General features: G+C 44.7%; 5 protein-coding genes across 9 annotated transcripts; 3 read left to right on the forward strand and 2 right to left on the reverse strand.

Moving 5' to 3' along the window:
- Positions 1-9,796: 9,796 nt before the first annotated feature.
- On the forward strand, positions 9,797-27,804 carry NKAP (NFKB activating protein). Of its 2 annotated transcripts, none has more exons than XM_083159396.1 (9): positions 9,797-10,132; positions 13,038-13,118; positions 13,202-13,272; positions 13,383-13,478; positions 14,029-14,080; positions 21,631-21,746; positions 24,993-25,071; positions 25,979-26,128; positions 26,973-27,804. In XM_083159396.1, exons 1-9 carry the CDS (start codon positions 9,876-9,878, stop codon positions 27,145-27,147), a joined length of 1,077 nt encoding a protein of 358 aa, XP_083015522.1. In that variant the 5' UTR covers positions 9,797-9,875; the 3' UTR covers positions 27,148-27,804. The 2 variants fall into 2 exon arrangements, with proteins under 2 accessions (XP_083015522.1, XP_083015523.1); XM_083159397.1 differs by having other exon boundaries at positions 13,386-13,478.
- A 2,624-nt stretch (positions 27,805-30,428) lies between these two features.
- AKAP14 (A-kinase anchoring protein 14) lies at positions 30,429-48,655 on the reverse strand. 4 transcript variants are annotated; one of them, XR_014460905.1, is made up of 7 exons: positions 48,519-48,655; positions 39,359-39,494; positions 37,478-37,569; positions 34,794-34,973; positions 34,152-34,292; positions 33,335-33,387; positions 30,645-30,711 (listed from the first exon to the last, which is right to left on the reverse strand). XR_014460905.1 is itself a non-coding variant. In XM_083160584.1 (6 exons), the coding sequence occupies exons 1-6, from the start codon at positions 48,648-48,650 to the stop codon at positions 30,627-30,629; spliced, it is 678 nt and encodes a 225-aa protein (XP_083016710.1). In that variant the 5' UTR covers positions 48,651-48,655; the 3' UTR covers positions 30,429-30,626. The 4 variants fall into 4 exon arrangements, 3 of the variants coding, with proteins under 3 accessions (XP_083016710.1, XP_083016712.1, XP_083016711.1); XM_083160584.1 differs by lacking the exon at positions 34,152-34,292 and having other exon boundaries at positions 30,429-30,711; XM_083160586.1 differs by lacking the exons at positions 34,152-34,292; positions 48,519-48,655 and adding an exon at positions 39,741-40,003 and having other exon boundaries at positions 30,433-30,711.
- Positions 48,656-65,306: 16,651 nt separating this feature from the next.
- Positions 65,307-78,372, forward strand: LOC146036889 (putative defense protein 3). Its single transcript, XM_083160738.1, has 5 exons — positions 65,307-65,750; positions 72,863-72,975; positions 74,847-74,962; positions 76,761-76,825; positions 78,242-78,372. Exons 1-5 carry the CDS (start codon positions 65,552-65,554, stop codon positions 78,370-78,372), a joined length of 624 nt encoding a protein of 207 aa, XP_083016864.1. The 5' UTR covers positions 65,307-65,551.
- An 8,285-nt stretch (positions 78,373-86,657) lies between these two features.
- On the reverse strand, positions 86,658-96,373 carry NDUFA1 (NADH:ubiquinone oxidoreductase subunit A1). Its single transcript, XM_083159399.1, has 3 exons — positions 96,128-96,373; positions 95,882-95,971; positions 86,658-86,781 (listed from the first exon to the last, which is right to left on the reverse strand). The coding sequence occupies exons 1-3, from the start codon at positions 96,227-96,229 to the stop codon at positions 86,761-86,763; spliced, it is 213 nt and encodes a 70-aa protein (XP_083015525.1). The 5' UTR covers positions 96,230-96,373; the 3' UTR covers positions 86,658-86,760.
- Positions 96,374-96,826: 453 nt separating this feature from the next.
- On the forward strand, positions 96,827-108,571 carry UPF3B (UPF3B regulator of nonsense mediated mRNA decay). Its single transcript, XM_083159398.1, has 10 exons — positions 96,827-97,131; positions 97,508-97,614; positions 98,745-98,851; positions 100,738-100,836; positions 102,345-102,455; positions 102,671-102,714; positions 103,544-103,732; positions 104,874-105,019; positions 106,304-106,619; positions 107,864-108,571. Exons 1-10 carry the CDS (start codon positions 97,012-97,014, stop codon positions 108,008-108,010), a joined length of 1,386 nt encoding a protein of 461 aa, XP_083015524.1. The 5' UTR covers positions 96,827-97,011; the 3' UTR covers positions 108,011-108,571.
- The last annotated feature ends 17,789 nt before the right edge of the window (positions 108,572-126,360 follow it).

The raw sequence follows: 126,360 nt of genomic DNA on the forward strand, positions 1-126,360 counted from the left end.
TACACTACAAGGTCCCGCCCTTCCCAGCTTCACCCCGCTCACCGCTACAAGGGGCCCGCCCACCACTGCAGTCTATTGACAGACTGGGCTACATGCATATTGCCCTGCTTATGTGAGGGGGCGTGTCGTCGTGTGTGTGTGTGCTCAGTGGCAGCCTTTTAGGGATGGCCATCGGCACATCCCCCATCGATGGTTGCCATCGATGGCTTCTAGAGCAGGAACCATCGATGGCTATAAACCATTCTATCTCACACCATCGATGGTTCCTGCCATCGCTTAGCCGCGCATGCGCAGAGCAACGGGGTCGCTGCGGGCAGCCTGCTCGGCCGGGATCCGCGCGCATGTGCAGAAGAAACTTTAGCCATCAATCCAGTTTAAGATTCTTTTGCGCATGAACGCACCTTCCGACGGGGTGGGCTGCCCGCAGCCATGACGCTGGACGCAATGACGCAGCGCACACAGTGCGCATGCGCCCACAACTTTTACCATCGGAAGCCATCCATCGATGGCATAAAACTATTCGACCATCCACTATCGATGCTCAAAACATTGAGCACTAGGTCCCAACCATTGATGTTTTGGGAACATCGATAGTCGATAGCCATCCCTACCTTTCAGGTAGGAGGCTAGGAGCTGTGACGGCTCTAGGGAATCGGATGGATTATAATGTTGTGGTTGCCATCGATAGCATTAGTACAAACAGTCATCGATGGCAGTGTAATAACTGGATGACTATCAGTGTTTTTTCACTATGGATGGTCATCTATTTTCTTTGACTGGATAGCTCAACCATAAACCATCGATGATTTTGATTCAAGTCTACAGTGCAACTATCTGCAACTATACAATTACATGCGGCATATGTGTGACCTTCCAGCTATTAATTTTGTGCGTGTGCAACAAGGTTTTTTCGTGTTAGTGTGTAAAGGCCCCCATACATACACTAGGGCGATTTACATGCAATTTGGGCAATTAACATGCGATTTCAGTGATAAATCACATGTACAGTGCCCAGATTGCATGTACATGAGAAGAGGTGCGATGCAACGCGCATTGCATCGCATCTCCTAGGTCGTACCAGCTACAGAAGAAATTTTGCGGTGCTCGTCAGACGCCCTGCACCTGGCTGTGCGAGACGTTGTGCTGCCAAGTCTCCAGCCGACCAGCGCCCGCCTCCTCTCCTCTGCTTCCTCCCCACTCAGGGAATCAGCGGCCCGCCACCCTCCCCCTCCACTTACCCGGCAGCAGCAGCCTCAGACACAGGAAAAAATCCTCACAAGGCTGCTACTTCCACTGGCCACCAATGCTTTATTTTTTTACAATGCCATTAGCCCGACACCCACAGCCCAGGGGTGGCGGGGACAGCCCCGGGCTTTAGCCCGGGCTGGGGTTCCCCTGGAGGGGGGGAGACCCCTTTATTGGGGGGTCCCTGGGCAGGGTGATCATGCTTTGGCCGGGGGACCTGATGTAAAAAGTGTCCCCCAGTTGTGTTTGAGCCCGGTGCTGGTTTCCAAAATATGGGGGACCCCTACTCCTTTTGTCCCCCTTATTTTGGGAACCAGGACTGGCCTCAAGAGTCTGGTGCTTGTTTTAGAAATACAGTGGGGCCCCAGCTCCTTCCCCCCCCTGTATTTCTGTAACCAGCACCGGCTCGATGAGCCCGAGGCCGGCTATATGTCCCTGAAGACGCAGGTACAAGAGCTCCCTGTGATCTGCTGTGCCAGGGGTCTGCATATGTGCAGTTATTGCTGGCCACACTGCCCCGCAAGATCCGTGTGGCTGGCGATGCACCAACAACGATGGGGCCGGCCCCATCTGTACTCTGTATCCAGCGTTCAACGATAACTAAAGCATTTCTTGACTGTTCACCAACACATTTTTTGGCTATTTCACTATACCGTAGGGGTATGGGTCATAGGGTCGGCAGTCATTTGGTTGACCACTATAGGTCAAAAGTCACTAGGTCAACACATAAAATAGGTCGACATGCATTAGGTCAACATGGTTATTAGGTCGCCTCAAGCATAAGGTCAACATGAAAAGGGTCGACATGAGTTTTTCATGTCTATGTCGGTCGACATAGACACCGTTTAAGTGTACCGCGTCCACTGGCACGACTCGCTTCTCTCACCGTGCTTAGGGCATGGTGCCTCGCTTCGTTGGGCAAACCATTATAGTCTCACTCTACGCCATAGCTGCCTACCCTCCTGCATTCTGCAGGAGACTCCCTCAAATAGTAGCAATCTCCCTCTCTCCCTCATTAGTCTAGCAATCTCCCTCATTTCACCTAGCCCACATTACACATTTTTGGGGAGAAAAGGAATGAGAGATACATTTATATCTGGGTTGCCGACTATCCCGGAATGTCCGTGAGACTCCCGGAATCCTGGGATATCTCACGGACTCCCGGGAGAATACCCTTTTCATCCACGCTGCGTACTGCGCTAGATAGCATGAGCTGCGTGAGACTCAAGCTCATGTAGCTCCGTCACCAGTGCGCTCCAGGGGGTGAAGTCCCGCAACATCACCTACCCGGAAGTGTCGCTAGGTAACGTTGAGCACGTGTGACCACAGCCTGCAGGCTGCATCGCACGTGTGACCAGGCTGCATCGCACGCACATCCCGGCAGAGGACACAGCGGCGGGGGACGGAGCACATGGCGGGGGACGGAGCACATCGCGGGGGACGGAGCACACGGCGGGGGACAGAGCACACGCCGGGGGACCAGACTGATAGTTACCTGGAACTTTAGATGCAGGTACGCATTAGTCTTATCCAGGGTAACCAGACAGCCCCCTTTCTCCCCTGGTCTCATGTCCCTTCCTTCTCTGCAGGATGAAATAGGGATTTGTCCTCTCAGTTACCGATAGGGCTTTTAGAGAAGAAGTGGGAAGACCCGCACCATAAAGTGCTTGTAACTGATGTATATTTTATGTGGAATAAATGTGCTTGTGCTTGCTGGAAATTTTTACAAATACCTTTCCTTAGCAGGTTAGGGTGCTGATCCCCTGATTCAAAACGTACAATAGCAGTGGGGAAGAAAAAAGGTGAATCAGTTTGACTGGGATGCACTCCTGTTCCACAATAATAAAAATGAAATTTTACCTATAAAAGGTGTATATTTTATTAATTCTCGTATTTTTGGTATTTTAGAGTTTTTTATTAAACTTTTTTAAAGTTAGCAGGTCATCATTCTGTAGTGGTGCTATTTGATACAGTTTGTCAATGATATGAGACCTTAAGGTAAGTAGCGAAAGTATTAAAACAAGATATAGATTTAAAGAGAAAAAGAAATATTAAAGATTAAAAATCACTCTGTGAGTTTGAAGCTGAATGTCCTCGTTTAGTTACTGCTAGTATACCACAGTTTATTAGTGGGTTAATTCAGTGCCTGAAATTTGAATTATCATATCACGGTGATATTCTCACTGTCTGTTGTACAATTGATAAGATGTGTTACCCTCTGCGTGTGTGATCCTGAGGCAGGTTTACCTCTACCCACGGCAATTATGCCTAGATCACTATCAGTGTTCCGGTATATGCTGCTGTAACAGACACCTAGGCAGTATATGACGCAGATGCTGCAATGATACTTATATGTGTGGGGGCAAAGTTGCCCTTCACTTATTCACTGGTGTTTTCACTTGCACTTGTCACTTAGCGTGTGTACATGGCAATTCATAGTAGAGTCGGAATCACTGCATAGGGTGCTTTTTGATTTTAATACCCTCTATCCATACAGGGCAATCCTGGAGTTGGATCCACCCGGGCAGTTTTATTAAGCACAGTCTTGCTGATTTATCGTTGTTGCGCATATATGATCTACTAGCGCGCTTACTTTATTGTGTTATTGGTCTGCCGTGTGTCAAATACACAAGTGACTTGGTACAGGTTAATCAAAAGCCTACACACCATGCAATCCTAAGATTGGATCAACGTTGACTCTGAATTGTGCCCAATGCAGCTTGGTACCAACACAAGTTAGCCTGGCATCCACACCGGGCAATCTTGTGATTGGATTGCTTATGTGTTTAATTATGCGTTATATATATTTTATATGACATGTACACACAAGTGCGCACGGGACCAAATGGTTAGTATATGGTACCCTCTATGAGGGCTCCTGTGTTTTAATAAATTGTCCGGTATCAGAACAAGGCAGCACAGATTCCTCTGATTGCTGTCCACGGCGTTATATGCGTGTAAGTGGCGCCAGCGTTTGCTTATGCATGCATGAAGCTACATAGGTGACTGCCCATATCTACGTGCATAGACTGAGTGCCGTACATCCCATGCAATCTTGGGATTGGATATGCACAGGCGCTGTAATACGGATAATTGGTCACATAACAGTATTAGTCTGACATCTACACGGGGCAATCTAGTGCTTTAGGTCACTCGTGCGCTAAGTTGTGTGCTGTACAGAGTTTAATAAATCACATATGCACGTGAATACATCTAACTCTCAGACAGAGTCACTGATAACTGCCAATATTTATGCAATCGCTGGATACCGTACACACTATGCAATCCTCAGATTGGATCCACACTGGCACTGTACTCCTGTGCCTTGATAACTTATGCGCTTTGTTGTGCGCTATACAGAGTTCATATATAACATATCCATAAGTGGAAACAGTGCCAGATTAGATACTAGGAGCTCCTGTGTTTATTTGGGTTATATTGGTAACCCTGCTTTTACACGGAGCAATCCATGTATTGAACAACATGTGCCTTATCCGTCCTGGTTTGGGTTAGTCCTGTACCAGGATCTCCCTGCTTGTAGCCAAGGCTCTCTAAATGTACAGGTAGCGTTGCCAATACCGTACACTATACGCTGATTTACACGGGTGGCTGCCAATCTCAGTGTGCAGTGGCTCTGTGCCCGTGTGGGCAGAGATGCTCACTCTCCTACTAGCGCCTGTTGCCAGGGATACAGTCCCCTTAGCCGGCGTGTGCTACCGCGTCTGAGCGCTAATCGCACAGGAGTTTACTGAGCGGTCGGAACAGAGGTAATTCTACACATGACAAACAGACATTACATTTTCAACATTTTTTAACAGGCTAAAATGCTACGCATTCACAGAGGAGGGCTGCCAATGCGCATTTCGCTATGTAGCTTTTTCAAGGCTATCACCTAAGTCTGATAGCCTTGAAAAAGCTACATAGCGAAATGCGCATTGGCAGCCCTCCTCTGTGAATGCGTAGCATTTTTAGCCTGTTAAAAAATGTTGAAAATGTAATGTCTGTTTGTCATGTGTAGAATGACCTCTGTTCCGACCGCTCAGTAAACTCCTGTGCGATTAGCGCTCAGACGCGGTAGCAGACGCCGGCTAAGGGGACTGTATCCCTGGCAACAGGCGCTAGTAGGAGAGTGAGCGTCTCTGCCCCAGTGTTGCAAGTAAGGGGGTACGGAGTGGTACGGAGTACCTGTAAGAAATATGTTGCAGGTACGCAGTACCACTTACCCCTGATCCACTGTCATTTCTATTTTCATTTTAAGTCTAAATATAATGCATCCGCAGCCCGTTCACCCAGCGTTATGATTGGTGCTGTATGCAGCTACCGGCTACTGCTGATTTAGCCTGTCACACTGACAGGCATCAGCAGCGCCGACAGCATGAAGAGCAGGCTCCACTATTGTAAGCACAAGCTGCCTGGCTCTCCCCCAAGCAAGAGCCAACCCATCCCCAGTCATTCCCTGTTTCTCATTCCCTGTCTCCTGTGTCCACACCTCTATTGTCATTTAGTCACTCCTCTAGCTTTGTGTGACCACGCCCCCTGATGACACATGACCATGCCCATGTTTGGTGGAGGCTATCAGTACCACCAAGAAAAAAATTCTACTTGCACCACTGCTCTGCCCACACGGGCACAGAGCCACTGCACACTGAGATTGGCAGCCACCCGTGTAAATCAGCGTATAGTGTACGGTATTGGCAACGCTACCTGTACATTTAGAGAGCCTTGGCTACAAGTAGGGAGATCCTGGTACAGGACTAACCCAAACCAGGACGGATAAGGCACATGTTGTTCAATACATGGATTGCTCTGTGTAAAAGCAGGGTTACCAATATAACCCAAATAAACACAGGAGCTCCTAGTATCTAATCTGGCACTGTTTCCACTTATGGATATGTTATATATGAACTCTGTATAGCGCACAACAAAGCGCATAAGTTATCAAGGCACAGGAGTACAGTGCCAGTGTGGATCCAATCTGAGGATTGCATAGTGTGCACGGCACCCAGCGATTGCATAAATATTGGCAGTTATCAGTGACTCTGTCTGAGAGTTAGATGTATTCACGTGCATATGTGATTTATTAAACTCTACACAGCACACAACTTAGCGCACGAGTGACCGAATTTGAGGATTGCATAGTGTGTACGGTATCCAGCGATTGCACATATACTGGCAGTTACCAGTGACTCTGTCTGATAGATAGATATATTTATGTGCATATGTGATTTATTAAACTCTGTACAGCACACAACTTAGCGCACGAGTGACCTAAAGCACTAGATTGCCCCGTGTAGATGTCAGACTAATACTGTTATGTGACCAATTATCCGTATTACAGCGCCTGTGCATATCCAATCCCAAGATTGCATGGTATGTACGGCACTCAGTCTATGCACGTAGATATGGGCAGTCACCTATGTAGCTTCATGCATGCACGCTGGCGCCACTTACACGCATATAACGCCGTGGACAGCAATCAGAGGAATCTGTGCTGCCTTGTTCTGATACCGGACAATTTATTAAAACACAGGAGCCCTCATAGAGGGTACCATATACTAACCATTTGGTCCCGTGCGCACTTGTGTGTACATGTCATATAAAATATATATAACGCATAATTAAACACATAAGCAATCCAATCACAAGATTGCCCGGTGTGGATGCCAGGCTAACTTGTGTTGGTACCAAGCTGCATTGGGCACAATTCAGAGTCAACGTTGATCCAATCTTAGGATTGCATGGTGTGTAGGCTTTTGATTAACCTGTACCAAGTCACTTGTGTATTTGACACACGGCAGACCAATAACACAATAAAGTAAGCGCGCTAGTAGATCATATATGCGCAACAACGATAAATCAGCAAGACTGTGCTTAATAAAACTGCCCGGGTGGATCCAACTCCAGGATTGCCCTGTATGGATAGAGGGTATTAAAATCAAAAAGCACCCTATGCAGTGATTCCGACTCTACTATGAATTGCCATGTACACACGCTAAGTGACAAGTGCAAGTGAAAACACCAGTGAATAAGTGAAGGGCAACTTTGCCCCCACACATATAAGTATCATTGCAGCATCTGCGTCATATACTGCCTAGGTGTCTGTTACAGCAGCATATACCGGAACACTGATAGTGATCTAGGCATAATTGCCGTGGGTAGAGGTAAACCTGCCTCAGGATCACACACGCAGAGGGTAACACATCTTATCAATTGTACAACAGACAGTGAGAATATCACCGTGATATGATAATTCAAATTTCAGGCACTGAATTAACCCACTAATAAACTGTGGTATACTAGCAGTAACTAAACGAGGACATTCAGCTACAAACTCACAGAGTGATTTTTAATCTTTAATATTTCTTTTTCTCTTTAAATCTATATCTTGTTTTAATACTTTCGCTACTTACTTACCTTAAGGTCTCATATCATTCACAAACTGTATCAAATAGCACCACTACAGAATGATGACCTGCTAACTTTAAAAAAGTTTAATAAAAAACTCTAAAATACCAAAAATACGAGAATTAATAAAATATACACCTTTTATAGGTAAAATTTCATTTTTATTATTGTGGAACAGGAGTGCATCCCAGTCAAACTGATTCACCTTTTTTCTTCCCCACTGCTACCGATAGGGCTTTTGCCAACAGCACTTCCTCCGGGCTCACACAGGGCAGGAGCTAGTAGCAATGTGCAGTGTCAGGGAGAGCCTGTGATGATATGCCGGCCAGTGCAGGGGCTGCTCAGGGGGAGAGCAGAGGACGCAGGCCAGGCGGCTGCATCTTCTCTGAGACCCCAATGACAAGCAAGGTGGTCACATCCACACACTGGCAGCAGCCAGCAGGTTATAGCAGTTGTTATTGGGACCAGGCTGGGGAGATGATGGGAGATGCATCAGTGATGCAGGCACTGGAGTAGCGAGAGGGGTTACTGTGACAGGTACAGTGGCCGGAGGGGCTCAGGCACCAGGGAGCCAGGTCTAGTAAGGCCTGCATGGCCCACCCCCTGGTGATGCATGGCTCGCCACCTGGTGATGCAAGTTCCGCCCCCTAGCGATGCAAGGCCCGCCCCATGCTTTATACTGTACTTTTCTCCCTGAAATGATTTTTCAAAAGTAGGCAACCCTGATTTACATTGAATCATCTGCACCATTTCCCAGCATTTTAGCAAGCATAATAGCTCTTACTAACTGCTTTGGGGCTCATTTACATTTGGATATACGTCATTTTACAAGATTCCTCTCAGATGTAGCAATACACACGCATGCATCTAGGTGCCATGTTCACAATCTCTTTTCACAATCTCTCCATATATGGAACTAGGCACGTCCTTTGGATGGAGCATGACATGCCCCCACAGTGGGGCGTTGTGCAAAATTCTAGTACTAACATATGCGACTGGCATCGTGGTGCGGTGACGGAGGCCCCGCGATACCTGTAATGTGGTGGTTGCCTCCTTCTCCCCTCACACTGGGGACAGCTGAGCAGGCTGTCCCTGGCGCCTCCTCCTCCGCCCTGCATCCGGAAGGACATCCGGCTGCTTTACTAGGGAGAGGAAGGGTTTACCTTCCGGGTCCAGGAGGACCTGATGCAAGGTAAGCCAGAGGGAGGGGTAGAGGGGGGTCGGCGGAGGCGTCGATAGAAGCCCATAGGCTTCTCTAGGGTATCGCGACCCAAAGTTGGTGATACTAGGGATGGCCATCGACCATCGATAATTCAAAATCATTGATGGTTCATGACCGATGTCGAATACTTTTGCCATTGATGGGGGAGAACCAGATGGTTTCCCTCCATCGATGGAATAGCAAAACAATGTTTTTGTTTTTTTTTAAGTGCCGGGGCACGGAACATAGCTCCACCCCGACACTCCCAAAGTCCCGCCCCCTGTGTTTTGATTGGCCCACAGGCCAATAAATCAAATACAATGGATGACCATCGATGTGTAAAAATATCAATGGTCATCCATTGTATAGTTTAGCACTATCGAGGGCCAGTGGCAGAATTGCTATCGATGGTAACCATCGATGGCAATGGCAGCGACGGCCATCCCTAGGTGATAACCTGCCCTGCGTTAACGTGGCGGCTGGGTTTTAGTACATATGAAAATGCGATAAAACAGGGGTTTTACCACATTTTCAGCTTAGTACATCCCGCCCAATGTCTCCCTGAATTCAAAAGTGGGCTCTACACCCACTTAGATAGTAAAATATAAAAACCCATGTTGACCTTACCCATGTGAACCTAATGCTTGCCTTGTGTCAACATATTGACCATGTTGGCCTATTCAGGTGTCGACCTAGTGACTGTCCACCTATAGTGGTCGACCTAATGCTTCTAGACCGCATCTGATAATACAATGTAAAACATCCAATCAAATGTAATATAATTTAGCGCTGCTTAGCTATTTTTGTGTGTGTGGGTGTGTCTACATATTTAGTCGCAGCTTTTGTAGCAATCACGACAAGCGCCACACTACTAGTCCCAGAGGTTCCGAGTTCTTATTCTCATTCGCCGGTCACGCCCACCTGCCTGTTGACCCGCCCAGCGGTTGACGTCACGCAGTGGCAGTGCTTCCGGCGCAGGGGATGTTGTAGTGTAGGAAGTGTAAACAGCTGGTGATAGCCGGGCATGGCGCCGATACACCGATCTCGGAGCCACAGTCCGGTCTCCCCCCGGAAGCGGCGCCGTGACAGCGGTGACAGGTCTCCGGACAGGAAAACGAGACGTTCCCGGGAGCGTAGCATCAGCAATGGCCGCAGCCGTTCCAGAGACCGAGCCCCCTCCAGCAGCAGCAGCCGGCCGCATCACAGCAAGCCGTGGGGGAGCTACTACGAGAAGGGGAAGGAGGAGATGCTGCGGCAGAGGCAGGAGGCCTTCATAGCCAGGTACGTAGCCAGGGGCTAGATGTGAAGCGTCCGTCAGTGTGCTGGGATAATAACCACACAGGGGCAGCTGTATATTAAGCCTTGGAAAGAAAGTACTAACCAATCCGCTTCAAACTCAGGTGCTTGGCCAGTACTCCATCTGGCTTCGTACATCTGCCCCATAGGTGATGCATTTACAGGCGTAGTTGGAGATCTGTACCACATAACCACACATATGTTGTGCCATCATAGAGCTTCATCATGAAGCCAGTGGTAGTACTTTGTGTAGCAATAACTTTTATACCAAGCCCCCTCCCCTGAGGAAGACATATCTAGCATAGTCATGTTTGGCTTTTTATGACAAAGATCCTTACCTGGTTTGGCTTTTTCATACAACCCTTACATTATATGATCACCTCTCTGCCTGTAGACTAAGCAATGGGTTGCTTTCTGATTATTTTTCAATCTCTAATAGCACCCACCCAAGGTGTCTGCTGTCCCTTTTTAATGTTTGCCTTGGTCAAAGAACCATTGACTGAGAATCAGGTCAGCTCCTTCAAAATTTATGGCCACAATCAGTTAAATGGGGGTATTCAATCCCCCGCCACTATTTCCTACTGGGGAAATAGTGGCGGGCACCTTTTCAATGCTGTCTTTCCCGACAGCATTGAACAGGCATCTCGGCAAAACAAGCCTGGCTTTAAAAGCAGTCGGGCTTGTTTTGCCGAGAACAGCCGTGAATTGTGAAGCTCACGGCCGGATCTCGACGATCCATGGCTTCCAATATTGAACTTCTCCAATGTTCAAACTGAGGTTTTGATTATTGCTTCTTCACTACTTGGCATGACTTCTCCACTATTTATGTTGCTCCTGCTGGTGCTGCCTCTACATCTGTATTGTATTTTACCTATCCACATTATTTGACTATTCATAATCAAGTAAACTTGACTAGTGCGAATGTTTCTGCCATAATAAATGCTTGTGCCCTGTAATCTTCCTGCCACCTTTGATCCATTTCATGGTTCGGTTCCTTCCTTTTCTATTCCATGTTACTCTTTGCATTGCAATTTTTTTTTTTTATAAAAAAAATTAAGTATAAAAAAATGAATAAAATTAAATGCATTAAGAAGATAAACCACAAGATGTATATGTATGTATGTATCATGACTTAGCGTATTGTGCAAGGAATGTCTTCATGAGTAGATTGGAATATATCTAGACTATGAGCTGATAGATCACAACCCACAAAAGAAGCATAGATTGTTTCAAATCTTTGTGATATTTAATATGGTGGGAAAACAGAGTTTTGCCAAGAGGGACAGTGGATTACGGTATAAATGGTAGACAGTGTCTAAGTCAACAGTGACTAGGTCGACACCTTGAAATGATCAACATACCCAAGGTCGACACTGACAAAAGGTTGACACAAGCTTATGGTCGACATGAGTTTTTCTTGTTTTTTTCCTGTCTATGTTGTGAGTGTACCTCGTCCGTATCATGGTATGGTGCCAAATGCATTATATTCGCACTCTATGCCTACTTGGATAGTAATGTTTTAAAAACAAAATGTGAAAAACCCGTTCATAATATGGGGGATGAAGTGTTTGGAAATGGCGTCCTCTCCAAGTGTTGCCTCCTCCCCCGCCCACCGATGAAGTGCCTATGCCCCCGACTGACCTCAGCGACGCGGCAGTAAGCCAAGTCGCTTCGGGAGCTTTCCGACAGCAAATGCCGGGTGGCATCCGGGAGGGACCTGTGTCCCGATCCCAGGTCCGACCCGGCATTTATTGGGCAGTATTCAGTGTGATTATTCTCTGTGCATGCGAGCATTTTTTTTCGCTCGCCGTGTTTTTGCGGAGATTCTCCATGTTTGGAGACCCTCCGTCACGGCACTTTATACACTATTCAATGTGACTGATACTCGCCGCCCCTTGCGGTGAGTATCAGCCAATCCGGCGTATGAGGTGACGCCGCAGGGAGCCCAAGGATGGTGGCAGGCAGGGAGATGGAAGTCTCCCTGCCTGCCCCAGAACGTATGTGGGGGGGAGGTGGGCTTCCCCGGAAGCCAGGCAGCACAGGCTGCCCCCCTGGGAGAGCCAACAGGGGGCCAGGTATTCACTGCACCCGATCGTGCATATGTAATGATCGGGTGCAGTGAATATATGAATATCTAATCTCGGCCCCCTGCTGGCTGCTCTGTGTAAAAAAAAAAAAAAAATATATATATATATATATATATATATATATATATATATATATATATATATATATATATATATATATATATATATATATATATATATATATATATATATATATATATATATATATATTTTTTTATTAAATATATATTCATGTGCTATAAGCACATGAATAAAAATAGCATGCCCTTTCACAGATTAAAATTCCTTATTTTTTTACACCAAAATTAAAACAAAAAAACTTTTATTTAAAAAGTTCACATTCCACTTCTCTATGAAAAGATGGAGAATTGCTACACGGAGAGACACTGCGAAAATCACTCAGAAAGACGGCGAGAAGTGCACATTGAATAGGGTTGCTCGCTTTTTGAGACCAAAATTCTCCGTCCAACGCGAGAAAAGCACAAACTCGCCATAAAACAAGGCAAATTTTTCTCATTGAATACTGCCCATTGTCTGAAAGGGGTATTATTTAATATAATAAAATTAGTTTTGTAGTTTTTACACCAAACATCCTTGCAGCGTTGCCAGGTTATCATTTTATGGAACCTTAGCCCAACACACCCAACCATATTCCATCGAGTTTACACACAATAACAAACCTATCAAAGCAGACACTCTTTTAAAAGTGTCCCAAAACTAGTAGAATTGAGCACGCAACTCCATATACTGAAGTCATTTGGTATTCCAATATTAAGTTTTCATGTAATTTTATTTCTCTCCAGACGACTTAATGAAAGAGAGAGGATCGGGGAATTGGGAGCACCAGAAGTTTGGGGCGTTTCACCAAAAGTACCTGAACCAGAGTAAGTCCTTGTACTCCTTTATTGTGTAGTAAGTTTTTATTCGAAAACCATCTTGTTTTAAACTCACCCATTTGCTTCCTCAGCTCAGACGAGCACACACCTGTAGAAGAGGAGGAGAAATCGAAAAAGTCCAGTAGCTCTGACTCTTCAGAAGGTAGGTTCATACAGCCTTTCTCTTTTCCTTTAGTGCTGTTTATGTTCTGGATTTGTATTGGCTTCTTTAGGTTTCACAAGCATTTCTCTTTTTTATCTATGACTTTGTAGAAGAAAAGAGAAGGAAGAAAAAAAAGAAAAAATCGGTGAAAAAAAAGCGTAAAAAGCACTCAGAAGACAGTGAGAGCGTCTCAGAGTCTGACAGTGGTAAACGTTACTTTTCTTCAAGCGCTCATTTTGTTAGATTGCTGCCTAGAGTTGATGTCTGCAATTTGTGTTAAGTAGTTCAGCTCAGTGTCTCATTCCAGATCGTACAGTATGTGACCTCAGGTAGAATAATTACATTTTTGTATTTCTGTAACCGATAGACTGGTAAAAACTTTTTTTTCCCCAGAAGATTAAAACCGTTCATCTCAAATCTTCCAGGAATTTTTTTTGTTCAAGTGATGGGCTGAACACCTATGCTGTAGCATTAAGGCAGTCTTTCCTGCCCACCCAATGGAGCTTTTCAATTGTTGCTCCTGTCAGATGTGACCAGCTGCCGACACCAGCATTTCAGCTCGCACACCCCCCCCCCCCCCCCCAACCCCCAACTGAAGTGAGACTTTTGTGTTGTGACTGTCCCTTTACACTAATGAGCACTATAACCAGCATTGATTAAATGTCACCCCTGCGATCCACCATTACAAATAGTTATGGTATTTCCTTACCTTCTCTACAGATCGCCTTCCTCATCTATTTTATTTTTTGTTTTTAGACAAAGATACAAAAAAGAAATCAAAGAAAAAGAAGAAAAAACACAGAAAGAAGTAAGTTATGGACCAAATCTCTTAGAAGTAAACCTTCTTTTTCTTACGGCCAGTGGTGGATGCTGGGGTATGGGTATTCCGGGCTGGAGGTCCGGGCACCAAGGAGTACAAACTTCTTGTGGCTAGTGCAGCCCCAGGCTCCGCCCCCCTAATACCCCTTCCTGTCCTCAGAGACCAGTTTTTTTCCTTGGTGCTCTGAGGAACAGGCACCTCGCTAAGGAGAGGGCATTTTTAGCCCTAATTTACTTCAGTTTTTTTTTTTTTTTATTGCTGTGTGTTTTATTTTTACACAGCCGGCAGCGCAGCGCTGCTGCGGCTGACGGCAGAGCTTCTCCCGGCGTCTGGTGGACGGACCTGTCGGCCGCTCACACCAGACACCTCAGGCACTGGAGGGAGCTGCAGCCGGGAGAAGCGCAGGTAAGCGGCTTCTCACTTGTGAGGGAGCCGGAGTCGCGGCTCACACCGCCGGCGGAGGGGCGCCGCCGGAGGCCTGGCAGCAGTACTCAGCTCATGCTGAGTAACCGCTAGACCACCATGGTTTTTTGCGTAAGCATATCTCTCTCAGGAGGCGCCGTTTAGAGAGTTACGCTGGTGGTTCCAGGAGGGGACGGAGTATAAGAAAACTCCGCCCCCCTGCTCGCGGCAATAGCCTGTCCTGGGTTCCCGCCGCGAGCGCTCCTCTCCTCCCACCTGTGTCACAGCGGGGGCCATTTTAGCTTACTTGCTACCTGCCTGCTAAACGGAGAGGAGCTAAAGAAATCGCCCCCCTTTGCCTCCACTGTTATCAGTGACAGGTTGTATTATCCTCACCTCACTTTTATGGTGTAGGTGCAGGAAACAAAGTGCCGAATCCTGTGTGTATGGGTTGTGTGAGGAGTTGTATACTGCAGTGTTTTTTTCTGTCTTTGTTATTTTTCACAGTTTGTTATGTTAATGTGAGTATTCATATACCACATCTCTCTCTGTAGAAGTGCCAGAGAGTGCAGTATTAGGTCACTTATTCGTTTATATAGTGACTGACAATTCCACATACAATAGCGCTGGTGTTTAGTTAACTCAGGTTACTAATTTACTGCGATACATACACATATCATGTCAGCAAAGGGGAAATCCCGTAGGCCTGGTCCCGCTCCAGCGTTGCATGCATATACTTGCACAGTGTGCAAAGAAAATTTTGCTAGTGCAGAGCAGAACCACGCAGGCCTCTGTGACCGTTGCTCTCAGCCGGGGCCTAGTTCGCAACCCAATGCGGATGTTCCCTGCAGACCGGACTGGGCGGCAGACCTGTCCTCTGCGATGAGGGAATTAGCTTCCCAGCTGGCAGCGTCACGTAACCCCGCTGCCGTACCGGCACCCCAAGCCCAGCCCCAGCAAGAACCAGCATGGGTAGCAGGTCTATCTCAGTCAGTCCAGGGTTTGGTGCAGGTTTCATCCTCACTACAAAATGTCCTGACAGGGTCTAGTTCAAATAGACCGTCCAGACGTGAGGCAACTCAGCCTCTCCCACAGGACACAGATGATGATGCCGATGGAACTGGGGACGACCAAGATGGGGGCGCCATTGATTTAGTGGATGATGTGGACGCTGATACTGAGGATCACATGTCTCAATCCAGAGTGGATAGTCTAATTAAATTGATACGGCTCACCTTTAACATTAAGGAGCCGGATACTCAGGCCGCTGCAGAGGGGATAGATACTGAACCAGTGTTCAAACGCAAAAAGAAGGATAGTGCCTTTTTCCCTAAATCAAAGCAGTTGGATGACCTGTTTGAAGAGGCCTGGAAACATCCTAACAGGAAATTCCTGGTGTCCAAGCGGATTTCTTCCTTTTATCCTCTCCCAGACAGCCACAAGAAATGGGACGAACCCCCTCAGGTGGACGCCCACGTTACCAGGCTAATTAAGGCAACGGCCCTGCCCATACCTGATGTAACATCCTTAAAAGATCCAGTAGATAAAAAGCTGGATCAGTTCCTCAAGTCCATATATGTTAACGCAGGGGCTGCAGTTAGGCCTAGCTATTCGGCAGCCTGGACAACCAGAGCTATAGCACACTGGGCAGATGCGCTCTTGGAGGGCCTGCAGTCAGGGACTAAAAGATCTGAGTTGATGTCTTTTGTGGACAATATTAGAGAGGCTAGTTCCTACCTAAGTGAGGGAGTGTTGGATGCAGGAATTTTTGCATCAAAAATTTCGGCAGTATCGGTGGCCGCACGCAGAGCCCTCTGGCTCAGATCTTGGAAGGCCGATAATGATTCAAAGAAGGCCTTGGAGGCACTACCTTTTACGGGGGGCATCCTCTTTGGATCGGAATTGGACAAGATTGTCACTTCCATTGCAGCCTCAAAGTCGGCTTTTCTGCCCACAGGAACTGCAAAACCTAGGCAACAGGCTTTTCGGTTTTTTCGTCCCTCCAGGGGCAGATCACAGTATACAGGATCCTGGCCAACTAGGGCTCAACAGCCCTCACAAAAGACGCAGAAGTCCAAGCCCAAGCAGGGTTGGGCAGCTCGTCGCCAGGCCCCAAAACAGGCGGAAAAGCCAGCGGCCTGACGCCGGGCACACCAAGAAAGTGCCATGGGTGGGGGGTCGCCTTCTGGAGTTTGCGGAGACCTGGTCAGGTTCCACATCGGACTCCTGGGTGTTGGATCTAGTATTGCAAGGGTATGCTCTGACCTTTTGCTCCAGACCCCCAACACAATTCTTTACAACGGGCCTGCCACAGGACCCGCTCAAGGCAAGAGCCCTCGAGACTGCAGTCTCAACTCTGTTGGAACAGAAGGTGATTATACCGGTTCCACACTCCCAAAGGGGGACGGGTTTCTATTCAAACCTGTTCCTGGTCAGCAAACCAGACGGGTCCTTCCGCCCGATTTTGAATCTCAAGAAACTCAACACGTTCCTGAGGGTCCCAAAATTCAGGATGGAATCTTTAAGCTCCATTCTAAGCACTCTAGAACCAGGAGACCTGATGACCTCTCTGGACATACAAGATGCTTATCTGCATATTCCAATCAAGCAGGAGCATCAGAGATTCCTCAGATTCGCGATACTGGATCGCCATTTTCAATTTCGTGCGCTCCCGTTCGGACTCTCAACAGCCCCCCGGGTGTTTACGAAAGTCATGGCGGTGATGGCGGCTCGCCTGCACCTCCTAGGCATTCGAATTCTTCCGTACCTGGACGATTTACTGATAGTAGCGCAGTCACAGGAGGAGATTCAGGCCCACCTCCAGATGACGCTGGACATGCTCCAATCTCACGGGTGGATAATCAACTGGAAGAAGTCCAGCTTGACTCCCTCATCCACCATGGTTCATCTGGGGGCACTAATAGATACAGAGACCCAGAGAGTGTTTCTTCCCAAGAAGAAGATACAGGACATTCACTCACAAGTCCAGGTTTTTCTGTCGCAAAGCAGGGTGTCAGTTCATCTCTGTATGACACTAATGGGGAAACTGGTATCCACGTTTCCAATGCTGGAATTCGGCCAGTTCCACTCCCGAACACTCCAGCTGGCCTTGTTGTCTCGCTGGAACCGATCACACGCGGATTTGAAAAGACAGTTCCTCATCATATCAAACATGGTCAGACAGTCCCTACAGTGGTGGCTGCTGTCAGACAATCTGAAAAAGGGAAAGTCCTTTGCAAACCACAATTACATCATTGTGACAACGGATGCCAGTCTGGTAGGCTGGGGGGCTGTAACCCTAGATCAGTCATTCCAGGGCCTCTGGTCTCAAAAGGAAACAAAGCTACAAATAAATGTGCTGGAACTAAGGGCCATCTCCCGGACGTTCGAGCAGTCAGGAACCCTTCTTCACGGAAAACCAGTCAGAATACAATCAGACAACGCGACGGCAGTCGCATATGTGAACCATCAGGGGGGGACCCGGAGCCGAGCGGCCATGCGGGAAGTGACCCAGATCCTCATATGGGCAGAGAAATTCCTACTCACCCTGTCGGCAGTATACATTCCAGGAGTGTTGAACTGGGAGGCGGACTTCCTGAGTCGGCAGACGATCCACTCAGGGGAATGGTCCCTCCATCCAGAAGTGTTCACAATCCTGACAGGTCAGTGGGGAATGCCACAGGTCGACCTTATGGCCTCAAAACACAACAAAAAACTCCCCCGGTACGGAGCCAGGACAAGGGACCCACAGGCGTGTCTGGTAGACGCACTATCGGCCCCCTGGCCTTTTCAAAAGGTATTTGCATTTCCACCAATCCCTTTAATCTCCCGGCTACTTCGACGCCTCAAGAGAGAGAGGGTGACCATGATCCTAGTGGCCCCGAATTGGCCGAGACGATCATGGTACCCAGACCTGTTACAGATGGCCATGGCACCACCGGTTCCATTGCCCCTCCGGCCAGACCTCCTGTCACAAGGACCGTGTCTACACCCCGACTTAGCCAGGCTGGCTTTGACGGGGTGGCTATTGAAGAGTCGATCCTAAGCAGAAGAGGATTTCCCCCTACAGTGGTCAAGACCCTGCTGGCGGCAAGAAAACCATCGTCAGCTAGGGTGTACCACAGAGTCTGGCAAAGGTATTTTCTCTGGTGTGAGCCCAGGAGGTTCAACCCAAGGATATACAGGTTGGATAGGGTCTTAGGATTTCTACAAGCAGGCTTGGACATGGGATTGAGCCATTCATCCTTGAAAGTTCAAGTGTCGGCTCTCTCTGTCCTTTTCCAGAGGAAGATCGCTACGTCATCTACGATCCATACCTTTCTACAGGGAGCTCTTCACCTACAACCTCCCATACGTCCACCGGCAAACCCATGGGACCTTACCTTGGTGCTGAAGAGTTTGATGAAGGCCCCATTCGAACCCTTGGAATCGGTTTCTCTTTCATGGCTCACTCTGAAGACTGTTTTCTTACTAGCCATTGCGTCAGCGCGCAGAGTGTCGGATTTAGGGGCCCTCTCTTGTAAGGTCCCATTGCTCATCTTTCATGAAGATAGAGCAGTTCTTAGAACTAGACTGGACTACCTCCCAAAGGTTGTATCCCGATTTCATATAAATCAGGAAATAGTAGTACCAGTGTATAAAACAACCACAGAATCGCGGGATAACGATGTCTCTTTGGATGTTGTTCGAGCCCTAAAGATTTATGTGACCAGAACTGAACAGATAAGAAAATCTGATTCTCTCTTTGTCCTCTTTGATGCCCGGAAGCTGGGTTGGCCTGCTTCAAAATGCACATTGGCTAGGTGGCTAAGGTCGACCATAAGGCAAGCGTACTTGTTGGCGGGACGACCAGTACCGCATTCGATAAGGGCGCACTCCACCCGGTCTGTGGGGGCATCGTGGGCCCTGAGGGCAGGGGTCTCGGCGGAGAGCATCTGCAGGGCAGCCACGTGGTCTTCGGCTCATACGTTCATTAAATTCTATCGATTCGACACCTTTGCCTCGGCCGATGCGGCCTTTGGCAGGGGTGCCCTCAGTGCAGCTCAGGAGCGGTCCCACCCTTAGGGACACAGCTTTAGGACGTCCCATACCCCAGCATCCACCACTGGCCGTAAGAAAAAAGGGGATTTTTGGTTCTTACCTGTAAAATCCTTTTTTCAGAGGCCAAGGTGGATGCTGGGCGCCCGCCCTACCGCTCCAAATCTTGCAGTTATAGTTATAGTTCACATTTTAGTGTTCTGGTTTTTGAATGTTCAAAAGTTGAATGGTTCCCCTCTCCTATACCTGTTCCTCGGCTTGTTAAAGTTAAAAAACTGGTCTCTGAGGACAGGAAGGGGTATTAGGGGGGCGGAGCCTGGGGCTGCACTAGCCACAAGAAGTTTGTACTCCTTGGTGCCCGGACCTCCAGCCCGGAATACCCATACCCCAGCATCCACCTTGGCCTCTGAAAAAAGGATTTTACAGGTAAGAACCAAAAATCCCCTTTTTTAATGTATTGTAAATACCTATACATTAACTAGAATGTATGTAAAATAGAAAATGTAGTGTAAAGCTTAAACACTACTAGGTCTATTTATATGCGTAACTTAAAAATAAGACGTCTGTTTAGGAAAAAGTCACAAAAAAAGTATACTTGAATATTCTTCAATCATAGACAGATTAAGAAGAGTTCTCGTCCAATATTGTTTAATGGCACCATTCCTTGTGGTAATCCTTATAGAGAATATGAAAATATCTGAAGTGCAAAAATAATTGGTGATGAGCTCACACTCTGGAAGAAGGAAAGCGTAGAAGATCCTGGTCACAGCCAGCTTGCAGAGTACAATAAATGGCTTAGAGCTGAATAATATATGCAGTGTGCAAAAGCTGGCAGAATCTCTGCACATTCAATCCATTGCCCCACCCAGCCAGAGCAAACAGACAAGTTGGAGTATCTACAGTATGCAGAAAAAGTGTATAACTGGTCCGGAAGTCTGAAATGCTTATATAGCAGCTGCTCAAATCTGTTTTAGTATCTACAACAAGTATATCACTAATAGTCGTTAAGTAGACAGCCATGACTCCCAGCAAGGCTGTGTAGAGCCATGGCAGTGTGCCACATCCAAGTGTGATTTAGATCATTGTACGACTGTAGTTCTTGTAATACTTTCCACTCATTGTACAATTGTAGTCCTTTCAATACTTTAAGCTGACAATTATTCATGTGGTAATCACAATGTCAACCAAAGTAGCTTTAATAACTAAGCTTCAGTAACAGAATAAAGATGTACAGATGGAGCGCCTCGCAGTGAGTGCTGGGAATCGCCAGATGGAGATGCGTGAGTGTTCGCACGCTTGCGTGCGCCCATCACTTGGGAGCGGAATCCCCGCCCAACCACTACTGGTGGTTGGTGACATCAATGCTGAGACCGTTTTAATTGTATTTTAAATTAAAACTTAATAAAATTATGTTAAATACACAAAACCAAATTAATTCAAATTGTGCGTTTAATGAAAAAAATGAACTGATGTTATCTTGTTTGTCAGTCTAAGGCAGGGGTTCTCAAACTATTTTGCTCTGGGACCCCATCGGACCATAAAAATTATTACAGGACCCCAGCAGGTTATGACAGAATGGCCACCAGAAGTGTGGCTAGTGAAGTGACCGCTATTGTGACAGGGAGGCAGTGGGTAATAAGGGGATGGAAAAGGGGGGAAATGGGGATGGAAGGGGGAAGCAGAGGGTGTTTACTTAAAGAGTCATCCCCTGTCCCCCCTCCACAGACACATTAATCTGATGGTCAGCAACATGGAGTCGTGACCCCATGCTGAGGTGGTCGGGACCCACTTTGGGGTCAGGACCCACAGTTTGAGAACCGCTGGTCTAAGGGAACGTAATCGCAAATGAACATAAAGACACAATAGAAAAATAACAGAAATAAAACACTTTTACTACTTTACTACAAGTCCCAGCATGCCTTGCCACTGTTTTGCTATTAGGGTATGGTAAGACTATGGCAAGACATGCTGGGATGTGTAGTTTCACAGCAGCTGGAGGGCCACAGTTTGGACATGCCTGATATAAAGTGTAGAGCACTATCTACTTCAGTGTGTAGACATTCCGAGTTTGTTTTCTCTGAGACATTTTTTATTTATAGGAAGAAGTCCAAGAAAAAGAAGGGTAAGAAAGCCAGGAAGGAATCCAGTGAATCGAGCAGCGAAGAGTCCGATGATGAAGAAACGAAGGATGAAGATAACTGGGTAGAAAGAACAAGTATGTATTTTATTCCGTATATTGCCTCATAACATCCCACCATGTAGGTTCTGGGTGGAGCCAAACACCTGGTCAGATTTTACAGTTCTTGTTGCTGCACCACAAGTGGTACACAGCACCATGCATTCGCCACACATTACAACAATACAGGGTACATGGTACTAAATATCACAGTAACTGAAAAACTAAAACCGAGCACAGGTAACAATTTGCACTACATTTGTCAATACTCCCTACAGCTGAGATGTCAGAAAACAAGTGTTCTTGGTGTGCTACTAGTGTTGGGCAGCCTTTGGAAGAGATAACTTCTACAAGCGAGAGGTAAGACTGATATAGATGGTTGCTAGCTAGGAAAGAGCTGTAATAGAGAGAAGAGGGCTGTAAGAATAGGAGATAAGAGGGCCCTGCTCCAAGAAGCTTACAATTTTTAGGGGAGGGGGATACACAAAGGTGAAATGATGTGCAGGTGGAAGGTGGCCAAGTTTCGAGTGTGGCCTCAAAATGTAGTTAAGCCTTGAGATGTCCAGTAAATAAATAATAAGTTTAGTCACACTCTGGGAGAGGAATAACTTGATACTAGAGATGTTACATTGCAAGAACTGACAGGATTGGCCCAGAGAACGGACGTTTGGGGTGAAGGATGGAGGAGTTGAGAGTGACACTTGGATTTGTCTGAGAGCAAGTCAATGGTGACTTCGACCAGGGGAGTTTTAGTGCAGCGGGCGAAGGCTAGGTTAAAGAGGATCAATGATAGTCATCAAAGAGATATGCTGAAACGACAGCTGTATACAAGCCGCTCAAGTAGTTTGGAGGCAAACCGGAGCATCGAGATGGGATAGAAGATAGCAGATGAGGAATGGTCAAGGTTGAGTTTTTAAAAATAGGTGAGACGATATTGGAGCATTCCAAAGGAATTAAGGGTTAAAGGAAGTGATGGTTATTCCGCAAACACTGCATACAATACCTTTCTAATGAAGTTACATTTGGCTGAGAAGATACTGGGTCTGTGCATATGACTCCTTGCACTGTGCATACTTCGGAACATGTCATACATAAGTACAGTGCAGGAGTTTGTAAAAAGCACAAAAAAAAGGGGTAATTTAAAATAAGTAATGAATATATTATATAGTGGTACCTGTAAAAAAATCAGCGTTAGTAGTAATGTTTACACCCTTTTGGGGAAGACCTATATGGATTGGATGATACTGGTACTGACCCTTACGTGGTTTCCGTGGTGGTGGTATCTCCGTGTGGCAGGCGCAGTGTCAGAGCTGCCGCTTGATGTATTGCGGCTGTGTTACTGCGCGTCCGTGACTGCCGGAAGTCGGGAGTTTACCGGAAGTTTGCAGAGATTCAGGGCAGGTGTGGGAGCAGGTGCCAGTGTCCTCCTCGTGGGGCCAACGTGTTTTGTGCGTCCTGCGCACTTTTTCAAGGATGGTTTGGTTTTCCAACATTGTGGGTTTTTATAGGGAAAAACTTTATTGATAAAACGGAAGTTCTATTCCAGAAGTAAGGAAAAAAAAGTGGGAAGCGCATGTTCCTATCCTTATAAAATGGAGCTCTGACACTGCGCCCTGCCACACGGAGATACCACCACCACCGGAACCACGCAAGGGTCAGTACAGGGACAGTACCAGTATCATCCAATCCATATGTCTTCCCCAAAAGGGTGTAAACATTAATACTAACGCTGATTTTTTTACAGGTACCACTCTATATAATATATTCATGATGTTCATTACCTATTTTAAATTACCCCTTTTTTTAGCGCTTTTTACAAACTCCTGCATCAATCTATTATAAAAAAGCTGCTTAGATACCATAGTGCAGAACCACTAAACCAAACCATAAGTACGGGCATATCTTTTCAGGCACTTAGCTATTTAAGTGGTGGGGGATAACAAGTTTTCACGGGGTGGGAGGCGCAAAAAATGGGCTGCTTTGTCAAAGCTGCTGTGTACTGGAAAACGGGTTGTCACACCCGTGGGAAGTGAACAAAGCAAATAGAGGGTGTACACTGCGCTGGCAAGTATAGATTACAATTTAAATAATGGGTGGGTGCCAATATTAATCAGATTAAAAAGATTATTTATTACACAATAAAAAGGTATATAATCAATAAAAATTGGTGAACATATAAGTAACAACAATAGGTGGCAGTATAGTAATTTAGTATATGAAGCTTCTGGGAGGGAATGAGTATAAAAAAATCAGTCCATACGGTACCATATTTCTTTAAGGAGTAAAAATGAGATCCGTTCCTAGGATTCCCTCCCAGAAGCTTCATATACTAAAGTACTATACTGCCACCTATTGTTGTTACCTATATGTTCACCAATTTTTATTGATTATATACTTTTTTATTGTGTAATAAATAATATTTTTAATCTGATTAATACAGGTTGAGTATCCCGTATCCAAAATGCTCGGGACCAGGAGAATTTTGGATAACGGATTATTCCGTATTTCGGAATATTTTAATATTTCAATTATGTATTTTGAAGTATCTTGCATGTATGCTGTATAAACACATAAAATACACACAAATATATTTTATTTGTTCAAAAAACAAGGTTTCAAAACATGAAACAAATTTTGTTTCATATCTCAGATATTGAATTTGAATGCCAAGCAATCATTTTCTTGCACATATATAGTGCCAGTTACATATCATGTCACCAGTAGTGCTGTTACAAATGTCCCCAGTGAATGTATGGTTTTCGGAATAATTCGGATAACGGATACTCGGATACGGGATACTCAACCTGTATTGGCACCCACCCATTATTCAAATTGTAATCTATACTTACCAGCACAGTGTACACCCTCTATTTGCTTTGTTCACTTAGCTATTTAAGAATGAACAGGAATAACGGAGCATTAATAAAGGAGAATATATTCATTTAATTCCATGCAATTATGACTGACTTTGGTTCAACACATGAGGCCCATATCTCTATTTGAGGAGTCCCAGAAAACTGTGGCGCTCTTCAAAGCATCTGTATATTGTGCTAGGGAAGTAGCGAGCTGTGGCACTGTTCTGCTTATTGGAAAAGTGGGTAAACCAAGGATGAATCCTTTCCCAAATGTTTTGGCCATGTCTGATTGGCAATATCCAGCATCTGAGGTTACATTGTGTATGTTGGTTTGTAACTATTTTTTATTTTATGTAATGGTGTGAGTTCTTTCCCATGTTCAGCACTACAGAACAAATAATAGAAAAATGTTTATTTTATTTCCACACAGAAGTGAACATAGATGATGTGGAATTTGTTGGACCAGAAGCGCCAATAACCCATTTATCACAAGATGATAAACCCTTAAAGTAAGTCTAATGTCTGAGTTTTTACCGATATATTGTTTGGAACAAAGTTCGGCAGATCTTTTCTTTCTGGGTAAAATAGACTCTTAGGTTCTTGCATTGGCATGTTAATCCAAATTTGAGCATACCAAATATGTATATTATGTGTATATATTATGTGTGTGTGTACAGATACCTATTTGCAGCCACTGCCATACTCTTGCCTCATGCCAACATATTGCACCAGGGAGAACCTCAGGAGTGGGAGCAGTGGGCTGGCAGAGGTTATTCTTATGCTATTGTCTATTTGTTTCTCACCCAAGACAAAATTGATTTAGATTTTTTAGACTATATGCATAAACTAGTCGGTCACTTTTATCGGTCAGTGTGAGCTCCCACTGTGGTGAGTGGCCACAATCGTTCTATTCCGCTGCAGTGGCTGTCTTTACATCACAAGAATTAGTAAAATGACAGTTTTCAAGTCTCCCATTGCCTAGCTTTGTGTATTAAATATATACTATGACGTCAGCCAGGCAGCTGGAGATTAAAATAAAGCTTTCAGTTTCACAATACTTGCAATGTACATTTTCTATTTCATCATGGGGTATACTAGTATAATTGGAGATGAAGAAGTCTAAGCTTTCCTCTATACCCCACCTCCTGCCTGCAGTCTCCAGCTCATCTTTTGTGTCTAAAGGGATTTTTCACTGAACTTTGTATATGTCTGCCATTGTGTATATGTCATCACATATAAGTAACTAGTGCCCATTAGGTTTCCAATAGGACTGCAAGTGGGGGTGGGGTGACTTTTCGCACGTTTCCTCTTGCCACCTCTGGGTGCTGAAATGCTGGCGTCGGCAGCTTTTCTTCTAACAGGCACACTGTGTTTGAATTTCACTTGATTTATCAAAGAATACATTTGTTTCAACAGCTATGGACATGCTTTGCTACCTGGTGAAGGTGCAGCGATGGCAGAATATGTGAAGGCTGGCAAGCGTATCCCAAGGAGAGGTGAAATTGGCCTGACAAGTGATGAAATTGCCTCGTTTGAGAAGTCTGGCTACGTAATGAGTGGTAGTAGGTGTGTATATATTTCTGTTACTCGGCTGGGCTTAATGTACAGTAGGTGGCATCTATTTCAGCATCATTTATAAATGTATTGTTAAAGCTTTATTTTTTTCTAACGAAAACATTGAGTTGTTAAATTGGCTGTATCAACTGAAACGACTAAAACAAACTGGGGGGAAAATGATATTGCTGTGTTCAAATAGAGGCAGCCCCCCTTTTGGTAGGAAGGGGCTGCCACTATTAATGCTATGCATGACAACCATGGAATTAATCTAGCAGGCGTTGGTACTGGTGCATGTGCACAAGAGGCCATAGGACTGCATATGCACAAAACACCAACTTCTTTGGACTACATTGGCTGCATCCCATAGAAGCCAGCTGGGGCTGAGGATCAGGCAGGGAATGGCTTCCTACCAGTTTGGCAGTCCCATAGGCAGGTAATACCTCACAATGGGACTTCACCTGGTTGGGATGCTGGCAGTCAAACTCCAAACATCCTGATTTGAAGTATGCCAGGGTCTCTTAGCATTGGGCTGTGAGAGAGGAGGTTGGATTAGCTTTAGGCTCCACTTCGGATACACATTCGCACGCAGCCAAGTGAACGGACCGCATACGTGGAGCGAAGGCACGCCTATATGGCCACGAAGCCGTTGGACATAGCCATTGTCAAGATTCTGATCATCATAATGCCGATATGTCTACTGACCACCGGCATACTGACCGCTGGCCATCAGTATATATTCCCCCTGCAGAGGTGCTTTTACCCAAGCAATTGCAAAACGCTTGTAGCTAGGATTCAGATTTTTTCCTTATATTTGGAATGTGTACATGCTTAAATGACATTGTTTTCACTTCAGGCATCGGCGTATGGAGGCTGTGCGTCTGCGTAAGGAGAACCAGATATACAGTGCAGATGAAAAGAGAGCGCTGGCTTCCTTCAACCAGGAGGAGCGGCACAAGAGGGAAAACAAGATCCTGTCCAGCTTCAGAGAAATGGTTTACAGGAAAACCAAGGGAAAGGAGGACAAATGAGAACTGCTCACACTACACAACTTTTATACAACTGTCTGCTATAACTTCATTTTCTTGCTGTCTATGGAAGCATGGTGTAGACTTACATCTTCTTTTGGGAACTTCATCAGCCACGTGTTTTATTACATATTCATACATTCATTGAACTTTTCTATTTTACCTTTTTTTTTTTAAGTAACTTATTTATAAAAAAAAAACCTCAGGAAGCATTGTTAAAAATGTTCAATTGAGTATAATCAACAACCAATTAAAGTGAACAATTACCTTCCAAATCCAGGATTATCTTTATTTACCAAAGCACCTGAAAGCATAATACAGGTTGGGGCTTTCAGGTTAATGTTAATTTTACAGGTTTGGGTACAGAGGAGAAATATCTGTTTAGACCTAAAAAGTTGTGGATATAAAAGACAAATATATCCCGATTCCACGCAGTTTCTGGGAGCAGAGAGTGTAACATAGATCCAGTATTACACAATTGTTACATTGTCGCTTTTTAAATCTACAAGAACTTGATATGTTCAGCCTGAAAGAGGTGTTTGGACGTTTAAATGCGTCCTCTCTATTCTATTTATAAGACAATGGCTGTGAACAGTTTGTCTGAGTTCCGTTAAATAGAAAGGCGGTTTATTTTATGAATAAAATAGTATTACAAGTAGACCAAGTTGTATTTCAATATTCAGTCCTACATGTTTCTAGCCTGCACAGCTAGACCGTTGGCCTAAAGTCACTTGCGGACAGATCTGGTCTCTGTTTGACAAATCAAATCTTCTGTTTTGTGGGAGTGCAAAGACAGGATCTCTGTCTTCCAACGGAGGTTTCCTGGCCCTGTGGAAGGAGCTGAGACAGCTGGCCTGCAGGACATGATACTGAGAGAAGTTCACCTACCTCAAATTACATGTATAAATCTATTTGATTTCTTGCTTTGGCCCCATGCCATGATGGAAAGTCTGCATGTTTGCCCTATGTTTTTCCATTGAGCAACTAATTTAAACAAAATATAAGTGCAGCATAAATGGGGGCATCTCCCACTATGGGCAGCTCCCCTGCAGGTACACCAGCTTTGTTGTTTCTGAAGATGATTACAAACAATCCACTGGTTTGTTATTTGTTATACCTTTTTCTTATCCCCAACAGGTCATTTTCTGAGTAGCTTACGGACAACGCATCAATACTATTCTTATGCCCCGTACACACGGACGAGTTCAGCTTTGTGCTGAGCAACACCGAATTGCTCAGATCTCTCAGCACAGAGCACTGCATCAGTGACGTCTGCTGAGCAATTTGTCACTGCCTGTGTTCTAGTGGCACGCAGGGCCATGCATTGCTATCGCTATGGGGCATACACATACACAGAGAATTGTGCTTCATTTCTAAGCGATCTAGTTAGATCACTTAGAAATAGGGCTTAATTCACCCATGTGTATGCCCCATTAAGGAAAAGATAAATACAGTATTTGTGTTTTAAAGTTAAGGAATTTATTTGTCTATAAAATAAGGTGTGTGCACATGGTGCGGTTTTGCTATATAGTCAAAATTGTAAAGCAAGTTCCCCAAAACTTGATCATGTTAAGGGGGCTGCAATATCGATGAACATACCTGCGCGTTTAGTATGGCAAATAGGTATAGACTGTGCTGCAAAGTCTATTTCTCCTATATTGTAGCGAGGGTCATGCTGCTCAATGCAGCATAGCCTCATATAAACCTATTACTTAGACAGTAAATATGGGCCCCCTTCACCTCTGGGCCCCATAGCAGCTGCACCCCTTGCACCTATGGTAGTTACGCCCTTGGCAGTCTGGACTGCTGTTGCTGCCAGCCGTGTACCCCCTGTGAATATCTGCCTGTACATGAGAGGACACATGTACCCAGGAGTGCAGCCTGCACGTGGCAGTGGCAGCACCAGCTGCTGCTGCGCAGGACAGGAGAGGCAGAGCAATGGAGTGAGGGTAGAGCTGCCTAATGACTCCTTGGGTCTCTTAAGACAGTGACACAATTGTCTGAAGTAACATACATTCAAATGATTGTTTTGACACTCAATGGCTGAGAGACAGAATGGTCATTAGCCTGACAACATGGAGTTGGGACCCACAGAGAACCACTGCTTTAGAGCATTTACATCTTTATCAGTGCATTACTAGATTTGTAGTTGCTGAATTGATAAAAGAACAGATAATTGATCATTTGGTACTCTTTACCTAGCACGGCGCCCACGATCTTGATCGTGGGCATCGTGAGGTAAAAAATCGTGTCGGTCGCGTCGTATGCGGGCTAAAGGTGCCCGCACGCGACGCGATGTCCACGATTTCCCATTGAAAACCATGTTAAACATGGACATCGTGTCGGTCGCGTCGCGGCCGGCTATAAATGTGCACACGATGGCCGCGACGCCCACGATTTGCCATAGGAATTAATGTTAAAAGACCCGATGGACACGATTTTCAGGTTAAATGGCTGAATGGACCCGATTTTAGCATAGGAAACAATGTTAAATGGGCCTTAGAGCCCAAATACTTACCCTGAACTCAGAAATGTCCCCCCCCCATTTTTTACGCCACCCCACGATCAACGTGAACCCGAAGCGTGGCGAGCGCAGCGAGCCCGCGAGGGGCGGCGGTACGCGTCCTCCGACCTTTTCATACCCCCACTATCCACGTCGGCCTGGAGTTGAGAATAGAATAGTGTGGCGAGCGTAGCGAGCCACCGAGCCCGAAGCGTGGCGAGGGGACGCGGATACCTTCACAGCTAGACGCGTCCCCTCGCGGGCTTCACAGGTGTCCGTGGCGACGCGGACACCTGTGAAGCCCGCGAGGGGACGCGTTTACCTGTGAAGGTATCCGCGGGGCTCGCTGCGCTCGCCATGCTTCGGGCTCGGTGGCTCGCTACGCTCGCCACACTATTCTATTCTCAACTCCACGCCGACGTGGATAGTGGGGGTATGAAAAGGTCGGAGGACGCGTACCGCCGCCCCTCACGGGCTCGCTGCGCTCGCCACGCTTCGGGTTCACGTTGATCGTGGGGTGGCGTAAAAAATTGGGGGGGCCATTTCAGAGTTCAGGGTAACTATTTGGGCTCTAAGGCCCATTTAACATTGTTTCCTATGCTAAAATCGGGTCCATTGAGGCATTTAACATGAAAATCGTGTCCATCGGGTCTTTTAACATTAATTCCTATGGCAAATCGTGGGCATCGCGTCGGGGCCATCGTGTGCACATTTATAGCCGGCCGCGACGCGACCGACGCGATTTCCATGTTTAACATGGGTTTCAATGGGAAATCGTGGGCATCGCGTCGGTCGCGTCGCGGGCACACATAAATGTACCCGCGATGCCCGCGATGGGCGCCGTGCTAGGTAAAGAGTACCGATCATTTTGACCACATATTGGTTATAGTTTTACATGTTTTCCTTTTATATAATAAGTTGTTAGAAATCACTCTTTGGTGTGACTGTTGGCTTTTTACTGACTGCCGTACAAAGGTTATTAAAATGTTATTCTGTCCATCATTATAATCTTGCTTTCAATTATATCCTTCAGCCATTTTTCTCTGAATCGTGTCTGTCCGGGTCTAAAAGATAGGGATGAGAAAAACCAGTCAGTACACACAGTATGTCTCTTTCTGTGCAATGTAACGCCAGCCTGCAGTATAGTAATGAATGAGAAAATAACAGAACACTACTTTCTCAGCCAGAGAGAAATAACCAATATACAGTAGTTACTATGGAGATGTTGCATTTCAAAAGTAGTGAAACGACAAACCGCAACCACGTGGGCTGTGCTTAGAATAGGATTATATTAGAATTCTTAATTGTTTATTCTTATCTGATTTATATTCATTGAGGCAAACATCTTATATGTAATTCAGTAAAGGTGCCCATACACAGTGCGATGATCGCACCCGTTATGGGCTGGATCCCATCGCAACGCATGCATTTTGCATGGGATGCGATCAGAAAGCAGTACAAAAAGAATGTGCAGCACATACTTTTTGTACTGTGCGATGAGATGCCCGCGGGATCGTGTATTGCACGGTGGAAACACCATGTATGGGCTCCTTAAGTTTGGAGTTCAACAAATATTATGAATCTTATGCATAATACAATAGATGGGTAGATGTATGAAGCAGTGATAAGAGAGGAGAAGTGGCTCATTGAAACCAATCAGCTGCTCTGTATAATTTTATATTATGCAAATTACATATATTAATTCAGTGCTGATTGGTTGCCATGGGCCACTTCTCCCTTATCACTGCTTCCTACATCTACATATTAGTGAGCACTTTTTTTTTTAGATGGACAAATACACATATAATGCCCCTTTCAGACCGCACTTAAAAACCGGTATTTTGAAGATTTTTAACCATTTTAAAACGGTAATCTGTGTGGTCTGAAAGGTGCACAACCACTTTACCGTTTTAAAAAAGCAGGTTTTTTAAAGCGGTTAAAATGGAGGGTCCTACCCGTTTCAGACCCGGTATTTTGCATCAAAATTGGGTCTGAAAAGTGTCTTTCGGGAAATGGCTGCCCCTTAGGAAAACCTGTTTAAAAAAAAAAACTGTCTTTCGGATGGGGGCAGCCATTTTCCGAAAGTCACTTTTCTTATAAGTGACTTTCGGAAAATGGCTGCCCCCATACGAAAGACAGTTTTTTTTAAACAGGTTTTCCTATGGGGCAGCCATTTCACGAAAGACACTTTTTTTTTACAAGTGCAATGCATCCGTCCATACTGCCGGGATCCTCAACACGTCGCATCGCAGGAGGTACCGGCTGCACGGGGGGGGGGGGTGGGGGGGGGATTTCCTTAAACACATTGGGGGGCGGGTTGTGTGTGTGTTAACCCGCGGGCGGGGTCGGGGACGGTTGTGTGTGTGTGTTAACCCGGGGGGGGGGGAGGGGAGGGGCGCGTGCTGAAGACCGCACTGGCTTAGACCCTGTATTTGGAAAGCGTCCAAAAACGGGTCTGCCAGTGTAAAAAAAACGCCACTTAAACGGTAATATACAGTTTAAGAGATGCGGTGTGAAAGGGGTTTTACCTGGCAGACCCGTTTTTGGAAACTTTTTCAAATACAGGGTCAAAGCCAGTTATGCGGTCTGAAATTATCTAATCAGCCAAGCAAGTTGACATTGACAAAAGCAGTAAATGAAAAACATCCAGTGAGTGGCAGTTCTGTTGGAGAAATGAGAGACCAGATGAAATGAGAATGACCACACTGGTTCAGACAACAATCTTGATTTCTGGTGTAGCATGCAGACAGTAGGGCCAAGATTTTGTGTAAATAACAATAATTAATGGATCTTTTCCGTTTACCACCACGCAAGCCTGAACTATTGTTGCAATCAATTGTTCACCAGGGATGCCTATCCTGGAATTGGTGGGATCCCAAGATTTCAGGTACTTTTGGCTGGGATTTCAATCATGGATTGGAGCCCCCAATCCCAGGATTTTGGGATGAAAATGTGCAAGCTCATCTTTTTCTGCCGGGCAGCGCTCGGCTCAGGTACAGCCCGGCAAGCATGTAGCGCAGCTGCTCGGTGGGATGTTAGAGTTTATGCTGGACAGCCACACACATATTGCATTGTGATAAATCACATGTTTAAAAAGCACATGCGATCACACATGCAATGCGATAAATATTATGTGCAGCACATATCTTGAGATGAGAGATTCGACCAGCGTGCCCGCACATGGCGTCGAGTGACACGTGCGATCAATGCGAATTGTCACTGCGATTTATCGAAATATCACATGATTGTACCGAGATCTCACAAGTGTATGGGCAGCATTACAAAATCCAGTCCAAACAGTGTGCACTTCAAGAATATATTTAGAATATATTCTGTTTACAAAAAAACAAAACCATGTCATACCAAATCCTGCTAATTAGTGAAAGTAGAGGTGTCACTATCCACCACATAACGTCACACACATCGGGCAGTGCAGATACATCTACAGGTGTCCTGTGTGCCACGGGCTTATACAGCGTAATGTTGCTTTTCATCTATACCACAACAGATATATGATAAGAATGTTTTTAAATCATTCCCATATGGTTGCATGATCAGAGTATAAAAATGCTATTAGGGGTTTTTAATGTTTTGTATCATGTAATTTGGTTTTGTTTTTTTATTTATAATTATACATATCCCGTTTATAGATTGCACATATTAACCAAGCTACTTATTTTCTCATACCTGTGTACAAGTCTGTTTGATTCAAAGATAAAAAATACTTCCACTGGTAAATTCTGAAAAACAGCAAATAAATGACACCGTCATAAAGAATATAATTCAAATTGGTGCAAATAAACCAACCATCCTGGAATGGGCCTTAAGGCTTACAATCTACACACTGATTATTTTCATCAGGTGCTAATTGAGCGGTTATTCTCATTATAGTCAAACATTGAGACCTTTCTAGAAAAAGGAGCCAGCCTAGTGGAGATTTTACATTTAAACAGGTGAAATGTATAGATTGCCTAAATGTTTATGTAATTATCGTAACACCACCACCACACTGAGTAACAGGGGTGAAACCCCAGCCATTCAAATCCTATGTTTGGTCCAGTGATCGCTCCTATTTGTGGGTTCAAAAGTCTTAGGGGGGTATTCAATGTTCGGGTCACGGCAGACGAGCTTGCTCGCCTGCCGTGACCCAGTTCCGTTCTCGGTCAGCTCGACCGAGAACACGCAGGCGGGATTCAATGTCCCGCCTGCAGCGGGGCGAGAAGGGGGCGTGGCCGCGAGTTGCGGCCGGGAAGTGACGAGCTGCAGCCGGCAGCTCGTCACTTCCCGGCTGTTCTCGGCAGAACGAGCCCGACAGCTAGAGATGTCGGGCTCGTTCTGACAGGAAACCCTGTTCAATGCTGTCGGGGAAGACAGCATTAAATAGGGCCCGTCGAGCATCTCCCCCACGGGAGATGCTCGACGGCGATTGAATCTCCCCCTTAATCTGACTTTCCAATAATTATAGTAAAAGTAGAATATGTATCGAGTGCATTGTGGGCCATACCTTGCTTTAAGCTTTGGATGGAATTACTTCTCTTAACGTTGGAGTGAGATAGATCTAAGCTTAAAGAATCAGGGCGTTCCCTTGGGAGGCGAAGTTTAATTCACACATGGTTCCAGAAGTGGAGAAATCATCAATGCCGTCCTGGCAGCACAGAGGGTGTAATGGTTAGCATTACTGACTCACAGCACTGAGGTTTAATTCCCACCATGGCCCTAACTGTGCGGAGTTTGTATATTCTCTCCGTGCTTGCATGGGTTTCCTCCGGATACTCTGGTTTCCTCCCACAATTAAAAAATATACTGGTAGGCTAATTGGCTACCAGCAAATGAACCACAGAATGTCTGTGTGTGCGTGTACATGTGGTAAGTAATATAGATTGTAAGCTCCACTGGGGCAGGGACTGATGTGTATGTTCAACTATTCTCTGTAAAGCGCTGCAGAATATGTGTGCGCTATATAAATAATTGGTAATAATAAATAATCTATTGTAGCTATTATTCTTGAATACCACAAAACATATAAATCTTGCACTTTCCCATGGTAATAATCAGCATTTGCTGTGTGTATATTTTAAAGCATATATTTAATTGTAAAGCCCATTTTAGAACTTTGCAAGCTGCTCAACAAATGACTAATACTTACAGTGGGCTTAATTTTGGAGACCTTTACTGTAAAGTAGACACAGGCAGTAGCCCTGGGAATTGGTTTCCTGCAGGTTGGGATACTCCATCTCATTCTATAATGAAACAGTTTGCTGAACTCCTTCTCCTCTTCTCTTAGAAAGTCTGTACAGTACAGCCAGCTCTCATGGAATTCCCAAGTCTGTTCTCAAAATACAAAGATGCATCTGCTATTAAGCATGTGACTTGCGTGTTTTAGACATACTAGGCTGTCCCTATATCAGTGCATGTCTTGTGGCATTTCATTTGGGCATCATGGGTGTAGTATCCCTTACATGCTCTATCATTCTTGAGGATCCTTATTAATGTCTGGCAGCCTTTCGGTCATATTCCTAAACACTCGCATCTGATTTTCCCTGTGATTTCTCCCACATGAGGATGACCCCTCTTCCCTTCACCCCTATACTTTGGGGTTTGCCTTGGTGGCTCTCATTTGTCCCCCTTTGTGTTTGGCTCTGCTTCACTAGATGATCTTATCTGACCGGCTATACACATATCTGCCAACATTGGAGGAGACTGGGGCGTGGCAGGTGCGCAGCAAATTTTGGGGAAAGGGGCCCCCCCCCCCCCGATAAGAGGGACATTTGGGAGGTATGTATACATCTCAGCTCCTCCTGTGTGCAATGATATTTTTTGGCCTGAAAAAAAACATTATGGTATATTAGATCTACAGTGTCTAGATCAGTGATGGCTAACCTTAATACTCCAGCTGTTATTGAACTACACATCCCAGCATGCCCTGCATCAGTTTTAGCATGGCCAAATAGTAAAACTGTAGCAGGGCATGCTGGGATGTGTAGTTCTCCAACAGCTGGAGTGTCAAGGTTAGCCATCACTGGTCTAGATCTACGGTTAAAAGGTCAATAACTATTTGTCAACAGTCAAAATGTTGACCTGCTGGAAAGGTCAACGTGAAAAAGGTCGACAAAGATTGACATGAGTTTTTCATGTTTTTTGTGTTTATGTCCACATAGGTCAATAAGGGAACTGTAAAAGTGTACTGCATCCCCTCATATGGCTCACTGCACTCCTCACACTATTATAATGTAACGCTATGTCCACATGGATAATAAAGTATGAACAAGTTTTTTGTTTGTTTTTTACAAAAAAAACATGAAAAACTCACACGATTTTCTTTTGTTATTTTTCCCCCCACCCCTTTTATCATACTTACCTCATCCCCCGATGTCCACAGCGGCCTCCTGGATCCTCTTTAGGGGCATCTGAAGAGGATCCCGAAGGCCGCGGTGGATGTCGGGGGACCATCGGGGCATTACCAGGGGACCAGGTAAGTATGGGAAAAAAAATATTCCAAAAATCACTTATCCAAAATGCCTGTGGTCCCCAGCATTTCTGATAAGGGATACTCAACCTGTATAACCCTGCTGAGAACAGGGCATAGGTGGGGGGCAGTTGAGAGAGCTCATACAATCAGCACCACACCATGTCATTGTAGCTTCTACTAAACTGGGAGCATATACTACTGTTCACAGCAGGAGTAAAGCAGGCATATATACTATCCTTGCAGAGCGGAGCACATGCTGCAATCCGGGACAGCTCTGTAAAATAAGCATAATGCACCTTTTCTAAGCCAAATTTTAACGCTTGTGATTTACATGCATGTTCTGTCTAGACCAGTCTGGGTACAAGTGGGAACAAATCTCATATTGGCCCTTATTCTGATCGGTGCGGATATTCCCGAATTCTTACGGTGCGGCCCGCACGCCACGGTGTTCTGCCGCGTGCGGCCATCGTCCGTAGAAACGCCCACGTGTCCTCCGCATTTGGACGGACTCACTCTTTAAGAACAGGGCGTGTTTACGGACGACATACAAACCATGCGTGTGCGGGAGAAACACTCCGATTCTGCACGGTATTACAGAGTATTACAGAGTATGCACGGGAATACCGCATCCGAACGGGAGCCAAGCGGTGCTACCGCACGTAAGCGGTGTATTTACGCCAAAAAACCCACTATTATGTCTATTCTGCAATACATCACATGACCCACTTATTCAATTACCTATCCTCATACAAAAATGCTTATTTGGAATTGGAATCAATTAGATGCCAATATATCCTTACAAGCATGCCTAACACATGCATTGCACACATTAACCCTTACAGCAATTGAAGTGCAATGGTTTCAATTAAAGCACTGACAAGCATCCTATTAGTGAGTAATGAGTAAAGGAGTCGATTCTATTGGGTTCAGGTGTTAATGCTTGTAGTCATTAGGCGGTCCGTTCGCCTACCGCAGGAACGAGTGGTGTCCGCAAAGCAATAGTAGCCTTTTGGACACCGCACATTTCTTCCCTTTTTGTTCGCGTACATTCGGAGTGGTATCCGAATGCACGCCCCCCAACATAAGTGTACTCCCCCGTGTCCGCCCATGTTTCCGCCCCGTTTTGCCCACTTTGAAACTACGCCCATGTGTCATTCCGCATGACGCCCATAATACGCCCATATTTCCCGACTGATTGCGGTGAACAGTTTTGTACGGGATTTGCCCGAACAGGTACGGAGTCAAGGCGTGGCACATGCGCGTTGCGTTCTCCACGCATGCGCAGACGCCGTAAAGACGCGATCCGAAAGTATGCGGAAAAGTACGCGTCAATCAGAATAAGGGCCATTGTAATATCTTACAGAGACGTATTCTTCAATTTGCTTTTTCCCCAGCTCCACGGTGAAATCCTGACAGGGAAGCCATTTAAGGTTCTTCATTCCATCTTCCTGCTCTGAAACAAACATTGGCAACATTAATGTACTGAACTATTTTAGTGATCTAAATTTTTTTAGCAGGGTTCAAGTTTAAAACTGATGGCAGCCATCCGCAAATGTAATGTTCTGTTTATATACATGAGAAAGAAACACCCATGGAAGGTACAGGGCCCCACTTATTAACAAGACTTATTACCAGCAGCATACTTCACTTAATTTTGCAGCGATACTTACGGTTATGCCATTGGTATTTAACATTACTTAATGCTGACATTCCATGGCTTGGTAAATCCAGCAGCACTTCAGCCCCCATAGAAACCTGCTGCATATGGGGGCTACATTTTGTTTCTCATCCAGAAGTATTGCTTAATCATCAGTCACCAGGAGCATTATGGTTGACATATCAACATGGACAGAATGTCGACAATCTGGTTCACAGGTATAACTATCTCTTACCTTAATTTCTAAACCTAACCCTATTGCTAATGTGACATTTTGGTCATGTCAGCATTTTCCAGGTGTTGACACTTATGATGTTGACATTTTACCATATCAATATCATAAATGCTGACATTCTGGTGTCAATATTATGAATGTCGACATTTTCACCATCAGCAATTTGAATGCCAACAGTTGTGGCCATGGATGGCATACTGAGAAGCTGACATTTTTTAAACTGTACTTTCAATTTTTTTGTTTAGAGATAAATTGGTCATAGTATTAAATAAAGTGTACAGCGGCTGATACCTACAAGATAGCAGAAATGAAATTTAAATTGTTTTCTCATTCTCTAGTCAGCATCCAGAGAACAACCAAGTTATTGGCCTGGGAAATAGCATTTTTGGTGTGACTAAATTCTAACAGCCATTTTGTGCATTCCAGAATAATTGGGTATTTTACTTATCATACAATCTCTTCCTGAGTCCATCTGGAGAATGCTGCGTCATTACCACTGGGGTTAGAGTTTGGGCTATAGAGTTTGTCATTTAAACAGATAAAAACAATCCCTTCCCATCTCCAACAGCACCTCAGTCTAAGTTTAGCAAAGCCACGAGGAAGAGAACTCCGGAATGTTCTCATTTACAACAGGCATTCATCCTTGTAAGGTGGCAAATGAGAAGGCTTCAACTGGACCTACACAACCAGTGGGCTTCAAAGTCTCAAGATGAAGCCATCAGACATCACAAAGTATGGAGTGAACCATTCAGGATCAGAATATATTGCGCTCACCACAGACCACTGTCCTCTTTTACTTACAGAAGTGGCAGGAGGTGGACGGTTACAGAATGTAAACATCTGCATACAAACTATATATATCTGTATGGCAAGGAATTAATTCAGCATTTCCAATACCTATTGATTTCCTCCTTTAGACTAGATGTTAACATCCTCAAACTCCATTGTAATTTGTATTTCTCTCTATTAATCTCATGGAACTTCCAAATTAGGGTATGTGTTTCATCCTCTCATTGCCTGCCCTCTGCAGGAGATCAAGGACAAGGCAGTAGAAGTCACAGCTGTGCTTTCATTTAGGCCTCATGGTCCATTGCTTGGAGAATGCTTCTGGAACAGTACTAGCCTCTGGCACTGTGGCCGATATGCTACGTCAGGGGCTGACTCTGCATATTAATCGTGTTGTCTGTGTAGGATTTGCAACATCCTTCTGTTTTAGTAAGAGTCTCACTGCATGTGTTTTTTCTCCTGTCTCTGCTCAGCTGCTTAAGGTGTAAACCCACTGGTGGATGGCCGCCATGGAGTATATGAAAGGGAAGAAACTCATAATAGAACTGTCACTATTTTTCTTACCTTTCGCTCTCTCCTCCGCGGGGGCTGTGTGTAGGGATCTCAGGCTATCCTGTGCATTTTTTATGGCAGTGTCTACAAGGGCACAAGCTTTTTCTTCTAGAGCTGCAATGTAGGTTTCCTCAGATTCCATTTTATCCTGGTTTGAAAAAAGAAAAGAAACATTTAAGTATATATTAAGTATATATAGAGTAGACCCTCCAATAAACCCCGCTATCTCCCATCAGCTAGTGAGCCCTTCTGATTCTGCGTTCTAACCTGAACTACTTCCACCTGTGCCACAGCCCACCACAGTGCCAGGGTCTCCTCTCAAAGAAGCCACAGAGAGAGCCTCCCCGGGCACCACCCAGCTCAGTAGAGGCACTTCTCTGTATACCTCCCTCACCTCAGGTCTTGTCGCTCCTTTCTGCTGGAGTTTAGTAGGACAAGGAGATGTACAGTATGAGACTGCTGGAAGGAATGGGGCACAGGTGTAGGTTAGAGGCTAATGGTAGGCATAGGTGGAGGTTAGAGGCTGCTGGAAGAGTAAGAAATGGGGAGGTTAGAGGCTTTTGAAGAAAATGGGACACGAGGAGCTGTTCGCGGGCAAGGGGTGGGTGGCAGCGGGAATGGGTACACTGGGTGTTCCCATGGGTACGCGGGTGGGCAGATGCCTGCCGGGGGTGGGCGGAGATGTGATGTGTGGTGGCACTGTAGGCATGCAGGGGGATGATGCTGTGGAGATGCAGGAGGGATGTCTCTGGAGAGACATAGAAGGATGGTCTCTCTGGGATGCTTTATCACGGAAGTTCACATTTTGCCCCCAGAGATTTGTTTGTGGATAACTGAAAAATAAGAGTGACACCTATGGCATAGGGAACTTCATTTTTCTTTTTAAGTGACCCAACATTGTAGCCTCAGCTGGTGGAAGGAGTGTTAAGAAGACATCTAGAATGTATTTCACACTATCATAGATAGGCCATGGGAATGCCTGAGAGAGTCAGCATGCTTTGAATGCTTGCAAACATATAGTAATTTTGTTTTTCAATGACAGAGGATTGTTACGCCAAAGCTTTGTGCCTCTGTTCATTCTGCAATAAAATGGATTTATGAACATACCCAAAAATGATCTACTTGCTATTGCCGGTTCATTGTTTTGATGCCATACATTCTGCAACAAAGGATCATTTTGACCTTTGGGGTTGTGTGTACTATTTATGTCCCGGACGGATGGAAGTGCTCAGCAGGGGCCAGGATCTATGATCGCCACCACTGCACTGCCTTACACTTACTCTGTTCACTACCTTTTGACTGCGCCTGTACAGCAGCGCAGCCGAGCAGCACGTTGGCAGCAAGAGAAAGGAGACTGCTGCTGCGCTGCTATCCAGGTTAAGAAGTGTAATGCCTCAGAAACCACTTGTTAAAATGTGCTTAAAAATTGGAAATAAATTGGAAATAAAAGCCACAGTAAAGCTCCATACAAACTACGGGCCAGATGTACTAAGCTTAAAAAAGTGATAAAATTAGGAGTATGAAAATACAAGTTGGGAGCTGATTGGTTGGTGGTTTATCTGTCTCCATGTTATCACTTTTCAAGGTGTACATCTTGCTCTAGATGACAATTAAAAAAATATAAAAAAAAGCCTAATGTTTACACTCAATATCATTAATGATGCAGCCCCTCCCCCCTCCACCTGCTAAACACGCAGGCCGATTTTGGTTTTATAGCCAACGACCCAGTGACATCACTGAGCGATATTGTTTACTGATATTGTTCAGTGTGTACACTGAATATCATTTGCACAGGTGTTCAGAGGGAAATACTGCCGATATTGCTCATAGAGCATATCAGCTAGTGTGTATGAGGAATAAGATGATGTGGTTATCACCTGACAGCATTACCATCTATCCCATATGACATCTGATCGATCCCAATCGAAATTGAAACACCAACCAACCAGATCATGTCATTTCAAATGACTGTATTCAACATTTCCGTTGGCTGGTACTTTTTCTCTCTCCACTTATGTATTTGCAAGCCCCATGGTGACGTCACCACAGTATGTACAATTACTCTTTTCATCAAGTTTTATTAAAATAAATTAAATATCATGTAAAAGAATCATATGTATTTAACCATAGCCTCAAAGCATTAAACAAACCTAGTTCTATTTGAAAATGTGTTTCCAGATAGTCAAATAAAAAACACAATAATATGTATTTATTTTATACTATGACTCACCCATACTAGCTAACCTAATACAGTATTTCTAGAGCAGCAGACTTATCCAGCTGAAAGTGCAATAAGAGATAAATACCTACCAGTACCAGCTTTATCAGCTAGCCAGGTCTGAATGCTGTGAGTCTGTGACTGTCCTCTGGTCATGTGTCACAGCTTGCATGGGAGTTGCAGGGAACAGTGTTTGAACACAACTGTAACCAAGGATACCTGTACTCAGCCAATAGCATCTACTCTGTCAGAAAACCTTCAGAGGTTGGTCACAACTCACAATAGGCTGGCCTGTTGCATGGTTACGGCTTGGTATGTCATGCACAGATAAGTGATCACACTGTGATATAAAGTACTGTAAATGCAGCAGGTTCATTTATACTGTATACAAGCTTTATTTTCATCTACAGTAGTGCTACAGTAGTGCTACGACAGAGCATTTAGGACTGACAGATTTAAATTAAAGCCGACATACATTGGGTCTTTCACTGAAGATCGACAGGTCTTAGGTTGACACAAACAAAAGGTCGACATTGGGAATATTGTCAGTCAAAAGGTCGACATGGGTTTTTCACTTTTTTTTGTCCCGAATGTCGATATAGTCCATACCCTCCAAGTGTACCGATTTAGCCGGTACAGTACCATTTTTTAACGGTCCGTACCGGCTAAAAAGAAATGTACCGAATGTACCGATTTTTCATGATTTGCGGTGGATGCGCTGGTCTGATCGGGAATTCTGTGCTAGTAATGTAGCAGCACCTGTTCCCTATCCCGTGGGGCCTTGCGGTCCAGTCAGGGCAGCCAATTTAATGCTGAAACATCTCCCATCGGCATGCGTTCCACGTGCAGTGGAACGCACATACGCTGATGCCGCGTCACTTCCGGGTGCCGCGGCTTGTCAGCGCTAAACACTTGCCTTCAATGCCTTTCCTCCTCCTTCTGTGCGCCGTTGATATAGCTGGACCCTGAAAGCTGGATTTGTAGCCACCAGCCACAGCAGTGTCTCAGTCAGCTCATACTGGGGTACATATTAAGTTAATGATTGCCCATGAGTTCCTTAAATTAAGATGACAATTATATATGTTATTCTGTTGCCCCAGGTGCCTGATCTAACATCTATTTATATAACTGTAAATATGTGGGGGAAATAAAAGTGTCCAATCAATGCCCAATACACATTCGGAAAGGGGATGTGGCCACACCCCCTTTGCCCATGGCCACGCCCCCTTTTGAACGTGTACCAAATTTTGCCCTTCAGATGTTGGAGGGTATGTATAGTCAGAGGGCAGTATTCAATGAGAAAAGTTCTCCGTGTTTTGTGGAGAATTTGTGCTTTTTTCGCCGTGGAGAGAGGTTTTTTTTCTCCAAAGGCGAGCCACCCTATTCAATGTGAAATATTCTCCGTCTTTCTTAGTGATTCTCGCCGTCTCTCTCCGTGAAGAAATTCTCCATCTTTTGATGGAGAGCAGGAATGTGAACTTTTAAACTAAAAGGGTGTTTTTTTTTATTTTGGTGTCAAAAAATCAGGTTTTTTTTTCAGTGGAGGGCCATGTTATTTTTATTCATGTGCCTATAGCACATGAATATATATTTAATTTTTAAAAAAATATTTTTTTACATTTTTTTTTTTTCTTTTTTTTACACAGTGCAGCCAGCAGGGGGCCGGAGCGCTCGAGCCGCTCATTAGATATTCATATATTCACTGCACCCGATGCACGTTCGGGTACAGTGAATACTGGGTCCCCCGCTGGCTATAGAGGGGGGCAGCCTGTGCTGCCTGGGTCCCAGGGGGGCCCCCTACCCTCACATATGTTCTGTGGCATCCAGGGAGACTTTAATCTCCCTGGATGCCACGTCCCTGTCAGCTCCCTGCTGCGGACGCTCGTCCGCTGCAGGGGTTAAGACTCGCCGCGAGTGGCGGCGAGTCTTATAAACATTGAATAGTGGGAGCAGGAGAGGCAACGAGCCCTCCGGAACACGGAGAGTGCACGGCGAGCAAAAAAAAATGCTCGCCGTGCACGGAGAATATTTCCATTGAATACTGCCCAGAGTGACCAACTCATCCCTTTAATCCGGGACACATATTAATTACACAGGTTCTGTGGCTGGCTTTCACCTGTTTTAAACTGCCACACCTCAAGACTCCATTTCACCTGGTTTTAAACTGCCACAGAACCTGTGTAATTAATATGTGTCCCGGATTAAAGGGATGAGTTGGTCACCCTAGATATAGTGATCATGGACACCGTATCGGTGCACCACGTCCCGCTCGCCATGCTCCGGGCACAGTTCCTTGTTACGCTTGGCACACTATTCTTTTCTTCCTTTACACCTAGGGATGGTAGGGCATAAAATACCGCCTGTCAGCACGTGTTGGCTGAAAAAAGAAAAAAACGTGATAAGCCACGTCGACCTTTTGACTGTCAATGTTCCCAATGTCAACATAATGCTTGTGTCCTCCTTTTGACCATGTCGACCTTGGGCATATCAACATTTTGCCTGTGTCGACCTAAGGCCTGTCAACATTCAGTGGTCAATATATATATTTGCCAATATATATATTGCCAATGTATGTCGACCTTAATTGTGTCAACCTAACGACTGTATACCTGCGCAGGGACAGACAGTGGGGAGAGAGATAACAGCCTGAAGCTGCCGCACAGCCTCTTCCCAGCTCAGCACACGCTGCTCAGTGCCGTGTGCTGAGCTGGGGAGAGACAACTGCAGCAGCTGCAGCCTGTTAACTCTCTCCCTCTTGTTTTTTTTCTTCACCTAGCCGTGGCCATACACCCTCCGGAGGCCTTGCATGGCTCGTTGCGCTCGCCATGCTTTGGGCATGGTGCCTCATTACCAGAGGCGTAACTAGAACTTTGTGGGCCCCATGGCAAAATGTGTAATGGGGCCCCCCTGGCAATGCCCATTACACAATGTGCGACAAACCACAAGGCCCCTTAAACATTATGCGACACACCGTAATACCCTAACACAATATGTGACACACTGCAAGGCCCCATACACATTGTGACACACCGCAAGGCCCCATACACATTGTGACACCGCAAGGCCCCATACACATTATGCGACACACCGCAAGGCCCCATACACATTATGCGACAAACCGCAAGGCCCCATACACATTATGCGACACATCGTAATGGGATGCAGTTTAAATCCCGACGGTCAGGATCCCGGCGTTCAAAATCCCGACGCCGGAATCCCAAATGCCGGAATCCCGAATGCCGGAATCCCGACACTTTCTCCCCCCGTGGGTGTCCACGACACCCTCGGAAGGAGAATAAATTAGTGTGCCGAGCGTAGCAAGGCACCGGGCCCGCTGCGTGGCGAGTGCAGCGAGCCCGCAAGGGGGGGCGATCCACGTCCATATTGCCCATTACACAATATACCAAACACCGTAATGCCCATTACACATTATGCCACACACTGTACTTCCCATTATATATAATAGCACACACCGTACTGCCTATTACATATTATGCCACATAAGTGCCACTTACCTACATGCTCGTTGCTATGGGCTACTTGCTCGATGCCAAGGGTTTCATGCTCTGACTGGCAGAGTAGGAGGGCCCTGCTAGGGCCAGGCAGCAGGGGCCAGTGGGGCAACGTAAGGCTCATCAGAGACAGCCACAGGCCGCAAGGGGGTGGGGCCAAAAACACATGACTGGAGCCTGTCCAGGCCCTGCTAGAGTAGCCTGACCCCCGTGCAGCAGCAGGGACCAGGGTTGCAAGGGCTCCTCACAGCCTAGCAGTGCCACACGGTAACGGCAACTGAGCTGAGGCACTGGGACTTGCTGGCTGGAGACAGTGACAGAAACGCTGTGTGTGTGCAGCCCCAGCATCCGCAACCTTCTGCGCATGCGCCGCCAGCCAGGCCTTTTACGCACAGGCTGATTCACAGATCCTGAGTGCGTACCCACACAACGCTCTCTGCCGCATCTCAGCAGCAGCACTGAGCCACACATGAACTGTGAGCGGCCGCGCCAGCACCGCCGCCGCATCGGACAGTGAGGACGGAGACAGAATCTGGCAGTGGCACTGTGCCTCCTACCATGCCCACGCTCAGACGCTCCCGGGTTCTCACCAGTGGCGTAATTTCGTCCATGTCGCTCGGAGGCAAGAAAAAAGTTGGTGCCCCCCCTAGATAGATAGCTAGAGACAGAGGTGAAACTAGAGAGTTGTGGGCCCAGGTACAAAAATATGCTTCCTCCCCATTCTGAAAATGAGAACAGTGTGCGCCAAAGGAGGGCTGAAGGTGGTGTGTGTGTGTATGGTTAGGGTTATAGGCTGCAGTGTGTGTGTGTGTGTGTGTGTGTGTGTGTGTGTGTGTGTGTGTGTGGTTAGGGTTATAGTCTGCGGGGTGTGTGTGTGTGTATGGTTAGGGTTATAGGCTGCAGTGTGTGTGGTTAGGGTTATAGGCTGCGTAGTGTGTGTGTGTGTGTATGGTTAGGATTATACGGGGTGTGTGTGGTTAGGATTATAGGCTGCGGTGTGTGTCTGTGGTTAGGGTTACAGGCTGCGTGGTGTGTGTGTGTGTGGTTAGGGTTATAGGCTGCAGGGTGTGTGTGTGTGGTTAGGGTTATAGGCTGCGGGGTGTGTGTGTCTGTGTATGGTTACGGTTATAGGCTGCCGGGTGTTTGTGTATGGTTAGGGTTATAGGCTACGGGGTACGTGTGTGTGTGGTTAGGGTTATAGGCTTTGGGGGGGGTGTAGAGTTAGCGTTAGTCTGTGGGGGATGTAGAGTTAGGGTTAGTCTGTGGGGGATGTATAGTTAGGGTCAGGCTACAGGGGTGTGTAAAATTAAGGTTAGGCTATTGGGGTGTATGGTTACAGTTAGGCTGAGGGGAGGGGGTGTATAGTTAGGTTGCGGGGGTGGGGGTATATAGTTTGGCTGTGGGGGGGTTGAATAGATAGTTAGGCTGCTGGGGGTTCGGGTGTATAGATAGGCTGTGGGGTGTATAGGTAGGCTGTGGGGGTGTACAGTTAGGCTGCAGGATTGGGGGGTGTATAGTTTAGACTGCGAGGGAGGAGGGTTTATAGAGTTGTTAGGCTGCATTAGAGAAGGTAACTAGAGAGTAAGGCATCTGAGCTGTACTCACAGTGCCAGGGGCGGAGGTCTACGGTCCATGCGGCAGAACTAGTGTCCTCAGGGAGGTAGAAACAGCTTCCTCAGCTGTAGGCCATCTTGCAGGACAGGCGCGCCGCTGGTGATAATAGCCCATAAAACAGGCCGCTGGCACTGCTGGGTCTAGGCGACACTAAGCCACACCCCCCTCAGCTGGGACCGGCACCGCTACTCTCCCCCTCCGCTCCCTCCAGCAGCCTCAGGTGGCTTTTGACTAGCGGCAGTGTGGGAAAGCCGCGGAAGGGAGGTACTGCGCACCTGGACGATGACTGCCTCCTTCTCCCCGTACAGCTCACGGGCCGGCAAGTGCCTGCGGATTCCCTGTCAGCTTCTGCGCCTCAGCCTCCAGGTCTCACTGAGTAGACGGGTCACGGGCTGTCACCGGAAGAAAGAGGAGGGGGGGGGGGAGCCGGCTGCTTTCAGGCACTTGACTATCTGCGGTAACCCCCACCCTTGCCGCAAATCTCGTCCTGTGTGGTGAGGTCAGGTGTGGTGAGGCTCAGTGGCTCCTACTGCACGGCGCTGCTTCCCTCCGCCCGGCTACTGTACTTCTCCACGGCTGAGGCACGCTAAAGCAGACGGCCGCGGCGGCTCTATACTAACAGAATAAAACTACTGAGGGTGCAGGGGACTGCTTGCTGTTCACGGGCCCCCCCAGCCACCGGGCCCTGTAGCAGCTGCACCCCCTGCACCCTCGGTAGTTCCGCCACTGTATCCAGTGTCCAGTGTGACATATATCCTGTGTCCAGTGTGACGACATATATCCTGTGTCCAGTGTGACGACATATATCCAGTGTCCAGTGTGACATGTAACCATTGTGTGACGGCATATATCCATTGTCCAGTGTGACGACATATATCCTGTGTCCAGTGTGACGACATATATCCATTGTCCAGTGTGACGACATATATCCTGTGTCCAGTGTGACATGTAAGTTGTGAAGTGGTGAGGGAGGTAAGGGAACACACGCCTAGCCAGTCATATCAAACGAATTAACCTTAGCGGTAAATTGGGTGACAGATGTTGCAGACTGATAGACCTCACAACCTAGATAGGGGTCTATAAGGGTAGACTAGATAGGGATCTCCAAACCAGGGGTCCTAGAGAGGTGGAGGAACTCGGTTATCTGCCACCAATTACCCCCCTCCCCTCCACCCATTAGGTGATGGATAAGGAGGCAACTGGTAATGTTTTCAGAGTTCATCAACCTGATCACGACAGATAGGGGTCTTATTAAATTTTAAACTGATCAGAACAGATAAACACTTGCCGCAGATTAGAAGTCAGTCTCTGCACAGACCGGCGGCTGCGCAGGAAACTCATACAGGGGAAATTGGGCCAACTACAGTAAATGAAAACAATTTTGTGAGCTGTTGAAGTGATCAAAATTGACTAGAAATGAGTGGAAACTAATGTTATTGAGGTTATTAACACTTTAGGGGCAAAAACAGGCCCAAATTCTGTTATTTTAGCAATTTTTAGCATTTAAAAAAAAAAAATCCAGATCCAAAACCAAAACCCGCAAGGGTGGTTTTGCCAAAACCAATCCAGATCCAAAACACGAAGGGAGATCCAGATCCAAAACCAAAACCCGAAAAAGTGCCCGCCGCTCATCTCTAGTAGTTTCACAACAGCTGGAGGGCCACAGTTTGGACATGCCTGGCTTCAGTGCTGGAAGAAATAATTAGATTGACAATTGTACCGATAACTTTCCTGAGACTAAAATAAGAAAAACAGCGCTGTCATTTACTATGACTAACAGGGAGCGCCATCGCATATCACAACTTATATTGCCGCCAGCAATCTGTACCTTTCCGCCTCTGACATTTTTGATTTGGAGGATTCCTCCATTTTCTTTTTCAAGACTGCATCTTGAGTTTTTCCAATTCATTGTCTGATTTCGGGATGACAGATCGTACACCGAGCTTGTTCTTGGAGTCATGTTTTCTTTCTAAAAGAAAGAGTGCAGACACCATAAAGAGAGCAACTTAAAACACATTTCTCAGCAGGAAACATGTAACAATAATAAAAAAAACCAGTGCATTTGGTTCCAGCTACATATAACAGCCATAAACACAGAAAACACCTCAAAACGACAGATGTACGTAGTAAACATGATTACGCTTAAAAGCGGAGAACGTCGCTTCTACTAGGGAACTATTACATTATTTAAGGAGCAAGAGTCTGAAATCACAGTAATAAATACATCCTTAGATTGTAATATAATAAAGTAGCAATCACTAAGCGAGATGTGGCCAGCATCACGGCGGTCTGAAGACAGGCAATGGAGCCTACAAAGGATCAGTATGCTGACAGCGGAATACCGACAGCTGGAATCCTGGTTGGCTAGTATTCGCACAGGCTAGCGTACAGCCGCGAATTGGGGGAGGGGTGTAGAGATCAGTTCAGGATTAGGAGGCCGGGTATGCGGGTTAGGCACTAGCAAGACAAAAAGTTAAGATCAGTCTGCTGGGCAGAGGTCTGGAGTGTTATGGTTAGGCTGCTGCAAGAGAGGGGTAGGGTGAAAGGTAGGGGGGATAGGGTTCAATCCCTCATGGAGCCCATGTTTTTTTTTTTAATGCCAGCATTCCTACTGCCGTGATATTGTATGTATCGCCACTAAACAGATATACTAAAACCCATGTACACAATAAAAATTCACATTTATTGTTAACAGTAAATTTAATTATGTGAAACAACTGCTTTCAAAATCATACATTTTTGAGCATTGGCCATCCAGGGTTCATTAAGTTCAGGGGCACATTCATCGGAAAGAATACAGTGGCTCCAGACATTACTAGCAGAACCAGATAACTAATGTGACTAAAGCGGAGCATCCATCAGACCAACTTTCCTCCGACCGTCCAACTGAACGATATTGTTATTGTTCCAATATGCCGTTTGCTCCCAAAGTGGCTGCTCTAACTAGTTGGGAAGATAGAACAGGTTTAATTTTCTCCAAATAGCAGTTCAGGTGTAGAATAAAGTTCCCCCCAACTGACCGATATGTAGGCGGACACTGATCAGCAGGAGAGGATCAGTGCTGCTGATGAGCACCTACAACAGCACCGTCTTCAATATCCCCTGCACCCGGCTTCCCCCCCTTCAACCATGGTGAGCACAGTAACCCCCACTTGGGATGTGCAGTCACCTGAGCTACCATAATTAATAATGAATGTATGGTTATTCAGTTGATAGTTAGCAGCACGCGTGATCTTGGGGTCTGCGACTCTATACTAACTCCACTTTGTTCATGGCACCCATAATTACAGTGTTTGTGAGCAATGACCACACTCAAACTGTGTATGAAAAATAAGTGACACCAATGGTTGTTAGTGGTACCGGCCCTGTACCCATATCTACATGCTGTTCGAATCTACTTATTGTTCGCTGCATCTCGATTACGGGTCCACGGGCAATACTTACATCTGAAATTCTGTGTCTAATGGGGCCTAAACATGTAGCGATTTTGCAATCCGTGTGTGGGGGCGATAGCGATATGTGTCCCAGAGCGGAGCTTTTACCCATCTAGATTTATACAGCATGCAGTATAAACCTAGTCAGATCGATTATGTTCTCACCGGAGAACACTGGCCCTGACAGATCACGCAGCGCTGTGTCTGGAGCGATCTACATTGCTAATATCGCTGGCACACATCGCTCCGTGTGTAGGCCCCATAACACAAGCGATATTACTGATCATTAGCAGCACCCACAATTACAGGGACCCAGATTAATATCCACATCTGGACTATGTATAGTATAGGCCCTGCCATTCATTAACGGCACCTGCTACTAGTGTGTCAGTGTGCAGCGCTCGCCTGACACATGCAGAAGTTTTTTTATTTTAAATATTGGAAACATGCCGGAGTAAGCAGAACCTATCCGCCTACTTCTGTGACATGACAAGTTGGAGAGAAGTTGGCTGGTTTGAGGAAAAGGTTCGCAGGTTGGCCGGTCTGATGAAAAAGTTGGTTAGGTGTGTGGTGTGGGGTGGTGTGTTGGTTGGACAGACAACAAGTTATGCTGGCCATACAACAGAAGTAGGCGGACAGGTTCTCCTACTCCTGCATGTTTTGAACATTTAAAACAATAAGACATTGACACACACACATACAAAGACACATGATGGACAGACAGATGCTGACAGGATGACAATAACATGCTGAAACACAGGTGCTGACAGACTTTGACACACTGGGGGGAGTGCTGCTACCGCTGATGACGGGTGGGCGCTGATTCCATTGATGATGGGGCACTAATGATGGTTAGATTGTGAAGGGGTGAAAGCGCATGGAGTGCTGACAAATTGGGTTGAGGAAGAAGTTTGCGGGTGCTACAATTGCTGGGGGTGGGGTCCAGCAATTTTGATTACAGGGTTGGAGGGGTGCGGTGAACCAGGCTGCCCCTCCTGCTGACAAGCAGCTCCCTGGAGGCTGTGACAGTGAAGTAGGCCGACACTGTTGGCTAGCGCTCACCAACTAACGGTTCAGTTGGGGAGTTAGCCAGACTGTTTGTCAGCATCTGGGAGAAAATGGCTGGTAATGGTTTGCTCTCACACACTGGACCGATTATTATTCAACTAGTTGCCAATGGACCTAAGATGAAGGCAGGTTATATGACATTAGCAGGGTATATGTGAAATTATATTGCATAAAGTGAGATGGTAGAGTGTGAGTATACTTTATATACAGTTTATCACCTCACTTATATGTGTATACATACACTCACACTGCTATCATTTCACTTATACCTGTATAATCTACACTATTCGGCTATTAACCCTTTGAGTGCAAACATCAGAGAGATGCTAAAAATACCAGCATCGCTCACATTTGTTATATAAATGTAAAAAAAAAAAAAGGGATTATATTTACTATATATAAAAGGTAAACACTGTAGTAGGGTCTCATGTGCAGATTATGTCATGATCAGTATGACATCACACACACTAACCACAGGATGTTTTGAGCTGTTGCCGTGGAATCCTTACTTCTCAGTACGAGTTGTTGGAAAGTGGATGCATTCCCTTTTTCAGAAAGAGAAAATATATAAAGAATATATTACAATGTCTGATTGGGAGGAGGAGCTTCCTCCCAATGTGATTCTCGTGAAAGAGGCCTGCGCTAAGAATCAGTTTATCAGCTGGACACGTGATCCTGTGAGACCAGCGAGGGTAACACCAGATTTGGGAGAGGAGCTTCCTCCCAATGTCATCTTAGTGAAAGAGGCCGTGGATAAAGTACCATTTGCCAAGTGGATACGTAACCACTCATGGATCTCACCAATAGAAACACCTGATGTGGAGACCATTCCTGGCAGAGTGACAGTTGTGAAAGAGGCCAGCGCTGAAAAGCGGTTCATCAACTGGACCCATGATCCTGTGATCCCATCAAAGAAAACATCTGATGTGGATGAGACAAGTCCTGGCCAAGTGATACTTGTGGAAGAGGCCGTGGCTAAAATACCATTTGCCAAGTGGATACGTTACCACTCATGGGTCCCACCAATAGAAACACCTCGTGTGGAGACCATTCCTGGGCAAGTGATACTTGTAAAAGAGGCCTGCGCTGAAAAGCGGTTCATCAACTGGACCCATGATCCTGTCATCCCATCAAAGAAAACACCTGATGTGGATGACACAAGTCCTGGCCAAGTGATACTTGTGGAAAAGACCTGTGCTGAAAAGAGGTTCATCAACTGCACATGTGATCTTGTAATCCCACAGATGGTACCATCATCAGTTGAGACGGCCTTAACCCCTAATATAATACCTGAGCCAGTAACAGCCAGCAGTGTAACATCTGATAAAGCTGCCAGGCCAGGGAAAGGAAAGTGCAGAAAGCGGATACTCAGGTGTCTGCGGTACATCTTCTGCTGCCGTCCAATTATAACTGAGGACTAATGAACTCTGCTCGCCGCTCCTGACCGGCCCCTCTGTGACCCTCTGTGTACCGACCCGGCTTGTTTTAATTGGATTCTGCTTCTGTCTCACCCTTGTCTGCCTGTTACAGTGATACCTGCGTACCAGATCCCCCTATACTATAATCTTTTCTGATTGAAATGGACATTGGGCTGGTACCTATGATGTACATTGTACAATAAATGTTATCCCTTTTTATGCCTTTATCTGCTTATCCATCCTATCAGTAAGCCAGGTGAAAGTGTGTGTGTGTCTGCAAACAGAGCAGGTTTAGCTGAAGAGGTAAAGTGACCCCGGCGTACCAGATGCCCGTGCTGGTAATATTCCCGATTGTATTGGACATTGGGCTCTTATCTATGCTGTATGATATAACACTACAACACACGGCACTAATTCAGCATTTCTGTTCAAAAAGATTTGTAAAAAGGAAAACTTTGCTATGTGTCAAGAGGAAATTGGAGGTGAGAGGAAATAATTACAGTGTCATAAACTGTTAGATTGGTAACAACAACAACAAAAAATGACTGTTGGTGCTAAAATGTTCACACTGATTCGGGGTCCCAGCAACCCACCTCATCCATAAATCTGACAAATTGTGCAGATTTATTCAGAACTTCCCATTCATCCTGCCTATCCCAATTTGCAGTCTGTAATTGTAATGGTCACAAAGGAATCCTGCACTCTTATTAGCTGAAACACTCACTACCCTGACCCAGGGAGCGCAAAACAAAATATATTATATATTAACAATTATGCACACAGAGGAATTGTGTGTATGGGGGAAATTAAAGCCCTGTACATACACATCGATTTGCTTTTGATTCGATGTTAGATTCGATTTTCTATTAGATCTGGCATTAGATCTTTCCATTCGATTTGGCATTAGATCTGTACTTTTGCATTAGATATCGAATTCGATATTCATTCATGGTACATTGAAAACATTTGATTTACTAGATCGAATTCGATATTTCCTTGGCTAAACAGTAGATTTTTCTGTTCGATTTTGTGAAAACGGGAGCGCGAATCGAATGTAGATCGAAAGTGACACAAAAAACATTAGATTTAGTTTAGGATTCGATTAGATTTTACTTCTATAAGCAAAATCGAATTGAAAATCGGTAAAAATAAAATAAAAAAAATCGATGCATGTGTACAGGGCTTTACTAAGATGGGAGTTCAATTTCATATGGGATGTCACTATGGGTAAGTGTTAGAATCTACTAATTTAGCATCTTCTAGAAGATAATAGATAGTACCTGATATACTCCCACCTTAGTAAATTCCCGCAATGACTTATTTTGTGTGTTCATAAATGACCTTACATAGTTATATATAGGGGGCTATTCTGATTCAATCGGAAAGCCACAATCACTCTTAGATGGACAAAACCATGTGGACTGCAGGTGGGGCAGATGTAACATGTGCAGATAGAGTTAGATTTGGGTGGGGGGGGGGTGTACTTCAAACTGATATCTATATTGCAGTGTAAAAATAAAGCAGCCAGTGTTTACCCTGCACAGAAACAATAAAAAACCCAAATCTATCTCTCAGAATAACTCCCATAGTTACATAGTTGATGATAGTTACATAGTTGATGAGGTTGAAAAAAAAAGCCATTAAGTTCAACCTATATTGGATCTTGTTGCCCTTCTCTGAACCCTTACTAGTTCCAAGATTTGTTTTTCTTATGGAGTAGTGTCCAGAACTGTACACTGTATTCTAGATGAGGCCCAACCAACAATTTAGGTAGTGGCAAAATGACACTGTCTTCCCTAGCCTCTGTGCCCCATTTTATGCATGCTAATACTGTATTAGCCATTGCAGCTGCTGGTTGACATTGAGCAGTAAAGCTGTGTACACCCGGGCTATAATCGCTGAGCGACCATATTGGCAGCGATTGGAGTGTGCACCGGCAAAAAAAATCACCGGGTGCGCGCTCCCGTTTTTAGCCCCCTTATGATCTCTGGTTGCAGGCTTGCTCCTGCGACCAGCTGATTCCCTCTACGGCTTTCAGTTTCATGGGACAAAAATCATTCAAAGCCCACTCACAAGTTCTTCAATATGATACTGGTCTCATGTAAATGGGTCAGTTGGTTCCAAAGATATAGCCGTTTGTTTAAAGGGGGGGTTCTCTCCCCCTCACACCAGAAAATGCAGGGACTAGGCTGGTGTAAAAGGGGCCAGCCCGGGAATGTCCCTGCACGATTCTGGGACCATACTCCCGGGTAAATCCCTGCATTTTCTGGTGTGAAATGGGTATTATTTCAAACATTATTTCAGCGGCGACCGAATCCTCTTCGCCGTAGTCCAGCTGTGCCTGAACATCTGAGAAAACAAGCAAGGGGGACCCCGAGGACCGGCCTCGGGACTGTATGTGGCTCTGCGCAGCAGCAGACCCCTCACTTGGGAGTGGCTCCCTCTCCATCATGGCAACAGCTGACCCCATATCCCTGAAGGCCCGCAAGAATTCTGAGCACCCTGGAACGGGCCTCCTTTGTGCCCCCTGAGACCATCCCCTAACTTTCTGGGTCCCCGCCGTCTCCCGGAGCAACGTATCCACAAGGGGCGCCGGAGCCTCAGCCACGGAGGACAGTGTTGCGTACAGCAGAGAGGGGTCAAAGGAGGGCGTGGAAACTTCAGCCATGGTTGCACCTCCAGACCCAGCCATGGATCCAGAGTGCACCCCGCCTGTGGAAGACGTATAGAAAGAAAAGAGTATGTCCATGTGTGATGCACCTGTTGAAACTCACACGAATAAAAAGTAACTTTTATTTGTCAATTTTAAGAAAGCGAAATATATAAAAAAAAAAACACATACAACAAATACACTCTGTGTTAAAAAACGGTGGCTCTCTGATCCTATGGGCGGTATAAATCTACCTTAAATTCAAATACAGAAATGGAGGGCCATAATATTTTTATAGTGTAATGTAATATCACAGTGTTGTATCACTGAATGGTTGGCCACAATCCCTAAATAGAGGCGCACTAAATGACGATACAAGATCAAAATAGAACGTATTGTTGGACAGGCAGTGTGAATAAATGGTGCATGAAGGTCTACCTGGGCTGCTGTTGAACACAATATGTATTCCTGACGTCTATCGACACAGGTGTCGTCGTTATAGGATTTCTCCTCCCAAACACAAATATAGGCTGGCAATTATCACAGTGCACTGTGTCAATGAGCGCCTGTCATGTATACGCCTAGTTGGGGGAAATAACTGTGTACCACAATTCCTGGTCCTAGTATGCGTCGACGCAAATGTCATCACCTAGGGTATGTCCCTTCTCCAACAAATATATAGGCTGGTGATTTAATCCTGCGCAATAAATATGCGGGTGCTTGTCACCTATAGGCCTAGTTGGGGGTGACAGCCTGGTGATAACTGTGTCGAGTTTTTTGGATGTCGACTTCCAAACAAATATAATCAGGCTAGTGATTGTCACAGTGCGCTGAATCAGTGTGCGCCTGTCATCATAAGGCCTAGTTTGGAATGACAGTTTGAGGTGTAAATTGTCGATAATGCAAATTAACTCAAGACACCTTTGGTGGCCACAGAAAGTTAACAGAAATTACTAAGTCTCTCCATTACCCAAGAAAAGGGAATAGTGTGGAGACAGGTATTAATGTTATGGCGACCGCTCATACAGATGAGTCAAATTTCATCTCTGCGGAGTGTAATTGGTCTAGTGATCAGATCTTGTGGACACAGTTGGTGTAATGTCGACACTTAGTGTCTGTAGTTTAGTTGCAGACAAATAATTGACATATACAAAAAAACAAAAAACACGTGTTATCCTGCCTCCCGTGAGGGTAGTCAAATCGGTACAGGGTCGGTTTTTAGTAATATTAAAATGTCGACAGAAAAGGTCGTCACTTTCAGGGTTGTCGACTTCCAAGCAACAACAGACAGGTGGATGATTATCACAGCGTGCTAAATCAGTATGTGTCTGTCACTGGTAAGCCTGGTTTTGGACTGACAGCCTAGGGTGTAACCAGTCACTGATAGTGATTAACTCAGAACACATGCGGTGGTCATAGAAAATTAACATAACTTTCTCAGTCTCTTAAATTACCCGAAAAAACGGGAATAGTGTGGAGACCAGTGATAATAGTGTTATGGTGACCACTCATAGAGATGAGTCAAATTTTATCTCAGTAAAGTATGGTTAGTCCAGTGATCAGGTGTTTGTGGACACAGTAGGTGTGATGTCGACACTTTGTGTCAGTAGTTTATTAGTAGACAAATACAGTTAAATTTCACATACACATCAAATACGTTTTATCCTGCGTACTGTGAGAGTACTGTAATCGGTACAGGGTCGGTTTTTGGTGGTAAAAATAAATAGATAAATGTCACATGTGCACCATATATGAAACTAACGTGGCAGATAGTACAAACCACCTCAATTAGCAGGTACACTATACGGGGTTGCTCGCATACAGATAACACTGTCTCCAAACTGTGTGGAGGAAGTATTCCAAAAAACCCTAAGTGCGGGTAATGGAAGTGTTATAATGCCCCAAGGACAAGTAATAAATGTCAGAGGGGTGGAAGGCAATTCCCACACTATCTTCTCTGTGAGCTAGTGTCTGATAATTCAAAGAGGTTGCTGCCACTGTTCTATAACACGCGTGAGGCTGTCCTCACACTGTCTGTCAGTGCGCCTCTAATAGGGGTTCCTGTAAGAAAAGTACATCAATCAAAATGCATCCTAGTAAATTTTAAGATCAGAGAGCGACACCGCTAGCCGGCGCACGCTTCGCAAACAGCTTTTTCAAGGCCTTGAAAAAGCTGTTTGCGAAGCGTGCGCCGGCTAGCGGTGTCGCTCTCTGATCTTAAAATTTACTAGGATGCATTTTGATTGATGTACTTTTCTTACAGGAACCCCTATTAGAGGCGCACTGACAGACAGTGTGAGGACAGCCTCACGCGTGTTATAGAACAGTGGCAGCAACCTCTTTGAATTATCAGACACTAGCTCACAGAGAAGATAGTGTGGGAATTGCCTTCCACCCCTCTGACATTTATTACTTGTCCTTGGGGCATTATAACACTTCCATTACCCGCACTTAGGGTTTTTTGGAATACTTCCTCCACACAGTTTGGAGACAGTGTTATCTGTATGCGAGCAACCCCGTATAGTGTACCTGCTAATTGAGGTGGTTTGTACTATCTGCCACGTTAGTTTCATATATGGTGCACATGTGACATTTATCTATTTATTTTTACCACCAAAAACCGACCCTGTACCGATTACAGTACTCTCACAGTACGCAGGATAAAACGTATTTGATGTGTATGTGAAATTTAACTGTATTTGTCTACTAATAAACTACTGACACAAAGTGTCGACATCACACCTACTGTGTCCACAAACACCTGATCACTGGACTAACCATACTTTACTGAGATAAAATTTGACTCATCTCTATGAGTGGTCACCATAACACTATTATCACTGGTCTCCACACTATTCCCGTTTTTTCGGGTAATTTAAGAGACTGAGAAAGTTATGTTAATTTTCTATGACCACCGCATGTGTTCTGAGTTAATCACTATCAGTGACTGGTTACACCCTAGGCTGTCAGTCCAAAACCAGGCTTACCAGTGACAGACACATACTGATTTAGCACGCTGTGATAATCATCCACCTGTCTGTTGTTGCTTGGAAGTCGACAACCCTGAAAGTGACGACCTTTTCTGTCGACATTTTAATATTACTAAAAACCGACCCTGTACCGATTTGACTACCCTCACGGGAGGCAGGATAACACGTGTTTTTTGTTTTTTTGTATATGTCAATTATTTGTCTGCAACTAAACTACAGACACTAAGTGTCGACATTACACCAACTGTGTCCACAAGATCTGATCACTAGACCAATTACACTCCGCAGAGATGAAATTTGACTCATCTGTATGAGCGGTCGCCATAACATTAATACCTGTCTCCACACTATTCCCTTTTCTTGGGTAATGGAGAGACTTAGTAATTTCTGTTAACTTTCTGTGGCCACCAAAGGTGTCTTGAGTTAATTTGCATTATCGACAATTTACACCTCAAACTGTCATTCCAAACTAGGCCTTATGATGACAGGCGCACACTGATTCAGCGCACTGTGACAATCACTAGCCTGATTATATTTGTTTGGAAGTCGACATCCAAAAAACTCGACACAGTTATCACCAGGCTGTCACCCCCAACTAGGCCTATAGGTGACAAGCACCCGCATATTTATTGCGCAGGATTAAATCACCAGCCTATATATTTGTTGGAGAAGGGACATACCCTAGGTGATGACATTTGCGTCGACGCATACTAGGACCAGGAATTGTGGTACACAGTTATTTCCCCCAACTAGGCGTATACATGACAGGCGCTCATTGACACAGTGCACTGTGATAATTGCCAGCCTATATTTGTGTTTGGGAGGAGAAATCCTATAACGACGACACCTGTGTCGATAGACGTCAGGAATACATATTGTGTTCAACAGCAGCCCAGGTAGACCTTCATGCACCATTTATTCACACTGCCTGTCCAACAATACGTTCTATTTTGATCTTGTATCGTCATTTAGTGCGCCTCTATTTAGGGATTGTGGCCAACCATTCAGTGATACAACACTGTGATATTACATTACACTATAAAAATATTATGGCCCTCCATTTCTGTATTTGAATTTAAGGTAGATTTATACCGCCCATAGGATCAGAGAGCCACCGTTTTTTAACACAGAGTGTATTTGTTGTATGTGTTTTTTTTTTTATATATTTCGCTTTCTTAAAATTGACAAATAAAAGTTACTTTTTATTCGTGTGAGTTTCAACAGGTGCATCACACATGGACATACTCTTTTCTTTCTATACGTGTTCCTATACCTTATGTCCAGTGGTAGCACACCTCCAATAACTATTGACATCTTTCCAGTCATTGTACCAACTGGGGGTCCACCTTTTTGCCTCTCATAGATGAGGATCCTGTGCGAATAGCCCAAGCTTTGTTTGTCCCGCCTGTGGAAGCCTGCCAACCCCCCCCCCCCCCCCCCGCAGTTGTTTGTCCCCTAGGTGGCAGCACCTCACAGCGGGCCCAGGACATGTAAACGCTGCCGCACTTTACCTGGCCCGCGCTGCCTGACCCCTAATGTACACAGCCATTGTGGTGCTCACCTCCAACATCGGGCCTTGCCGCCCCACAGAAATATGCAACGAGAATTTAAAAGATATTTAGATTCCTAATCTGCCCCTATCTTATCTGGCTACCACCACCTATCTGGCCCAGCCCCACATATTGATCATTTGGGGCCTGATTCAGATATTTATTCTCTCTTAACTGCACAGCTTTTAATAGAGACATTATGCATTTGCTCATATTTGTACGTTTTATGTTTTAAGTCTGGTATTATAGTTATAATTAAAAAAAAACTTTTTTAACATATCTCGTTAGTTTTATGTTAAATTTACTATAGATTAAGGGCCTATTTCAACAGTGATCAGTGTGAATACACTGGGGACCAATGGTGTGGCTATGTGCATGCGCGTATTTGCAGGGCCGCTGTATGAACGACTTTGGGGACTATCACACAAGGTCTATTCATGCCCCCACAGTGGAAAAAATGGGGGCGTGGCCTTGTGGAAGCGTCATGAGTATAGACCATCCCCCCCTCCCCCTTCTAGCTAGACCATGTCCCTCCTCCGCGGCCTGAAATTTGGAAGGTATGCAGCTAGGCAGCGCAGCCAAGGGGCTACGTAGTATGCAAGTGGTTGCATGCAGGGCAGGCTTGCCCTGTGTCGGGTTGCCCCAAATGCTTCCGCTGGGGGTTGTAGTTTTGTAATTTTTCTGTCTGTGAGCTTTACCACACCCGGTAATCACATTTTACTTTCACAGCCATGCTTTAACGTGAACTTTTTATGTAACTGAATAAATATCATTCATTCCTTATGTATGTGTGATTAGCTTGTGACAAGAACTATAGACCTGTTAATGATTGATTCTCTATGCCTTTTAGTCTATAGACTGACTATTACATCTCATGATCTGTGTAACATTATGCAGGAACATTTTTGAAGTAGGAGTAAATTAGAGGATAGAAATTAAAAATGAAACTTGCTCTATTTGTAAAGTCCTGGTTTTCAAAAAAGAAAATAAACAAAATAAAGACAGGCGCAGATTTGTGGCCACAGTTACAATGTGCACAAGCTTTTACTTGCTGGTCACTGGAAGTTCGTTGGTTCCCCATCAATGTTGGCCCTGACTAATAATATTTTGTACTCAGCCTCAATGGAATACATAGCTCACCTCCTTCCTGACACCGAAGCTGAATTCCATGCCACATGGGACCCATGATGCTCTACTTTTAATAGACAATTGCTCGGATTAAAGTGAGCCACAGTACACTATGGGGGTCATTCTATACCAGGGGCAGGGGTGCTGAGAGGGGGGCAGGTACAGTTTACCCGGGCCGAGCCTGTCAGGGGGGCCCTGGTTTGGACACACAGTTTTTTTTTATTTGGTGGCGAGTGCGCCGGTTCTGAGTGCGCCGGAGTCAGCTGTTCAGTGGCAGCATTGGGAGTGCGGATGTGGGCCAGTGTGGGGGCAGCATCATCACAGAGGTCCTTCTGTGTCGTTCCACTCTCCGACTCGAGGGCCTGCTGAGAGCCAGCCACATGACTTGGGAGTTTACCGTGGCTCAGCGACAGGAGGATACTTAGGGTAGATAGTCCCTAGGTGCCAGGAGGAACTGAGTCAGAGAGAGGCCACCTCCCATGGGAGTACCACCCACTCCGCAGAATCCAGCCCGCTCTGTTCCCCACGTTCCCATCCCAACCGCCACCAGCAGCAGCAGGTGCCAGTGCCATGTCTCCAGTCTAGCAGTCCCAGACCTGGTTCCCCACCTATGTCCAGGTCACTGTGTTCCAAGGTGGAAGGTGGGTGGCTGGTTGTTCTGTGTCTGCTGCCTCCCTCCATGCTGCTGGGGCTGAGATCCAACTCTGGAAGTCAGCATGTAACCCCTGGCAGAGAATGTTAACCCGTGGCAGAGCATGTAACTCCATGGCAACGAGCATGTTAACCCCTGGCAGAGCATGTTAACCCCTGGCAGAGCATGTAACCCCTGGCAGAGCAGGTTAATCCCATGGCAACGAGCATGTTGACCCCCTAATATGCAATGAGCATTACAGTGTGTGGAATAACATGTAATGGGCATAATGGCATGTGGTAAAATATGTACTAGGTATTACGGTGTATGGCATAATGTGTACTGCCCACTATGGTGTGTGGCATAAAGTCTAATGAGCATTATGGCATGTGGTATAATATGTAATGGATGTGTGACATGTGTAATAGGCATTATGGTGTAAATTTTTGTCCCCGTATCCACCTTAGAAGCAGTGGCGTAACAACAGGTCCGCAGAATGTGTGGGGAGCTCTCTTGGCGGCTCTGCACACACACGCCTGGGGGATATTGCAGCCATGGGTGGAACAGGAGGACAGTGTTTGAAAACCAGGACTAGCCCTCTGAAATTGGGACAGTTGGAAGGTATGCCGATGTAGCACTCTTACACAGGATAAAGGTGGCTGCCTGCACATGTTGAGGGCAACCACAAGATCTGACTGATCCGCATGTTCAAACCTCTCTCCAACCTTGACAAAGATAGCAGTGTCTATCGAAACGCGTCGGTGGAGAGAGGTGCTAGCTTTTCTACTGTGGACTGGGATCTTTTGGGTGGTGCAGGTTCTGCACCACATTTTTGAGACTAGCCAATAAAAGGAAAATATAAATATGGGCAAAAGAACACAGACATTGGACAGAGAAATTGGTAAAAGTGTTATGGACAGATGAATTGAAGTTTGAGGTGTTTGGATCACATCACACAGAAGAAAAATTGTGCGACACAGAACAATTGAAAAGATGCTGGAAGATTGCCTGATGCCATCTGTCAAGCATGGTGGAGGTAATGTGATGCTCTGGGGCTGACTTGGTGCTGATAAAGTGGGACATTTGTACAAGGTAAAAGGGATTTGGAATAAGGAAGGCTATCACTCCATGCAATACCCTGTGGACAGCGCTCAATTAGACCCAATTTCCTCCTCCAACAGGACAATGACCCAAAGCAGACCTCGAAATTATGCAATAACTATTTAGGAAGGTAGAAGGCAGCTGGTATTATGTCTATAATGGAGTGGCCAGTGCAGTCACCAGATCTCGACCAGATTGAGCTGTCGTGGGAGCAGCTTGACCGTAGGTTAAGCAAGAAGTGCCCATCAAGCAAATCCAACTTGTGGGAGGTGCTTCAGGAAGCATGGGGTGAAATTTCTTCACATTACCTCGAAAAAATGAACAGCTAGAATGCCAAAAACCTGCAGAGCTGTAACTGATGCAAAAGGAGCATTCTTTGTTGAAAGCAAAGTTTGATAGACAAAATTATTATTTAAAATAAAAATTATTATTTCTATCCTTACCAATGTCTTGACTATATGCTCTATTCATTTTGCAACTCTTTATATAAATAAAATAAATAAAAGTCAGTTTTCATGTCATGTTTGGGTGACCCCAAACTTGAAAACGGTAAATATATGTAATTTTTTTTTTTAAATCTCTTTATTTGTATATACCATAAACGAGTTAACATCAGAAACAGTATTTTTACACTCCAATATATATATATATATATATATATATATATATATATATATATACTTTTTTTTTTTGGGGGGGGGGGGGTACTTGTGTATTATCATGGCGCCCCCGATTTCCATCGCAGGGCATTGTACGACCACAAAATCGCGTCGCATTGCATGCCATGCCATATGATCGCATGCGATGCGATGAGTCGCGATTTTACCCGATTTTTAATTGTACAGGCACCCAGATGCCTGATTCCTATGTTAAATGCCCCCCCAAGACCCGATTTTACATCGTACACCCACCCTGATGGGTAATGACTATGTTCAAATGCCCCCCCCCCCCCCCATTGTTAAAGCCACCCCACTATCAACACCAAACCGAAGCGTGGCGAGCGGCGGCGGTACGCATTCTCTGACCTTTTCATACCCCCACTATCCACGTCAGCGTGGAGTTGATTTTATATAGTGTAGCGAGCGCAGCGAGCCCGAAGCGTGGCGAGTGCAGCGAGCCCCGCGAGGGGACGCGTAATACTTGTGAAGTAATGCGCGTTCGCTCGTCACGCTTCGGGCTCGGTGGCTCGCTGCGCTCGCCACACTATATAATATCAACTCCACGCCGACGTGGATAGTGGGGGTATGAAAAGGTCGGAGGATGTGTAACGCCGCCCCTCGCGGGTTCGCTGCGCTCCCCACGCTTCGGGTTGGCGTTGATAGTGGGGTGGCGTTAACAATGGGGGGACATTTAACATTGTCATTACCCATCAGGGTGGAGATACAATTAAAGATCGGGTCTGGGTGGGCATTTAACATTGAAATCGCGTCACATCGCATGCCATTATAATTGGCATGCAATGCGACGTGATATTAAAATTGTACATTCAGCCCGGGAAAAGCCTCAAATCGGGCCCATCGCATGCCATCGCATACCTTAATTAGTGGTATGCGATGCGACGCGACGGGCGCCGTGATAATACACAAGTACCATATTTTTTAAGTAAATAAGAATGGTATGATAAAGGCACTTAAAACTAAGAGTGCTGAACATAACATTACAGTAAAAATCAAACACAAATTCAACTGGTATAATTTTTTAGTTTTTGTATAAAATATCCTGGATTGGGGTGGGGTGGGGGCTTAAACTAGATAACCACTGAGACTCACATGAAAAAAAACACAGAATGCAAGGGATCATAAAGCGCCATTACTACAAAAAACAACAAAACAATTACATTAAATCATTCCAGGGAGCCTTCTATGAAAGTAAGAAAACCATGGGTCCCAGACAGCTTGAAATTTAGCAACTCTATCGTGAAGAAGAGCAGAAAAATGTAAATCAGATCTTTAGGATAGGTGATATTGATCACGCTACCAGTAAGAGAGAGAATTTCATCCCAATAATTAGAAATCAGGGGACATTCCCACCAAATGTGCATTAAGTCACCTTTATTTCCACAGTTACTCCTGCAAAGGTCTGGAGATGCCTGGAAAATAATTTATCAGGGACTAGATAACAACAGGAGTAATCTAAATCTGTTTCCCAAGCCCTTGCAAAGGATTCTTTGGTTTCTGCCATCCAAACGCCCCTTGTATCAGAGTATTTTACATACTTTTTTTCTGGGGGCACCACCATCTTGTTTATATATACACCATCCAGGTAATAAATGATTAAACTGGTTTTCTGTGATATTTGGCTCCATAATCTCAGTGTCTGGTCCTGTGCGTGTTACTCTACTTCGCACAAAGCAATCTTTTGTAAGTAATCTGTAGCCATCTTTTTACGCTTTGTATATTTATAGCGTAACCAAAACAAAAATTGATTTCACAGAATACAAAAGATTATATAAAGCTAGTCGCAAGCCCTGTTTTATCAAAGCAGCAATTTGTGCATTGCAGGTTTTTACAGTAGAGTTTTACTGAGGAGGCTCATAGTGTATTTGGGAATCGTATTAGGTAAAACTACTGTCTCCTGGTGTCTGAGGCTCAGTGTGTGGGAATCACATCAGGTAGGACTCCTGTGTCCTGGTGTCTGAGGCTCAGAGTGTGTGGTAATCACATCAGGTAGGACTCCTGTCTCCTGGTGTCTGAGGCTCAGAGTGTGTGGTAATCACATCAGCTAGTAATACTGCCTCCTGGCATCTGAGGCTCAGTGTGTGGAAATCACATCAGTTAGTGCTACTGTCTCTTGGTGTTTGAGGCTCAGAGTGTATTTGAGAATCACATTAGGTAGTACTACTGTCTCCTGGAGTAGAAGGGTGTGAACACATCACTCCTTCATACCACAATATGACTCAGTTTAATCTGTCCTTACTGCTGGTTCTGATGACCTTCAGTGTAGTGTCGGACTCATTCCCAACTGGAGCACCGATATCTGCCTGCCAGACAATGAAGCCAGGTCATGTGGGAATCTTTCCACAACCAAAACCTTCACCCTATATCATCAAGATCAATGCCAGTTCCTACCATGCAGGAAAAACCATACAAGGTACGTCTATTTAAATTATATAGCCCAATGTGTATGCGGTGCTTTACATAAATATTATGGATTGATATCTAATGCTGCCCCAAGTTCTATATATGTCCGTATGAAAGAAAACCATATACCTGTAACTTGTTGTATAAGTGATACTATATCCCTTCTCTTCTCCCCTGTATGTTGGTGATGTAGTAAGACTGATGGGACCGGATGTTCCTTTATATATGGTGGAGTTGCTGAACATTAGCTCCCCTCTGGAAAGAACTGGGTGCTCTGACTAACTCTATCTCAGGTATTCAGGTCCCCTTTAGTCCCAAATTCTTTCTTTTTCTGTATGTGTCCCTGAGGTGTGGTATCTGGTCCCGATAGTCGGAATCCCGATGTGGGGGTTTTGACTGTCAGGATCCCGACATCGGGGTAATGACTGTCGGGATCCCGACTGTCGGGAAACTGTCCGGCACCTGTCCCTGAGGCATTTCGGCTTCAAAATAAACTATTTACTCATATGGTTTTGCCAACTAAATTTGTCATTGCATCAGCTTGAAAATCAACTGAGGCAGCTACTATGAGTGAGATCATAGCCAAAATATGGTAGAGCTATTCTATAGAATATATCACTAGCATACTGAGGGGCTCCTCTAAAAAGTTTAGTAAGGTTTGGGAACCATGGACTTCTTACTTTGGGGTTCCCCGAACATTTAATTGACCATTTAGGGCTTGCCTTTTCCACACACAGGCCCCTTTTCTGTTTTCAGCTTGCTAAGCTGCTTTGCTATGAATGTACCCGGTCAGGTTGGCCTCTCCTCCTTCCCACCCTTTTTATTTCTCTTCTCTCTCCCCCCTCCTTTTTTTCTCTTCTATTTCAATATATAAAAATTAGAAGAGACTTTCTAGTTTTCTTAATAAACTTTGACATTGTATGATAATGCTGTTGGACCTTTTATAGGTCCTCTTTGTAATGTCTCTCATTCTACTAATAAAATATGTTTATAAAGAAAAAAAATCTAAGCCAGATTTATTTATAACTAATGTCTGGACAAATGAGAAATTAGATTCAAAACACGTACCAATTCTCCACAACAAGTAGGCCAGACTAGTTGCTATTCTGACGATGTTGTTGGGTAAAAACATTATCAGTCAGCCCCAGGTTTGTGGAGAGGTCACCCAGGTCATGGTGTGCGGCTGTAGCAGACGGCATTATGCTTACCTTACATGTTATAACGGTTTCACCAAGGTCACTCATAATAAGAGCTTTGTCTTTTCCCTTCATTTATTTTCTACTGATGGGATGCAATTGAGCTTGTTACTAAATAATCTTTGTCTCCACCCTACAAATACCAAGGAAGAAAACTTGTTCCTGTAAGGAGCATACATGACATAGATTAAAACTCTGGAAAACCTACACCAGAGGGCGCGGTTATTCTGGTTGATTCGCAAGGCTGCGAATTTGCAGCCTTGCGAGTCCACCAAACCCAGCCTTGTGAATGGTGGCCTGGCCGCCACCCATTCGCAGCATTTGTTTGAATGCACTGGCTGTGAATGGATGTTTTACATAAACATCCATTCTAAGGGCCAGATTCTCTAAGCATCAAAAGTGATAAAATGGAGAGTGATAAACAGCCAGCCAATCAGCTCCTGTCTGACATTTTTTAAACACAGTCTGTGGCATGGCAGGTAGGAGCTGATTGGCTGGCTGTTTATCACTCTCCATTTTATCACTTATGAAGCTTAGAGAATCTGGCCCTAAGCCCGCTGGGGAACACCCACATCATTTGATGGTCGCCGACCATCAAATTATGTGGAGGGCACATGCACATCTATGGTTACTCAGCGCAACCTTAGATGTGCGTGGACATTCTAAAGAAAGTGGGTGGGCAGCTGACATCCGGTGATGTCAGCTACCTGCCACTGGCACCCACGTCACCAGGCGATTTCAATGGGAACGCTCATGAAATACTGGGCATTTCCCATGGGTGAGTCCCCCGGCCTGCCGCCCCATGCCCGCACACCGGCCGCAATGTGAATTCGCAAGCGAGCAAACGGACCAGAATAATGTCCATAGTATGTAGCACGGCCAGGTTTGTTGTCCTTATTACTGTAGTGACACAGTATTTGCGATTCTAGCCTAAATGGTAGACAATGTCTAGGTCAACAGTGAGTAGATCGACACTTTAAAATGTTGACATTCTCTAGGTTGACAGTGAGAATGTCAACACAAGCAAAAGGTCATGGTCAATGCATGAAAAGGTTGACACAGGTTTTATTCATGTTTTTTTTCTATATCGACATGGTTCAGGCATGGTGCCTCGCTGTAGAGAATAGAAAAGAACGTGGGGCGCTCAAAGGTGTACACAATATCAAACAATTTATTTAAACACAAACATACATAAATAACACATTACATTCAGTGTAAACGTTTAAAAGGGTTATGTTACCTCCAATATGCTTGGAGGTAACATAACCCTTTTAAACGTTTACAAAGAGACACTGCCGCCCCCCCCAGACTTAAAGATATTCTAGTACAATCTGAGTTTGACAGTGTGTACTCTGTTTGAGAGACTGGACGGTTCCATTTACAACAAAGTTATTAGCCTTACAATTGGCAATTAATTGCAACTATAAAGGAAATAAGGACATTATGCATTAAAAGGGCTATAGTACAACAAAAAGTAACGTGTGTAACTTTACACATCCACTGTGCATGATTTCATGTTTAAAATTAATGTAATGTGTTTTTTTTATGTATGTTTTAATAAATTGTTTGATATTATGTACACCTTTGAGCGCCCTACGTTCTTTTCTATTCTGTGCAATTTTTGGAAGATGGCAACCCTCCAATGTGGTGGCTGCAGGGTGACCAGTTACACCAAAATAGTCCCTAGCGCCAAAGACACCTTCTTGTTTACCCAGCCTGGTGCCTCGCTGTGCTCGGCATATTGCATATTGCCCCTGATAAGTGAGGCAACGGTGTACTCTTTAAAAGATGGAAGTATGCTTATCTGAGCCACAAGACATCATAAGATCTCTGAATGGACACAGGTCCGATTGGATCGAAAGTAATAATTATGTGCCTTGGTTAAAGTATTGGAGTTGTCTCTAATACAGGTTGAGTATCCCTTATCCAAAATGCTTGTGACCAGAAGAATTTTGGATAACAGATTATTACATAATTTGGAAATGTTTTAAATTTGAATGAGTTATCTTGCATTTATGCTGTATAAACACATCAAACACATGAAATACACACAAATATATTTTATTTGTGCATGAAACAAGGCTTTAAAACAGGAAACAAAGTGTGTACAATCTCAGGCACTGAATGTGAATGCCAAGCAACCATTTTCTTGCACATATTTAATGCCAGTTTCCAGGGCCGGTGCAAGCCCCCCGGCCGCCCCAGGCAAAAAAACCATGCCACGGGCGGGATAGGAGAGGGGAGAGGGAGGATAGATCACACAGACTTACCTGCTCCCCACTCCCTGCTTTCGGGTACCTCTTTATGGTACCTCAGTGGCTCAGTACCGCCCTCCAGCGGCCGGCGCCTTAGGCAAATGCCTAGTCCTGCCTAGTGGTGGCGCCAGCCCTGCCAGTTTTATATGATTTCCCCAGTTGTGCCAGTTACAGGTGTCCCCAGTAGGTTTTTAGCATAAAAAAATGTACACTTTGGAAATTATGATTTTCAGAATAATTTGGATAACAGATATTTGGATAAGGGATATTCATCTCTTATATATTTGGCTACATCTGTCACTCAAAGTGTGTAAGTGTGTCTGTAACGCTGGGTGGAGCCTCTGACTCACATGACTGACTCACATGACAGAGAACCAGCCCAGTGAGCCCACAGTGCCAGACACCCTCTGCCTCTCCATGTTGCCCAGGAACCTACTCCACAGCCACCAGGTGAGCGTCCCGCCCCCCTCACCGCGCCCCCCCCTCCCACGATTCGCGGACCCCCAACCCCCCGCGCCCCCCTCCCGCGATTCGTGGCAAACCCCCCCCCATCCTGCCCCCTCCCGCGATTCGCGGCACCCCCCGCGACCCCGCCTCCCGCGATTCGAGCCCCCCGCGACCCCCACTCCCGCGATTCACGGCAACCCCGCCCCCTCCCGCGATTCGCGGACACCCCCCACGCCCCCTCCCGCGATTCACGGCAACCGCAGGATTAAATGGCACACTGACATGGCTATGGTCGACAAGAATGAAAAAGGTTAAGATGAGATTTTGAAGATTTATTTTTAAATTTTTGAATGTTTTTATATTCATTCTCATGTGTCGACATGGACACCAATGAAGTGCCACACTTATGACAACATTTACATGTGTTGACCTTTCTGTGTTGATTTTTTCTTGTGGCGATTCGCGGCACCCCCCCCCTGTGACCCCCCCTCCCACGATTCGCAGCAACCCCACCCCTCGTGGCCCCCCCTCCAACGATTGACGGCAACCGCCCCCGCGACCTCCCCTCCCGCGATTCGCTGCAAACCCCCGCGCCCCCCCCTCCTGCAATTCGCTGCACACACGCCCCCCGCGCGATGCACGGCAACCCCAGGATTATATGGCACAAGCAAAACACTAACATGGCTATGGTCGACAATGAAAAAGATTGACATGAGTTTTTGAAGATTTAGTTTTCATTTTTTGAATGTTTTCATATTCATTCTCATGTGTCGACATGGACACCAATGAAGTGCCACATTCGATTTGCGGCACCCCCCAAACCCGTAACCCCCCCTCCCGCAATTCGCGGCACCTCCCTCCCACAATTCGCGGCAACCCCCGCGACACCCCCCACCCCTGTATGCCCACACACCCCTATCACTACCCAGCTTCCTGCTCTCCTGAACCGTAACTTCCACCACTGGGGAGTCCCTGACGCTGTGTTGCCCACATGCCCCTATCATGCCTCATAGCCCAGCCTCCTGCTCTCATGCACCCTAACTCCCACCCAGTAGGAGGAGACACTGACTCAGGGCCACTGTCCTGTACTCCTGTACTGCCACGCTGGACCCCCACCCACTGGCAGAAGCTGCACAGTGTCTCCCACCCTCCTCTTTCGTCCCCCTTATGCCCACACACCCCTATCACTACCCAGCCTCCTGTTTTCCTGTGTCGTGACCTCCGCCAGTGGGGAGCTGCTGACTCAAAAACACCCTACTTTACTATTGCACACACCTAAACAACACGCACACACAGCCCCCCCCCCCACACCCACAAATGTCACTGTACCATCCACACTATCAATGTACATCTTACTCTGTAACTGCTTTTTAATTAAACAAAACAATACACACCCCTTGCAAATCATATGCTCTCTATTTAACACATTTCACCTATAACTCAAGTTGCAATACATGGCATCTTTCATACAATTCTAACCATGTTTCTCATATACAAACGTTCACAAATTAAGGGGGTGCAGCCCCTTATGACGGTGTGAAGAGCGCCCGTAGGGCGCGATGAATCACCTAGTCCTGTAATACAATGGTACGTACCTAAGAAATCAGGGTACTGCTTTCCTAGCACGGCGCCCGTCTCATTGATTGTACGCCTTAGGTTTAAGGTACTTACAATCAATGCGATGGACCCGATTTTTTTAATCTCATGGATCTTATGCATCCATAAGATGCATGAGATAAAAAATCGTGAGCCCCCAATAACCATTGTTAACGCCACCAGCACTATCAACGCCAAACCGAAGCGTGGCGAGCGCAGCGAGCCCGCGAGGGGCGGCGGTACGCGTCCTCCGACCTTTTCATACCCCCACTATCCACGTCGGCGTGGAGTAGAGTTTATATAGTGTGGCGACGCGGACAACTTTACATGTATTCCGCGTTCCCACGCGGGGCTCGCTGTGCTCGCCATGCTTCAGGCTCGGTGGCCCGCTGCGCTCACCACACTATATATAATCAACTCCACGCCGACGTGGATAGTGGGGGTATGAAAAGGTCGGAGGATGCGTACCGCCGTCCCTCGCGGGCTCGCTGCGCTCGCCGCGCTTCAGGTTGGTGTCAATAGTGGGGTGGTGTTAACAATGGGGGGGCCATTTCACCCATGAGGGGGGTTAGCAATTAAAATTGGGGTTTTGGGGCCTTTTTACATTGATTCCAATGTAAAAATCTCGTCGATTGCATCATCTCATGCCGCACAAACACATAAGATGCATGAGATGCTTGAGATATCAGCCCCACACATACAATCTAGATCGTGGGCGCTGTGCTAGGAAAGCAGTACCGAAATCAGCTTAATTCTCATGTTCATGTACTGTAAATACCAGGTTCCAAGAAATACAAATATTTAAAAGCTTGAATCAAAAAATTTATCATCTATATATTTGTCTGGTGTTTGTGCATTTCGGAAACACTGCCATCTGCTGGCAGAGAGTGAAGCTACAGCTCTTTCTCACACATGCACAAACACAGAAAGTAGCAGACTAGCTTTCAAAGCTTTTGTTTCAAGCGGGCTCACTAGTCTTATATTTACAGTATGTCTAGTGTCCGTGTGTAATGAAGACACTGCCATCTGCTGGCAGCGAGAGAAACTACATCTCTTTCTCCTTCACACATACAGAAACACACAGAGACTAGCTTTTGAAACTTTTGCTTTGAGCGGGCTTAGCTAGTATATTATAAGTACATTAATACAAGTCAATAATTGATAACTGTAGTCTTCAGCAAAATGCACACCCAATAGGAGATTCCCTGGATATGAGAATCAATTGAAATCAAATCCAAAAATAATGGTTCCAAAGATCATTTTGAGTTACTCAAATATCCCATACAGATATACAGATGTGTTTAATCCTTCTATAGGTCATCAGGGAGAAATGTTTTCATTTTGGAGCCATAAATGAATGTTTGAGAGGAGCCTATCCAGGTGGAATCTGCACAATGACTAGATAAAGTCGGTGTTACAGTATCATCCGTATTAAAGTAGGAGATCAGTCTACCTAGACATTACTTTATGCTTGGGTAGGGAGGGCCTCCATGCCACTGAGATTACTGCTGTTACAGTGTTTTGGGTATCTTTGAACAACCTCTTATGCGGAGAGGCTGAAATATGTTTGTGTTTAAGGAACCAGAATTGTGGTCTTTCTATTCATCCATTGATTGCTGTTTTTGCAGTTCAGATATTGGGACCTGCATACAGAGGAATCCTCCTGGAAAGTCGGACTTTCTCACAAAACACACTGTTTGGAGAATGGCTGGAACCCCCAAGTAACACCAAGATATTAGCGGTACACACTATTTTATTATCACCAATCGAAATAAATTCTTCTATGACAACAGCAATTAGATGTAAGCAGGGCTTAAAGTGGTCCTGCTGACGTGGTAGAACTAATTTCCCTCTGACACCTAATCCCTCTCCTACCCCCGTTAGGCATAGCCAGGGCCAGTGATAGGGTTTTTGGCACCCTGCAAACTAGAATGCTTTTCTGAGGTTGAACTAGTTAAATGTGGTGGAACTCAGTACTACCCTGTTTCCCAGCTTCCCCCCCACACACACACACTCACACACTTTATCCCCTGGATTTAAGTATGTTACTCAAATTGTCTAATGATCTATAACAATAGATTTACCCATTTTTTAGAAAGTTTTGAAAAATCTGCCCGCAGAGCTCATCATTTATTACAGTGTTATACTTGTCCTCATAATCCTACAATCCTCCTGTAAGTCTTATTCATGTTTGACTATCCCATAATGCAATCATTTGGGAGCACCATGGAAATACTGGACATCCAGCAGCGGCATACCTAAGGAGCAGGGGTACCAAATTCTCACACTGTAGGTTGATCCCAAAACAAATGTGACTTGGGATTTATATACTCAAAAAAATGATAGGCTTGGGTGCAATTAATAATAGTAAATATACAAATTAAAGACACAAAAAATAAGACTTCAAAATAAGTAGAATGCTCCAATATAGTCATGCAAAATCCTTAGGACACTGGGCCAACCTGAGTCTCCTTGTAATGTTCTTTCTTTAGATAGTCTCATCTAAAGAAAGAACATTACAAGGAGACTCGGGTTGGTCCAGTGTCCTAAGTATATTGCATGACTATATTGGAGCATTCTACTTATTTTGCGCTTATAATACAGTAGTTTGGGACTTGTAATTCCTCAGGCTCCATGTTCTTTAAGCTGTGACCATGTACAGTATAATGACAGCATGGCTGCTGCGGACACCATCAGTCTGTTGCCTAGTTACATATTTCTCAGCTACAATGTCATGCCCGCAAACACTGACACTATGATCTGTAAGAGAAAGGGGGTAAGGATTGTACACAGTGGGTATAAAATCCTATCCAAAATCTATGTAGGGTATTGCCATGTAACCACTCTACACAGCAACATCGTTGTGTTATTGATAAATGAAAATATCACTCTATATATATATATATATATATATATATATATATATATATATATATATATATATTACCATCTGATGGCTGTAACCCCATTCCAGGGGATAAGGTCGCTGTGCCGACAGTATGAAGGTCGATATACATTAGGTCGGCCACTAAAGATCGACAGGGATTAGGGTGAAACATAAAATAGGTTGAAAGGCCTACGGTCGACAGGGTCGGAAGGTCGACTTAAGCATTAGGTCAACAATGGGAAGGTCGACAGTCAAAAGGTCGACATGAGTTTTTCACATCTTTTATTAAAAAACAGGCGGTATATCATACCCTACTATCCACTAGGCCGTGGAGGGAGAATATGATAGTGTGCCGAGTGCAGCGAGGAACCGTGCCGGAAGCATGGCGAGCACAGCGAGGGGACGCGGTACACTGATAATCTGTATACATGTATATTTGTGTAAAAAAACATGAAAAACTCATGTCTACGTTTTGATTGTTGACCTTCCCATTGTCGACCTAATTCTTGTGTCAACCTTCCTACCATGTCAACCTTAGGCTTGTTGACCTAAGCCCTGTTGACCTTTAGTGGTCAACCTAATGTACTGTCGACCCTATGACCCATACCCATTGCCAGTGATAATCTGACCATCACATACCAAGCCTGAGTAATTAATTTGCTGACCACAAAAGACAACTATAAATGGAACAGTTCTGTGGTTGTTTATATTGTCTGTGATTGCAGTGCCCAGATAACCCTGTTGGTGCAATTACACACTCCAACACGAACCTTAAGGACCAATCTACAACGTACATATGGATGCCGCCAAATTCAACTTGCACGAATGTTCTATTTTTTGTGTAAGTAGGAGGAGTGAGGAGAGGATAACATTGCAAACACCCATATGGAGGTACACGAGAGCTGTCAACCCACTATAATCTTATTGATCAACATTAGGGTAAAGGTGCCTATACACTTATCCTGACGAGATTGGGTTTTTGAAATCCCCTCCAACTGGATGCACGGTTCCGTGTGCATCGGATTGGAGTGGGGAGGTCAGACAGGCTTCACATTAAATTTATCGGATCGGACCCATTAGTGACATATTGCGGGTGCGTTTTAGCACCTGCTACGTGTTGGGTCCGAATCCGATCCTAGGTGTGTGCCAGCAGTGAAGGCGGAGTTAATGCTGATTGGCTGAGAGAATTCTCTTAATCAGATGGGAGAACTGGGAGGCTTAAATGATGCAAAATTGCAGTAATTGAATCAGCAGGGAAGGGGGGTGTGGGAGCTCTGGCCAGATAAAGGGAGACTTGCCCACCTTCCTGAGGGATGGACCTGATTTTCGGGAGCCTCCCAGCCATTCTGAAAGGGAGAGAGTTTTGGGGTGATCGCACAAGACTGAAATGTGGAGAGGCCCCCTGTGTAGCAAATATATAAGAAGATATTTGTAGGGGTGTGCTACCTCAGGACAAGATTAATGGACATTTAGAAAAGAGAAGAATGTCCTTTTGTTAGGTGCACCTTATAGACAAAGAATCTAAAATTTAACTTTTATTTAATCCATTTATAAAAGGCTGCGAATATTTAAAACCATATAACAGACAAGGGTGGGTAGACACACATAAAAAATGGGGTGGCAGGCAGATGTTTGCTGATAATGCTCTTGAGTATTCAAATTTTAATGTTTAATACTTCTGCAAGGATGGCAGTGTGCGGGGCTGATAAAGTACAATTGGCCAGATCGCTGTCTGGTACTACAATAAAGATTATAAAGCTCTGCTCGAGGAGTCTGGCTTGTTGCCCTTGTTATACAGAACTCGTTTTACCTAATGTGTGCTATGATAGTGTACACTCTCACAGTTGCCGTGTTTATGCTAATCACAGGCATTACTCAATCACAGACATAACTGCAGTTATGGAATTACTAGCTCCTCCGATGTGTCTGCTCTGTACTAATATCAGAGAGATCTGAACACCCGCGGATCAGTGTACAGTCGGAAAGGAGTGGGGGTATCTCTGGGGTTAAATAGATCGCCCAACATATAAGCCACCAAGAGATTAACTCCCTATATGATAGAGTACCAATCGGGGGTATCTCTAATCTAAGCAAACCAGAAGGTGGAAGCCCTGATAAGGGCTATGGTGTCTGTGCACTGCTAAACATCAATCAAAATGCATTATAAGAAAAATAATAAATCTGTCAGCAAAGCAATTCTGCCTGCGCACCGCTAGCCGGCACGCGCTTCGCAGTTAAGCTTCCTCAGGCCCTGAGGTGCACCTAACAAAAGGACATTCTTCTCTTTTTCTAAATGTCCCAGCCATTCTGGGAGGGTAGGCGGGACTAGCGTTGGTGCAGCAGGTGCAGTGTACCGGTCCCCTGAAGGCTAAGGGGCAATTACTACCCCTGTCCACTGGCGGGGTGGCCGGCTTATGACTAGTGTGGGAGCGTGGCCAACCTGACTGCAATGGATTTCAGGATGCTTGTTTACCTTTCCAGGGGGCCAGGAGGTTGACCCGATTTCCGGGACCCTCCCGGCCACTCCGGGAGGGTAGGCAACCCTGTACATGGATGCAAAGTATATTCTATGCTTTTGAAATGATAAATATGGTAAATAGAATATGTTTATTATTTATTATTATTTATTATTTCATTAGAGCAACAGTAGCACAGTCTTTTGATGTATACTGGCTTGGCGTCCGATCTGCTGTTATATATAAAGGTGAGTGAAAAGGTAAAACAACAAAGCATATCATTACAGAAGCATGTAACAAAAGTATACGCAAGGCAGCAATGCAATGCTCCAGTATTTTCTATTGAAAACTCATTACCATACAGATAAGAGCTCATTTACTAATATCACACTTCATACAAAGGGCCTGATTCTTTACCACTCAGAGGGGGACGAATTCGGCCCCGTTCTGATGTGGTGGGTCTGCGCAAACGGCTTTGTTGAATTTTACACTCGCTGAGCTGTTCACTCCAGAGGGGATGGGTTCGCGGAAGGGGGCTGGATCAGGGGATTGGCCGATGTTTTATGGGCGTCCTATGTTCAGCCAGGCAGCGTTCCAGGGCTCGCTATGCACCGAATGACTGCTGCTTAGCGAGCCTTGCTGAACCAGGGATCCAATCGGGTGCTTACGTTCATTGTGTAACTAGTGCTGATTGGTTTCAGTTATTCAGGGCAAATTGTAAGACCCATGACCATGAAAATGTCCCCAGGTCATTAGAAAGATATTTTATCATTGGAAAAGCATTCTGGGGTTTGTGGTTCCACAAAAATCTGGCAAGCCACATGCTACCTATGCCTGACATCTGCAATGCAGATCTTTTTCAGGTGGCTATATAATGCATACCTCCCAACATTTTCAATTTAGAAATCTGAATTCTCGCTAGGCGTAGTCGCTTGCGCCCAAAAAAGGGCAGTGGCCTGTTATAGGGGCGTGGCCTCATGAGGATGCCACGGACACAGGTCACGCCCCCAGGGACTGTTAGGAGGTATGTATAATGTAATGTCACAGTAGTCATTACTCAGAAGCAACGATGGGGAACCTTTGGTCGTCCAGCTGTTGTTGAAGTACACATCCCAGCATGCCCTGCAACAGTTTTGCTATTTGGTCATGCTAAAACTGTTGCAGGGCATGCTGGGATATGTAGTTTGACAACAGCTGGATGGCCGAAGGTTCCCCATCCTTGCTTTAAAGCACGATGAATCTAAAATGTAACTACTGTATATCAGGGTTGCCGACCCTCCCGAAATTTCCGGGAGTCTCCCGAAAATCGGGGCTCCCTCCCGGCCCCCCGGAAGGGTGGGCAACCCTCCCGGATTCAGGGGGGACCCCCGCTGTCCCCCGGATCGCGGCATTAAAATGCCGCAATCCTTGGGTTTCAGAGGAGGGGACGGAGCTAAAATGACACAATCGCGTCATTTTAGCCCCGCCCCCTCCACGGAGATCACTGAATTCGCTGGTTTACCAGCATGGGGGCGGGGCTTAGTGATGTAACGCTTAAGCCCCGCCCCCTGAGCGGCTACTGAATCTCTCCTCTCCGGGCTTCTCCCGGAGAGGAGAATGAGAAAGTCGGCAACCCTGCTGTATATATCTGTTGTATATGTAATACTATTTTTTCTGCATAACAGATTCAGGAGAAGTGTGCAGCAGCAGCAGCTTCAGTAGCAGCAGCCTCAGCAGCAGCAGCAGTGCAACAAACCAGCAAGCAGCTGTGTATGTACTTATGTGGTTTCAGCTTGTGCTATTGCTAATACTGTAATGGCGAATCTTCCATGCACAATACTGTATATGTATGTCATTGCACAATTGGATGGAAAAAGAGCAGGGCTCCTGCCTGTCTGCATGTATAAATAATAAAGATATTGGAATATAAGTGTACTCCTTTACAGTTTTAAACTTGAGAGATTACAAGGCAAACACATTTGTTTAGGTTGCATGTGTCCTTCTATATTCGCATACAAATCATGAAGTGTGAATGTGATTGTCCATGTAGTGTGGTTAAATAAACCTGAATCGTAGAAAAGTTTTATTTCAGGACTAAAACCAGATTAAAATTAAAATATATCCATTGGCTAATATGTAACTAAAACAAAGCAAAAAAAATAAATAAAAATACAGTATATAGTGACCTAAAGCTGGGTACACATTAGAGTAGGGCTGGGCAATTGCGGCTCTCCAGATGTTGAGGAACTACACATCCCAGGATGCTTTGCATTAGTTTTGGTATGTGGCCATGCTGAAACTGATGCATGCTGGGATGTGTAGTTCCTCAACATCTGGAGGGCCCCAATTGCCCAGCCCTGCATTAGAGGATGTATGTTCCGCAACATGGCTTCCGCTAACAATGGGGCCCATTTATCATTCAATATTTGTGGTTAATCCCCGAAAACAGCCGTTTTCGGGGGTTAGCTGCATATATTAAGTATCCCTTGAATGTTTCAGGAGGGACCGCAGTAGGAATCTCCAATTCCAGCTGCGATCCCTCCTGCACTGCTGCCGGCCACATCCCTTATAGGTTTCTATGGGGAATGCGAAGCTGCCCAATGTATCAACATCTGGCAGCACAACTTTGCATCCCTGGGCTACCGCCATTCTGAGATGGTGGTAGCCTAATGTAGCCTATGGGATACACACTGCACTGCTGCCAGGTCAATGTGGTCAGCGGGGTCGCCGGGGGGGGGCGGGGGGACAGGGGGGGGGAGAGGCAGCGATAACCGTGCATATGCAGGCTCCCAGGCGCCCACATCGCAGGGATGGTCTATTTTCAAAGCCCTTTTTCTGCGTGGCACGGATGATACATCCCACCGTTAGGACTGTGCAAACACTCACACTTGTGTTGCCTGTGTCCACTCAGGCCTTCACCAAATTTCCTCAGAGATGCATATAAAACCATAAAAAGTGCCACAAAAGGTGCCTAGTGTGTTCACCAATACAACCTGATATACGTTAATAGGCTTTCAAATGATCTTCATTGGATCATAATCCTTATGCTGCCCATACACTTGTGAGATATTGCATACAATCATTCGATTTCGACTACATCTGGAAGATAAATCGAATGATTGTATGCACAAAATGTGTACCATTCGACGGAATGTGTGGGCACGCCAGTCGAATGTCGGGTCTCAAGATCTTATGTGCTGCACATAATATTTATCGAATTGCAGGAGCAAAACCACATGCGATACTCGAATGCAATCCGCTGGTGGAGGGGCGGAGGGGACGCTTTTTCAGTGGTGTGGGGATGGGAAGAGGGGGCCGGAGGGACCGCTGGTGGCGTGGGAGACGGCGGGCAGAGGGCGGCATTGTAGCTGTAGTGCTAGCGGGCGGCGGGGTCAGTCAGCGATGGCGGCAGAAGTGTTTAAAACACTAGGCAGCCCTCTGATTGGCTGACATAGCTCAGCCAATCAGAGGGCTTCCCAGTGTTTAAACACTTCTGCCGCCACCGCTGACCTCCGCCACCTGCTAGCGCTACTGTGGCGACAGAATTGTTTAAACACTGGGCAGCCCTCTGATTGGCTGAGCTATATCAACCAATCAGAGGGCTGCCTAGTGTTTAAACAATTCTGCCACCACCGCTGACTAACCCCCGCTGCCAGTACCAGGGGTCCAGTAGTATATAGTTCTCCAGCCTAATGCATTTTGAAGATTAATGGTCCTTCTTTCAAAGCCTCTGAAGAAGGACCATCTATGCAGGGGTGGGGGGGTTTCTGGTTAGAACTTGCCTTAAGACTAGTTAAAAATAAAAGGTAATACTCAAAGACAACAGCTCTGAGTTGGGTTTACTGCAAGGGCTTCTACAGACTGTGGACCCCTGTGACAGGCAGGAGCTATCAAGATTCGTCAAGACAAGCACATTAATGGGGGGTATTCAATCTTGGGTCACGGCTGTCGAGCTGGCCCGACAGCCATGACCCTGTCCCTTTCTCGGTCTGCTCGACCAAGAATTTGCAGGCGGGATTCAGGGGTGTGTGGCCACGAGCTGCGGCCAGGAAGAGGGGAGCAGCAGCCAGGTCACTTCCCAGCAGAACGAGCCTGACTGTTTGAATAAACTCTCCAGCGCTCGCAGAGGTAAGACACCTCTCCTGTATCTTATGCCCTGTGTTGGAAGCGGGCGGGCAGCTGACATCCGCTGACTACAGCTACCCGCCCCCTGCACTTGCGTCACTGGGTGTTATCTCGTTCTCACCAAGCATCTGCACATGAGCATAAATGCGCAGAGGCTAAAAAATGAACGGGGGACCGATTAAACCAGAATAACCCCCTATGTGAGCAGCTTAAGTCATAATGGATGATCACTGATGTTAATGCCTGGCAGTTTGCGCACACCATCCTGTGTTTTGAATGGTGTCCGGATGGCTCAGACCATGTCTAGATAGACAATCAATAGGTTGACACTGACAAAAGGTCGACAAGCAAAATGTTGACATGTCAATGGTCGACATGAAAATGTCAAGAAAGAAATAAGCGTTTGGCGCTCAAAAGGTACATAATAATAATCCATAAAAATGTATTAAATACAGACAGACAAAACAATACTTTAAAATATATAGATTGAATATTCAATTAGTACAAGATACTGATAAGGACTTGATCACTCCTAGAAGATCATTACTTTTACTGGTGGCTATGGGAAAACTGTCAGTCCATTTTAAATGAATGTCAGTAGACTGTATGGTAATTAATTGGATAACCAGAGGAAAGGCGTAAATTTATATTGAATTCAGTTGAATTTATCCTTACTCACAATCACTTTTTGTTTGATCACAGTCACTATATTCAGGTCCTCGGTACAGCGATGGGGACCAGGTTCGTGCCTAGCTTCGCAAATTTATATATGGGGGACTTTGAACAACATCATATTTGGGAGGGAGGCTATGCATTGAACCTGAATCCTATGGTCGCTATATCGATGACCTGTTTTTTGTTTGGCACGGAGACACTGTTTCAATCACTAATTTTGTAACATACTAAAACACTTATGGTTTATCCTTCACTAGCACTCACCACCCCTCACAGGTAAATTTTCTTGACATTACGGTGGAGGTGGTAGAGGGAATAGTCACAGCGGCGAGCTACAAAGAACCAGTTGATGTATGTAGCTACATCCCTTACTCTAATAATCACAAAAAGAGCTGGTTGGATAATGTTCCAAAGAGCCATCTCCATAGAGTGAGAAAAAATTGTACCTCTAATAAACAATTTAAAGAACAAGCAGATCATTTACTTGATGAATTCAAAAGTCATGGATACCCTCAGAAACGTTTGGATGAGGCTTTAGAATTCTCCAATGGTCTCAATAGAAAAGAGATGTTCAGTAAAAACAGACAAAAGGAATGTAGGTGCAAACCAAGGGTCTAAGTCTGAAAAGAGTAGTAAGAAAAAAACTAACCCTTTCTTTGTCTACATTCAACGTAGAGGCAGAAAAAATAAGCAGTATTATAAAGAGTAGTTATAAACGCCTTAGTACCCATCCTATCCTTAGGACTAGTTTAGGAATCAAACCTCCATAATTTTTAAGAAGGCTCGTAATCTTAAGAATATACCGGCACCAAACTTCTTTAAAGGAAGCCAGTAGAGCAGTAAGAAACTCACACAAAGAACAATGATAGGCCCCTAAGTATTGGGTTTCTTTAGATGCAATCACACTAAATGCACGACGTGCACTTAATGTGAGTAATAAAAGACGAACAGTTGAGGCATCAGTTTCCCAAAAACAATACAACAGAATCTTTCATCAATTGCAATACCAGTTATTAGGTTTATCTCTTGATATGCCCATGCCAAATGTATTATATTGGACGCACCACACGACCATTTAGAGTTGAGTAATGGAACATAGAATAAACATTCTTAATCATTGTACCAACCAGCATTATTGTTTAAAAAAAATGTAAATATAATATGCATACCAATCTGCTAAGTGGAATACAAATACATCTACTTATTTTGCAAACTGACTCAAGGGGCTGGATATATACAAAGCTCCTAAAAGAAATCAGCATGGGCTAATTGGTACTTGTTTCCTAGCAGGGCGCCCAATTTCAGTACGTACGGTAACATACTGAAACCACATCGCATTGTGTTATAGTGGCATGCAATGTGATTTCAGTACCACTCCCGTTCCCGCTCCCTGTCATTCCCACCCCGTCAGATTTCTTTTTTTACTGTTTTTTGAGCCAACATGTGGTAGTTCATGCCCTACCATCCACTAGGGTGTGGTGGGAGAATAAAATACTGTACCCGAAGCATTGCGAGCGTAGCAAGCGATGCGAGGGGCTGCGGTTGACTTCCAACTGTGTCCATGTCGACATTCGAGTCAAGACATTGGGGGTTATTCTGGTTGACATGTAGCACTGCTTTGCTCACAGCACAGCGTGTCATATTTCACCCGCCATTAGCATTTGGCGCCACCCACATTTGCAGTGCGAATTCTCCCACACAGCTGCAAATGGATAGCATAAACATCCATTCGCAGTCAAAGAAGAAACTGGTAGCTGACCATCGAATGATGTGGAAGGTGCACGCATATCTAAGAGACTCAGGTCAGCACACTCAATAGGAACTGGGCAGGCAGCTGACATCCAATGATATCAGCTGCCCACCGTCACAGGGTGATTTCCTTAGGAATGCCCATGAAACGCTGGGTTTTCCCATGGGCGAATCCCCTGGTCCGCCGTCTTGGATGAGTGCAACCGGTGAAGTCTGTTTGCCATGCGCACAACCAAAACATCGTTCCTCACAGAGAAAAAAAAAACTTTATAACCCCCATTGTCTTGCGCACCAGAAAATGCAGGGACTTACCCAGGAATACATTCCCTAGTTGTCCCCTTTCACACAAGCCTACTCCCTGCATTTACTGATGTGATCGGGGAAAGTTAGTGCGGGAGGCTGGATGAGGTGGATGCTGCTGGTGGGGCCGACCTGAGATTGGCTTGGAGCTGTGAGTGGGATGCGGGTGGTGTGTGAGGGCCTGGGATTAGCTGGAGTTACACCTGTCCTGCACAGGCCTGACCTCCGCCCTCCACACAGACGGGATGCATGTGAACACCAGGGACTGCCTCCTTACATTGAGACCATCCCTACTCTTATGTGGACACCGGGGCACTGCCCCCAGCTGCTCTGCTGCCGCTGTCTTTTCTTCCTGCCAGAATGGGGGGGGGCACACTCCATCACCAGCACTCATCCGGTGGCTTCCTCAGCAGCACAGAGAATGTGTTGCTCACTTCCAGTACCGCGGACAGCAACAGAAAGTAAGTACCTTTCACACTAGCCTGTAGTCCAGGAAGTGCCCGGGAGGAATTCTGCTAGCCAGAAGGCTTAAAATCTTGGCCAATTGTTCCCAGGAATTTGACCCAGGAACATTTCAAACCAGTGCTAGTCACGGGCTCAACTCAGGAATTAGGCTGGTGTGAAAGGGGTATTAGTTTTACCACACCACACCATTTTAAGGGCCATGCTATGCGATGTGATTTTCGTATGTAATTTATTCACTGCTCTGTTAACCCCGGGGGGATCGCACCTCCCGCAAAATCGCATGCAATTTTATAGGGTGTACGATGCCATTACATTAACTATACAATAATATCATTGTATGGCATACAATGAGGTTTTAGACACCCCAAAACGTGGCGAGCACGGCGGAACACGTCCTCTGACCTTTTCATACACCCACTATCCACGTTGGCGTGGAGTTGATTTTAGATAGTGTGGCGAGTGCAGCGAGGGGACGTGGATTACTTTACATGTATTCCGCGTCCGCTCGCCTTCGGGCCCGTTGGCTTGCCACACTATATAAAATCAACTCCACGCCGGTGTGGATAGTGGGTGTATGAAAAGGTCGGAGAACACGTTCCGCCACCACTCGCCACACTTTGGGGTGGCGTGGATAGTGGGGGGTGCCTAAAACCTCCATGTATGTCATATAATGATATTATTGTATAGTTAATGTAATAGCATCGTACACCCTATAAAAATCGCATGCGATTTTGCGGGAGGTGCGATCCCCTGGGGCTAAGATAGCAGTGAATAAATTACATAGGAAAATCGCATCGCACGTCCCTTAAAATGGCCCATGCAATGCAATTTTTCTACGCAGAATAGCCCACTAAGCAAATTGCTTAGTGGGCGCCAGTCTACTACAGAAGTACCGAAGATCCAATTCTTCTAGCCAATATCTAATTCAAATGATAGCAGTAACAGAGTACATATATAGGTCATTAAGATAATGAATAAGATGTAGAGTAGATCGGTATGAAGAGAGTAGTGTGATTTCTCGATCACTGAGTTTTTCACTAAAGATACCTTTATGCACATTAAGAAGCACTATAAAAATTGTGAGTTTTGGTAAGAACCCTGTACATCACTCTTTCCTGGTAAATCTCCATATACTTAAAAAAAAACAAAAAACAAGTTGTATATTATTTGAAGCAATTCTACACATTGTTTATTTCCCCCATTTTTTTTTTACATACCCCCACTGGATGGAGGATTTTTGGTCACTATAAAAATTAGAAGACACAAGAGAAAGAACCTGCTATGAGCACATACATCCCCTGATTTATGGGGAGTGGGGTACACCCATCCATTTGAAGTTTAAACAGTTATCACTATATACTGGATCTTTTCCTATCTCTAATCGGGATGCGGTCATCTATTAGAATGAACTTAGGTCTACAGTCATTAGGTCGACCAACTAGGTCGACTGGCAGGAAGGTCGACCTGACTTAAGGTCGACATGGGCCAAGGTCGACATGACTTAAGGTCGAATTTGCATAAAGGTCAACATGAGGAAGGTCGACATGGGGTTTTTCACTGTTTTTTTGAGCCGACATGTGCCGACTGGCGGTATTTCATGCCCTACCATCCACTAGGGCGTGGAGGAGGTTTGCTCGCCACCGTGCCCGAAGCATTGCGAGCGAAGCGAGGGTCCGATTCTCATTACCAACTGTGTCCATGTCGACATTCGGATAAAAAAACTGAAAAACCCATGTCGACCTTATGACCAGTCGACCTTTATGCAAATTCAACCTTAAGTCATGTCGACCTTCGCCCAGGTCGACCTTCCTGCCAGTCGACCTAGTGGGGTCGACCTAATGACTGTAGACCTAAGTTCATTCTGACAGATGTACCGATTCCCTCTAATCTATCCATTTGAATACCTGAAGGGAAAAGAAACCTTTATATTTGTACCTCCTCCTTTGATTGGGTGAGTGAAGTACACTCACAAAAGAAAAGGATTCTTCTTGTCTTTCTCACTGAGGGTATAAAAATAATAATTCCTAAGAAAGAGAAAAACGAATCTACACATTTATGTTCATATTTTATTTTTTTATATACACATCTGGGAGGTGAAGAGGATATTGTAAGAACCTGACTTGCAGAAAGATAAAACGCTACGTGCACATACTCCGCTATACACACTGAGTGGGGTACGCCCATATATAGCTTTCCTTCTCACCATATTGGTAATAACCATCTTAAATACACTGAATGGTATTTAATCACTGGTCTCCCTTTGATTTTCTTCTTATATTGCTGGAAACGCATTGAGAGAGAACATTAAAGCACAAAAGAGACATCGATGTTTTAGATACCATTTTGATTATCTGCGCCTTAGAAATCTGGAATTCCCAATTTTGTATTGTATAGTATTGTAAATGGTTATTGGGTGATAACTGTGGGTTAGTACAGACCCTAGGCAGCAGTGCGCCAAATAGTGGTCATATCCTATATCTCTACACTTGTATATGGTCTAAATTGTGCATTTGGGCCTGAAATTGTACTGATGTATGGCCAGATTAACCCCTTCAGTGGAGATTTTCCGGGCTGAGCTCCTCCTCACGCTTGATCCCCCACCAATACCGAGTGGCCACAAACAGCCGAAGCCAGAAGCAGCAGGGGCCACTGCAGCTTGAGTGGGAGTATTTATGGGGCACCAGGAAAACCCACCGCTCAAGGGCTATACATAAGGAGAGGTAGTGTCCACATAATATGACCAAGGCTTTGTGTCCCTAGCTAATGCGTCATACATATACCATCATATTAGAAGAAAATGCAAGTTTTGTTTTTAATCTGTACATAAACATCAATTTATTGAATACAATGAAAGCTAGACATTTGCAGTAGAATCTTTCAAGGTTGATCCTTAATCGATATTTTCCAAGCCCTGAAATGAAAGAAAGAAATATATGGGTTACAAAACTATTATATGGGCCAGATTTGGGGTGTGCACATGTGTAGAATGGGTCCTGCATGATCACTCACAGCCCTGTTTACCGCTTGCCAAGCCCAGACTGCCTGGACATGGCAGCAGGTGTGACGGCCAGTATGAGTAAGCTTCGGCTTATGTAGACTGGCCGAGTACCATGTCTTTGGATAAAGCAAATCGCAGATACATGAAGGAGGCATATTTTTTCCAACAGATGCTTCCAGCTGCATTTGCCTGTATGGTATTGCACAGCTGCTTCCCTTAAATCATCAGCACAAATCTATGTGTATCCTGAGTCAGCTTTCATCTGCCCAGTGATCAGATTTATTTTATTTATTTATTAACAGTTTCTTATATAGCGCAGCATATTCCGTTGCGCTTTACAAATAAGACAGTGATACAACAAACAGGGTAATTACAGACAGTCAAAAGGTAGGAGGGCCCTGCTCGCAAGCTTACAATCATAAGGCCAGTCAAGCAAGTTCATCGTATGAAAGCGGTCAGTAAATAGCCAGGCAAGGGAGGATGAACATTTTAAACAAGCCATGAAAAAAGCAACATAACAGAGTTAACACAATCATGCAAGTCAAAGGAAAATGTTTTATTTACAGTCTTAAAATATTTTTATTTCTCATTTCACGTGTCTAATCCTCTTATGGGGCCAGTTGTACTAAGCTGGAAAAGTGATAAAACAAAGTGATAAACCACCGGCCAATCAGCTCCTACCTGTCATGTCACAGGCTGGGTTTGAAAAATGACAGGTAGGAGCGGATTGGTTGGCTCACCTTGCTCTGGGCACACTATGTCCACTTGGATAGTTAAAAATGATTCAAGTGGACCGGCACCAAAAAAAAAAAATAAAAAAAAAAAAATAAAGTTCTGTCCACTATGTGTCCGTTGAGCATGGTCTCGCCAACTAGTGGCACTGCAGCTCTAGTGGCCGCCAATCTTTACTCACCTAACTGAGCAGGGTCGACTAAGGGTGGTTGACCATTACATGGTCGATCTAAACCCCGCCAACCGGATACCAAGCGCGCCTCCTGACAACAGAGCTCTACTGCCCGGGGAAAGAACGGCGGGGCCCTATTCAATACTGTCTTTTCCTACAGTATTAAACAGGGATCTCGGCAGAACGGACCCAACTTTAGAAGCAGTTGGGCCCATTCTGCCGAGAGCGGCCGTGGATTGCCAAGCTCTCGGTCACAGCTTCACGATCCATGGGAGTATCTTGTGGCCACACCTCTTTTTGGCAGGCGGGACATTGAATCCTGTCGGCCGATTACCAGTCCCGCCGGGCCGAGAACAAGACAGGGTCACGGCTGTTGGGCCAGCCCGACAGTGGTGACATGGGATTGACAGCCCGACAGTGGTGACATGGGATTGAATATCTGTACAAAATGTGTCCACAGAGTGATTTGTGTGCACCTCTGTATCATACCCTACTAAGCGTCTTTCACATGGGAGATGTGACTTCAAGGATAGGGGGGTACCAAACATATTGTTTCTCCTGTACCCATTAGTTGCTGCTTCCACCTCATTGTAAAGTAGGAGTGACATGGACGAGGGAGAGCTGCAGCGCATTCTCAGCTCCTCCCATGGGCCTTTGCTGAGCTCTATGAGGCACACCAATGGTCACGCTAGCTTTAGTGTCTACTGAGCTATGGGACATTAAAAGCCTGGGGACGGGGCTTCTTGGGTGTCAGGGAGCGAAGCTAGGCTTCTTGTCCTGACACCTTGAAGAAACAAAACTAAATAAATATTTGGTGGCTCTGTATCATTGAGGGCAGGAAAAAACTATAGTTCACCCCCATCGATGGCAAATGTAATCACCATTGTTCATAAACCATCAAGGATTTCAAATCATAGATGTTAGATGGCCATCCTTGGGTCACTCCTAACTGCTATAGCAGCAAAACCAGAGGGAAGGGTGGCTAGCAGTGCTGTTCTGACTGCACCACGTAGAAGTGAAGCTTCCGGCTCTTGTGAGGTACAGAACATTCATTTAGAACAGGTTTAATTAAAATTAGGAAAAATATATCAAGAGAGATATCGAGGAAGGCACTTAATAGGAGTGTGCTTATGCCAAGCAGCAGTTAAAGGATATGGGTAGCCAACCCCCAAAACAATTATATTGAACACAGGAAGAGATAGAACTGTGCTAAAAAATAGATATGTCAGTCAACGCAATTAATAACTGTGGTGTGCCCAGAAGTTGAAAATAGATAGCATTTGCCGATAGCTTTTTCGGGCAATTATGGAAACGACAATGCTTTGTTCCTCACAATGATGTAATAGCGATCCAATATATAGATGTTGAAAGTCCTCACCCACTTGTGTTGATTGTTAACTGGGCCTTTAAGGAGGTGGCATTCCTCCAAAGATGTTAGTTGCCGCAGAGGAGTGGATGGAGTCCTGAATTATGAAGGAGATGGCGTTTCCTCAAACTTATTTTGCGGAAGATGGAGTGCCTTGCTGGTAGGAAAGCACTGGCAGTGTAGGCACAATGGGGGGCAGTGGCACTGCTGTTGTTGGAGGATCCTCAAATGAGCGGTGATGGCAAACAGTCCAGGATAAAGCTTTCTGGCACACCAACTAAACAAATGTGTTTCACTGCGATTTGCATCTTTCTTAACCTTTAAAAAAGCTGCAGATAGCAGTGAAACGAGTACATTGACACATGAATGTACACCAAGTAAGGGCTTTATGGTGGCAGTACCATCAAGTAGCAGACTAAACTGCAGCAGAAGACGCAAGGAAGGCTGCAACTGACTCAGAATCAGTGATGAGGGGGGAGTATCCCTGTCTTATTAGGGCTGCATCTAGAAATGTCCTGGGCTTGTTGTCTATCCCAATCCACCCTTACTAATTGCTACCTGCCCCCACCCCATAATAGGACCTAGAAAGTAGAGTAAAATCAAAATTTTCAGCTTATCATGATCACTATCATCTTCAACATTCTCACAGCATCGAATACATTTTTTGTACCGCTCAAACACATCCGACATAATCTGGCCCCCGTAAACCTCGGTTAGCATACGGAAAGATTTAACACAAAACAATTTAAATTTAAGCATTTGGGCTCTATCTGTAAGATATTCCCCATGCCAATGTATATAGAGTTATTTTTAAAGAACTACCATAGGGCCTATCTATCTCCAAATAGGTGAAATAAGATTGGGTAATCCAATAACAGTATGGGGGAACTTTACTAAAGGAAATTTGTAAAAAAATAGGTGTATTTGTATCCAAAAATACACTTATTTTTGACATTTACTATCCCGAAAATACGGCAATTCGTATTCGTATTGATGTGCTATCAATACGAATAGCCGTATTTTCGGGATAGTAAATGTCAAAAATAAGTGTATTTCTGGATACAAATACACCTATTTTTTTTACAAATTTCCTTTAGTAAATTTCCCCCTAAATGCCTGAAGTGTGGGCTAGGTGGAGCAAATTTGGTTCATTGCCTCTGGAGCTGTCCAGAGGTTCTCTACTTCTGGAAGAACATAGAACGGTTCATTATAACATACATACAGAGTGACTTTCAAATAACGGCACAATGGGCCATTTTAAGCATAAAATCCTGTGATAGATCAACCAGGAACAGAAGGCCCAATGACAAGGTCATGATAGCTATATCTGCTGCAGCAAAGAAAACCATTCTGCAGATGTGGATCCAGTCACAGCCCCCATCTATGAAATTATTTTTGGAAAACATGTATAATTTATTCTTAATAGATTGGTTAGAAGCTTCTTTACAAAAAAAGAAAGATCAGGATATATTTCTTGAGAATTGGGGAGATTTCATACGAAGGGCCAGATGTATCAAGCTTCAAAAAGTGATAAAATGGAGAGTGATAAACAGCCAGCCAATCAGCTCCTGCATGTTATTTTTTAAACACAGTCTGTGACATGACAGGTAGGAACTGATTGGCTGGCTGTTTATCACTCTCCATTTTATCACTTTTAAAGCTTGATACATCTGGCCCTAACTCTCTCCCCGCAAGTACAGGAAAAAAAAAACATCAAGATCTGCTTTTCTCCTATAGAATGGAAGTAAAGTAGAGATAATTAGGGAAAAGATCTCTCACCATGTCCTGTCTCTAGGAGGTGCCGTACGGGGTCCTGACAGTCGGAATCCCGACTCTCAAAACACCAACAGCCGGGATCCCGAGGGCCACCTGCTATTTTTCCTCGTGGGGGTCCACGGCCTCCATAGAGGGAGACTAGGCGGCGAGCCCGCAAGGTGCTTAGTTGCGCTCACCATGCTGTCTGAGTCCGGCCAGTCAGGATCCCGACGTCAGGCTAATGACTGTCGGGATCCCGACTGTTGGACCCCTGTACCCACACCCTCTCTAGGTATATTATAATGCTTAGTCTGAATATGTAATCGGTTAGCAAGGTCCCCTAGAAAATACTCCAAAGAGCCAGAGGGATATACTATGAGTGTGTATTAATAATTATGATCATGAACTAGGATTATGTTTCGATGGTATTTTTTACGATAAATCTAAATGTGCATTTGTATATGTCTATGTGTTAATGTATTGTATTTTCTAAGAACGTGTTAATGCATAATAAATATATAAAAAAAAAAGAAGGAAAAAAAAAGTAAGCATTTTTGGGTACTTATGTATTATCTGGGCTCCCATGTTAAAGGCACCCCATTTTTTCATACCCCTACTATCCAACTACGCATGGAGTTGATTGTATATAGTGTGGGGCGAGCGCAGCAAGCCACCGTGCACGAAGCGTGGTGAGCACAGCGAGCCCCGCATAAGAAAAATGGGAGCCCAGATATTACATAAGTACCAAAAAAAAAAAATTATTGATGATCATCATTTACATATTATGCTGCTATCGATTTTTACTATAGGCATTGATGGCAACCATTAATGGCGATCACAAAATGGCCATCCCTATCAGCTAGTGATCCCTTACGGTAAAAAGGAGTGGGACATACAGACAGGGATAACACAAAAGGGAGATATGAAGTGGGGCCATTAAATAACAAGATTTGCTCGTAACAAATAAATAAACCGTACTGCTTAAGTTGAAAGGGAAACATTACACATTTGCAGTGTTCAAAGAAGTTGTGTTTTCCTGTGTGTTGCAAAAATGGGTACTTATGTAATATCTGGGCTCCCGTTTTTCTTATGAGACCGCGTGCGCTCGCCACGCTTCGGGCACGGTGGCTCGCCACACTATATACAATAAACTCCATGCGTAGTTGGATAGTAGGGGGTATGAAAAAATGGGGTGCATTTAACATGGGAGCCCAGATAATACATAAGTACCTTTTTTTTTTTTTTTTTACGGTCAATGGTCTTCAATTTTCTATGACTGACAGGCCAGTGGGCTAATCAGAACTTGGGGTCAGGGCTTCAGAAAGGTCAGGGCGGAGCTATGCTCCATGTCCTGGCACCTTTGAGAAAATAAAAAAAGATAGAAAATCTATTTGGTTATGATGTGACTGTATTTAGACTGATCATGGACTGACTCATCATAGACAGTCATATAGTGGACCTGGAAACGTTTTTTTAACAAAATTTTCAGCCGACAGGCAGTATCTCATGCCCTACCATCCACTAGGGCGTGGAGGGAGAATAAAATAGTGTGCCGAGCGCAGCGAGCCATGCGAGGGGACGCTCTGGTACACTTAGTGGCTATGTCGACCTAGACACCCTAAAAACATTAAAAACTCATGTCAACCTTTTTCCAAGTTGACCTTTTAACCATGTCGACCTTGTGACTGTCTATCATGAGTCTGTCTATGATTTATACCATAACTGATGTGACATGGATGGAGGGGAACCATCTCCCGCATCAATGGGAAAACTGTCCTACATTGGCCATAAACCATCAGTGATTATGATCAATCAATGGTCATCCGTACTAAAAGGGTGCTCTCCACTCATGTGCTTTTACGTCCGTAAGTTATACCATCACCCCCTATGGACAACAATGCCACAAGACATTATGTATATAATGACTGAATGTGCAGCAATATTTATATAGCATGCAGCACGTTTCCAACTGTAAGTGATCTGCATTTCTTCTCATACTGGTTATACATGCACTACTTCAGTTTGGCACAATATAAGGCTTGCAGATCCCTGGTAGCACCATATACAGGATGATACTATTATTATTATGTACATAGGGGGTAGTCAATGCTGGCTGATATTTACGATAGTCGTAAATATCGGCCAGCACCTGTTTATCAGACTGGACTCGACACTGCAGATCTGACTTATTTAAAAGTTGGATCTGCATTGTCAGAAATCGTGCTAACTTGTTAAATTAGCGGATGTCTCTGACCAAAAATATGCAGATTCACTGATCCACATCTTTCCCCACTTTCAGGACCTTTATGAAAGGTAAAAGATCGGAATGGACATTAAACAGGTTGAATGTATACATACCTCCCAACTGTCTCGATTATCGCGGGAATGTTCCTTTATTTTGGGATGTTCCCACATCCCTCCCGGGGCCGGCAGTGTCCGGCCCCGGGAGGGATGCAGTTGGGAGTCCCCCCTGTCACCTCGAATAGACGCTGTCCTGCATCCAGAGGGGATGGGTGCTAAGTCAGCAGCTCACGGAGCTGTTGGTGGGCATGCCCCCCAGCGGCGAAAACTTTAATGTGAGTGTCCCTCCTCCCCCCTGAATGAGAGTTAGGAGGTATGTATGTATACTCTTGTTGAAAATGGACGATATTTCCGATGATTGAAAATATCGTCCGGGATTGATACCCCTTATAGACACCAATAAATTCTGAGATAGGGAACACCATATATGCACACAATAAGGTAATTTATATTAGCTCAGTAATATTGACTGACACTTGTTAAAGCAAAAAAGCTTGATGTCAATTACACATACACACGTAAAATGATATCTATGTGTACACTCACTATTGTTAACAATGCAGGCTCCCGTGCATCATTATGGACCGCCTTCATCTACTGAACATGCAGGTTGACTAAAGCATGTTCTGCGGATTCTGGCGACAACCCTGAACAATATAATTTAACCAATATTGTTTAGTGCATATACTCAATTCATCCACCCACGGCCTATATTGCATACTATATCGACCACAGTGTAGGTTGTCTAGTGTACAAGGTGCTGGGTGACACACTGGCCAATATACATCTATAGACCTTCGGCTAGTGTGTATGTGCGATGTTGTTCATAGACATATTGTGCTGTGCGCAAACAGGTGATGGGAGGCATGAATAACATGGGAATTGAGTTTGAAAAAACTCAGGAGCCCGAGGTGTGCTCCCCACCACCAGTGCTGTGCCTAAACACGTGCAAAGGAGGCCGTGCGATCGAATGGGTCCGTCTCCGAAGAGACAGGGCCCCGTTTTTCCCCTAACCCCTCTCAACCATAAGGCCGAAGAGGGGAAAATAGGGAACGGTGGGTCCTCTTCGCCGAAGCTTAGAGAGACCCTCATTCCTCAACCCCCGAAAGGGTTAGGACGGTGGGTCCTCCGCACCCCGTGGTTTGGAGAGACCCGCTGTGGACTTCCCTCCGGCTTGCGGCTCGGGGTCGTCCTCGGGGGGGCACGCAGGGCCGGCCTTAGGCATAGGCACACTAGGCAATTGCCTAGGGCATTTGGAATTCCTAGGGGCATCAGCAGCTTCTGCTGATTAAAATGATATGCAGCATGCCTATATTCTGTGTGTGAGTGAGGGTGTATCTGCATATGAAATAGTGTATTCATGGAAATCACTGTAACATAGCATTCCGTATGCAGGTAGAGCCACAGTCATACACAGAATATAGGCATGCCACATATAATTTTAATCATCGGAAGCTCCTTGTGTGTCCTGGTCATAACAATGCAAATAATACGAATTTTCAGCAAAAAATGCACCCAACGTTAGCAGAAGGGCCAGGAGCTGCATGGCCTATTGAGACAAGATGTATGAGGAAACATCTGTATCCAAGCAGAGGCAGAGGTCACAGTATTAGCGGCTGTGCGAGTGCGGTCTGCGGGTGGGTTGGTTGTGCAATAGTGTTCGGCATTTGTGTAAGGGGCATTATGTGTGTCATGTATAAATGCATTAATAATGTGCGACATATGTGTTACAAGCATTATGTGTGTCATGTGTATACGGGCATTAATAATGTGCGACATGTGTGTAAGGGGCATTATGTGTGTCATGTGTATGAAGGGCATTAATAAAGGTTGGCATAATGTGTAAGGGGCATTACGGTTATAAGGACATAAATAATGTGTGTCATGTGTAAGGGGCATTACTGTGTGGTATTATCAGGGGTGCCGAGAGAAACGGGTAGGGGGTACAAATTACCCAGGCCAAAGCCTGATGGGAGGGCCCAGTGGGGGCCCTGGGCCCCCTCCCCTTAAGTGACAGCAGCAGCTGCAGCTCTTCTCCTCTGCCCAGCACACAATGCTTTGTGCTGGGTTGCAGTGTGGCCATGGAGGTGGTTAAAATACAATATTTTCTCAGGATTTTTTTCTAAGGGTATAATTTGATGAGTAATGTATATAAGGTAAAGTGGTACTACAATGTGATGTAACATGAATAAGGGACACTCTCACATGATATAATGTGAATAAAGTTGCACTACTGTGTGGCATAATTTGAATTTGGGGTAAAATTGTGTGGCCATGCCCCTTCCCAGCAAGAACGCACCCCTATTTGGGCTGCGCACCAAATGTGTGCACTGTTTCTATTTAAAATATTGCAGGTAGGAGCACCAAAATGATGACTGCTATGATGAGGGTTGATGGTGCTGGGAAAGGGGAGCAGTGTCAGAGGCGGAACTAGTGGCGGTGCTAGGGGGCACCAGCCAAAATCTTGCCTAGGGCATCATTTAGGCTAGGGCCGGCTCTGGGGGCACGAAGCTCTCCCCAAAAGGCGAGAGCTTCAGCACATTGGGGAAATGGAAGGGAATTCCATGACCAGAGCATGTGGTTCCTTGTGAAAAGGGGTCATGTGGAGGGTATGCACAATGATAGGAAACACAATGCACATACAGTGGCAGCATTCCAGCCCTCAGAAAGCCTAAGGAAAGAGTTACCTTTGATTTGTAATAGAGACGTTCTCCAGAAACCCTTTCATCTCTTTTCATCATGTTCCACTGATAGGGTAAGCGGGCTACTCTCTTCTCCTGTGTATGACACAACGAACCAAACGGGTATTAGGGTCACTGACATATGCATCATTACAACAAGTGCAATAAGATCAGCGAGAAGTATAATAGCAGTCGCTGTCCTGTACACCTAGTGTGCACATTACGGCCCGGTACGAACCGGCAGCCACTCACCTTGCCCCCGTTGGTCCAGCGGTGAATATATATGGTGGAAAGACCAGGGATCGTTAGACAGCCAACCATAATGGCGAAACCGGGCAGTATTTCATACCACATGTCCCCGCCTTACCAGAGGACTCTCCTCGCACAACAACAAACGGGCCCGGGACCAGCTCAGGGTCACTCACTCTGCTAGACCAGCATGCACAGCGCAGGCTCGTAATGTCAAACTAGCCGGCCATATTTGATACTGGCAAAACCGCCAGTACTGTGGGAAAAAAGGGGACATGTTAGCTGAAACAATATATGGGCGTCTTGGTGTTATATAAGGTTTTCTTTTATCATTTTCCTTCTGAATAGTCGCCTCACGTATTTCCCATAAAGGTTTCCTATTTGAATACAACAAAGGTTGCAGGTTACTAGAATGAACCTGCTGCGGGAACCAGCATCTCGCGAGTTTTATATTCTACCGAGAATTTCATCGCGGCACAGCAACAGATGACGTCATATAGCAACCATCTTGTGAAGGGAAAAGTTCCCATGACTGACAGATACTCTGCAAAGGACCAAGTTAACCTACATGGTTATTGTGTGAAGGGTAACAAACATGTATATACGTACAGCAAGGCTACTGGTAACGTACCCTTATGTGGTGACTTGAGGATCACCCTTCCCTTATATAAAATAAGTAGTGACGTTTGTTTGTAGCATTGGTCAGGTTATGCCCCACCCAAGATGGCCACTGATTTCTGCTATTAGTGACTACGTGATGCGCCGGTCAGCCAACCAGAGAGCGGGACAGGAGACTGCTGAGGAGAAGTCCAGCAGCAGCAGAAGCGCTGGACTCGGAATCAGTAGTTGTGGGCATCGCGCACCTGACTGCCTCCCCTTCGGGAGCTATGAAGGAAGACAAGGAGAACACCAAGCCCAAGGAGAGGAGAGGGGAGCATGCCAGCGTAGACGACGGAGAGAGGGACAGGCTAGAGAGGGTGAAGGAGAAAAAGGAAGTCCTGAGCAAGGTGAGAGGGGATCAGGCCTGGCTTACTCTCACATGAGACAGTGGGATGGCACCTCCAGTGCTGACAGCATGGGGTGGCTGATCCTCTGTCATAGTCTAATACGCTGTTACAGATTATAAGGTCTCTCACAGTGTACCTCCTATGTACCTACCTACACACACACACATGCAGGGCAGGTAAGTGGCTCTGTCTGAATACAGTGGCAGTAATCCACAGCCTGCTGGACATGCTGCTTCCTGAAAGTTAGCTATTTGTCTCTTCTGCCACAGTGTTACCTCAGCATGGCATGCAAACCCTTTGAATTCCTGGAGACCCTAGTTCTGCCCTACAGCTGATCTGAGGCTTCATTCTCTAAATCCATATTTTTTCTCCGTAGGTAGTGATTCGTCGCTTGCCCCCAAGTCTTACCAAAGAGCAACTAGAAGAGCATCTACAACCTCTGCCTGACCATGATTATTTTGAGTTTTTTGCAAATGATTCCAGGTAACCTCTATACTTACGGAAATTCTTATTGACCAATTATACACTAGCTACAGGTTTATTAGATGTGATGGAAATAATGTATTAAGGGAGCATAGACACAGTGATTTTTTTTTCCCCTCATTTTCTAAGTGATCTGTCTAGATTGCGTAGAACTTAAGCACACATCGCCCTTGGCGATGCTAGGTTCTTGTGCGTTCAGATCTTTAGCACATACAGTCAAGATCCAGATATATTGCCTGCATGTGCATAAAAAACACAGTGGTTAGCACATCACTATGTGTGTATGGGTGATCCAGCTAACCAGAAAATCACTGCTTTGCTTAGCAAACATCACTAAGCAGATTTGCTGGTACAGGGGCCAATCAGACATTGGATTTCATGCGCCCACGTAGGTTCAGATATTGACATTTTCACATTCTCTTTTGTTATTTTCTTGACTGAAAAAAAGAATGAAAGACCAATGCTCACATAGGTATCTTGTTCTTTATGTACTAATGGGACTATCCATGGATAGGTGCTTAAGGGAAGTGCAGCAGAGTGGGGAAAGCAGAACATGGGTTACCACAATCTTTGATGTTTGTCTGAGCATCTGTCTTGTGTCACAGGTTCTGATTCAAAGATTTGTGCTAATACATTCACAGCTGTAATACCATATGCAGTGGATGTACAAAAATCAGCGAATGCTGTCGCCAACTGGAAATGTATTGCGACTCCCATTGACAGCTTCAGCAACTGCGCACAAACATGCAGTCACAGAGCCTTCGATAATGGACCATCTGGGTGACTGATCACATAGAATGCCCATGAGAACTGTGATACTGGTGCCATGTATATCAGTTGTAAGCTAAGACACACCCTCAAAACAGTCACGTCAGGCCTATGTCTGTCGATAATCGCTCAACAACTTAACCATCGAAATTGCATACATCTCTGATGCGGTTGGCTACAGTAAACAGTTTGCCTGTAGCTGAGTGACCACAAATATGTTTTTGGTTTATTATGAGTTTTTGCTCAGTTCTGCCATCTTATCATATCATTTTATTTATAACTTCACCAATGGTATATAGCTGTCCCAATCAAATTCAGATATCTTCTATATAACCAAGATATTTTTTTTTCTTTGTCCACAGCCTATTTCCCCATATGTTCTCAAGGGCATATATTAATTTTAAAAGTCAAGATGAAATTATGTTATTTAGAGATCGTTTTGATGGCTATGTGTTCATTGATCACAAAGGTAAGTTGTCAAGATATTTCCTTTTTATTTTTTTTTGCATTGACTTATTATCTTTAAAGTGCGTTTGACAAAAGCGCTCTTAATGTGTTTCTTTACTATTGATGTGGGCTGTGACAGATCACCTCTAGTTCTGTGGTTCCCAAACTGCCAAGGGCTGGTCGTTTAGGACCAATTTAATTAATTTTTGGTTTGTCATAGACAAAACCCACTACTGGTGGCTGACATGCATATCATATGTAGACGAACAGAAGCAAATCCGGTACTTGTTTCCTAGCACGGCCACTCCGATTTCCATCGGGGTGGTCGTGTCGGAAAAATCGCGTCCATCGCATGCGATTTGGTCGCATACGATGCGACCGACGCAATTTTTTAATTGAATCAAAGGTGAATAGGCCGATTTTTACATTGGATTCAATGTAAAATATTCCCTAGACCCCCACATTTTACAACGTAAACCCCACGATAGACGCCAACCCGAAGTGTGGCGAGCGCAGCGGTGCGCGTCCTCCGACCTTTTCATTCCCCTACTATCCACGTCGGCGTGGAGATGAGAATATATAGTGTGGCGAGCGCAGCGAGCCACCGAGCCCAAAGCGTGGCGAGCGTACGCGTATAACTTCACAGGTATGCGCGTCCGCTCGCCACGCTTCGGGCTCGGTGGCTCGCTGCGCTCGCCACACTATATATTCTCAACTCCACGCCGACGTGGATAGTAGGGGAAAGAAAAGGTCGGAGGACGCGCACCGCGGGTTTGCTGCGCTCGCCACGCTTCGGGTTGGCGTATATCGTGGGGTGATGACGGGGCCATATATAATGTGAAATGGGTCATATTGGCCCATTTCACATTTTTCACTATGTGAGATGGACTTAATCAAGTCCATCTCATCTTGTGCCATTATAATGGCACAAGACCGACGCGATGCTCCCGATTTCAATGTTAAAAAATATTTTAACATTGAAGCCTATGGCAAAATCGGGGGCATCGCGTCGGGACCAATGTTAATGGTCCCGACCGACGCGATGCCCCCGATTTTTTTCTTTTGCCGGCAAAATGGACCTGATTTCAAAGGAAATCGGGTCCATCGCGGGGATCGTGAACCTTAACTTAAAGGTACACGATCCCAAAGATTGTGGCCGTGCTAGGAAACAAGTACCGCAAATCCTGTTCGTCCTCACAAAACTAACCCTAAAGGGGCCCACAGACGCATCGATCCCGGCGTGCGTTCTGTGCATATAAACCCAATCTACTTAGTTTTCTTATGTTTTTTTCTGCTTTTTATGGCCTACAGGTGCTGTGAACAATTTCTTATTCTCTAGGGTGCAGTGATTCAAAAAAGTGTGGGAACCACTGCTCTAGCTGATTTATGAGTTATACCACTTTCACAATGCAAATGCACCTGGGATTTGGACACTGGTGCATCTAAGGAGTGACCCAGCATTTGCGATATTTAGAAACCTGGCAATAAACCTGGTCATTGACGAGTGGTGGCACGTTATCGGGGCTGGGGGAGTAGACAGCGCTTGAAGCTGACGCTGCCTCCTCCGTAGTGTGAACAGGACCCGTGATACCCGTTCATACTGCACAGCAAACCAGGTCTCTCCTGAGAATAACCCTTCTTTTAACTTTACTTGGAAAGTTGTGTTGCTGGACCTGGGAAATTGAAAAGGGCCCTTTCACACGCACAGAGATCCAGTCTACCCGGGGACAACCTGAGTTATTTTTTTAAATGTAAAAGGGGTATTGGGGAATGGGGCAAGCCGATCTTACACAGTCAATTACCCTGGAAGCTGGTGGATCACAAGTAGTATAGCATCCTGGTGTGTGGATGCTGTCAAACATTAATGTATAAAGTTTGCTTCATATAGACAACTGCTCTGTGTTGCAGGCCAGGAATATACAGCTATTGTGGAATTTGCACCTTTTCAAAAAGTAGCAAAAAAGAAAAGCAAAAAAAAGGATTCCAAGACTGGAACTATTGATGACGGTAATGCAGCCCAATATATGCACACATTGTAACCATTTATCTATTGTTGCTATATAACTATTATGCATTATATATCCAAATTTATGTGTCTATGTTCTGAAATTCTTTCCATATAAGAAGTTGATAACTGTGGACCATACAGGTTTTCCACAGCTAAATATCTAGTTCTCTTTGACTATTTTTTTGCTTTTGATAAGTGTGTTGTGTAATGACAACCGTGGGAGGCCTAGAAGTTTAGCATCTTACTCTTTATTTGGTTAAAACCATCATTTCATAATGCATTTTATCTGTACCGTTTTTAGGTATATTACGTGTGTATGTATGTGTGTGTATGTGTGTGTATGTGTGTATATATATATATATATATATATATATATATATATATATATATATATATATATATATATATATATATATATATATATATATATATATATATATATATATATATTGGGTTACCTCTTTGCTTTGGAAGGCACCGCCGTTTGTTTATACCCTGGATTGGATGTGGAGTGGAGCAGAGTGCCGCACAACACTGTCTATATATATATATATATATATATATATATATATATATATATATATATATATATATATATATATATATATATATATAATCACCCCAGATGAGCTAATTTATCTGTAACCTGTTACAGCTGCCCCTTTAATTCTAAGTCAGGTGTTGTGTTAGGTGACTGCCTCATCTTTAAAAGCCATAAGGCACTTGGCACTAGGAAAAAACACATGTCCACTTTAGCTATGATGTGTCAGCAGTTGGCAGGCTCTTGAGAAACAATTGCTAGTGTAGGACTTGCAGTGAAATGGGGTCCCTTGGCGATGGGCTGCAAGCTTAAATGCATTGATCAATTCATGAACTAAAACCCCATTATTTATTTGAGTAATTGTATACTAAGGTGAGTTAGTTCATTATGGAGAGTGTTGAGTCCCTGTATTTGTTTGTATGTGTGTGTATGTATGTATGTATGTATGTATGTATGTATGTATGTATGTGTATATATATATATACATACATACATACATACATACATACATACATACATACATACATACATACATACATACATACATACATACATATATATATACATATTGATGCTGTAACCACAAAGTCACTTCTGTCTGGGGATTTACAGTAGTTCCCTGATTTGTACTAGACTCTCTGATCAGTTTCCCACACAAGTGATCACTCTAGCTGTGCATCCTGTAAGTCATAGTCTAGAAATAAGAACCATAATTACTGTTGTGGAATAAATGCTTACTCTTTGCTGTGCATCTGGTTGGACATTCCAAGCTCCATGCTCACACATGACTTGAGGAGGTTATTATGTGCTTCAAGATAATGGAATCTGACTCTGATTAAGTAGGGTGCTATGTTACGTGTAATTAAATTAAAGTAAACTTTGCCTCTAGGCTGTATACATCACATTAATGCATATAATAATCTTATGGTGTAACATCATGTCTGCATTTCTTTTTCCCTGAATAAGATCCAGAGTACAGAAAGTTTTTAGATGCATACAGTGTGGATGAAGAGAAACTGACTTCTACACCAGAGACTCTGCTGGAAGAAATAGAGGCCAGAAATAAAGAAATGATAGGTAAAGTCAGAGCCAACTGTTACACGTAGGCAGTTATTATGCTGATCCCATAGCAGTGTACATCGCTCTTGCCAGAGAGCTTGCTGAGCTGGGATGTTAAACAGTATTGTGCTTTCTAATTCATTTTTATTGTGCATTGTTGTATTCTTTAGTAAAGACCTAATGCAGAGTAACACATTTAGTCTATTGAAGATGTTCTTTCTCTTGTTTCGCAGCCAAGAAGACCACTCCACTGTTGAGCTTTTTAAAAAATAGACAGGTATGACGCTCCTATTCACTCTTACACTGTGATACCAAATGTGCCCTTGCAGAGATTATCAAACTCAGTCATCAGTCCATGTTTTCAATGTCCTATCACAGAATCATAAGTGAATAATTATCTCCAGCCAAATGTTTGTGAGTAATGAATAAACCTGTGCACCTCTTGGGTGACCTGAAAAACTTGAACAGTTTGGGGTCCCGAGGACTGAGTTTGAGGACCTATGTGCTATACTGTACACTTATACACTCATGCATGCTTCACTAGTGTTCTTAGAAGAAGACAAAAAAAAGTAACCAGGCATTTGATGTTTGATATAACTATTTCATTCTTGTTGAATGGCAGCTTTTGCTGGCATGTTTGGATGTATCCAAAGGTTGGTCTGAATTTAATCTTTATGGGAACATAATAAACCAGTGAGGCACATAGCCTGATATATGATGGCTTACATAATAGGCAACAGAATCGCTGTTAAGGACTGATTCTGAGTCATATGCAGAGTGGCTGAGTGTGTATGTGGGGGTCTTTGTGCCCTCACATCTTCAACAGCTTCTGAACTGGAAAGCCCAATCTGGCCAAATTACAGGCACCTCAGAATAGTACGTACATGCGCAAATCTACAACTCGCCATCTGCATCTGTGCATAACAATCCAGCCGACTCAGAATCGGCACTTTGTTCTTTTGTTACCAGCTGACAGACTGAGCTAATTGCTCATTGGTATTTAACATTGTAGGTGCAAATTATGATGGATAATGCGTCCTCTTATGTTGATCATGCATTGTTATTTGTAATTCTATATTGCAGAACTTTTATATTTTTTCTTCCAGAGAATAAGAGATGAAAAGCGAGAGGAAAGGAGGAGGAGGGAACTAGAGCGAAAGAGACAGCGGGAAGAAGAAAGGAGAAAGTGGAAAGAGGAGGAGAAAAGGAAACGGAAAGATACAGAAAAGCAAAAGAAATATGAAAAGGCTCCGGAGAAAGAGGTGGAGAGATCAAAGGATGAGCCTAAAATAAAGGTACAATTTCCTTTTTTTTTTTTTTTAAGTGTTTAGTTATTTTTTTATGTATATTATTTATGTTAAATTATCCTCCCCTTTTTTTTTTTTTTATTATTTTTAAACAATGTTCCACGTTCAGCTGATAGTAGTATTCATTCATGCAGACTAGAGTGTGATAGGAGCACCAGAGCAAAGCACGACACCCCAGGCAGGAAAGGGAACTGCACAGGTTGTGACAGGTGCAAGGTGCTAAAATGTTGACTATTTAAAGCATGTTACCAAAAAAAGCCAAACATTGCCACAATGATTTTTCTGGTGAAAATCTTCCCAGCATCAGCCGCACTTTACAGAAGCTAAGATTCACACATACAGTAGCAAGCTATTTTTTTGTGAAATTGGACTGAAACCTACCTGCAAAGCATACATGATCAGGTTAAACATTGCAGCAGTGGCACATCGCACCCTTCACATTTAATAGGATCGGACACTGTGTGCGATGAATATCTAGAACAGGCATGTCCAAACTGTGGCCCTCCAGCTGTTGTGAAACTACACGTCCCACCATGCCTTGCCATAGTTTTAGCATCCCCTAATAGCAAAACTGTGGCAAGGCATGATGGGACTTGTAGTTTCACAACAGATGGAGGGCCATAGTTTGGACATGCCTGATCTAGAACATTATGTCACCGGTTATGAAGTTCTGTACCACAGTGTCACTTCTTCCTGCTGCATGTAGGAGCTGAATATTTCTTGTTTCCCTGCTTTTCAGCAATGCTTTTATAGCATCACATGGCAGCATTCTGTTTGTTACCTTTGGCTTTGTCTGCTGTGCTCTCTGTTAGATACTGTTGTAACCAGAAAAGAGGGCATTGCTGTACAATTAGCATTAATTATCTGATTTAAGGAAGAATCTTGAATTGCTAAAAATTCACAGAAAAAAAATTATATAAAGCAAAATAATTCATACATTTTAAATCCGATACGTACAAGCCAGTAAGTAATTCTTGTCCCGAAGGTGTATTCCTTAAAGATCACAACATTTTCTTTAAATGTTGCTTGTCCTAATGCATTTGTTCTGTTTTGAAATTATATCACCGTCTTCTGATGTATTGGTTGCTGGATTTAATATTTTAGAAAAACTTTTCATCTGTGTTCATAGCTTCTGAGGAAACCTGAGAAAGATGATGAGCGAGAGCCAGAGAAGAAGTTTAAGGCCAGAAAAGCAGATAAAGAGAGTGTGAGGGAAGAGCGCAGCACTGCAAGCAAAAGATCCGATGGTGAAGCTGGAGAAGAAAAAGCCAAGCGGTATTTTAGCTATTTATCATATAATATTTGCAACGAACACCTGTTTTTGGGGGTTAGCCGCAAATATTAAGTATTCCCAAAATGTACCCTGATCCCTTGTGTCCCGCCACATCCACGTTAGGTTTCTATGGGGGATGCGATGCTGCCCAATGTATCAATATTGGGCAGCAACACATCAGGTCCTGGGGCGAGATAGCAATAGCCTATGGGCTACAGATGACACTGCCGGTGGGGCAGAGCGGTCAGTGCTGACCGCGCGTGTGCAGAAATCCGGCAAAGCAGATTGCAGGGATGAGTTCCTTTCAGAGCCCCTGTCCCTGCATCTGCAGGGAAATACATCCCAGCAATAGGATCGCATATTACAATACAATCCTGGGTGGTTAGATTCCGTCCATCCACATTATCTTTGCAAAACTACTTAAATGGGCCCCAAATTACTTTTGATTCTAATACACTGATCCTGGGGAACTCCACCAATGTTGTTTGAAACAACATGGCTTTGGGATTCTTAGCCATTCAGCCACAAGAGCTCTAGTGAGTACGAATTCTAGTTACAATGTTGGTGTTGAGGGCAAGGCTTTGTATAGGCCAGTGAAGTTCTTCCACTGCAAAATCGGCAAACCGTGTTTAATGTACATTGCTGGTGCACTGTTATGCTGAAACCGGAAAGTACTGGTTCAAGTTCAGCTTGTTGCAAATTCAGACTTGTCTAGTATATCATTACATACTGTAACAAGATATCTGTTCTCTGGAAGTTACGGGTCCGCGCTAAGCCTTAAAGGGCCCCAAGCCACACTTTCTCCTCAACCACATTGGCAAAATGCAATTGGGCAGGAAGAATTTTCCTGGTAATGTCAGACTTGTCTGCCAGATGCTTTAGTCTGATTTGTCACACTTTATACTTCTCTAGAGGCAATGGCTTATGTCATCTCTTTCAATAATAACCAATCAGAATATTTATTTTTTTATTTATGCTTTTGCTTTAGTTTTGAGAACTATTGTCCAGAAAAGGCAAATATTTGGATGGGCACCTCTTCCCTTGTTACTCGTGGATCAGCTTTCATATGTGCCACTCTTTGTGCCACAATCTAAAACCTGAATTGGCTCCTTTTTGTGATGGAGTCTTTTTATAAATGCATTACCCATAACATAACAAGATGTAGATTATGTATGTTACCACCTTCCCTGCATACTGATGTGCTCAGGCTTCTTCGCAGTCTTACAGGTTGGAAATTTGGTAGCCCTAAAAAGGAATACAGTTTGTGTTTCTCTCCCAATTTTTAGATGTGAAGACGAATATGTGAAAGATTATAGAGATAAGGAATACAGAGATAAAGATTATGATCCAGAGCGTAGAGCAAGAGAAAAAGAGAAGCCGCGATATCATGAGGACGAGCGCCGAAAACCGAGGGATCGATATGAGAAAGACAGATGTTTCAGAAGACGAGACGATGACTACAGAAAGGATCGCGAAGTAGTGAGGGAGAGAGGACGGAAGCAGGAGGCTAATGATTGTCAGCCGACAACTGATAAATCAGACCGACAGTCCCGCGAGGACAAGAAGGAAGAGGCAGCCAAAAGAGATCGGATAAGAAACAAGGTGGGGCAACTCATCGTAGCTTTGTAATTTACTGCATCCCATGTAAATTGTGATTTACTGTATGCAAAAGAATATTCCCAACAAATCTAGTGCCAAACATTTACTATGTTACCAAATATTGGCACATGACATTTTAGTTCTAGATCACTCCTGTGCTATCTTAACAGGCACATTTGTGTACTGGCAGACACAGGGCCAGGGGCTCCGAAAGGAGCTGGTCCCTGCGATATGCTGTGTTGGGTGTCTGTGCATGCACGGTTAGCGCTGAGAAGTAGCCCATTGGATGGCGGTAGCTGCAGGATGCGTTGCAATGCTGCCAGATATTGGTACATCAGGCAGCACCGCATCCCCCATAGAAACCTATGGAGGGGGACATCTAGCCGCGAGTGTGTGGTTGAAGCTGGTATCCGAGATTCTTGTTGCAGTCCCTCGTTCATACATTTCAGAGTTACTAAATATCCCCCCCCCCCCCCAGGTGTTTTGGGGGAATTCGCTGCAAATATTAAATCACAAATGGGCCCTCCTAGTGTTGAGCCAAGAGAAAGGAAACCTGATTTTCATCTAGTACTGGGAACTGCTCCGTTGTCTACTGGTAAATGAGAGGCGGTTTAGCCAATGTGCCCCCTAGGCATCCAATATTAATTACCCCTCCTGTTCTCCAGATATTAAAAATGTGCTTAGCATGCCCCTCCTGTAAATCAGGGTTGGACATACTTCTATCCACTTGTAGCCTTTAGTAAACCGAATTCTACTTCTTTATTGTAGTTATGTAGTTGGAAGCACATTTCTGGTTGAACTGAGATTGCAAAACCTATGGTAATTTTATTTTTGCATTAAATAGTTACACAATGAACACTGTCTATTTGTTCTCCATGAAGCAACTAGAGGGAGGAAGATTCAGGGGAAATTTGAGCAAAAATTGCTTCACAGAAAGGGTAGTGGATAAGTGGAATAGCCTCCCATCAGAGGTGGTAGAGACAAATACAGTAGAGCAATTTAAACATGCTTGGGATAGGCATATTGATATCCTTACAAAGAAATTAGGATGAAATATGGTTTGAGACAACATGTTTAAAAAAGGGGCAGACTAGATGGGCCAAGTGGTTCTTATCTGCCGTCAAATTCTGTGTTTCTATGTCTAGCTGCAGTCTTGTCATTACGGAAGAGTTATTTTGAGTTGGGTTAGGACTTTAAGGGTTTGTGAATTTAATGACCATACTAATAAAAATGTATTTATTTGTAAGGATCGCCCAGCAATGCAGTTATACCAGCCCGGAGCACGGAGTAGGAGCCGGCTGACTCCGTGTGATGAGAGCCCAGTAAAATCCAGCGATCCGGCTGCTGACAAGAAGCAGGAGAGTGAGACCAATGATGCACGAAAAGGCGAGTAAGAGTTAGAAGATTCGGAGTGTCCTGCCCGTCGTGACAACCAAAGAAAACAAACTCTGCAATCCAGAAGTGCCTTCAAAGAGAAGGAGTCAGGACCAGGCAGGAGTAGTGTTCAGAGGAAAGGTGTAGGGGCGTCTTTGGGGGTGTCGAAAGCGCAGAGTTAGGCTAAGAATCTGTGAGGGATTCCAGTGGTGAGAAGAGTGCTGCTGGGATAGTTCAGTGTTCAGTGCTGTAGAAGTGAGAGAGAGAGAGGGCATTGCAAATCTCTAGTTTACAATATCTTGTCTGTGGCCTTAATGAAACGTGACTCCTCCATTCCTGTATTGGCAGAAGGTTATGACAGAAGAACATTATTGAATGTTATTTTCAGCCAAATATCATATGGCTGTTTGCATAGAGCTTGCCCTGTATTTCAGTTTTGCGATATAGGTGTTATTAAAGACTTTTTTTGGTACTTATGTAGTATCTGGGCTGCCGATTTTTTGATTGTATGCCTTAAGTTAAGGCATACAATCAGATGCGATGCGATGACCCGATTTTTCCATAGGATTCAATGTTAAAATGGACTGAGTCCCTTTTAACATGGAATTCAATGGGAAAAAGGGGTCCTTTTCATACCCCTACTATCCAAGTGGGCATGGAGTTGGATATAAACCTGTGGCGAGCGTAGCGAGCCACCGAGCCCAAAGCGTGGCGAGCGAACGGTATTCTGTGTCCCCTCGCGGGGCTCGCCACGCTTCGGGCTCGGTGGCTCGCTACGCTCGCCACAGGTTTATATCCAACTCCATGCCCACTTGGATAGTAGGGGTATGAAAAGGACCCCTTTTTCCCATTGAATTCCATGTTAAAATGGACTCAGTCCATTTTAACATTGAATCCTATGGAAAAATCGGGTCATCGCATCGCATCGTATGCGATATGGTCGGGTGCGATGCGATGCGATGGACCCGATTTCAAAATCGGCAGCCCAGTTACTACATAAGTACCCTTTTTTTTTTCTCCTTTTATCTTATTTTGGATATTCTGAAGAAAAGAATTGCTGCTGTATAATGCTAAAAAGACTCAGAATAATGCTGTGATTTTTGGTTTTCCTAATTATTTTCATACAGATCTTTATTACTTACAATGAGAGAAGTATACATTGCTGTATTCAGACACGTGACTGCTTATTTTATCGCGTCTCGATCCTATAAAGAGCTCATTATCTTAAATCAATGTAACCTACATGTTTTCTTAACCTTTTTTCTAGGAAAAATAAAATGATATTTTGAATCTAGATTTCTGTTTATTTTTGCAAAAATTATTCAACGCATTACAAATGAACAACAATTAAGGATGTCAAAAATTAATAATACATTGGATAAACTATACAAACATACTTCCACCATACATTGGGCACTTAAAGGACAATGGCCCTTATTCAGATCTGATCGCAGTACAAATTTGTTCTCAAAATGGGCAAAACCATGCGCACTGCAGGTGGGGCAGATGTAATATGTAAAGAGAGAGTTAAATTTGGGTGGGGTGTGTTGAAACTAAAATCTAAATTGCAGTGTTAAAATAAGGCAGCCAGTATTTACCCTACATAGAAATAAAATATCTCCACCAAATCTAACTTTCTCTATATGTGTTACATCTGCCCCAGCTGCAGTGCACATGGTTTTGCCCATTTTGAAAACAAATTTTGTACTGCGATCAGATCTGAATAAGGGCTAATATTAAGCAATACAATCAGGCCTTTGTAAAAAGTTCTTGTTTAAATCCTTTTTGTGAGAGTCTTACATTTAACTGCAGCAAGGTCCTAAAAGTATGCTACTATCATACAAGTCCATAAAACAGATCCTCCCACATCGATAGGTCAGCATACTTATGGGTGGAAACTTTTACCAGTGCAGAAGCTGAGAATACAGAAATCTGAGTTACTGGACAATTCCTGGCTCTGTCCCTGTGTGCCAATTCCCAATCCTCCCTCCTAACCATCTGATTCTTTGCTCAGTATGATGCAAATAAAATAATCATTTAAAATCAAATTTGTGGCAAGTTTGGGGTAAGGATTCCGTCTCTTGTGGTGGATGGGTGCACTTTCTAAAGCAGCCCAAACGCCACTTCAGTTATCTTTATTTGCAGTAAGCAAATAAAAGGTAAATCCTAAATCTAAATTGAAGCCTGTCGGTCTCTGATTATGCAGGAGTTTTCCTCTTTAGGTGTGAGAAGGATCTACCTGCAGTAATGGCATATGTCTGAAAGCCAGCAGCATGCTCCACAAGTAATGACACTCCATGGGCAGTACGGATGGTGTAATGATTAGCATTACTGCCTCACAGCACAGGTCATGGGTTCAATTCCCACCATGGCCCTAACTCTGCAGGGTTTGTATATTCTCCCCGTACTTGGTAGGCTAATTGGCTCCTAACAAACCTAACCCTAGAATGTCTGTGTGTGCGTGTACATGTGGTGGGGAATATAGATTGTAAGCTGCTCTGGGGCAGGGACTGATGTGAATGCTCAACTATGCTCTGTAAAGCGCTGCGGAATATGTGTGCGCTATATAAGAAACTGATAATAAATGGCCAGGCTGATGGCATTTTAACACCCCAATGCAGGTGCAAACACTGCTTAGCCTCTTGCCTGAGACTAAAGACCTGAACTTGGCTTAATACATGGAGTTCCCCCTACTTACATATCACTAGAAGTCCTTATGCCGTTTTTTTGTGTGCATTTTTTCACTGAAAATGCATCTTATTCGGCTAAGACACACAAGTAGCTTTTGCTGATTAAAATTATATGTGGTCTTCCTGTATTCAGTGTGTAGTTATATTTGCATACAAACGTCATGTTACAATGATGCTAACCAACATACAAGTCTGATTAAGGCCCTTTCTAAAGAAAAGAACCTTGAAATTACTCTACTCTGTCCTTACAACACTCCTTTATAAAGCCCCCTTCCCACCAGGGATAATCCCTGCAAAAAATGCCATAAAACTATCAATTCCTTTATTACAACACCCTCTATATAAACATTTTTGACCTGTGTTATAAGCTGCCAATACAAAGTGCTTTACCATCTTCAGGCATTTTGTCTACTGTACAACCACTTTGTATCCAATTCTCAGTATTGGGAATAGAAGATGTCAAAATTGAGTCCTGAAGAAGGTTGATAAGATTTTGGCCTCAATCTGCACTACCGTATGTTCTTTTTAAGGCGGTCACAGCCAGAGAGTACTCTTCTTCCACAGTATCTCAAAAAGGTATAACCTGAAAAGCTATGAGTTTGAGGCGAGGATTAAAGTGATCTGTTGGGCTAAAAGAAAAATAGTTTACCAGCCATCTTATTTCTGATAATGATACCTGACCTTAGAGTGTGTTAAAACTAATTCAGATTTGAAAGTTAACCTGATGGTTTATGTCAGTGGGGGAATGGAAAATTGCAAAATAATAAAATGCATCAACTACACATGAAAAATAAAACACAAAGGGGGAAATTGAATAGGATGAGAGATTCAGAAAGTGAGAGATTTGGTAAGAAATCTCCAAGTTTTTTTAAAGTGTCAATCATTTACACTGCAAAACCAGTTTAATTTTGAAGCGTAAATAATTGCTGATTTAAAAAAAAAAATGGAAATTTCTTACCAAATCTCTCACTTTCTGTATCTCATCCTATTAAATTTCATCCAAAGTCCCCTGCAGGAAAGCAAAACGAATGGGTTGATTATTTTAAAATAATAAAACTTGTAAGCTTTACATGAGTAAAGCACACATTTAATGCTCCCATACTGGAGCAAGGGACAGCGTACGCCAAAGGCCGAACACCCTGCTTTCTCAGGTACAGACTTCCTGGGCCCTTGTGTCCAAATCAGACAGTCGGCTTGCATTAGCTTCAGCTTATGCAGGCTGACCGGTGCCTAAAACCAGTGGCGGTTTTAGGCACTGTTTATGCTGATTTGCTGTTTATCGGTACTGCGCATGTGCTGGTCCCGGTGCCTGTCGTTTGTATAGTACAGGCGCCAGGACCATGATTACTTCTATGGGCTGCTGCCGAAGCAGCCAATAGAAACTGGCCGCATGCGCAGTACAGAGGTTTGTACTGCGCATGCGCCAGTCCCGGTGCCTGTCATCAGAGCACAGGCTCCGGAAAGTAAATTCACTGCAGGGACCGGTGGCGGTAGCGGCGACAGGGGGGGGAGGCTGCCTCTGATCACGATGCAGAAGCCCCCCCCCCCCCTGTCGCCGCTACCGACAAAAGGTACCACTGCCTAAAACCATTGCAAATCACGGACGCGATGGTGATCTAAGGATGCATAGTAGGATCTCACAAATTAGGCATTTCTCTTCTAGGTTTTAATGACACAGAGTTGTACTGCCTCTTGCTTGCAACAAGTATCAGGCTTAATGGGGTTTATTTACTAAGTGTTAATAAGAAGTTGATTCTGATTGGTTGCTATTGGCAACATCACATCTTTAAAAACTCCCATCTTAGTTCATAATCCCCAGAGAGTGATCCATCTTCAAGATTTAAATGGTTTCACTGCACTAGATGTCGATAGTAAAGGTCCATACACACGCGACTATGCCCAGCATGTATGGACATGGATGGTCGCTATCATCGCTGGGGGGAAAGCCGCTCAGTGCATAAACACTGAGTGGCTTTCCCCATGCCCCGGCGCTGTGAAGACGGCTTTGCATTTCACAGCACTATGCAAAGCCATCCTCAAAGCCGCTCATTTGCTGGTAATACCAGCAGATGAGCGGCTTTCCTGGTAATAAAGCAGCAGCGCTCATCACCGGGCCATACACTCTGGGCGGCTTTGAGCTGATAACCGCTCAAGCCTGCTGTTTTGAGCGGCTATGAGCTCAAAGTCGCCCAGTGTGTATGGGCCTTAAGAAGGGACAGGGGCGGATCCAGGATAAAATGACAGGGGGGGCACCATGATAAAAAAGGGTTTGGGTGGGGGAGGGGCGGTGTTAGTGGTGCCAGTGTACATGCTAAGAGAGCGGCAGGAGAGGGTGGGAATGGAATTAAAAATAGGCCCTGGCAGTTAAAGTACACAGGCCCACCATGGAGACAAAAGTGAAGGATGTAGTTGTGCGCACGCCGAAGGCGCGCTCCAGAAAAGGGTGTGGCCACTCAACAGGGGGCGTGTCAACACCATATACAACTTCTACACATTATGCAACAAAATACTAGACCCCATTATACTTGCCCCTTACACATGATGCCAAATGGAATGAGCCAAAATTGACATAATGCCACATGGATTGAGCCAAAATTCAAATAATGCCACATGGATTGAGCCAAAATTTACATAATAACACACACGGATTGAGCCAAAATTCACATAATGCCAAATGGATTGTGTCAAAATTCACATAATGCCACACGGATTAAGCCAAATGCATAAAATGCCATACGGATTGAGCCAAAATTCACATAATGTCACATGGATTGAGCCAAAATTCACATAATGCCACACGGATTGAGCCAAAATTTACATAACGCTACACGGATTGGGAAAAAATTCGCATAATGCCACACGGATTGAGCCAAAATTCTCATAATGCCACATGGATTGAGCCAAAATTCACATATTGCGACATGGATTGAGACAAAATTCACATAATGCCACATGGATTGAGCCAAAATTCACATAATGCCACAAGGATTGAGCCAAAATTTACATAATGCTACACGGATTGGGAAAAAATTCACATAATGCCACACGGATTGAGCCAAAATTCACATAATGCCACATGGATTGAGCCAGAATTCACATAATGCCACACAGATTAAGCCAAAATTCACAATACACTTCATAAACAGGGACATTGTCCACCAAAGGCGCGCATTAAACATTTACACCATAATGTCCATTACACGTTAAGTTACACACCATTATGTCCATTATATATTATGCCAAACACCATAATACCTATTAAAAATTATGCTACATAAGTGCTGCTTCTCTACATGCTCATTGCCAAGGGTTCCATGCTCATTGCCAGAGGTTCCATGCTCGTTGTCATGTGGGATTACATGCTCATTGCCAAGGGGGAATACATGCTCATGGTAAATGGGGGACAGCCGCCGTCAGGCAGAAGTGATAGCCACTGACAGTGGCAGAGCCTGGCTGTATTCAGAGCACTGCAGGTCCCGGCTATTTGAAATAATACCCCTTTCACACCAGAAAATGCATTCCCAGGTTGGCCCCTTTTACACCAGCCTAGTCCCTGCATTTTCTGGTGTGAGGGGGAGAGAAAACCACCCCTCCCCCCTTTAAACAGTTATCTCATTTAACCGGCTATATCTTCGGAACCAACTGGCCCATTTACATGTGACAAGTATTATATTGAAGAACTTTTGAGTGGGCTTTGAATGATTTTGGTCCAGTGAAACTGGAACGTTTGGTTCCAGAGTAATCTGCCCTCAAAATCATGAACAGCCATGAAATTACATTTCAAAAATAAAAAAATCGGTTTACACACAATATCTCTGGAACCGATTGACCGATTTGGACGAGCCTGGTATCATATTGAAGCTTCTGTGATGCCAGGGCGGGAACTGACAGCCGTCGGAAAAACATTACAGGTTTGCTAGGCGATATCTCCGGTTCCCGGGGGGCTAGAGACACGGGGCTGGGCTCGTTGGAAAGCCCTGGTCCTCAGCTACAAAATAAATGACAGGCCCGGGTGCCCCCCCTGAATCCGCCACTGAGAAGGGATAATGATTCTCTCACCCACCAACCGTAACATCTAACCTGCAAAGTATCAGGACATTTATAGCATACACTGGTTGTATCTACAATGGGTGCAATGTGTGCGACGCACACAGGCCCCTAAGTCCAGAAGGGCCCACAATGCACATACTGCATCCTGCAGTGCAGCATGGTTTTGTCCATCTGCAAAAATAAGCCTTGCTGAGGTCTGAATCAGGCTCTTAGAACAATTGTTAATCTGCTGGATTGCCTAGACATTTCTCCAATGCCAACCTCAAGGTGCAAACACACAGTGCGATTTGTGCTATGGCCGATTTTGTCTGCAATTTCTCTTGATTTTTGAATATATTTGCTTAACATTTTAACTATGGGCAATTTTGACTATACACTTGATTAGAGTAGTGATTTTCAACCTTTTTACACTCGTAGCACACTAAACAAGATTTTTTAATTGCCAAGGCACCCCATCAGTTTTTTTAAACAAGTATAATAATACATATAATAACAAATATTGACATATATTTATATATGTTGATATTTGTTATTATTCATCTTAAAATTAGTAGAAATAAATAGGTTTTACTTGCAAAATAAATATTATCAGTGGGAAACCTGTGCTTGGTGATGTCTCATGATGTCTCTTGTGCGAGGACGGATGGTTGACAAGACCCCCCATATTAATGCAACACACCTGCCCCCTAGTAATGCCACACACCACCAAACTCCCCAACCCCCCCCCCAATTAATGCCACACACATGACCCTCATATCTCCACACACCAGCTCCCCCCTTAGTAATTCCACATGCATGCTCCATAGCTGCCTACCCTCCTGCATTCTGCAGAAGACTCCCTGAAATAGTAGCAATCTCCCTCTCTCCCTCATTAGTCTAGCAATCTTCCTCATTTCATCTAGCCCACACTACACTGTTACATTTTTGGGGAAAAAAGGAATGAGAGATAGATATATTTACAGTACACTGAATCATCAGCGCCATTTCCCAGCACTTTATCAAGTATATTAGTTCTTACTAACTGCTTTGGGGCTCATTTACATTTGGATATAAGTCATTTTAAATTACACGCCAACACTTCTAGGTGCCACGTTCACAATCTACTTTCACAATCTCTCCATATATGGAACTAGACACGCCCTTTGGGTGGAGCCTGACACGCCCCCTCAATGGAGCACTTTGCAAAATTCTATTACCAACTATAATCTCCTTAAAACTAATTTTCATAAGTAGGCAAGTATGGTACTGAGGGAATGGGATCTGTGTATAATGTGTGTATGTGTATGTACTTACTGGTTGTAATATGGGGGGGGGGGGTCTGTGTATAATCTACTATTGTGCTGTGTGTATTGAGTTTAATATGGGGGGGGGGGCCTGTGGATAACTATCATGTTGTGTGTGTGTGTGTGTGTGTGTGTGTGTGTGTGTGTGTGAGAATGTACTCAGTGCAATATGGGGGGGTTGTATAATTTACTGTTGTGTGCTGTGTGTGTACTGGGTATTACAATGTACTATGGTGTTGTGTAATATGTGGGGCAGACTTGCAGGAAGTTTGCTTTTAGTCCCCCGCTGCCTTGCAATTTGAAGCACAGCACCAGTATTCCCCAAAGATGCCCCCTCTTACAATGTGATTGCGCACGCTCAAGTTTAGAACAAACAGGGATGAGGCTTGAAAGGATGGCTGGTAGTCCTGTGGGAAGAACACAGCACGTGGCCTTGCCCCAAGCAGTGTGTCACCCCACCCCAAGCAGTGTGTCACCCCTCCCCAAGCAGTGTGTCACCCCTCCCCAACAGTGTGTCACCCCGCCCCAAGCAGTGTGTAACCCCGCCCCAAGCAGTGTGTCACCCCGCCCCAAGTAGTGTCTCAACCCGCCCCAAGTAGTGTGTCCATCACCATGCTTACAGACAGCCCTCTCTTGCTCACACCCCCCTCCCCCATCCACGGCATCCCTGACCCCCCTCCCTCACAGGTACCCCTCTCCTGCTCACTTTCTCCTCACATCCCCCCATCCATGGCACCCCTGACCACCTCCCCACCCCGCATATGTACCCCTCTCCTTCTCACTTTCTCCTAACATTCCCCCATCCATGGCACCCCTGACCACCTCCCCACCCATGTACCCCTCTCATGCTCACTCTCCTCACATTCCCCTTTTCCAAAGGCACTGAGGTTAGAGCCTCTGGTTGGAGTATTGTAGATGTACATTCTTCATTGCTGTCTCCTCTCCCAAGGCATGAATCCCGCATGAGAACGACCTGACTGCTGACGTCTGACATTGGCCGGTCCCCCAGTCATCTCCATGCTGCCTGGTTAGTGCTCTCTTCTGCAGCTGCTTTCCAACACCTCTCTCTCCCTGACACCCTCTCTCTCACCCCATCTCTATCTTCGCACTATCACTGACACCTTCTGTCTTTCTCACCCCCTTCTCTCTCACCCTCTCTCAGTGCTTCTCTCTATTGATGACACCCTCTCTCTATATATCGTACCCTTTCTCTCTTCCCCCTCTCTATCCCGGACACCATCTCTTTCTTGCTGCCTCTCTATCCCCGACACCATCTCTCTCACCCCCTTTCTCTTTCCTCTCTCTCTCTCTCTCTCTCTCTCTCTCTCTCTCTCTCTATCTATCCCTGGCATCCTTTTTTTTCTTCCCTCTCTCTATGCCTGACACCCTCTCTCAGGGGTAGATTTATGAAACAGTGATAAGGGAGGAGAAGTGATAAAGTGCCTGGTACTTTATCACTGGCCAATCAGCTTCTGACTGTTAAGTTACAGGCTGGGTTTAAATAGGAGCTGATTGGCCGGTGATAAATTACCAGGCACTGTATCAATTCTCCTCCCTTATCACTGCTTCATAAACCTACCCCTATGTCCTTTCTGTATTTTCTCTCTCACCTCCTACTCTCATCCCTTTTTTATCCTCATCACCTTCTCACTCTCAACCCCCTCTCTCTATCCCTGAGACCCTCTCTCCATTCCCTTTCTCTCGCTCTCTCAATTCCCCCATTTCTCTATCCCTGACACCCTCTCTTTCTCACCCCCTTCTCTCTCTTACCCCTTTATATGCTACACCTTCTCTCTCACCCACTCTGTCTGTGACACCTCTCACCCCTCTCTATATCCTGACATTCTCCCACCCCCTTTCTTTCCTCACAGCCCTCTCTCTATACATGAAATCATCTGCCACCCCCTTTTTCTCAAGCCCTCTCTCTGACACCCTCTATCAGCCCCTCTCTCTATCGATGACATCATCTGTCACCCCCTTTTTCTCAAGCCCTCTCTCTGACACCCTCTATCAGCCCCTCTCTCTATCGATGACATCATCTGTCACCCTCTTTTTCTCATGCCTCTCTCTCTCTGACACCCTTTATTTCCCCATTTCGCTCTTCCCTCTCTCTCTCAGACCCTGTCTGTGACACTCTCTCTCTTTCACCCCATCTATCTCTCATCTTCTGCAACTCTCTCTATCCTGGGCACTCTCTCTTACCCTATCCCTATCCTTGACACTTTCTCCCTCTTTCTGTCATTCTCTCACTTTTCCTTATGGCCACTTTCATTCTCTCTATCTCTCACACACCCTGACACTCTCTAATTCTCCTCCTTGCATTTCCTCAATTTACCTGCCCCCCCCCCCGACATTCTCTCACACACACACACACACACACACACACACACTTTCTCTCTTTCACTGCTCTCTCTTTGGCCCCCATTTATCATTGATCGCACTTACAATGCGATCTGGGTGGAATATTACCTCCCAGGATCGCATTGTAAAATGCGATCATTTCACCCCAATGTATCATCTGCTAGGTGCAGGGACAGGGCTCCGAAAGGAGTAAGGTCATACCACACCTCTGACGGCTACAGTTTTCTAAAATAAAAAGTTAATGCCGGTTGAGTTACCTGTATCTGAATATCCAAAAAACAAAATATTCCAAAAACCGTGCTTTTTTTCCCGGATATTTTGTGTGGTTTTTTTTACATTTTATTTATTTATTTTTTATTTAATTTCCCACCCTGCCCCTTTTTTATACTTACCACTTCCCCGCTGTCCTTGGTGCCAGATCATAAGGGGGCTAAAAACAGGAGCGCGCACCCGGTGATTTTTTTTGCCGGTGCACACTCCAATCGCTGCCAATATGGTCGCTCAGCGATTATAGCCCGGGTGTACACAGCTTTACTGCTCAATGTCAACCAGCAGCTGCAATGGCTAATACAGTATTAGCATGCATAAAATGGGGCACAGAGGCTAGGGAAGACAGTGTCATTTTGCCACTACATAAATTGTTGGTAGGGCCTCATCTAGAATACAGTGTACAGTTCTGGGCACTACTCCATAAGAAAAACAAATCTTGGAACTAGAAAGGGTTCAGAGAAGGGCAACAAGATCCAATATAGGTTGAACTTAATGGCTTTTTTTTTCAACCTCATCAACTATGTAACTATCATCAACTATGTAACTATGGGAGTTATTCTGAGAGATAGATTTGGGTTTTTTATTGTTTCTGTGCAGGGTAAATACTGGCTGCTTTATTTTTACACTGCAATATAGATATCAGTTTGAAGTACACCCCCCCCCCCACCCAAATCTAACTCTCTCTGCACATGTTACATCTGCCCCACCTGCAGTCCACATGGTTTTGTCCATCTAAGAGTGATTTTGGCTTTCCGATTGAATCAGAATAGCCCCCTATATATAACTATGTAAGGTAATTTATGAACACACAAAATAAGTCATTGTGAGAATTTACTAAGGTGGGAGTATATCAGATACTATCTATTATCTTCTAGAAGATGCTAAATTAGTAGATTCTAACACTTACCCATAGCGACATCCCATGTGAAATTGAACTCCCATCTTAGTAAAGCCTACTGTTTAGCCAAGGAAATATCGAATTCGATCTAGTAAATCAAATGTGTTCAATGTACCATGAATGAATATCAAATTCGATATCTAATGCAAAAGTACAGATCTAATGCCAAATCGAATGGAAAGATCTAATGCCAGATCTAATAGAAAATCGAATCTAACATCGAATCAAAAGCAAATCGATGTGTATGTACAGGGCTTTAATTTCCCCCATACACACAATTCCTCTGTGTGCATAATTGTTAATATATAATACATTTGGTTTTGCGCTCCCTGGGTCAGGGTAGTGAGTGTTTCAGCTAATAAGAGTGCAGGATTCCTTTGTGACCATTACAATTACAGACTGCAAATTGGGATAGGCAGGATGAATGGGAAGTTCTGAATAAATCTGCACAATTTGTCAGATTTATGGATGAGGTGGGTTGCTGGGACCCCGAATCAGTGAACATTTTAGCACCAACAGTAATTTTTTGTTGTTGTTGTTACCAATCTAACAGTTTGTGACACTGTAATTATTTCCTCTCACCCTACGGGGTCCACTACAGCAGTGCGGGTTGACACATAGCAAAGTTTTCCTTTTTACAAATATTTTTTGAACAGAAATGCTGAATTAGTGCCGTGTGTTGTAGTGTTATATCATACAGCATAGATAAGAGCCCAATGTCCAATACAATCGGGAATATTACTTGAAGGGGCATCTGGTACGCAGGGGTCACTTTACCTCTTCAGCTAAACCTGCTCTGTTTATCAGACACACACACTCTCGCCTAGCTTACTGATAGGATGGATAAGCAGATAAAGGTGTAAAAAGGGGTAACATTTATTGTACAATGTACAGCATAGGTACCAGCCCAATGTCCATTTCAATCGGAAAAGATTATAGTATAGGGGGATCTGGTATGCAGGTATCACTGTAACAGGCAGACAAGGGTGAGACAGAAGCAGAATCCAATTACAACAAGCCGGGTCGGTACACAGAGGGTCACAGAGGGGCCGGTCAGGAGCGGCGAGCAGAGTTCATTAGTCCTCAGGTATAATTGGACGGCAGCAGAAGATGTACTGCAGACACCTGAGTATCCGCTTTCTGCACTTTCCTTTCCCTGGCTTGGCAGCTTTATCAGATGTTACACTGCTGGCTGTTACTGGCTCAGGTATTATATTAGGGGTTAAGGCCGTCTCAACTGATGATGGTACCATCTGTGGGATTACAAGATCACATGTGCAGTCGATGAACCGCTTTTCAGCACAGGTCTTTTCCACAAGTATCACTTGGCCAGGACTTGTCTCATCCACATCAGGTGTTTTCTTTGATGGGATGACAGGATCATGGGTCCAGTTGATGAACCGCTTTTCAGCGCAGGCCTCTTTTACAAGTATCACTTGCCCAGGAATGGTCTCCACACGAGGTGTTTCTATTGGTGGGACCCATGAGTGGTAACGTATCCACTTGGCAAATGGTATTTTAGCCACGGCCTCTTCCACAAGTATCACTTGGCCAAGACTTGTCTCATCCACATCAGATGTTTTCTTTGATGGGATCACAGGATCATGGGTCCAGTTGATGAACCGCTTTTCATCGCTGGCCTCTTCCACAAGTATCACTTGGCCAGGACTTGTCTCATCCACATCAGGTGTTTTCTTTGATGGGATCACAGGATCATGGGTCCAGTTGATGAACCGCTTTTCAGTGCTGGCCTCTTTCACAACTGTCACTCTGCCAGCAATGGTCTCCACATCAGGTGTTTCTATTGGTGGGATCCATGAGTGGTTACGTATACACTTGACAAATGGTACTTTATCCACGGCCTCTTTCACTAAGATGACATTGGGAGGAAGCTCCTCTCCCAAATCTGGTGTTACCCTCGCTGGTCTCACAGGATCACGTGTCCAGCTGATAAACTGATTCTTAGCGCAGGCCTCTTTCACGAGAATCACATTGGGAGGAAGCTCCTCCTCCCAATCAGACATTGTAATATATTCTTTATATATTTTCTCTTTCTGAAAAAGGGAATGCATCCACTTTCCAACAACTCGTACTGAGAAGTGAGGATTCCACGGCAACAGCTCAAAACATCCTGTGGCTAGTGTGTGTGATGTCATACTGATCATGACATAATCTGCACATGAGACCCTACTACAGTGTTTACCTTTTATATATAGTAAATATAATCCTTTTATTATTTTTATTTTTTGTAACATTTACATTTATATAACAAATGTGAGCGATGCTGGTATTTTTAGCATCTCTCTGATGTTTGCACTCAAAGGGTTAATAGCCGAATAGTGTAGATTATACAGGTATAAGTGAAATGATAGCAGTGTGAGTGTATGTATACACATATAAGTGAGGTGATAAACTGTATATAAAGTATACTCACACTCTACCATCTCACTTTATACAATATCATTTCACATATACCCTGCTAATGTCATATAACCTGCCTTCATCTTAGGTCCACTGGCAACTAGTTGAATAATAATCGGTCCAATGTGTGAGAGCAAACCATTACCAGCCATTTTCTCCCAGATGCTGACAAACAGTCTGGCTAACTCCCCAACTGAACCGTTAATTGGTGAGCGCAAGCCAACAGTGTCAGCCTACTTCACTGTCACAGCCTCCAGGGAGCTGCTTGTCAGCAGGAGGGGCAGCCTGGATCACCACACCCCTCCAACCCTGTAATAAAAATTGCTGGACCCCACCCCCAGCAATTGTAGCACCCGCAAACTTCTTCCTCAACCCAATTTGCAGCACTCCATGCGCTTTCACCCCTTCACAATCTAACCATCATTAGTGCCCCATCATCAATGGAATCAGCGCCCACCCATCATCAGCGGTAGCAGCACTCCCCCCAGTGTGTCAAAGTCTGTCAGCACCTGTGTTTCAGCATGTTATTGTAAATCTGTCAGCATCTGTCTGTCCATCATGTGTCTTTGTATGTGTGTGTGTCAATGTCTTATTGTTTTAAATATTGAAAACATGCAGGAGTAGGAGAACCTGTTCGCCTACTTCTGTTGTATGGCCAGCATAACTTGTTGTCTGTCCAGCCAACACACCACCCCACACCACACACCTAACCAACTTTTTCATCAGACCGGCCAACCTGCAAACCTTTTCCTCAAAACAGCCAACTTCTCTCGAACTTGTCATGTCACAGAAGTAGGCGGACAGGTTCTGCTTACTCCGGCATGTTTCCAATATTTAAAATAACAAAACTTCTGCATGTGTCAGGCGAACGCTGGCACACTGACACACTAGTAGCAGGTGCCGTTAATGAATGGCAGGGCCTATCATATACACAGTCCAGATGTGGATATTAATCTGGGTCCCTGTAATTGTGGGTGCTGCTAATGATCAGTAATATCGCTTGTGTTATGGGGCCTACACACAGAGCGATGTGTGCCAGCGATATTAGCAATGTAGATCGCTCCGGACACAGCGCTGCGTGATCTGTCAGGGCCAGTGTTCTCCGGTGAGAACATGATCGATCTGACTAGGTTTATTCTGCATGCTGTATAAAGGGTAAAAGCTCTGCTCTGGGACACATATCGCTATCGCCCCCACACACGGAATGCTTCGAAAATTACCCAAAATCGCTACATGTTTAGGCCCCATTAGACACAGAATTTCAGATGTAAGTATTGCCCGTGGACCCGTAATCGAGATGCAGCGAACAATAAGTAGATTCGAACAGCATGTAGATATGGGTACAGGGCCAGTACCACTAACAACCAGTGGTGTCACTTATGTTTCATACACAGTTTGAGTGTGGTCATTGCTCACAAACACTGTAATTATGGGTGCCATGAACAAAGTGGAGTTAGTATACAGTCGCAGACCCCAAGATCACACGTGCTGCTAACTATCAACTGAATAACCATACATTCATTATTAATTATGGTAGCTCAGGTGACTGCACATCCCAAGTGGTGGTTACTGTGCTCACCATGGTTGAAGGGGGGGAAGCCGGGTGCAGGGGATATTGAAGACGGTGCTGTTGTAGGTGCTCATCAGCAGCACTGATCCTCTCCTGCTGATCAGTGTCCGCCTACATATCGGTCAGTTGGGGGGAACTTTAATCTACACCTGAACTGCTATTTGGAGAAAATTAAACCTGTTCTATCTTCCCAACTAGTTAGAGCAGCCACTTTGGGAGCAAACGGCATATTGGAACAACAACAATATCGTTCAGTTGGACGGTCGGAGGAAAGTTCGTCTGATGGATGCTCCACTTTAGTCACATTAGTTATCTGGTTCTGCTAGTAATGTCTGGGGCCACTGTATTCTTTCTGATGAATGTGCCCCTGAATTTAATGAACCCTGGATGGTCAGTGGTCAAAAATGTAGGATTTTGAAAGCAGTTGTTTCACATAATTAAATTTACTGTTAACAATAAATGTGAATTTTTATTGTGTACATGGATTTTACTATATCTGTTTAGTGGCTATACATACAATATTACGGCAGTCGGAATGCTGGCATTAAAAAACAAAACATGGGCTCCATGAGGGATTGAACCCTATCCCCCCTACCTTTCACCCTACCCCTCCCTTGCAGCAGCCTAACCATAACACTCCAGACCTCTGCCCAGCAGCCTGATCTTAACTTTTCTTGCTAGTGCCTAACCCGCATACCCGGCCTCCTAATCCTGAACTGATCTCTACACCCCTCCCCCAATCCGGGGCTGTGCGCTAGCCTGTGCGAATACTCGCCAACCGGGATTCCAACTGTCAGTATTCCGCTGTCAGCATACTGACCGCCGTGATGCTGGCCACATCTCGCTTAGTGATTGCTACTTTATTATATTACAATCTAAGGATGTATTTATTACTGTGATTTCAGACTCTTGCTCCTTAAATAATGTAATAGTTCCCTATTATTATTATAGCTTTTAAGCGTAATCATGTTTACGACGTACATCTGTCGTTTTGAGAAATTTTCTGTGTTTATGGCTGTTCTATGTATGCCTTGCCATAGTTTTAGTATTCTCTAATACCAAGACCATGGCAAAGCATGATGGAACTTGTAGTTTCAGAACAGCTGGAGGGTCATAGTTTGGACATGCCTTACTTAAGCTTTATGTCACACACATGTTGACTTCACAGTGCTGGTGTTGGCACATATTTCTTGTCAACATGATGAATATCAATGACACGTCTGTAGCCCATATGGTCTGGAGCTGCTTGTGGTCTGTTTTGGATGTGGTTGCAGAAAGTACCTCTGTTCTGTACTTTGCTCATACACTGGACCCTGCTGTGTGGATGGACGCGCTACGACTGCTGACTGTCACTGATTGAGCGTATCATATTGTTTTGGTGAAGTGCTGGTGCCAGGATCTCTGTTGCAATTTTGAGATTTTCTGGCCTCTGTAGGAAATGCATTAGCTGGCTTGCCATTGGGTGACAGAGCGGCCAGTGGTGTTGCAGGGGGTTCCGAGGCAAAGTCCTGGAATGCGGCATGAATCACTAATGCAAGTGGGAGTCCTCTATATCAGACACCTCCTGCTGCATTAACATAACTGCATCACTGCTGCTTCCAGGTAAGCAGCAGTGATTACACCTCCAACCCCATCTAAATCTGGCACAGGGTACAATCCTGAGTAGGGAAAAATCTTCTTATAGAAAACTAAGAAACTAGCTCAACATAAAGTGAGTAGGAGACACAGTATTATGGTATATGGAGGAGGGGTATATACTAGTGTTCACGATAGGCAGTTCCCGCATGGTGCCGCACCCTGCCTGATTTATTTGTTTTTTTTTACATTTTTTAATTTTATTTTTTTGAGGGTGAAAGTTGCCCTGACCCTTTAGTGGAATAAATTCCAAGTGTAACCCCTGCTCACCCTACATCAGGCATTCCCAACCACGGTCCTCAAGGCACATCAACAGTGCAGGTGTTAGTGATATCCAGGCTTCAGCACAGATGGTTTAATCAGAATCACTCAGGTAATAATTAAGTCACCTGTGCTCAAGCCTGGATATCACTAAAACCTGCACTGTTGGTGTGTCTTGAGTACCGTGGTTGGGAATGCCTGCCCTACATCCTAGCAGGAACACTATATACCCTTGATGGCTAACCTTGACACTCCAGCTGTTGTTGAACTACACATCCCAGCATGCTCTGCATCAGATTTAGCATGGCCAAATAGCATAACTGAAGCAGAGCATGCTGGGATGTGTAGTTCAACAGCTGGAGTGTCAAGGTTAGCCATCAAGGCTATATACCGTATCAACAATGAACAATCTAAATTGTGTATTACATTATGAGATTGTATGTCTGCCTGAGAAGTAAATACTTTTACAAGCAACTTACAAATAGCAAAAGTAAGTGATACACTAAATAAAATGGCACTATGTAACGGATAATACAAATAATGAAATATAGGATTTGGGGGTGATGGAACAGTATATCTGGTGACAAGATAGAATGGCTTTGCCATAAGTCCCCGATGTAGTTAACATGAACAAGAAGAAGCGCACCAACAGTGAGTAGACTGGAGGCATTGGTAAGTAAGATTGGCTGTGAGACTTCAGCTGTAGATAGAGTAGCCCTCAAGGGTATGAGCAGATGAGCTGGTTACAGTACTGTTTGCTAGACACAGACTGACTATACAACCATCTTGTCTATAGAGGAGATGGGGCTACCACAAAAAGATGACATTGAGAGGAAAGACTACCCCAGTCCTCCTTGAGGGGAAGCTGTAGCAAGCCTGGTGAACTGATAAAGTGGAAGTTGATAATGCACTAACCAATCAGCTCCTAACT

This window comes from Crinia signifera, chromosome 9 (assembly GCF_055691185.1).
Source record: "Crinia signifera chromosome 9, ASM5569118v1, whole genome shotgun sequence".
Lineage (NCBI taxonomy): Eukaryota > Metazoa > Chordata > Amphibia > Anura > Myobatrachidae > Crinia > Crinia signifera.

Bases quoted from the DNA above. Each gene is read 5' to 3' on its own strand.
- NDUFA1 (XM_083159399.1), bottom strand. From the start codon at position 96,229: ATGTGGTATGAAATACTGCCCGGTTTCGCCATTATGGTTGGCTGTCTA. The intron at 95,972-96,127 runs GTGAGTGGCTGC...TGTCATACACAG, and splicing joins GCTGGACCAACGGGGGCAAG to GAGAAGAGAGTAGCCCGCTT. The intron at 86,782-95,881 runs GTAACTCTTTCC...CTTTCATTTCAG, and splicing joins GTCTCTATTACAAATCAAAG to GGCTTGGAAAATATCGATTA.
- AKAP14 (XM_083160584.1), bottom strand. From the start codon at position 48,650: ATGACTCCAAGAACAAGCTCGGTGTACGATCTGTCATCCCGAAATCAG. The intron at 34,974-37,477 runs GTAAGATATTAC...TTTTGAGAACAG, and splicing joins AAATTGAAGAATACGTCTCT to ACTTGGGAATTCCATGAGAG. The intron at 33,388-34,793 runs GTAAGTATTAGT...GCTGTTTTTCAG, and splicing joins TCTCCAAAATTAAGCCCACT to AATTTACCAGTGGAAGTATT.
- LOC146036889 (XM_083160738.1), top strand. From the start codon at position 65,552: ATGACTCAGTTTAATCTGTCCTTACTGCTGGTTCTGATGACCTTCAGT. The intron at 74,963-76,760 runs GTAAGTAGGAGG...TTATTTCATTAG, and splicing joins ACGAATGTTCTATTTTTTGT to AGCAACAGTAGCACAGTCTT. The intron at 76,826-78,241 runs GTGAGTGAAAAG...TCTGCATAACAG, and splicing joins ATCTGCTGTTATATATAAAG to ATTCAGGAGAAGTGTGCAGC.
- UPF3B (XM_083159398.1), top strand. From the start codon at position 97,012: ATGAAGGAAGACAAGGAGAACACCAAGCCCAAGGAGAGGAGAGGGGAG. The intron at 97,132-97,507 runs GTGAGAGGGGAT...TTTTCTCCGTAG, and splicing joins AAAAGGAAGTCCTGAGCAAG to GTAGTGATTCGTCGCTTGCC. The intron at 102,456-102,670 runs GTAAAGTCAGAG...CTTGTTTCGCAG, and splicing joins CAGAAATAAAGAAATGATAG to CCAAGAAGACCACTCCACTG.
- NKAP (XM_083159396.1), top strand. From the start codon at position 9,876: ATGGCGCCGATACACCGATCTCGGAGCCACAGTCCGGTCTCCCCCCGG. The intron at 14,081-21,630 runs GTAAGTTATGGA...TTTTATTTATAG, and splicing joins AAGAAAAAACACAGAAAGAA to GAAGAAGTCCAAGAAAAAGA. The intron at 26,129-26,972 runs GTGTGTATATAT...TTTTCACTTCAG, and splicing joins TACGTAATGAGTGGTAGTAG to GCATCGGCGTATGGAGGCTG.